Below are 144,179 nucleotides of genomic sequence, written 5' to 3' on the forward strand. Positions count from 1 at the left end.
TAGTAGGTGATACTGATTTGGATTAATGCATAAATGGAATTGAATTTAGAATTGTTAGGGAGATTAATAATGTTAATGATTTTTAATTGATTGAAAATAGAGAATATTTAGAATTTTTCCTTTTTTTATTTTCTCAAATTGACTGAAATTTAAGATTAATAATTAAGTAAGAAATTTAGATAAGTATTAATTGGCTAAATTTATTTATTTATTATTTATTTATTATTTAGATTTGTATGCCGCCCCTCTCCGAAGACTCGTTAGATGGGTTGAAATAATTTTTAAATTTGGGATTAGGTAAATGTGCTATTTAGAGGGGGGGGGAAGAAGTCTGAAATTTGTATATGTTTGTTTTGTTTTTAATTTTCTTTTGTTAACATCTGATTGGCTATACAAGGTCTTATTGGTTTATAGAAAAATTATAAAGAAGGAAGCACTTTGGCATAATGGTTAATAAGTTAGAAATATAATTGGTTTTGTACTTTTTGAAGGAACATTAAGGAGGGAACTTAATGTAACTGGATGACAAAATTAGAAAAAAACCCTCTTTTGATTATTGATATTAGTTACTAACAAAATACCGCATTTTATTCATGGAAAATTAGATGACACACTGTATTGTTTGAAAGTATGTTGAGATAAAAATTAAAAAAAATCCCCCCCCAAAGTCGTTCCTTCCTTCTTCTGTCCCTCCATTCATTTCATTCTTCCTACTTCCTTCCTTGTTCCCTCCATTTCTCCTTCTTTACTTCCTTTCCCTCAGTCCTTCCTCCCCACTGCTTTCCGTCACTCTCTTTCCCTTTTCTTTCTTTCTCTTTTCCCTCTCTCGTTCTTTCCCTCCAGGTCTCTCTCGTTTCTGTGTATTTCTCCTTCCCCCCTTCTCTCTCATTTGTTTCTCCTCCCCTTTTGCTCTCATTTCTCTCACCTTAATTTTGGGTGGGGAGTGCGGCTGCGGTGACAGGCAAAGAGCCATTTTCTTGCCTCGGGGCGGGGGAGGTTGAGTGCGAGCTTTAAAAAGAAAGGCTGAGGGAGGCCGAGGCAAGAGCTTCAGTTTGGACAGCACCATCACTGGGCAACGGGAGTGAACGCCCCTTTCCCCCACAGAATACATACACCTACACACACACACACACACACACACTCCTGTGGCGCTGCCCAAACTGGAACTCTTGCCTCGCCCTCCCTCCGCTTTTCTCTTTAAAGCTCACAGCAGAGTGCTTAGCTTCCTCTCCCCCCACATGGTGGGATGCAGAAGTTCACCCTGAGGCAGATCAGCTGTTGGGCAGGAGAAACTGTGCCGGCTCTGCTGCGTGGGGGTGGAAAACCTCGCGCTTTGCCTATGCGGCCACAGATAGCGGGTGGGCCAGTCACAGACAGCAGGTAGGCCAGATGCGGCCCATGGGCCGCCCCTTGCCCAGGTCTGATTTAAGTCCATAGTTAATCTGTCCATTTCTGAGTATTCATATATTTTTTTATTTCCTTATTGTCGGGTATCTGTGGGTTCTTCCATTTTTGCGTGTAAGCAATTCTTGCAGCTATTACAATGTGTAGTATGAGATGCTGTGCATTTTTATCATATGATCCTCTAATAATGCCTAATAAAAAGAATTCTGGTGTAGATTCAATTGCTATACCTGTTATTTCTTGTAACCATTTTCTCAATTTCCTCCAATACTTTTTTGCTTCGGGATATAAGCACCATAGATGGAAGAAGGTGTCCTGGTCTTCTTTACACTTCCAACATGCCAGATTACAATTTTGATATATTTTAGCCAATCTGCTAAATGCCACCAATGTATCATTTTATATTGGTTCTCTTTATAAGTTGTTGATTTAGTTAATTTGATATTTCTTGTCCAAATTTGCTCCCCCTTCACTAAATCGGGCATGGGTGTGGCCAGTGTATGATGCATCCAGCCCGCAGGGTGGGAGTATGACAGCCCTGACCTGGACAGAATACCTGCCATTTTCGTGGCCCAAGTTGAAGAACACGTTAAAAATGTTTCAGCTTAATTTCAAGCCAGTTTATGTACAGAAATCAAGTTGCTTAAGGCTGCAGTGGTGTCAGCCCACTAAGTATTGACAGAAACGTTTTTTTGAGCTATTGACCAGTAAAAATACAATAAATAAAAAGAACAAGAAAAAGTATCCCTACCAGGCTTGATTCCCATAGCATACCATAAAAGTTTTAATTCCTTCTTTTTGGTTGATTATCAAAGGTTTACATCTTTATATAAAATATTCAGGTATACTATTTCAACCATGTAGCACATTTTTTAAATTTTAATTTGTTTTTTAATTTTAAAAATACTTTATTTGAACAGTTAAAATACAAACAATTAAAATACAAAACATCAATAAACATACTTATAATCACACATGAGTATAGATTAAATAGTAGCAAGAAAAAAATAGAAAAAAGAAAAGGAAGATATGTAGCATATTTTAGATGTTGTTAAGAGTTTGAATCAATTTGGGATGTAAAATAAAATAATAAGTATTTTTTCTTTTTAAAATGTTTTAAAGAAAATATTTCATTGCCTTTTAAAAGCTTATAAAGTTCTACATTGAGAGCAGTCCACCTGTATGACAATTAATATGTTTTCTTTTTGATTAAACTATTATTTTCATAGGAATGTCCCCTTTTCACTTCTTAATAATCATTTCAGGAAGTTTCCTTTTATTATTACAGGAAGAGATAAAAATATTTTCATGAACTGGCTTATGTGGCAGCTTCCCAGGAAGCGAGACTGTCTCTCATTTCCTTTGAAAGTAATTCTCAACCTACTGAATTTTCTAATGTTCATTTGCTTTCATTATGCATTTTTTTTTACTGATGCTTGATCTACCTCTTGTTTGCTTTTATTTCATTCTTTAATATACATTTTTAATGAAAAAATGTAAACACATAAAAATTAACAATTTACACAAAGTAAAAAGATAAGAAAAAGAAGGATAAAGAAAGAATCAAAAATGCAAAAAAAAAAGGGAAAAAATATATTAGTGCCTTCTCTCTCATGGTGATTCAATGTGGCTTATAGGAAAGACAAACACAGCATAAAAGAAATAAAAATAACATCAATAATAATAAAATAATAAAATACTAACCCCTCACTTCCCCACCTGGCTACAACACACTCATACCAGCCCACCAGATTGGGCTCCAATCTGCTCTGGTTTCCCCAGGCCCAATGGCAGAACCATGTCTTCAAGGCCTTCTGAAAGAGTGTCACAGGCTCTTCTGCTGGGTCCTGCCAAATATATTTTTCATTTCTATATTGTAACCAATTTTAGCATGTTTTATTAAACATTTTTCACTTGTTTTATATTTCAATAAAATGTCTAATTTTAGCAATTATATATCTGTCATTTGTACATGTTTCAAATCCAGTCTTGCAGTATTTAAAAACAGTCTTTTATCTACTTTAAATATTTTTAATAATTGCTAATCTTTCTGCTTGCATTTTGTATTTTTACTAACATCTCATCTTCTGTTTAACCCTAAAACTTGCTAACACACCAAATTCTTTTAAATTTATCCATTGTTTCACTTCCTGTGAATTTTAAAGGATTTTCCAAAACTAACATCATGTCATCCAAAAAACGCTTATAAATCGTTTAAAAAAAATATTTTACTCTCTTTACAATCCTCTCTTCCCCTTGTATATCTCCATTCAATATTCAAGAACCAAAATTAGCAGGAGTTGGGGTCAATCTTGTCCTACTCCTTTTTGTCTGGTTAGCTTTCCATTCACAATTATATGTGCTCATAACTCATAATTGACTTTACCCATTTTATAAAATTTCTCCAAAATTCTTAATTTTCAAAATTTCGTTATGTAATAACTGCAGTGAGATTTTTGTTTGCACAAATATGGAAAGATTCCACAATGGAGGAATGACAGAATTTGCTGATGGCTAAATTAAGTTCCTTGATCAGAACAAAAAAAAAGACCATATCCATGTTTACTGGTGACAAGAAACACTTGAAGACTTTTGTGTGAAACAGAAGAAAAAAACATAATATAGGATTTTAATTAGACAGAATAGTAACATTTATAATTGCACTTATAATTGCTGTAAAGATTTGAAACTTCTATGTTTTTTCTTTCTTTTGTATATATTTTTACTTCCTTACCCCTTTCTTGTACTTTTAGCTTTCTCTTTGACTTCTTCTTTTTCTTTTCCCCACTTTATATTAGTCTTCTTTTCCTTTTAAAAAACAGTATTTAGTAAAATAGGCATGAGAGAAGAGAGAAATAAAATTTGGCCCATGTTCTGTTTAGACATCTTGATAGGATTCCATTTTTTTCTGCTGATGAGTTAAGATATCTCAAATAAAGAATGATGAGTTAAGATATCTCAAATAAAGAATAAAAAGGGAATAGATTATAGTTGATAGACTGGACTTTTTGTTCAAGAACCCAAGGTGGTTTTGTTGAAGAGTTTTTTCCAGGTTGGCTATTTTATTTACGTAGTGATTATATTCTGCCTTCTCTTCTTTTTGTTTTTTAGCTGTATATGATATAGTAACTCCCCTAGTATATGCTTTCAGTGTGTCCCATAGTATTTGAGTTGAGGTGGGTTGTTTCTTATTTTCCTCTAGAAATAATTTTCTTTGTTTAGCATTTCTGTATATTTTTCATCTCGAAGTAGGTTTGTATTTAATGACCATCTTCTAAATTCTTTCTTTTCCCCCTGCCAAGTGATTGTTATTGGGTTATGGTCAGCCCACGTATTTGGTTCTATGTCAACAGATTTTATTTTTTTGTGCATATTCTTACTTAGCCATACCATATCTATCCTAGAGAAAGAGTTGTGTGGGGCAGAGTAGAATGTAAATTGTTTTTCATTTGGATGTATCAATCTCCACATATCTACCAGATCTAGTTCATCCGTCATTTTCTCAAATGTGGTTGGTAGTGTGGCTCTTTTTATTTTACTCTTGGTTTCTATTTTGTAGTCCAGTTTTTGGTTCACTATTCCGTTATAGTCTCCTATTATACATATATTTGTTTGGTTAAATTGTAATAATATTTCATGTATTTTTTTATAAAATTGTTTCAATTCATGATTTGGTGCATATATATTTACTAATAATATTTTCTCTCCTTTGATTTCTACTTCTACTATAATATATCTTCCTTTTGGGTCAGTTTTTATCTCTCTTGGGTTTAATTCTTTTTTCACATATGTGGCTACCCCTCTTTTCTTTTCTTTTTCATCTAGAGAAGTGTATAGCTCTCCCAATTTGGTGTATTCTAAATATTTTTTGTGTGCAAGTTTGATATGTACTTCTTGTAGACATTGAATCTGGAGTTCCCAATATTCATGTTAATGAGTGCATCACACTTGCTTAATGACTTGCACAAATACACTTGTTTGTCTATGTGACAAATATTGGGTAATGGTTTGCTTGACATTAGTTGATTGCAAAAACAAAACTGCTCAGGTTTTACAACATGCATTGTACATGGATTAAGATTAAACAACAGTAATGAGACAAAGTTCTAGTCCACTTCCAACTATGGAAGTTTGCATGGGACAGTTGAAGAAGTCATTCTCTCTCAGCCAACCTATATCATATGATGGTTGTATTTTGGGGAAAACAAATAGGACAGAGAGCTGTATATGCTGTCTTCTGTGTCCTCTCCTCAATGAAGAGTGGGTTACCAATCTAATAAACAAACAAACAAACAAACAAACAAATAAACATTATGGCATTGAGAATTGTTCTCTGGATTCAATCTTTTGGAATCGGATGTTTACTGAATATCCTGGCAGGGTAGAAGGGTGGAGTAAACAATAGGTCTACCTATGCCGCAAAAGATGAAAACTCTTTTTATATGCACAGAATCAGGCAAGAAGCTTGCAATCTATGGAGCTCTAAAAATGAGTTTTTCAAAGGCTGAATGTTCCACAGATGCTGATATAATTCATTCTGCGTCCTTATCACTTGTCCTTCTATCCGCTTGCTAGCCATGTCAAGCCACATCCTGTTTTTCCTAGCAGTACTAAAGAGAAAGAGAGAGGGGAGAGAGAGGGAAGGAGGAGGAGGGAGGGGGAGAGAGAGAGAGAGGGAGAGAGAAGGGGGACATCTGCCTTGTTCAAACTATCTATAGTTATTCTTCCTTCAATGGTTTAGCAGGACACGGTAACAGCTAAAGTTCTAACAAAAATGAAAGTTAACTGAGAATTTTAAACATGAAGAGTTAACTTTTCATGTTTTAGCAAATGAGATATAAATCTGATCTTTGAAATTCTAGTCTAGGGTTACTAGTTATCATTCCTATATTTTGAGGTCTATCTTGGATAGGAGATGTGTCTGATGGCTTGCTAGTAAAGGACTAATTTGGGGACAGTATTTTGCCAATCCAACTATTTCATAAACTAGGTAATAATTTAATAATAATTTATTAGATTTATATGCCGCCCCTCTTGCGGACAGGTGACATAATTTTCTTATAAAGATTTCATTTATTGTATTTACTTAATTCAATGTAGTCTCCAACTGTCTCAGGGCAATATATTATCACAATATATTATCATAAAGTAATCCAATCCAATTCAAAGAAGGTGGGATTCAGTGTCACTATACAGAGATAAAACAATAAAAAGCATACTCAGGAAAGGAATCCAACCATCTCAACAAGTATTCAAGGCTTTATGCCATTGCCAAGGGGTGGGTGGGGAATAGGGACACATGGATTTCCAGGTGATCTCATCCCAAAGGGCTGTTTATTGGCTGTTTATTGAACCAAAGAGACCCAGAATGTGCCAATTCTGCTGGCATGCACCAGCCAGGCAGAAACCATGGGAAATAGGCAGTTCCTCAAATAACTGTAGCTGCTGCCAATTCCAGCTGCAGAAATGTTTATAATTACAGTAGTACCTCTATATACGAGCTGCTCTATATACGAGCATTTCGAGATACGAGCTAGGAGGGGAGAGATATTTCTGTTCTACTTACGAGCCCAAATTCGGGATACGAGCGCTCACTGCCTGTCCCTGTCAGCGGCCCAGCCACCTTCACCCGCCCGGACAACCGCCAGAGGGGCTCCTCTGGAGGGGCGCACGGGGAAGGGCTTGAGCCGCCGCCTTCTCCTTTCCCCGTGGGAGCGCCGCTCCTCTTGTCTGCCCGGCCTGAGAGGCACGAAACCGGTGCTCATGCCGGGCGGCCCGCCTGGAACGCCAGCAATGCCGCCGGGCCGATTGCAGAGCGGGGGCGGAAGGAGGTGGAGGCGCCGCCGCACCGGCCCCCTCAGGCCGCTCCGTCCGGGATGGGGCTCCTCCGGAGGGACGCACGGGGGCTCCAGAGGAGCCCCATCCCGGGCGGAGCAGCCTGAGGGGGCCGGAGCGGCGGCACCTCCGCCTCCTTCCGCCCCCGCTCGGCAATCGGCCCGGCGGCATTGCTGGCGTTCCAGGCGGGCCGCCCGGCATGAGCACCGGTTTCGTGCCTCTCAGGGCGGGCAGACAAGAGGTGCGGCGCTCCCACGGGGAAAGGAGAAGGCGGCGGCTCAAGCCCTTCCCCGTGCGCCCCTCCGGAGGAGCCCCTCTGGCGGTTGTCCGGGCGGGTGAAGGTGGCTGGGCCGCTGACAGGGACAGGCGGTGAGCGCTCGGAGGGGGCCCAGCCCGGAGCGAGACTTGGCCTCCGCTGCGGCTGCTGCCCGTCTGCTTCTCTCTCCTTCCTTCCCCGTGGTGCTTGGCGAACGGAGAGGCGGTCGCCTCGCCTGCCGCCCCGCTCTGCTTCCCTCCCTCCCTCCCTCTGCAGCCTTTGTGTTTTTGGCTGGGGGGGGGAGCAGGATGACCTTCCTGACTGCATGGCATCCTGCATGCAGGATGACATGCATGGCAAAGGGGCGGGGAGGATCGGGAGGCTCAAGCCTCCTTCGGTGGTGGCGGCCGGTTTCTGATTTTTGGGCTTGCACGCATTAATCGCTTTCCCATTGATTCCTATGGGAAACAATGTTTCATCATACGAGCTTTTCGACTTACGAGCCTCCTTCCCGCACCAATTAAATTCGTAAGTCGAGGTACTACTGTACATAATTCAATGTAGCAATTGAATTTCTAGCAATTTCCTCCTATTGGTGTGTGTGTGTTGGGGGGGAAGTGTGGGAGAAATGAATTCAGCAGTAGCCATTGGGAGTCATGCTCCTGACCAGGAGCAGACTACAGAAAGAATACTCATTAAATAACATTTCCCAAGACAATGGCCACAATATATATTCTCTTCAGTGCAGGGAGTTATCCCAGATGTCAATGAAATATGATAAGAGGTGTTCAAAAAACTACATTAAAAAAATGCACAGAAATATGAACATCTCACTTCCATTTTAAACTAGATATCAGAAGATAGAATGGATAACTTTGCTCTTAAAAGGAGAGCACATTAAATAACATTAATATGATAAACCCCAGGTCAGTGCCTTTCTTTTCACTCTCCCCATTTGCCCATGCGCAGTGAAGGTCTACCAAACTTTTTACTACCACACTGTGGCCATGGCTTATTCAGGGTGCCCTGCATTTTCTTTCAACATCATTCAGTGCAAATTGGGTGCTCTGGGGTGGAGCTCCATTTTTGCTACCTCACTGCACCCCCCTCCGGGAAGTGGCCCACCCCAGCCCTTGAGGCAAAAAAACAAAAGACCCCCTAAACTAAATCAAACCAAACCAAAAATACTGTAGGAATTATTTGAATTTTTAAAATGTCTATTCTTTAATGTATAGCTTTATTTTCTGGTCCCAAAACCCATTTCCCACTATATTTAGTTGAATCTTGCCTACTATAGAGGTTTTGGTTTCCCTTAGTCCTTTTCCTCCAATAGGCGTATACCAGAGAAGGACCTTGGACCTTCAACCAGCGTGGAAAAGATACAAGATGCTGAAAAATGTAATCCAAGATCTGGCCCACCTGGTGTTACCTATGACCCTATGCACAGCCTCAGCTGTCGGTTTCGCGACGCGGAAGCGAAACATGAGTAAGTAAGTAAATGAGATCAACCACTGACTGGGGCGTTTTTCCCAGGACTTTTTCCCGCCTGAAATCCCACTCCATGTTTTTATTGCACCAACAGGTTGTACCTTCAAATGCTCACCTAGAAGCTAATCCCACTGACTACAGAGGAGGGGAAATAGAAACTTCAGAGCGAAGATACGTGCGGCCGGGTTTTCCCCTTGCAACTGTCTCCACAGATCGCTATCCCGATTCCCGCCCCTCTCCACGTGCGCTTCGCCCACCGCCGGCCGTCACTCCACGCGTGAGTGACGTTAGCAAAGCGAAGTTCAACTTTGAGCACCTCCTTAAACCCCTGGACCATCTGACTCCACAACTCCGCCCACTCGGCTCCGGTTGCGAATGAAAAGTCAGGCCAGCCGAGCCGAAAAAGAGGAACGTGTGAGTGGGCGGAGGACAATCCACAGGAGAATCCGATCTAGTTGGACCGTGGGATGCGCCATCCTCGAGGCACCTAACGCGCACCGACCGCATTTGTAAGCCATATGCTCAGCATGCTTCATTATAAGCGAGAATGATTGAGAGGAAAGAATGGAATACGAACGAGTTACCGTCTTAGCTACTGGGATAGATAAACCGTTTGCTTCTTGCTTAGCAAGGAAAAAGCGCTTCTTTTTTTTTTGCCCCGGCTTAAAAAAACCCAGACTGTGCCGTCTTGTTAACTTGCTGCAAGTTCGTAAAAGCGAACGGGCGATGTTACATTGCAAGGGAAAGGGAAAGAGCGCATTTTGCACCAGGAGTTGCGACACGTTCGTGTATTTGCGTAGCATATTTTGACCGGGTGGGGAAAAAAAAAAGTTGCCTGAGGGTGGTGACATTGTGAGTTTTACGGAACCGAGAGCAATCCTCTGCGCTTGGATGTTTCCCGCGTGTTTGACGATCTGAGGGATACGGATTTCTGTTTCTAAGAAATGCGTGCCTGGCAAAGCTGTTCTTCCATCTATCGAGCGGGCTTTTAATAAAAATAGTCTTGGGAGACCGATGGTTGTGGCGGGGCTTCCCTGAGTAGAAACCGACAATTTGGCAGTGTCGAGGTCGGGAGACGCGGAACCAACGGAAGCATTGGGATGTTATTAGACGAGATAGTAAATATGTTCAAATGCAAACGGAGGGGTTAAAATCTTTAAGAGATTCGCATACCTGGGAATAAACTCAGATGGCTGTATTAATAAGATTACGCATGGGACTGATGTATTTTTGAGTAAGTAGGTTAGTTGATATTTGCCCCTGCTTATTCAAGGATCAACATGATTAGTGGAGGACTTATTTCTTTTCCCCAGTTTATCTGTTACCCTGATACACTTTTTTTTGGTTGTCTTTTCTAATTTTTGATAAAACTGCTCCTAATATGTTATTATACAAAAGTAGTGTGTGAAATGCGCGAGTTAAATTTTAGTCAAATGCATTCAAGTCTTGCACTGTCTTTGTCAATTCTGTCAAACATCAGGTAGGTTGTAGTATGCTTAATACTACAAGAAGGAAGGGTTTGAAATTGGGTAAGGAAGTCTTGGGTGTTCTAACATAATAATAATAATAATAATAATAATAATAATAATAATAATAATAATAATTTTTAATTAAATTTATATGCCGCCCCTCTCTGAAGACTCGGGGCAGCTTACAACATATAAAAACAGTATACATCGAGATATGATTAATTAAAATTGAGAATTACATTTAAAAAAACAAAAAACCTATTAGCATATACACATGTCCATTCAAACAAGCCAACATTATGGACATAACCAGACACACACAAAAAAAATCAAAAGGTTAATTCTCTACTGTATTTTCCTTTCCCCAGGTTGTTGTTATTGTTGAAATGTATGATTAGACTTATTTTTATGCCTTTAAGTCAGTTTTGACATCAGATGGCTGCCTAGACAAGCTTTGTAGTTCTTTGGGAAAGATTTTTCAGAAGTGATTTGCCTCTGCACCCTTCCTAGGGCTGAGCGGAAGTGATTGGCCCAAAGTCATCTAAATGGCTTCATGCCAAAGGCATGAACTCTCACCTTTGACATGACCTTCTGGTTTGTAACCTGCTGCCCTAACCACTAGCCCAGACTGCTCGTTAGATTTATATCTCACTTTAATTTGTATTTTTTAAGGCAACATGCTGTAATCATAATACTGTTTCCTATTTTCATTACAACAGCAAACCTGTGAAGTGGTTGGGCTGAAAAACAACAACAAACAAACCATTCCCCTAAAGCAGTGTTTCTCAATTATTTTCTGTTACGCCCTCCCCAGGAAGAAGTAAACATTTTGCGCCCCCCCCCCCAACTCTCCACTGACCCAATTGCAATATTCGGCACATTATCGCCAACATTTTTAGACACAGTAAACATACCGGTCTTTCCTTGTCTCCCATCATAGTCACAGTGAAGCCAAGCGCTACGTACACTTCGTTATATTTCCTCATCTTAGCTTTTGGGAGACTTACGTTTATCTCTGTTTCTTTCCTCCTTTCTTTTCATCCCTGTTAAATATTTTTCCATGGTGTCTCTTAAGGGTTTGTTATCTGCACTTCATATCTTCTGCTCTTTGCTGTATGCTATGGTTTGTGCAACCCCCCCCCCCTACTCCTGCAGCAAAAAGAACACATTCCCCAGGGCCATACACCTCTGGCATCGCTCTGTGCCCCCCTGGGGGGGCCCACCCCACTATTTGAGAAATACTGCCCTAAAGTTCCCTAGCCAGCTTTCAGCTCTGAAATTGGGCTAGATACAGGGGTCCTCAAACTTGGCAACTAATTTTCCAACCAGTTATGCTGGCTGGAGAATTCTGGAAGTTGAAGTCCACAAGTCTTAAAATTGCCAAGTTTGAGAACCATTGGGCTAGAACTCACATTCTCCCAGTTTCTACTGCAATATCTGAACCATTCCATCAAGCCAGCTTCTTACTTTTACTTTTCTACTAGGTTGTTGTGCAGACTTCTAGGTGAGGCTTCATTCTTTTCTAATAATGGCTACAGCTGCTGGTTCTGCTTCCCACTTACCTATTTTGTAGTTATACAAAACAACCTAGGAGAAAACCACAGGGCATAGCAAGCAGAAAGTGTGCATCATACGCCTTTGAAATTGCCTCCAGTGGAAAAGTTTCTGGGAAAACTCTGTGACTCTTAAAAACTTCCCAGCTGATAGTCCTACATTGGCTGTGTTTAGCACGAAGATGAGAAGACTGTAGTCATGAATAATAACTGTCTTAAAATGGCTGAAAGAGGCCATCATGCAGAAGATGGGGCAAAATTGGTTTGGGTTTTCCAGAAGATAGATCACTAGGTTAAGATGAGCAAGACAGTAAATGGTGATAGAACATCATTAAAAAATGGTAATTGTTTTTCAACAATGGACAGACTGCCTCAGGTGATGAGGGGGAATCTTTCACAGAAGATGTTCAAACACTGGATGGATGGACAAGGAATTGATCTAGATGATTTTCAATATTCCTTCCAATCTTTACATTCTGTTTCACAGACATCAAAGAAGATATTTATGGATTACCACATTGCTTGCCCTGGTTTAAAAGGTCAGAGTTGAAATGTGTGCGCATACTGTCTATTTTTTTCTCTCTTGGTTAATGTGCAGTATTCCCTAAGGTAAGGGTGTCAAACTCACTGCCTGCGGGCCGGATGGGTCATGTATTGGCCACGCCCATGCCCATGTCCAGTTTAGTGAAGGGGGGGAAAGTCACAAAATCCCATGTGACACCACCATGACATCACAAGTTTGATACCCCTGCTCTAAGCTTTTATTGCAGGATCCAGACTTTTTATTTTGAAGGAAGAACAGTTTGTGAGTGCAGAGGAGAAATCAAACTTGAGCAGTCTCCCAAACAAGAAAGATACTTCCTTCTTCTCTCAATACTCAATACATCAAAAACATCATCAAAAAAGCACAACAAAGAATGTTCTTCCCGCGCCAGCTCAGGAAGCTCAAACTGCCCAAGGAGCTGCTGATACAGACATAGGAATCATTGAGTCTGTCATCTGCACCTCAACAGGACCGTCACAGACTTCAGAGGATAATCAGAACTGCAGAAAAAAACAATCGCTGCCAACCTGCCTTCCATTGAGGACCTGTATACTGCATGAGTCAAAAAGAGGGCGGGGAAAATATTTAGTGATCCCTTGCATCCTGGACACAAACTGTTTTAACTCCTACCCTCAAAACGTCGCTACAGAGAACTGCACACCAAGACAACTAGACACAAGAACAGTTTTTTCCAGAATGCCATCACTCTACTAAACAAATAATTCCCTCAACACTGTCAGACTTTTTAGTAAATCTGCACTTTTATTTCTACTAGTTTTTCTCATTATTCCTATCATTCTTTCCTCCCACTTCCTGTATGACTGTAACTTGTTGCTTGTATCCTAAGATTTTTTATTAATATTGATTGTTTCTTCATTGCTTATTTGACCCCTATGACAATCATTAAGTATTGTACTCCATGATTCTTGACAAATGTATCTTTTTCTTTTATGTACGCTGAGAGCAAATGCACCAAGACAAATTCCTTGTGTGTCCAATCACACTTGGCCAATAAAATTCTATTCTATTCTATTCATTTTCTGAATTTTACTGCTTAAAACTCATGGTATACTGGGGAAAGCAATATCTAGTATGCAAGGATAAGAAAATAGATGTTATTTAAAACTTTTTTGTGCTTTTCAAATTTTCTGACCATTGTGGATTTAGGACTTCCAAGGTTATTATGTGTGTGATTGGGTGATACATCACTCAATAACACATAACAAAGAGATTGTAAGTTCTAATCCTGTTTTGGCTATGAAAGCCAGCTGAGTGACCTTGGTCACACAACTTACCTTTTTGTGGGGAAGATAGGAGGAGAAAGGTCTTCGGAGAGGGGCGGCATACAAATCTAATAAATTATTATTATTATTATTATTATTATTATTATTTTGACATTTGGAATCGTTTATAAAAATAATAAAGGTGGGCTATAGATAAATTTCTCTGAAGTATAGCCTTCATATAGTCTAATTGGAAAGGGTCAGAAGCAGGCTATTGTTTTCTTTTACCATGCCATCCTCTTGTGCTGCAGTATCAAAGAGAAAGAAGGAGGAAGTTGCAAACTGTGAAGGCAATTATCTTTTATTTATCCTGCCTCTCTGGATGAAGCAGATAAAGATTTGAATTCAACAGGCAAACTTCCCAGCTTTGGATTACCGGGAGATGGAATTCAGAAGAGGAGGAACAAAGTAGCTCCTCTTCACTTGACCACTCTAGTTGCTGCTCAAGTCCTCAACTCTCCTTAATTCCTTTGCCCTAGCAGTTCAGCCTATCAGGTGAGAATCCAGATGTTGAAGAAAAGAGAACTTTCCTCTATTTGCATGAACTTTTCTCTATTTGCATGCTTTATTGCTCCAAGAAGCAAGCAGAACCTATAGGTTGAGGCAGAGGAAGTAGTGATGGCTTTAGGCAGAAAACTGCTGTCCTCAAAACTATTCAGTAAAGAGATTGGATAGTTTTTAGTAATTCATCCTCTTGGTTGCTCAATCTGCGTCCCTTTTAAACTCCATCCGTTTGGGAAAATGTACTGCAAGGAACTAGTTTTAATTCAAAGGGAATGAATGAAATAGAGCTGCTTCTCAGTCATTTTCTCACTAAATGTTCTGGATGGTTGAGCTAGTTAGGCTCAATTTGACAACATCCAAAAGAAATTTACAGATAAGCCAGAAGGAAGTAACTGCCCCTTGTTTGACTAATAATCTATTCTGCACTATCCCAGCTGTCTTAAGTTTTCACCAGTGTGTAACCATGGTCCCACCTGCAGGTAGAGAGAATGATCAAGAAAGGTAGAAGCCACCACTATATTGTTTTCTGTTTTAGAATTTAATGGAAGTTGGGAAGGTCTCTTTGCTTTGTTTTTTTTCCCCTCAGCAGGTATTGCAAAGCCGGGGCAATGATCAGTTTGCATGAGTATTGCATACAATATGTCTCTCAACAAAGCTTGGCAGTTGGAATAGACACAGCTTTTTTGGCACCAATTTGGAAGCAGCTTGCTAATGCTTCCTCTGAGATTTTCTTTAATTTACAATACAAGTGATGTTTTATGATGTTTTGCTCAAAAATAGCTTGTCTAGACAACAAATGATATATAATCACTCACTCAAGCAGTGATTGTGAGTAGTATTTATCCCACAGCCATAGAACTGCATTCATGTTGTCCATGCAGTAAAAAATATAATGTGGGTACGGATATAGTACAGTGATACCTCGTCTTACGAACGCCTCGTCATACAAACTTTTTGAGATACGAACCCGGGGTTTAAAATTTTTTTGCCTCTTCTTTCAAACTATTTTCACCGCATGAACCTGCCGCCGCCACTGGGATGCCCAGCCTCTGGACTTCCGTTGCCAGCCAAAGCGCCCGTTTTCATGCTGGTGGGATTTCCCTGAGGCTCCCCTCCCTGGGAAACCCCACCTCCGGATTTTGCGATGCTGCAGGGGAAGCCCAGCAGGGGAAGCCCACCAGCGGGAAAATGGGCACTTCGGCTGGCAATGCTGCGATTTTGCTGAGGCTTCCCTCACTGGGAAACCCCACCTTTGGACTTCCGTTGCCAGCGAAGCACCCGTTTTCACGCTGGTGGGCTTCCCCTGCTGGGCTTCCCCTGAAGCATCGCAAAAACGTGGAAGTCTGGAGGTGGGGTTTTCCAAGGAGGGGAGCCTCAGGGGAATCCCACCAGTGCAAAAATGGGCGCTTCGGCTGGCAAAAGGGGTGAATTTTGGGCTTGCACGCATTAATCGCTTTTCTATTGATTCCTATGGGAAACATTGTTTCATCTTATGAACGTTTCACCTTACAAACCTCCTCCTGGAACCAATTATGTTCCTAAGACAAGGTATCACTGTACTAGAAAACAAAATTTAGTGTATAAAGTTAGGAAGAATGTAACTTTCTTCCTGTCTATTGATTCTTCCTTTCAAATAGTCCTTCCTTGACTGGCTTAAACCAGAAGTGATTTTTTTTTTTTAGTGGCTGACAGTTGCTCTTAGAAATAATATTTGTGGTTGTGAGTTTAAGCTTAATATAAGAAGGGTTGAGGTCACACCCTACAGATACTTACAGCTACCTGATCTCTCTCTACTGCTAGTTCAGATTTAGGTAACTAATTTCTTGAGAAAATGTTCATTCATCTTATGTGATTTATTGTCCAAGAGACAGGATGATTATCTTGCTTAGAGGAGACTGTTCTTTTATACAATGGCAAGTAGAACAATAGTTGTTTTAAAGAATGGCAAGTATAGCTATGTTCCTTATCAAAGAAGGGCTGGTATGTTGTAGTAGATTCATACAATAATATATAAATTCTTCTTGCCTTAACAAAAATTTCCTGTAGTGAGCATTGGGATAGAGGGAGAAAATATACATAGAAGGATAAGCCTGTTTATATCTTGGGAATGATGGAATCAAAGAACTGTTAATGCTCCTGTAGTTACGAGAGAGATTTAAAGATGAATCTGTAATTCTCAATGGAACTGCATAGAGGATTATGCAGTGGCATAGGCTTAGTACTCTTCAATATTTTCATCAATGATTTAGGTCAAATTTTCAGATGATGCCAAGCTGACAAGAATAAATTTATACTTGAACACTGGGCCCTATCTAAAAAAAGGAAATTCAATGTAGAGAAAAGCAAGGATCTACCTTTAGACAAGAAAAAACAAATGCACAGGTATAGTATAGGTGATTCCTGGCTCAATAGTGGTAACTGTAAGAGGGATCTTGCAGTCCTAGTAGACAATCATTTAAATATGAGCCAGCAGTGTGAGGCAGCTATCAAAAAAGCCAACTCAGTCCTAGGTTGCATTAACAAATGAATAGAATCAAGGTCACATGAAGTGTTAGTATAACTTTGTAATGCCTTGGTAAGATCACAATTGAAATATTGCATCCAGTTTTGGTCACCACAATATAAAAAAGATGTTGAGACTCTAGAAAGAGTACAGAGAACAGCGTTAAAAATGATTAGGGGACTGGAGAATAAAGCATGTTGCAGGAATTGGGTGTGTTTAGTTTAAAAAAAAGAAGGAATAGAGGTGACATAAAAGCAGCGCCCCAAATTTAAGGGGCTGCCAAAAAGAAGAGAGGGTCAACCTATTTTCCCTAGCACCTGAGAGTAGAACAAGAAGCAATGGATGGAAACTAATCAAGGAGAGAAGCAGTCTAGAACAAAGGATAAGTTTCCTAACAGAACAATTAACCTATGAAAGCAGAACAATTAACCTATGTTAATGGAAGTTTTTTTAAAATTAGAATTTTTAAGGATTGTTTTTTATATATATTAATTGGATTGCTTACTACTGTCTCTTTTATATGCTGTCAGCTGTCCCGAGTCCTGGGAGAGGGGTGTCATACAAATCCAATTAAACTTGAAACTTGAAACTAAGGTCTTGCTATCAGAAGTTATGGGTGTTCCAACACTAGAGTTTTTAAAGAAGAGATTAGACAACCATTTACCTGAAATGGTATAGGATTTCCTATCTGAGCAGAGGATTGGAGTAGAAGACCTTCAAGGTCCCTTTCAATTCTGTTATTCTGTTTTTTGAATATACACTATTAAGTAAATTTGATAAAGTGCAAGTTACCTCTTAAAAGTTTATTTCAACCCACTCTTACCTTTAACTGTTTGGTTATGCTCAATTTATATGGATTACTAATCTATTGCTCTGGATTCACCAGAGCATGAAGTCTGGGTAGGTTAGTACCCAGAAGTCTTGGGAACTGCACTTCCACTTCGAAATTCTTTTTATATCAAATTGTATGACCCAATACTTGAGTGCTACCTTGAAATAGTGAAAGATAAAGCGAAGTATTAAGCAAGAATCTTTCAAAATTTCCTTGTGTAAACATTTTTCCTGGAAAAAAAGTAAGGTAGAGTATTCGCTCCTCTCAACATTGTTAATACTTTTTAAAAACAAAAAACAAAGAACTCTTGATATTAGAATAGATTTTTCCAGATTCTCAACTTTTATCAAATTATTTTTCCTTTTAAGCCTCAAAGTAAATATACTCAAATAGGGCTGTGTAATAGATAATGGTAACACCCTGGCCACAACTAAATTGGTTCAAAGCTGATTCTAATTGATTTGCGGTGGCAGAGATTAAAGGAACAAGCTCTCCCACCGGTTTATAAATTCCCTAGGAGGTACCACCCAGTAATTAGAGAATCTATTCTAGGACTTCAGCCATAAATCTGAACAATGGCAAGTGCAGTGGAAATCGGGAAATTCAAGTAGTTCAAATGAATATAAAGATTTATTGCAAGCTTAAGTTCTTTACAAGAATTGGATCATTTAATGGTCAAGAAAAATGAACATGAGATAAGAGAGGCATTGAAGGTGGGCTGGACAGATCTCGTGTGGGAATAAACAGTTAAATGTTATTGTTAAATGGCTAGTTTATCTTTGATTTAATAAACAAGTGTAATTATAACAAAATACAGCTGCAAACAAATTATATTCGTATTTCAAATTGCATACAGATACATTTAAAAAGCCTAATCTGAAAATTTACAATACAATAATGTACACACAACATTAGATCTATATTAAAAGGGTTACTTTTTGTAAACCTCAATGGTAATTTACTGTAGCTGAATAACAGATGTTGTTATAATGAATAAGTTATTGTGCCATAGGCCAAGCTCATCATTACAAGCAGTTTGGTTCTTGTAATAAAGCTATTAACTAGGAGAAAATCCCGTTATGTTGTAACGGGAAAATCCCATTATGTTGTAATTTCACTCCAATGTCTAAATATATATTTCATCATTAGAAGCTCTGCATTGAAAGTGTGAGACTTTATTATTTGAACAATATGATATATATTTATGTATATAATATACAGTATATTATCTATGTCTGTCTATCTACCTATCTACCTATGTACCTATCATCTATCTAATAAAGTCTAGCCCTTTCAATGCAGTGCACCTAATGATGATATACATCTAATGAGGATATACAGTGTTCCCTCGATTTTCGCGGGGGATGCGTTCCGAGACTGCCCGCGAAAGTCGAATTTCCGCGAAGTAGAGATGCGGAAGTAAATACACTATTTTTGGCTATGAACAGTGTCACAAGCCTTCCCTTAACACTTTAAACCCCTAAATTACAATTTCCCATTCTCTTAGCAACCATTTAGATTATTACTCACCATGTTTATTTATTAAAGTTTATTTTTTTAAAAAATTATTAAAGGTGGATGAAAGTTTGGCGATGACATATGACGTCATTGGGCAGGAAAATCCGTAGTATAGGGGGGAAAAACCACAAAGTATTTTTTAATTAATATTTTTGAAAAACCGTGGTATAGGCTTTTTGCGAAGTTCGAACCCGCGAAAATCGAGGGAACACTGTATATAGACATACAGGTAATCCTCAACCGTTCTAAGTAGGGGTGAAATGCTCCCGGTTTGCTTGTGCCTATTGGTCATCGGAGAGCTAGTCACGAAGGGAGCATGAGGCACCACCCACCCACCTGGACGTCACCATTTGGGTTCTTTTACCCTCTGTGCATGCACAAAGCACAGAAGGTAAAAGAACCCAAATGACGGTATCCAAGTGGATGGGCGGAGCCTGCACTCCCTTCACAACTGGCTGTCCGACGACCGATAAGCACCAGCAAACCTGGAGCATTTCACCCCTGGTTCTAAGCTACAATGATACTAAAAAAAGTATAGGCTTTCAAAGTGACTCCTCACACTTAAAACTGTTGCAGCATCCCCATGTGATGAAAATTGGGGTGCTTGGCAACCAATTCACATCTATAATGGTGGTAGCATCCCAGAGTCATGTGATCACCATTTGCAATGCTCAATGAGAGAATGACTGCCTGATTCTCTTAACAACTGTAGCTACTCATTTAACAGTGGCAAAAAAGGATGTGAACTCACTTAACAACTACCTTGTAAGCAGTAGAAGTTCTTGCTTAAGTATAGTATTTGGGTCTCAACTGAGGTCGTAAGTCAAGGACTACCTATATAGTATTCTAGGTGAAATATCCTTCTCTAATTTTTGATTTAATTTTGTTACTACAGGACACATTTTAAAAAGACTTCAATTGGGAGTTTGGGAAACTACAACTATTATCATATTTACAGAAAAATATAGTTCCCAGAATAGCGCTTGTTTGTTTGATATTTAAGCCGCCCAACTCCTTCTGGACTCTGGGCAGCGTACAATTAAGAACAATTAAAAACCAGTTAAAAACCCTGAAAATAAAATTGCTCATTTCTTCTTAGTCAGAGCTTGATGTTATTGCTCAATGGCCCCAGGCCTGCTGGCAAAGCCAGCTTTTTATGGCTTTCCGGAAGGCTACGAGGGTTGGGGCAGTGCAGCTCTCCGGGGGATTATAATTTAATAAATTATAATCATTATCATGCTCTTGAAGAAGATAACATTGGGAAAAGACATTTGTTAACTTGGAGACTTCCCAAATTTCCCCAAAGTTTATTTAATGGTCCATGTGTTGAGAAAGTTTGTCAAGGGCATATGCATAAAATGGAATTTAAGTGTCTTCAAATAGACTACCTGGTGAGTGTTGATATATCAAACTTAACTCTACAAGTTAGACAAAAACGAGTCCTTTCCCCCAATCAGTATAAGTAACAATGTTTTGTTTTTCATTTGAAAAAACATGATTTTAATTTCCTAATTAGTTGTGTCCAGAAATTCTTTTTATGTTAGATTTAAATTGTATGCTAACGGCACATAACAAAATTAATAAATAAATAGCAGCTGGTAGGCTGGGAAAGAAATCAATGTTAATAAAAGTGCTATCAGTTAAGTTTAAGTATGACATGCAAGCATTGTTACTGATGTAAGGATCCTTTGAACTCTACGGTTTTGATAAGGCTTTTGTTCTCCAGTAATAAATATTTACATTATATGCAAAAGAAACTCCAAAATGCTACCCAGACTTGGCTGTAAATATATTCCTGCTTATCTTAGGAAGAATAACAATTATTTTTGTTGGAGTGTTGCCATAACAATAGCACAATTCTTAGAATAAGATAATGTTCCAGAAGTGGAATTGTTCATCTGGCAGTTTCCCTGGTCAAAAGTCCAAATATGAATTCTATCTTGGAATATTCTATAAAAAGTTCTGCCCATCTCAAAGAGATGCAAAACTTGTATTGAGGGATAAAAGTTTGAAGTCTTTTTGGAATTCCATCCTGCTTTCTAGCCAGGAAACCAGTCTCCTTTCTAGGTCTGGTGGAGTTGGCCCTGTTCTTGCACTATTTGCTCCTTACAGTAGAACAGCAGTCCTCAACCTTTTGGGCACAGGGAGCAGTTCTATGGAGAGACATTTTTCCATGGACTGGAGGGGACATAGTTTCGTGTGCTGCCTGCATTCTGCGGATGGGTATTCACTTGTTTAGGTGGACATGCCACCGCCCACAGACTGGGAGTTAGGAACCTCTGCAGTAGAAGAAGCTGGTATCGATCGCTCTGTTTATTGGTCAACGCCTTGATAAGACATTTGGTTGATAAACTTCAAATTAAGTTTTCTTGCATTTTAGCAAGAGTAATGATTTATTGTAATTAATGGTCAAGCTTGGAACTAGTTAAGCAGACCTATGAATATCCAGGAAATGTTGATAAGTAGTTTAATTCAACTACTACCCTCAAAACGTCGCTACAGATCACTGCACAGCCCCAATGCCCCAATAGCCCCAATAATTCACCCAATGCTGTCAAACTGTTTACTAAGTCTGCACTATTACTACTAGTTTTTTCTCATCATTCCTATCACCCATTTCCTCCCACTTATGACTGTAACGTGTTGCTTGTATCCTTAAGATTTTTATTAATATTGATTGCTTCCTCATTGCTTATTTGACTCTATGAAAACCATTGTGTTGCACCTCATGATTCTTGACAAATGTATCTTTTCTTTTATGTACACTGAGAGCATATGCACCAAAGACAAATTCCTTGTGTGTCCAATCACACTTGGCCAATAAAGAATTTTATTCTATTATTCTTGGCCAATAAAGAATTTTATTCTATTACTCCCTATTCTATTCTAATTGTGGGAAAGCTATTATGAAAGGATTGCAATTTATAGCCAAATCAGTGTCCCTCCCTCTTGGGAGGGACAGGACACTTCATGTTTCTTGGCTTGGCAAAGGATAGCTTTGATATTTTTACTACATTCCTCTGACAGTTTGAGAATTAACTGTCACACAAGGAATGCTTATGACCAATGAACACACATGGTTTTAATAGTTTGTGAGAATTCTTACAAATGGTTGTTGTTACCAGCACCACAAACCTTAAATTACTCATTTCCTAGAATCATAAACTAAGAGTTGAAAGTGACCTTCATCGCCATCTTGTCCATTGTAAGAAATTATTGTATGGTTTTCATTACCCAATCCTCTGATATTGCATTGCCTCCAGTTTCAAACCCAATAGTAAATAGTCACAAATTATCATTTTTCAGTATTACCGTATTTTTGGGTGTATAAAATGCACCTTTTAACCTCAAAAAGATGCGTCAAAAAACGGGTGTGTCTTATACATTTAAGGGCATTTTCAGCTTCTGGAGGGCCTCCGGGGGGATGGGGAGGGCATTTTTGCCCTTCCCAGGCTCCAGGGAAGCCTCTGGAACCTGGGGAGGGTGAAAAATGGGCGCACCAGGCCCACCAGAAATTGAGAAACGGGCTGTTTCTGGCCTCCAGAGGGCCTGCAGGGGGGCAGGAGGCAATTTTCACCCTCCCCAGGCATTCATAATGGGTGTGGGCACTCACACAGGCACAATAGAGTGTGCACAGGTTTTTTTGGCACCCGAGGGAAAAAAGGTTCGCCATCACTGGACTTGATGGATGCTATACCATTCTTGACAAATTGTGTCCAATCTTTTCTTAAAAACTTCGAGTAATGGGACACTTAAAACCTTTGGAGACAAGCCATTAATTGTTCTAACTGTTAGGAAAGTTCTCCTTAGTTCTGGATTGCTTCTCTCTTTGATAAGCTTCCATCTTTTACTTTTTGTCCAACCCTCATGTGCTTTGGAGAATAGTTGACCCCTGTTCTCTGTGACAGCCCCTCAAATATTGGAAGACTGCTTTCATGTTACCCCTAGTCTTCTTTGTTAGACTGGGCATGCTCAGTCTAGCTTGTGTTCAGCAGGAATGAACAGCCACCATGTCATCTGTAAATGGTTTAATGTAGGGTTTGGCAATTGTTTCTGATGCCAGATATTTTCTCCAAAAATAAAAATAAATAAAGTTTAATTAAAATGTAAAGCAATCAAATTTCATTGGTCATGCTATTTTGATCACTTTATAAAATATGCATTTACGTATCAAGATTCCCATAAAGGATCTCAATTGGTGTTGCATTGATGTATTTTGGTTAAAGACTATTTGAAAAGTGCTGTTCAGTGTCCTATCACTGTAGTGATTTAATTCAATAAAGAAGAATGAGTTGCTGGCTTGAATGAGATGTTCAGTGGAGGAAAGGAATCCTGCACAGTTCTGTTAACTTTCCAATCCGTTGGAAAAGAGACTGTGGCTGAGTTAAGAGAGGATTCAGCCTAGAAATGCTACATCCACAAATGTTCCAAATCCAACACCACCCCTTGAATTTTGTTGACTTATATCTGGAGCCAATTTAGTGCTTCCCATTACTGTAGTTCAGTGGTCCCCAACCTTTTTTCCACCAGGGACCAGTTTCAGCAAGACAATTTTTCTATGGCCCGGTGGGGGCGGAAAGGGGTGTGGTTTTGGGCGGGATTAAGCATGAGGGTATAGCTTATCATTCCATTGTCTCTCTTCCCTCCCCCCTTTTTAATTTTGCGGGGGAACCGAGGTGACAGAGGGAGGAAGTGTAGGAAGGGGCGGTTTCCTGTCTCTTTCCCATCGCGTTCACTCGGGACCGCCGTTTGCCTTTCAGCAGATTCAGAGGACACCCCCCCGCCACCGCCCGCTCCGGCTGGGATTCCAGCAAGGAATCCCAGAGGAGGGGGAGGTGCCTCCATGGACACAGTCACCTTCCTTTGTGATCGCTGCCTGCTTGGAGTGCCCACCACCAGATCCGGTAATTTTCTTGCAGCAAGGAATCCTTCCAAAATTACCGGAGCTGGTGGTGGGGGTTTCATGGTCACACGCACACCACTGGCTTCGCTCCCACCCAGGACCCAGGGAATAGGGTGGGGGAGCCTAGCAAAAAAAGAGCTGCACAATGCCAAAGCCTTTCCGTTTGAGCTGCAGGCAGAGCAAGGGCTTTGCGAGGGCTTCGCAAGGAGGAAATAGACCACTTTCGACAAGAGAAGAAAGACAGGAAAGGAAGAAAGTAAGCAAGCAAGTAAAGGTTTTCTCAGCCCGAGGGAAACGGCAGTCCTGAGTGAACGCGAGGGGAAAGAGACAGGAAACAGCTTGGCACTCGCCGGCTCCACAGCAGCTGCTGACTCCGCGGACCGGTGCAACATGCCTTGCGGCCCGGTACTGGTCCACGGACCGGCGGTTGGGGACCCCTGCTGTAGTTGACTAGATTCTTGTGCATAGGCATGAGCAATACAATTCTGTGTATATTTATTCATAAACATTGAGAGTCCCTTTTGCAGAGTTACTAAAAATTCAGCCTTCCACAACTTGGATAACCATGTGGTAGTAATTAACTGTGGACTGTCCTCATGGAAATCAAGAGATTATTCTATCTAACCTTCCTGTCAGTGTGATAGTAGGGAAATTGAGCCCATGAATTCTGATTAATCCTAACTATTACCTCCAGTGATCACTTTCTTCTATAGAGTACAATTTCCTTGCTAATTACTAGATAGCTTATGATGCAAGTTTCCTTATTGGGATATTGCAGTTGCATAACTAATTTGCTGGAAGTGTGTTTATATTTTAATATATGTACTTCTTGAAAGGTGCCATAACATATTAAAAATGTTGCAAACAGATGTTAAAGATACTAGTTGCTAAACATAGTATGTTTATTATGTAGTAATAAAGCCGGGCCTAAAATTCACCATTTTGGCCTGTAGTTGCCCAATTCTTGGTCCTGAAGTCATTTTATTTAGCATGTCCCTTATTTAGAATTTTTGGGATAATTCATATCTGTTGGGTGATCCAACATTGATCACTGTATTATTTAATGGATTACTGTATTTTTCAGAATATAAAATGGATTGGAATATAAAACGCACCTTAGTTATGCAGGTGAAAACGGGGTGAAAAAATCTACCTACCAGGTATTCATCTGGCTAGCGTCCTTAGTCTGGTGAGCTTCAGCACATCATTTTATCCCCTAGTTAAGAGCTGGGGAAAAAATACTTTCTCTTTGCTGGCTTATTTTGTTGCATGCGGGGAAGATTGTTAGCAATCTTGTTGGGGCTGGAAAAAAGAGCTTCGAAAAAGCTACATTCGGAGTATAAGACGCACCACCTTTTCAGCCTCTTTTAGGCGGGGGGGAGTTGTGTATCTTATACAGTACTCCAAAATACTGTACATTAAGATTACATGCCAACGGTTTCTCCCCTAAAAAGTATAAGAATATTTCAACTTGGAGGTTGAAATTCAGAATCTGTGGAAAGGGTGGGAACCCTTCACTTCCCAAATTTAGAATTGCTATACAGCTTTGTTGCTGTATTTCATTGCAAAAAGACTAATGACTTAAGCCGTTCTAAATAATCCGTACATTGAGTGTTCCAATTTCCTTTCTTGTTTCGGAGTTTGGGAATAGGTTTTCATAAAAGATTTGATTCTGATTTGTCAGAATAAGGTGGGACCAAACAGCTGTTAAGTAGTATTCTAGGGCATGGCTTTTTTTCAGTACCCTGTTTCCCTGAAAATAAGAATCATGTCTTACATTTTTTTGAACCCTGAAATAAGCACTTGGCCTTATTGCAATGCACTCAAAAGTGCATAGGCTTATTATCAGGGGATGTCTTATTTTGGGAGAAATCAGGGTAGCAATTTCCAGTGTCAGGAGCTGTTGAATGATTATAGGGAGCCAAATAGTGTATCATCTTTTTCACTTTTGCCAGTTCAGTAGTCCTTTTTTTTTTTTAGTATAATGTCTTCTAATGGTTTATATACGAAAATTAATATTTTCCAAACTACCCTTAAAGTCAATTTGAATTAGTATTTGTTGTCTAACTGATGCCCTTTGCCTAACATCTATGCTATTTGTAGATGTGGCTATACAGTGATACCTCTACTTAAGAACGCCTCTATTTAAGAACTTTTCTAGAAAAGAACCAGATGTTCAAGATTTTTTTGCTTCTTCTTAAGAATCATTTTCTACTTAAGAACCCGAAAAATTTCCCAAGAAATTTGAGAGTAGCGTGAAGACCTTGCCAGTTTCCTGCCATTCCCCCTTTAATCCCGGCCATCTTGGGCTTTTCTGGGCTGCCAGAGGAGCCTTTCAGTGCCGCTTAAGGAGGCTTAGGCAGTCTAGAGCGAATGAAGCATTTTTCTTTCTCTGGGTGCTTGGAGAGGGAATAAACCTGCCAGCACCCAAAGAAAAGAAACGCTCCCTTTGCTCTGGGTAGCTGAGGAATCATCACAGTGAAGAAAAGGCGCCAACTAGCAAGCGAGAGGAGAGAGGAGCCCTTCAGCATGGGAATGAAGAGGCAGCAGGTAGCAGCAGTAGCAGCTGGTGTATGGGAGGCAGTGTATTGGAGGCGCGTACTCCTCCTTGCTGCCTCAGAGTCCCTCTTTTTTTTAAGCCTTAAAGTTTTTTATTTTTTTGATTCCCCTCACCTCATCTTCTTTCTTCAGCAGCGACTCTCCTTCTCCTCCTCTTCTTCCTCCTCCTCCCACCCAAATTCTGAGCTTTTATTTCTTTCCTAATGGGTTTGCACTCATTATTTGCTTTTACATTGATTCCTATGGGAAAAAATTACTTCTATTTAAGAACGTTTCTACTTAAGAACCTGGTCATGGAACAAATTAAGTTCTTAAGTAGAAACTACAGCTGGTACAGAATGCAACAGCTTAGTTACCAGCTTGTTTTAAAATCCAATTCAGGGTGTTGGTTATTAGCTTTAAAGCCCATTACCAGATGAATTCAAGGTATCTCCCCAATATGATCAATTCACTCGACCAGACGCCTGATGGACCCAGGGGGCTTTCAGAGGGCGCTTGGGGTTATTCCAGATGCACTCGTCCACAGTTCAGCAGACTCTCTTGCTGAGGCCTGGAATAAGGCTGCAGCGGAGGCTCTTGACCGGATTGCGCCATTGCGACCTCTCCGCGGCACTAGACCCCGTAGACCTCCATGGTTCAACGAGGAGCTCCAGGAGTTGAAATGCCAGAAGAGACGTCTAGAGAAGCGATGGAGGAAGAGTAAGTCCGATCGAACACTTGTAAGAGCTCATATTAAGACTTAAAAAGTGGCACTCAAGGCGGCAAGATGCGTGTATCATGCTGCCTTGATTGCATCAGCGGAATCCCACCCGGCCGCTCTGTTTAGGGTGACCCGCTTCCTTCTTAACCACAGGGGAGTTGGGGAGCCCTTACAGAGTAGTGCCGAGGATTTTAACACGTTTTTCACTGATAAAATAGCTCGGATCCGGGCGGACTTCAACTCTGATTGGATAACAGAGTCGACTGACAATGAGTCAGTCGATGTGACTGGGGCCTGTACTTGTCCACCTCTCTGGGAAGAGTTTGATCAGGTGACACCTGATAAAGTGGACAAGGCCATTGGAGCTGTGAGTTCTGCCACCTGTTTACTGGATCCATGTCCCTCCTGGCTGGTCTCGGCCAGCAGGGAGGTGACACAGAGCTGAGTCCAGGAGATTGTAAATGCTTCTCTGAGGGGGGGGGTCCTTTCCGGATCCCTATAAGGAGGCACTTGTGTGACCCCGCCTCAAGAAGCTTTCCCTGGACCCAGTCATTCTTAACAACTATAGGCCAGTCTCCAATCTTCCCTTTATGGGGAAGGTTGTTGAGAAGGTGGTCGCGCTCCAGCGGTCCTTGGAAGAAGCCGATTATCTAGGCCCTCAACATTCAGGATTCAGGCCCGGTTACAGCACAGGAACTGCTTTGGTCGCGTTGATGGATGATCTCTGGTGGGCCCGGGACAGGGGTTTATCCCCTGTCCTGATGCTTCTCGACCTCTCAGCAGCTTTCGATACCATCGACCATGGTATCCTTCTGTGCCGGCTGGAGGGGTTGGGAGTAGAAGGCACTGTTCTTCAGTGGTTCTCCTCCTACCTCTCCGGTCGGTTGCAGTCGGTGTTAGTGGGGGGTCAGAGGTCGACCTCTAGGCTTCTCCCTTGTGGGGTGCCTCAGGGGTCGGTCCTCTCCCCTCTGCTATTTAACATCTACATGAAACCGCTGGGAGAGATCATCCAAGGGCATGGGGTGAGGTATCATCAGTATGCGGATGATACCCAGTTGTACATCTCCACCCCATGTCCAGTCAATGAAGCAGTGGATGTGATGTGCCGGTGCCTGGAGGCTGTTAGGGTCTGGATGGGTGTCAGCAGACTCAAACTCAACCCTGATAAGACGGAGTGGCTGTGGGCTTTGCCTCCCAAGGACAATTCCATCTGTCCGTCCATCACCCTGGGGGGGGGACCATTGACCCCCTCAGAGAGGGTCCTCCTCGATCCACAGCTCACATTAGAGAAACATCTTTCAGCTGTGGCGAGGGGGGCATTTGCCCAGGTTCGCCTGGTGCACCAGTTGCGGCCATATTTGGACCGGGAGTCACTGCTCACAGTCACTCATGCCCTTATCACCTCGAGGCTCGACCACTGTAACGCTCTCTACATGGGGCTACCTTTGAAAAGTGTTCGGAAACTTCAGATCGTGCAAAATGCAGCTGCGAGAGCAATCATGGGCTTCCCATGTTACACCACACTCCGCAGTCTGCATTGGTTTCCGATCAGTTTCCGGTCACTATTCAAAGTGTTGGTTATGACCTATAAAGCCCTTCATGGCATCGGACCAGAATATCTCCGGGACCGCCTTCTGCCGCACGAATCCCAGGGACCGGTTAGGTCCCACAGAGTCGGCCTGCTCTGGGTCCCGTCAACTAAACAATGTCGTATGGCAGGACCCAGGGGAAGATCCTTCTCTGTGGCAGCCCTGACCCTCTGGAGCCAGCTCCCCCCAGAGATCAGGACTGCCCGCACCCTCCTTGCCTTTCGTAAGCTCCTTAAAACCCACCTCTGTCGTCAGGCAGGGGGGAATTGAGATATCCCTTTCCCCCTAGGCCTATACAATTTATGCATGGTATGTTTGTGTGTATGTATGTTTGGTTTTAATAAGGGTTTTTTAATTATTAAACATTAGATTTGTTATATGCTGTTTTACTATTGTTGTTAGCCGCCCCGAATCTGCGGAGAGGGGCGGCATTCAAATAAAATCAATCTCTCAAGGAGAAGAGCCTTTTTTCACTGTGGTCCCTTGCCCTGTTGAGATCTGTCTCCAAAACCTGGTTTTGCCATCTGGTTTGGTACCCTGATGGGGGTGCCCTTCACTGGAATTGATTGATGGGTTAAGAAAGAAGAGCTCACTCCCATGCCATCCATCCCCTTCGTTTTAGTTTTTATTTCAGTTTTTAAATTTTAACTGTTTTTATATTTATCTTCGTACCATTTTGTAACCATCCTGAATTATTTTATGGGTGAGAGGGATGGCATATAAATTTAAAAAATAAATAAAAATAAAATATTGTATTCTACCTGATTTGTAATTACCAGATGGGAAACTGAGGGTCAAATGCAAATGGAGGCATTGCACATTCAATCCAAAAAAGAAGTACATTTAGCCTAAAAGACCTATAATTTCAGTACATAAAACTATAAAAATCCATGTATTCTTCAATTCTTCAAATGGATCTTACATCTTTTCAACTTGCTGCATTATTTATGTCTGAAAGGAGGGAAGGTATAACTTAATAAATAGAGGTATCTATTGAAATATCTAATCAGATCATATATTTCAACATATCATTTTTCGGGGAAGTGCATTTACCTATTTGCTGCAGGACTTTAATTGTGTAATGCCCTGTCTAATGTGATATGAGAAACCTTGAATTATTTTTGACATTGTTAAATGGTTATCACTTCAAATTGGCATTCATGTCTTGCACGACCAGTTTGACTGCATAGCTCTCATTCTTTAAAAAAATGTAGTCGGGTAACTTTAACTGAGGGTTTGTTTGTTTTTTTGTCAAAGCTAAAAGTAGGCCTAGAAATTTTATTACTGATCCAACAATTTCAATGCAACAAGTATACAAGTTATCTTTCAGGTGTATGGAACTTCACTTGCCTATTTTTGGAAATAATTTTTAAGGCAGACAACAAAAATGAGATCTTTATTAAATATATGTTGACTTCTGCTGAGCTTGGTAAGATTGCAGCTATGTGATCAAAGTCCCTTCAAAGGAGCATAAAACATTCTTTAATTTATTTTATTTATTTATTTATTTATTTATTTTGTCCAATGCACAATACATATTGAAGAGGATAGACATGAGTTATTATATATAAAGAAAGGATATAAAAGTCCAATACACAATGAGGGTTTTAGTGGGTATATATCAATATACACATAGTAAAATACATGATGAAGGTTATAGAGGAGATACTCATAGTAAAATATATCTAAGAAATAATAGAAAAGAAGATATAGGAATAGAATATATCAATGAAGGAATAGAAGAAGAGATATAGGAATAGAGGAAAGGTATATAGGAGATATAGGAGAGCAATAGGACAGGGGACGGAAGGCACTCTAGTGCACTTGTACTCGCCCCTTACTGACCTCTTAGGAATCTGGATAGGTCAACCGTAGATAATCTAAGGGTAAAGTGTTGGGGGTTTGGGGATGACACTATGGAGTCCGGTAATGAGTTCCACGCTTCGACAACTCGGTTACTGAAGTCATATTTTTTACTGTCAAGTTTGGAGCGGTTAATATTAAGTTTAAATCTATTGTGTGCTCTTGTGTTGTTGTGGTTGAAGCTGAAGTAGTCACCGACAGGCAGGACGTTGCAGCATATGATCTTGTGGGCAATACTTAGATCTTGTTTAAGGCGTCTTAGTTCTAAACTTTCTAGGCCCAGGATTGAAAGTCTAGTCTCATAGGGTATTCTATTTCGAGTGGAGGAGTGAAGGGCTCTTCTGGTGAAGTATCTTTGGACATTTTCAAGGGTGTTAATGTCTGAGATGCGATATGGGTTCCAAACAGATGAGCTGTATTCGAGGATGGGTCTGGCAAAAGTTTTGTAAGCTCCGGTAAGTAGTGTGAGATTGCCAGAGCAGAAGCTACGTAGGATTAGGTTTACAACTCTTGAAGCCTTCTTGGCTATAATGTTGCAGTGGGCTTTGGCACTTAAATCTTTTGTTATTAGTATACCAAGGTCTTTAACCGAGTGGGGATTATCTGTGATAATTTGATTATTCAGTTCGTATTTGGAGTTCAGGTTCTTCTTCCCAATGTGTAGGACAGAGCATTTGCTAGTTGAGATTTGGAGTTGCCATGTGTTAGACCACTCAGAAACAGCGTCAAGGTCTTTTTGGAGAGTAGTTGTGTTATCGGTGGTGTTGAAGAGTTTTACATCATCGGCAAAGAGGACACAGTTGCTTGTGATGTAATCGCAAAGGTCATTGATGTAGAGAATGAAGAGCGTTGGTCCCAGTACACTACCTTGGGGAACACCGCTTTTAACTGGGACGGGGGTGGATATGGTGCTTCCTATTTTGACCACTTGTTGTCTGTTTGATAGGAATGCTGTAATCCAGCTGTGGAGGGATCCTGAGATGCCATAGGATTTGAGTTTTAGGAGTAGTTTGTCATGGACCACTGAATCAAAGGCTTTGCAGAAGTCAATATAAATTGCATCTGTAGATTTCCCTTGATCTAGATGAGTTGTCCATATATTTTTGCAGTGGAGGAGCTGCAGGTTGCAGGATAGTTTTTTTCTGAAACCAAATTGTTTATTAGAGAGCAAATTATTAGTTTCTAAATGGAGAGTAATTGATTTGTTTATAATTGATTCCATGACTTTGCATGGGACGCAGCATAGTGAAATTGGTCTGTAGTTATCTACAAGAGAGGGGTCTCCTTTTTTGAAGATGGGGATGACCATTGCTTTCGACCATAGCTTAGGAAGTGTGCTGGTTCTGAAGGATTTTTCAAAAATTATGCTTAGTGGTTCAGCTATGGCAGAAGAGAGCTTTTTTAGAAAGTATGCACATAGACCATCTGGTCCAACTGATAGAGAAGGTTTAAGGTCACGTAATGCTTTTTCAACTTGGTCTTCAGTGAAGTCTACTTGGGTTAAATCATTGAGGGAGTTTGAGGTGCGATTGATGAAATTGGGGGATGAGCCATTGCTGTTAACAAAGACAGAGCCAAAGAAAGAGTTGAAGAGGTTGGCTTTGGATGAATCATCATGGTATTCTTTGTTGTTGGGTCCTTTGAGAGGTGGGATTGGTCTAGAGTCTTTGAGTTTATTGTTGACAAAGTTGTAGAAAGCTCTATTAGATTTGGTGCGTAGGAGGTTTTCCTCTTGTTTGCTGTAGTAGTTAAGGCATTCTGCTTTTATTTGATTGCAAATGCTTTTATATCGGCTTTTGAAGTTGGAAACTTGTCCTTTTTTGTTTTTCCTCCAGAGAGATTTTTTTCTTGTTTGTAATTTTCTTATTGAGATGGGGAGGTTATTTTTTTTGTTTATGGTACATGTTAGAGGTACATGAAGTCTGATGATAATTTTCATTTCGAGTAGGAATGTGTTGTAGAGGTCATCAGTAGTGTAGCATTCAGAGAATAGAGTTTTCCAGTTTAATGTTGAGAGGTGGGCTTCAATGAGTTCGTAGTTCGCTTTTTTGAAATTGAATTTTGGTGTTGTATTATTTTGGTGGTTCATAGTGTGGCTTAAGTTGAGACTGAAGTTTATCATGCTGTGGTCGCTGTTGGAAAATGGTTCTGTTATTTGTAAGCCATATATTGTACTTTTGCTGTTACAGAAGATGAGATCCAGACAGTTATCAAGTCTGGTATTTTTAGTTACTAGTTGGTCATGTCCCAGTTGGGTGACGGTATTATATATAGTAGAATGGATGGGTTCCGTGCAGCATTCATTTAAGGACCAGTTGATGTGTGGTAGGTTGAGGTCTCCGAGGAAGATAATGGGGTATGGGCAGTTGGTTGCCCACGTTAGTAATGTGGATAATTTGTTAGCATGTTCGATGTCATAGTCCGGGGCTCTGTAGCAGAGTAAGAAGCGAATTGTGGTATTTAGGGATAAATCACAGACAATAATTTCAGGTACCAATAAATCCTGTGCAACTTTAAGGATTTTTAGGTTCAGCGATTTTTTGTAAAATATAGCTACTCCGCCTCCTCTGCGGGATTCACGGTCTGATCGGAAAACATGGTAGTTTTTTGATGTGATAATGGAGTCTGGGTAGGAAGCATTTAGCCATGTTTCGCATATAAAAATTATATCAAAATTGGAGGTGTCAAGTAGAAGGAGGAATTCAGATATCTTGTTGACTAAACTTCTAGCATTTAATAGTTTACATTTGAGATTGGTCTTGTGTTGAGAATTGGTTTTGGGGTGGTTAGAGGAAGTAAGGGACACGCTTTCCTATTCTTGGTTTGAGGTGGTAGGGTTGTCCATTTGTTGTTGTGGAATGGTGGTCTTGCTGGTGTCAGTTTGATGTTGTGAGATGGTAGGTTGAAAGTTAGACCGGAAGAAAGTGACAGCACCTCTCCAGACATATATTCCTGAGTTCCATCTTGAATGAATTAAACCCCATTTTACCCTTTCTCCAATTATAACTTTTATCTTTCATACAACCCCATAGCTCTTAGAGTTCCTCACTTATTTGCACCCCGTAAATAGATGATCTGTGGAAATTTGCAGCCCATTACATAATTAACGTATAATCTGCAGTAGGTTTATCTGTATTGAATGGCACTGCATATTTGGCATTGACATTCTGATTGCTTGGTAGACATTTAAAGCCTTCTTACAAATCAAATCAAATCAAACCTTTATTGTCAATGAACAGCATGTGTACATGTGTACAATGAGATTGAATGGGCCTCCCTTGGTGCATCTCCACCTAAAAACACAGAATACATCTAAATAACTCAGTAAATAAATGAAAGAAAGCTCTAATCCAAATATGTAATAACAAGCACTCATTCCCATATACCAGGGGTGGGTTCCTCCCATTTTGGACCAGGTCGCCTGAACTGTTAGTGACCCACAGATGACGTGAATATGGTGTCATGGATCTCCTCTCTGCTGTGGGATTCCTCAGGGATCGGTTCTCTCCCCCCCCCCTACTATTTAAATCTACATCCCTGGTTCCCAACGTGTGGTGCACGCCCCATAGGGGGGCAATTTGATTTTTAATGGGGGCAAATGGAATCTTGTTTAAATCAAATTAATGGCCTTTTAGGATTCCTGCATGTGAGTAGTATTTTTGAATAGTAAGAACTATATGCCACAGGGATGGAGGGGGCATCAGGATTTGAGAGAACATCTGCCAGCGCCCAGAGAAAGGAAAACGTTCTGTTCACTCTGGGCTGCCCAGAGCGAAGGGAGTGTTTATTTTCTCTGGCCGCTGGCAGAGGTTTATTCCCTCTCCAAGCGTCCAGAGAAAGGAAAATGCTTTGTTCGCTGTGGACTGCCCAAGGCTCCTTAAGCGCCACTGAAAGGCTCCTCTGGCAGCCCAGAAAAGCCTGAGATGGTCGGGATTAAAGGGGGAATGGCAGGAAACTGGCCGGGCCTTCGTGCCGCTCTCAAATTTCCTGGGAAATTTTTCCAGGCTCGGGTTCTTAAGTAGAAAATGGTTCTCAAGAAGAGGCAAAAAAAATATTGAACACCAGGTTCTTATCTAGAAAAGTTCTTAAGTAGAGGTGGTCTTAGGTAGAGGCACCACTGCATTCCTGAACTAGCATGATTGGTTCAACAATTCTGGGAGTTGAAGTCCACAAGTCATAGAAGAACCAACTTTGCCTACCTTTGGCTACAATATAATGCAATAATGGCTACAATAATGTAAACTATTCTGAATTAGTTGTGGCAAATTCTAGATTAGCAGTCCCTAATCTTTTCAGCTTTGTGAATTGGTAGCAGTGGTGGCGGCGGTGGTGGTGGTGGGGAGAGGATGGTACCAGTTCCCAAAGGTCTGCAGCCCAGTACTGGGGATTGAGGACCTCTATTTTAGATCTAATTTACCTCATAGATGTACTTTCATGACTTCAATTTATTAACCAAGATTTAATAATTTTTTTTTCCATAAATGGGATATTTTCTCAATATCTTTTGATTTTCTCAATTTTCTTTTGATAGTTGCTTATTTCTTAATACTATCTAGAGACTTAATACTATCTAGAGGAAACAACATGGACTTTCTATTTATTATACTACAAACTGACTGTACAATATATCATGTACAAATAGTAAATTGTACCTCTAAATAATGTCAGTGCTGAATTGTGACCCTCACACACTTAATTGACTTGTTTTTAAACATACAGTATTTGCTAATTTTTCTAGTGACAAATGCCATCCGTAAAACATCTTATATATATTTTCTTTAAATGCTGTTGACATTGTCATGTTATAATTTCTTTCCCATAGTTGCTGCCACTTGTTTATTTCTAATGTATGTCCTACATTCTTCATCCATTTTATTGTTGTATCTTTAAGTTGTTCAAATTCTAATTCAATAGAGAACAAATAATTATAAAATTTCTGTTTGTTATTTTCTTGAGATTGATTTGTTAGATTTAAGAGCCGCATAACTCCCAATGACTGTCTAAATTTATACTTAAAGTAAGAAAGCAATTTTAAAAATAGTAGAAAGAACATCCAGACAGAGATTTTTAAAGATTTTAAGTTGGAACATTCTCAGAATTGGAGCTAAGCACATCGCTGAGGGATATCATTCATAACTGCCCATGTGTCATGAAGGAATTTATAAGTAATAATAAGCAACTTAAATAGTACACAGAAGCTCACTGGTAACTAATGAAGCTGTAGGAGCTGTAGCGACATATGGACATACTAACATTGCCTGTGCTATTGCATTCTAGATCAGTTGCATCTTCTGAGTAGTCATCAAGGCCAACCCCATGTACAATGCAACACAGGAGTCTAAGCAAGAGATGGCTAGGGCATATCTGAGAACCAGGAATGCATGTAACTGACAGACCAAATGAAGCTTTGTAAAACTCTTGACTTTAGCTTCCATGTGATTTCTAATCCCCAGATTGGAAAGCTCCCCCCAAAATCCCCCAGACCCACAAAGCCTCTAGATACTGAGATAGGAATTGACAATAGCACTTAGCTGGTATAGCATTGAGAAGTATAACTAGGTATCACCTAGGTATCATTCCCTCAAACAGGCTGATTCCACTGCTTGGGCACAAATATAAGTCACCTTCCAGTCCGTTATGCTATTGAAACTCTACTGATTGAAATTTTTAGAGAGAAGTATAGCTTGAGAATATATAATCAGTAGAATTCTACTTTAGAGTTTGAACTAAGTGTATTCATAAATCAATCTACTTTGGAATTCTTTCTCTATAATTTATGCAAATAGAGTAAGGCTGCATACAGATGATTAAATATAGTTTAACAGGTCTATAAGGTAAACTATTTTGAAAAATTGTCGAAAGGTTTATGGATTTATTTTACTTTAGATGTTCTTGCTGTAGTAAGATTTTTGCTTACAGGTTTTGGTTTCCCTGGCTTATTTCTTCTCTGCCATTACAGTGTTCCCTCGATTTTCACGGGTTCGAACTTTGCGAAAAGCCTATACCACGGTTTTTCAAACATATTAATTAAAAAATACTTTGCAGTTTTTTCCCCTATACCACGGTTTTTCCTGCCCGATGACGTCATATGTCTTCGCCGAACTTTCGTCCGCCTTTAATAAATATTTTTTTTAATAAACTTTAATAAATAAACATGGTGAGTAATAATCTAAATGGCTGCTAAGGGAATGAGAAATTGTAATTTAGGGTTTTAAAGTGTTAAGGGAAGGCTTGTGACACTGTTCATAGCCAAAAATAGTGTATTTACCTCCGCATCTCTTTTTCGCGGAAATTTGACTTTCGCGGGCGGTCTCAGAACGCATCCCCCACAAAAATCGAGGGAACACTGTATTTACCTTCCCTTAGCCACAATAGGATCGTTGTCAGGTTCAACAATTATTTGACTTGTGAGATTAAGAGATTGTAATATTTCACCTAGAAATGTGTTACACAATAGGATAAATATTTTTATGTTGCTTTTCAGCCATTTGTAGAAAGTGGAAATTCATATTGGAGGCTGTCTTGGGAACAACCTTTGCATCTACAAGAGATAGCATAATTCTTATCCTATCACAGACTCAGCCACTGTTTCTACAATGTCTGGTATAGATCCATATCAGCAGATTATGGTAAGTGGATAATTGTTTTATTTTGATTACCCAAGATAATTATTTTAATTATGGTAACAATATCAGGACCTGAATGTTTTGAAATATACAGATAGGAATAACTTTAAATAAAGAAACAAAATGGAAAGGCACTGAATTAAAATAAATATTTCAAATTGATTGCTAGAAATTCTATAAAAAGAAACCGTCCTAACTGCACTATGGAATTGATTTCAAATACCTGTAGGAAATTAAAATTAAAATATTTAGATATTTGAACTGACAATATCTAAGCATTCCAGCGTCCTGGAAAAAGTTCTTTCCATTTACCCTGAAGAGATGCTTCAACTCCTAACAATATACAGTATATATTTCCTCCGTACTGGTCTTCTGGAAAGCAGTTAAGATCTGGCTTTTCCGGCAGTCCTGGAATTAGATTGACTACAAACATGTATGGTTTTTTGTTTTATTCTTATTGTTTGATATTATTGTTTTTACTGCGTTGTTGATTTTATTGTTGTATTTTTATTGCTTTTTGTATTGCTGTTGTATTTATGACTGTGGTTAGCCACTCTGAGTCCGTTTTGGAGTGAGCGGCATATAAATATAACAAATAAATAAACAATACATATATACATACATACATACATATGCGAAAATCACTCACACCGCGATAATGAAATCTCCAGAACCACAAAGCCTACAAACTTGAAATTTGGCAAGTACAGTGGTACCTCGTGATCCAAACCCCTCGCCATATGAACAATCTTAGATATGAACCCGAGGTTCGGAAATTTTTTGCCTCTTCTTCTGAACTTTTTCTGTCTTACGAATCCGCCGCCCGAACGCCGAACCTGGAAGTTCAACAAAAGTTCGGGTTCGGGTGGCCGCCGAGAAGCCCTGCCGCCCGTCTGTTGCTTTTTGAAACAGCCGGGGGGGGGGGGGGGGGGGCTTCTCGGCGTCCTCCCAAACCCGAACGCCAAACCCGAACTTTTGCCGAACTTCCGGGTTCGGCGTTCAGAAGGCCGCCGAAAAGCCCCGCCACCTGGCTGTCGCCTTTTGAAACAGCCGGGGGGCTTCTTGGTGTTCTCCTGAACGCCGAACCTGGAAGTTCGGCAAAAGTTCCGGGTCGGCGTTCGGGTTCAGGAGGACGCTGAGAAGCCCTGCCGCCCGGCTGTTAGCTTTTCAAAAGAGCCGTGGAGCTGTTGGGCCGGTCGGGAGGCTTGAAAGGAGGTGGGAAATCCCAATAGGGAATTCCATGGGCGGAGCTTTGACATCATGAAGACATCCTTCCTGGAGTCTCTTTTGAAAAGCTAACAGCCAGGAGGCGGGGCTTCTCAGCGTCCTCCTGAACCCGAATGCCGACCCCGAACTTTTGCCGAACTTCCTTGTGGCGGGACTTTTCGGCGGCCTTCCGAACGCCGAACCCGGAAGTTCGGCAAAAGTTTGGGTTTGGCTTTGGGTTCGGGAGGATGCCGAAAAGCCCCCTGGCTGTTTCAAAAAGCGACAGCCAGGCGGCGGGGCTTCTCGGTGGCCACCCGAACCCGAACTTTTGCCAAACTTCCGAGTTCGGCATTGGGAGAACGTTGAGAAGCGCCCGGCTGTTTGAAAAGGTGACAGCCAGGCGGCAGCTGTTTTTTGCGGGTTTTTTCCTTGCACGCATTAATTCATTTTACATTGTTTCCTATGGGAAACAATGTTTCGTCTTACGAACTTTTCGCCTTACGAACCTCCTCCGGGAACCAATTAAGTTCGTAAGACGAGGTATTACTGTATGTTCCTCTTGGCTTCTAGGTGCTTGCTAACAAAGAATTTTTCAAAATGACCACTAGATCATTAGTATATCTTATATTATTTTTAATACTCTCTGATGCTAATTAGTTAGACGTTCTACTCCCCATTCCAACCTGAAAATAACTCTTGAGAGAAGGGGATAGAATAGGAGAGGTTTCTGTGGGGCAAGCCTGAGGGAGAGAAGGGGCTAGAAAGTCTGAGGGAGAAAAAGGGAAAGGATAGGGGAAGATTCTGTGGGGCAAGGCTGAAGGAGAGAAGGGGATAGGATAGGGGAGGCTTCTGTGGGGCAAGATTTTCAAATTGTAAGTGTTGATTTATGAAAGCATGATCACATAGTTTTGTAGCAAAATTAGCAGCTATTTTGAAAGCTAGCAAATTATTGTATTCATTTCAGAAGGAACTAAAGTAGATTAAGTTATCGGGGTTCATTTGAAATGAGTAACTGTGACCTGGTTCAGATATCACATTTTCTGAGTCTGAAAGCTGTGCTTAGGAGACTATACCGTCTCCGGGTTAATGTTATCCAGAGCTTCTTTTGCCTAGTTCACTCAACTTTAGTAAAATAAAGAAAATTCTTCTAATTAGTGAATTAAATCCTCAAGATTCATAATTGTATATCTTTAAATATGCATATGTAGGACCATGTTGTAGAAGAAAATCATTTTTTGCATTGCAGTTGTGAACCCATTCCAAAATTTTAGAATATTTAGAATATTTAGCAGACCAGCAATGTAACAAAACCTGTAAATTCAATGTGAGGTGTCCACCAACTCATTTCTTGCTGTGTGTATGCCTGGAGCTATCCATGCAGTAATAGAGAATGTGTCAGTTCCCATTATATAAGAAAGAAGTTTAAAAACATGCTCACAGAGACATAGACACAGTCATACACACCGTAGATAGTCCACCAGTATTTTTCAGAGTATAAGACACACCCTTTTCCTCCCTAAAAGAGGCTGAAAATTCAGGTGCATCTTATACTCTGAGTGCAGCTTTTTTTTGAAGCTTCCCCCCTCAGCCCTAACTAGGTGCTAATGATCTTCCCAGCTCTTATCTTATTCTTTCATTGTTGCTGGCTGTGAAGAATGTTTTCCAAGCTCTAAGTCTTTGCAGAGTTTTTTTCATTACTCTAACTTGCTCCAAATAGGTTTTTTTCCAGCCCTAACTAGGTACTAACAGTTCCCAACTCTTACCGCTTGCAAGCTCATTATTACTCTCTGCTAAGAATATTTTCCAAGCCGTGTCTTTGCAGTTATTTTCACTGCTCTAACTTACTCCGAATGTTTCTTTCCAGCCCTAACCAGGCATTAATGTTCTCAGCTCTTACCCGCTTGCAAACTCTTTTGTTGTTATTCTTTGTGAATAATTTTTCCAAAACCCTGTCTTTGTAGGCTTTTTTATTGTTCTACTTGCTCTAAATGTTTCTTTCCAGCCCTAACCAGGTGCTAACAATGTTCCAAGTTCTTAGCAGTTTGCAAGATCTTTCATTGTTACTCTCTGCTAAGAATATTTCTCAAGCCCTAAGTCTTTGTAGGTTTTTTTTCATTGCTCTAACTTGCTCCAAATGTTTCTTTCCAGCCCTAACCAGGTACTAACAATGTTTCCAGCTCTTACTGGCTTGCAAGCTCTTTCATTGTTACTCTCTCCAAATAAGGTTTTTTTAAAGCCCTAACCAGGGGATAAAATAATGTGCTGAAAATGACCACACTAAGGATGCTAGCCAGATTTCCCCCTGGTAAGCAGATCCCCCCCCCTATTTTCCTTCCCCAAAACTAAGGTGCGTCTTATACAGTGATCTCTCGGTTAGCGCGGGGGTTACGTTCCAAGACCTCCCGCGCTAACCGATTTCCGCGTTATACTGGATGCGGAAGTAAAACCACCATCTGCGCATGTGCGCCATTTTTTTCATGGCCGCACATGCGCAGATGGTGGAGTTTGCATGTGGGCGGCGGGGAAGACCAAGGGAAGATTCCTTCAGCCGCCCAACAGCTGATCTGCTCCGCAGCGCGGAAGCAGCGAGGAGCCGAAGATGGGGTAAAGGCAAAGGGGAAACCCCATCTTCGGCTCCTCGCTGCTGCCGCGCTGCGGAGCGGATCAGGTGTTGGGCGGCTGAAGGAACCTTCCCTTGGTCTTCCCGCCAGATCACTTGCCGCTTGCCGCTTGCCAGTCCACGCCCCCCTGGATGAGCGGCCCCGCATGGCCCCAGCGCCGGACTCCGAACGCCGAAACCGGAAGGGGCGAGGTGGGGGAGAACGGGAGGCTCAGCATTCCGTCAGTCGCAGCGCTGGCTGTCAACTTTTCTTTTTAGCACTGGGGAGGCAAGTCAGCTCCTGCCCAGTTTTAAAAAGAAAAGTTGACAGCCAGCGCTGCGGCTGACGGAATGCTGAGTCTCCCGTTCTCCCCCACCTCGCCCCTTCCGGTTTCGGCGGTTTCGCAGCGCTGGCTGTCAACTTTTCTTTTTAGCACTGGGGAGGCAAGTCAGCTCCTGCCCAGTTTTTTTAAAAAAAGTTGACAGCCAGCGATTGTTCCGCTGCCGCCAGCATGGCCTGGCTGGCAGCGGAAGATGTAACGGAGCCCACGGGGGATTCGCCTTCCTCCCACCCGCAGCCGAGACTGATCGTGGGCTCCTTCGCAACCTCGGAGAGCTTCCAGGGCATGAAAGCTCACGAAAACCAGGAAGCTCTCCGAGGTTGCGAAGGAGCCCAGGATCACTCGGCTGCGGGTGGCAGGAAAGCGAATGTCACGGGGCTGGGCTCGGCTCCATCCTCGGCTCCCCTCCTACCAGCCCCGCCGCGGAACGCTCCATTCTGTTCCCTGCCGGCCCGATTGAGCGGCCGGCGGTCTCCATTCAGGGAACAGAATGGAGCCTTCCGCGGCGGGGCTGGTAGGAGGGGAGCCGAGGATGGAACCGAGCCCAGCCCCGTGGCATTCGCCTTCCTCCCGCCTGCAGCCGAGTGATCGTGGGCTCCTTCGCAACCTCAGAGAGCTTCCTGGGTTTCGTGAGCTTTCATGCCCAGGAAGCTCTCCGAGGTTGCGAAGGAGCCCAGGATCACTCGGCTGCGGGTGGCAGGAAAGCGAATGTCACGGGGCTGGGCTCGGCTCCCCCAGCCCCGCCGCGGAAGGCTCCATTCTGTTCCCTGAATGGAGACCGCCGGCCGCTCAATCGGGCCGGCAGGGAACAGAATGGAGCGTTCCGCGGCGGGGCTGGGGGAGCCGAGCCCAGCCCCGTGACATTCGCTTTCCTGCCACCCGCAGCCGAGTGATCCTGGGCTCCTTCGCAACCTCGGAGAGCTTCCTGGGCATGAAAGCTCACGAAAACCAGGAAGCTCTCTGAGGTTGCGAAGGAGCCCACGATCACTCGGCTGCAGGCGGGAGGAAGGCGAATGCCACGGGGCTGGGCTCGGTTCCATCCTCGGCTCCCCTCCTACCAGCCCCGCCGCGGAAGGCTCCATTCTGTTCCCTGCCGGCCCGATTGAGCGGCCGGCGGTCTCCATTCAGGGAACAGACGTCCACCCCCTCCTCGGAGTCCCTGGCACCCAGCGTCCCCATGCCGCCTCCACCTCCCGGTAATGCGCCCGACCTCTGCCTCTCTCTTTCTCTCTCATATACCACGCCGGCAACAGGGAGAGAAAGAGAGAGAGAACTAGCGTGGACTTATTTTTTATTTTTTAATATTTTATTTTTTTAATTAATATTTTTTGAAAAACCGCGTTGCAGCGTTTCGCGCTAATCGAGAACGCGCAAATCGAGGGATCACTGTACTCCGAAAAATATGGTAACTGTCTTGCATCTTCATGCTATTGGTTTGGGCTCAAAGAGACAGAGAAGTATTGATTAAAATAATCATGATGTACAATATGTCCTAACAGTGGTTTTATTCTTAACTTGAAAGAAAGACTTCAGATTTTTCTCATTATATCTGTAGATTAGCACCTCCCATTGAGGTTACAGATGCAAACTAAAATTTTAAGTGATTATCCTGTTGCATTTTTTCCCTGATATTATAATTCCTGCTAAATAACTCTTTATTACTTTAAAGTTGCTGAAATACAACAAAAGGCATTGTAGTTCTTATAAAATGAGGAACACCAAAGCATTAAGCATATGAAAACGTCAATATATATCTACAAGAAATGCCATTGTGTACGTGCAAGAAAGAAGTAATTGGGAAAATCCCTTCCAGAATTAGATTTTGGTTTCTATACTGGGTTCCCTTTCTTGCTGGACAATGTTAATATTTCATTCTGGTCAATTTTGTCTTGCTTCTTTATCCATTTATGTTTTGCTCAGTGTTTTCACAATTATTTGTCTCTCTTGAAAGTTAATACTCTACTTGTTCCTTCTTGTTTCATTTTATTTATTTTATTTCTTAATATATAATTTCATTTGGGGTGTAATTTAGAATACATATAGATCTTGCTTAGTGACCACAATAGTTGCTAATTGGAAAATCATGTAACCATGACTGACTTATGACCAGTTTACTTCCAGTCTGTTTGTTAGGTGAATCATTGTGGTTGATAACATGCAATTTTACTTCTGAGTTCCTCCTTAACTCTGCTTGTTGGAAGCTGGTTGTCAAGCCCAGAAATAGTGACTATAGGACAGTGGGATATTTTGACAGTTTATTGTTTATTATTTATTTATTAATTGGATTTCTGGGCCACCCTTCTCTGTAGATTCAGGGTGGCTTACAAAGCATGGATAAATACAATAGAAACATGTAAGAAATCCAGCAGTAAAAACTAATCTAAAATCTAATGTAGTATAAAACCCCAACATATTTAAAACAATCACCTACATACATTCAATTACAACCATACACATGGCTGAAGCAGAATGTCAATACTCCAAAGCCTGCTGGCAGAGGTGGGTCTTCAAAACCTTGCGAAAGGCCAGGAAGATGGGGGGCAGTACAAATCTCTGGGAAGATTTAATTCTAAAGGGCCGGAGCTGCAACAGAGAAGCTCTACCCCTAGGTCCCTCCAGATGGTCCCACCAACAGTGTGGGACCTCACTGGTTCCTGGGATTTATGAATCAGGAGATGGTCGTGTAAGTAACCTTATCCTAAGCCATGTAGGGCTTTATAGGTCAGAACCAACACTTTAAATTGCATTCGGAGACCAATTGGTAGCCAATGCAGCTCGTGGAGTGGTGTTGAGATCTAGGTATACTTTGAAAGGCTCATAACAGTTCACGCAGCTGCATTTTATACTAACTGTAATCTCCAAACGTTCTTTAAAGGTAGCCCCATGTAGATGGCATTGCAGTAATCGAATCTTAAGGTAATGAGGGCGTGCATGATTGTGAGAAGAGACTCCCTGTACAAATAGGGCCGCAACTGGTGCACCAGGGGAACCTGTGCAAACACCGGGTGTTGGAGTTGGGGGTGGAGAGTGACGAAAGTGCATAGGCCAGCGAAGGTTATTTTGATTATCGGCCGCCTCCAGTCCCCTCGTGCCCCTGGCTTCTCGCCGCTGCCCCCACCCGCTCTATCCGCCCCCTCCGGCTTTCTTGGGGTACGGCTCCTCCCACAGCGGTGGCTGCAGCAGCCCTGGCGTCTGTGGCTTCTCATCCTCCTCATCTGGCCGCTAGCTGCTCTGAGTGCTTTGGGAACGCCCGTCCCGCCCCTCTCGTATTCCCTTCACCAAGAGCGCTTTCAGTGAGGGGGCTGTCAGCGAGGGGGCTGGAGGAGAGGCGAGGCAGGCATTCTTCTCACAGCGGAGGCCGGCGAAGGTTATTTGCAATGTCGGGTGCACTTGCGCGCACGCTTCCCATCCCCCTGTCAGCCCACCCAGAACATTCAAAATAAGAAAAACCTTAGCCAGACTCCACAGAGAAGAAAAGAGAGAAAGAGAGAACAAGAGAGAGAGAGAGAGCAACAGACAGAGCGAGATAGAGAGAAAGTGAGAAAGAGAGAGAGAAAAAAAGGGGAGAGAGATAGAGATAGTGAGAGAGAACAAGAGGGAGAAATCGTGAGAGAGAAAGCAAGAGAGAGAGAAAGAAAACAAGAGAGAGAAAGACAAAACAAGAGAGAGAGAAAGAAAGAGAGCAACAGACAGCGAGATAAAAAGGAGAGAGGGATAAAGTGAGAAAAAGAGAGAGACAGCAAGAGGGGGGAGAGAAAAAGAGAAGAGAGGAAGGAAGAGAGAGAGAGTGGAAGGAAGAAAGAGAGAGAGAGAGGAAGGAAGAAAAAGAGAGAGAGGAGAGAGGAAGGAAGAGAGTGAGAGAGAGAAAAAGCAAGAGAGGGAGAGAAGATTGGAAGGAAGAGAGAGAGAGAAATGATAGAAAAAAGGGGAGAAAAAAGAAATGAGAAAATGATTGAGGCAGAGAATGACAGGAAAGAGAGAGAAACAGAGAGAGAAGTGACTCTTGATTTAAAGCATATGGTAGAAAGCACTTAAATAATAACAGAGGGGGAAAACCCCCCAGCCCTCACCTGTTTTTGGAAATGGTTCAAGAGTTCACACACACACAGGCAGGGGGGAGATTTATTTATTTATTTATTTATTTATTTATTTATACATACATACATACATACATACATACATACATACATACATACATACTTCTATGCCGCTCAGTCCCACACTGAAAAAAAATTAGAGGGAACATTGCTTCCAACCCCTCCACTTGGCGCAGAAGGATACCATGGTCGATGGTATTGAAAGCTGCTGAGAGATCAAGAAGCACCAGGATAGATGAATAACCCCTATCCTGGGCTTGCCAGAGGTCATCCATCAGTTTGACTAAAGCAGTTTCAGTGCTGTAACCGGGCCTGAAACTGGACTGTTGAGGGCCCAGATAATCAACTTCATCCAAGGACCATTGGAGCTGGAGCACCACCACTTTCTCAATAATCTTCTCTAAAAAGGGAAGGTTGGAGAGAGGACGATGGTTGTTTAGAATAGCCGGATCCAGTGATGGCTTCTTGAAGAGGGGACGCACCATTGCCTCTTTTTAATGGAGACATTAAAGTATTGATGACCCCCTGGATCCAGCCTTGTGTCATCTCCCTACTGGATGAAACCAGCCAAGAGGGACATGGGTCTATTAAGCCGGTGGAGGAACTCACAACACCAATGGCCTTGTCCACTTCATCAGTTATAAATACCAGTTGCAAACCACCGAAGTGGGAATTATGTGACTATGGAATATTGTAACAATTGTAAATGCAAGGATTTTTTAATAGATACTGTTGTAACCTTGAATGTCATTAAACAAAGCAGTTGGTCAGTGAGGACTAGTAAACACAGAACACAGATCAGATAGAAATACATGCACTAAAAACCAATGGTCTTGTTTGCTGTCCTTTGATAATATTATAATATAATATTATAATATTATGCTCATAATATTATTTAGGAGGAATTATTTTTACCAAATCAAAGTGATTAGGAGTTGTAAATTAGGAGTTAATCACCATAGGTTATCTTGTATTGGTAGTTTTATTATCATCAGTTCATATCAGTGGGGCTTTCTGATTAATCTCTGAAAAACCAAGGTTTTTTTTGTTTAAAAAGTACATATTTAATAATTTCACCTTGAAGTCATTAGTTTCTTTAGTACTTCTCCGTACTGAAGGAGTGGGTCCAGCAGTCACATGGGTTGCTCCTGTCCAATCCGTTGGAACTGAGCCTAGTATTAAAAAAGACTGCTGGATCCGCCCCTTCCCCAGAATTCGCTCAGTTCGCATCCTCGGATGTGTGTGAATGCTCGTTCCTCTCGATAAAACACCTTCCCTTCGATCTCCCTTCAATAGCAAGTAAGATTTTTCCATTACTCAGCTTGCCGGCAGTTTTTTTCTCAGCCCTACTGGGCTTTGAGTTGGGGGAGAAGTTAACGGCTCAGCCATTCGCGGTTTTTCCCTCCGTGCTGTAGCCGCGGCCGGTTTGTTAATTCCGGCCTTGGAGGTCCTGCCGAGAGCAAGCTTTATTCTTTCAACTAATTAAGGGCTATTTACCTCCCGCGGTGTGGGACTTGATTTGTCTCCCGGGCTTAGTCGCTCCTATTGCAAATAACGGAGCAGTTATTTTGGCGCCAAGGCTCTGACGCCCAGTAAGTTGCACTTTCGGTTCTGCCCTAAGGGGTCGGCCATTAGTGCCTACAGCCCGCCGCCTGACCCTGGAGTCGTCGCTTTGAGTTCCCTCGGGCCTATTCTCCACGGAAGTGGCCTCCAACCAGTGTGCCTTGGTTTTTCTTAAAGTTAAGTTAGTGAGGCCTGCCACGCTGCACTTAAGGACAAGAACTCTTGGTATCGCCCAGGATTGCCTCTTAAGGCGCAGCAGCTCCTGAGCCTAGGAGCAGGGTCACCTATCCTCTTGGGAATTCCACAAAATAATTCTTCTCCCCCCTAATTTTTGGCTCAAGCTTTGTCTTCTGTAATTGCTCAGACTATGGCTTCCCTTCCCAAGAGAGGCACTACCAAAGGTTCCAAAGAGGTTAGGCCTACTGGTAATCCTTCTGAGCTTCCCCAGGCCTCTTCCTCCTCTTCCTCAGGCTCTCAGTCTTTAGCCAAGCCCACTAGGGCTGAGAAGAGAAGGGACCTAGCCCTACAAAAAATACATGATAAATCAGCCAAACGTTTTAAGGTGCAGGCCCAAGTGCATATCAACCCTACCCCCCCGGAGGCCTCTAACCTGCCTCCCTCTGGGGTACCTGTGCTATCCCTGGATGAGCCAAACCTAAATCCACCCCAACCTAACCTATGGGGTTTAGGTCCAGAGGAGCCAGATATTACCGAGGATTTCCCCCAGCCAGAACCTGTTCAGGGCCTCAGGGATCCTCAGGCTTTTCCGGCTGATATTTCTTCCTTGCCACCGGAGTTTCAGTCTATCTTGACTATTCTGACTAACACTATTGATGCTAGACTCTCATCTTTAAATGTACCTCCTCTGTCTCATCCTCCCCCTCGCTCCTCCCGTCCCGTGAGTTCTTCTCCTTCCTACAGAGCCCCAGTCATGGAGGTCTCTGACTCCTCTCAGGAAGAGGATGAGGACGTGGATGCAGAAGAGGATGATGACCCCTTTCAGCGTCTGTCGGAGGATGAGGAATCTCAGATTAAGATTCCAGCCCCAGCTGCTATTTTCCCTTCGCAGCTTTTCAAATCTCTCCTGCTAAAAGCTAGAGTATCTACGGGGCTAGCCGGGCAAGAGAAGCAAGCTACTCCTTCCACAGAACCCCCAGAGGAAAATCTTCCTTACTTCATGGAGGAACAGGAAGACAATGAGGTAATTCCTATGCCCAAGTTGTTTAAGGATGCCTTGCTTAAACAGTGGGACCACCCAACCATAGGCTTCACTCCCACTCCCAAGGACAAGAAGCTCTACAAGCTCTCCCCCTCCTATGAGGAACTCCTAACATGTCCCAGGCCAGATGAACCAGTGAAGACGCTCCACTCAACGGCTGCCATGCCGGGCGAGGCAGAGGAGGTCCTCCGGCCAGAGGACAAACGACTTGAACAATGCTCAAAAGAAGTCTCCTTGCAGACTCATGGGCCATTAAGAGTGCTGCAGCGGCATCCTTCTTTTCCAGAGCTATGCTCTTATGGCTTCGTCAGCTCCAACTACACCTGCCTCCAGATGACTTACGGGGCCAACAGGATTTCAACAAAATCTTCGCAGCTGCCCAATATATAGCAGATGCTACTCTCCAATCTTCCAGATTTGCAGCCAGGTCAGTAGCAGCCTCCACAACGGCCAGAAGGCTTCTATGGCTCCGCCCTTGGCAGGCGGGGGTAAGACAGAAATGGCAGTTAGCTATGGGTCCACTGAAACGTAACCTCCTCTTCGGAGATCTTCTGGACCCTCTCCTTACGGAAAACGCAGACAAGAAAAAGGTCTTGGGACCTACCACCAAGAAGGCCCCGAAACCGCAGTCCTTTCGGCGCACCGGGCGTCAGCAGGATCAAAGCTTCGCATTTCACAAGAGCCCAGGTCAGTATTCCCCTCGCTTTCGATCCCAAGCTAGAACCACCAGGGGCAGAGGGTCCCGCTATCAGAGAGGATCCTCTACTACCAGAACTTCCAAAAGAACCAGATGGTAAGTTTTCTCACCTGCCTATAGGCGGTCGCCTAGCCTGGTTCTCTTCCGCCTGGCACCGCTCTTGTAAGGACCCCTGGGTCATTGACACAGTGGAAAGGGGCCTAAGGTTAGAGTTTATTTCTTCTCCCCCTAACCGTTTTATTTCTTGTCCCTCTCCCAGTTCCTCTCCATCTCGTATTCGAATGGAGGAGGCTATTTCTCATTTGTTGACTATTAGAGCTATTCAACCGGTCCCCTCTCTCCAGAGAGGTTTAGGCTTCTATTCCATCCTTTTCATGGTCCCTAAGACTTCTGGAGGTTGGAGAGCCATCTTGGACCTAAAGAAATTAAACCGCTTCATTAAATATAGAAAATTCAAAATGCACTCCCTATCTTCCATTTTATCAGGTCTTCATCGAGGAGACTTTATGGTGTCTCTAGATCTCACTGAGGCCTACCTCCATATCCCCATTGCCAAGGTCCATAGGAGATTTCTGCGCTTTGCCTTTCAAGGCAGGCATTTTCAGTATAGGGCTATGCCTTTTGGGCTCTCCTCAGCTCCCAGGGTTTTCACTAAACTCTTGGGATCCTTGGCGGCTCATATCCGGGCCTCTCCCATTCATATTTTATGTTATTTAGATGACATTTTAATTCATGGTAATTCCAGAGCTGGTGTAGCTGCAGACCTCTCCTCTACCATGTCGGTTCTACAGAACCATGGTTTTTCCATAAACCTTAACAAGAGTCATCTTGATTCATCCACTTCCATCCTGCATCTGGGGACTATCATTAATTCCGAAATATCCCAGGTTTTTCTCTCCAATGAGAGAAAACGCAGCATTTTGGATCTCATTGCTCGCATCCTGCCCCAGCAATCGGCCTCCATTGTCACCCTATCCTCCCTTTTGGGTAAGATGGTGTCATGTATTGGTATTGTTCCCTGGGCCCGCCTTCACGCCAGGGAACTTCAATGGCTACTATTACCATTTCAGAGATCAGGCCACAGCAACTCGAATCGACGCATCACCATCCCACCGTCGGTTCACAGATCCCTCAAGTGGTGGACTTCTCCAGCCCTAGACAAGGGATCCCCCTTCCGGTGTCCCGACCAGTTTGTAGTCACCACAGATGCCAGCCTCTCGGGCTGGGGAGCCCACGCCCAAGGTCTTTTAGCTCAGGGCACATGGTCACCGGAGGAGGCTTCCAAGCCCATCAATTGGCTAGAATTAAGAGCCGTGTCTCTAGCTCTAAAGCAATTCCAACCTCACATATCCAACCAACATGTGCTGATTCTCACCGACAATATAGCCACCAAAAGCCATATTTGCAGACAGGGAGGCACAAGATCCAAGGCCCTCATGAGGGAGGCCCTGAAGTTGGGTCTTTGGGCAGAGAAAAATCTCCAATCGCTTCTAGCCGATCACATCTCGGGGAGCCTCAACGTCCAAGCGGACTGGCTCTCACGAGCCACCATAGATCCAGGCGAGTGGAATCTCCATCAGTCACTGTTCCACCAAATCTGCCTCAGGTTCGGCCATCCAGTGTTGGATCTATTCGCGACCAGAGACAATACCCAGCTTCCCCGCTTCATCTCCAGGTTCCCGTCTCCGGGAGCGGAGGCAGTCAATGCCCTCAGGAGTCCTTGGCCTCCAGGCCTACTGTATGCCTTCCCTCCAATTCCAATTCTGCCAGACGTGATCAACAAAATCCTCCTGGAGAAAGCACGTGTAATCCTGATTGCCCCTCACTGGCCTCGCAGGCCCTGGTTCGCGGACCTTCAACAACTGTCCGTCCAGGACCCCTGGCGACTCCCCGCTTCGGAGGATATGTTGCGGCAGGGGGCCTCCTTCCATCCGGATCCAGAGTGGTTCCACCTCACCGCCTGGCTGTTATCCGGAGGGACTTAGACCTGCGAGGGTATGACCCAGACACAGTGGAAATCATTCTGAAATCCAGAAGGGGGTCTACCAATCGGATCTACGACCATACTTGGTCCAAATTTCATCAGTGGTGCTCGCAGGAGGGCTTATCCCCCCTGTGTCTTCCCATACACAGGATAATCGCCTTCCTTATGAAAGGTTTCCACCAAGGTCTCTCTACCAGCACCATCCGCCGCCATCTGGCCGCTATCTCTTCCGTCTTGGCGGGGCCTCGCAGGCAGCCCCTACGCTCCCTTCCAGAAATCCAAGAATTTCTAAGAGGAGTGGCCAATCTCAGGCCTTCTAAAATCCACAGATATCCAACCTGGGACTTGCCACGGGTTCTCCACTCTCTTACTCAAGCACCTTACGAACCCCTGAACTCTGCGTCCCTCAGGTACCTATCCTTCAAGGTAGCATTCCTGGTGGCGATTACTTCCGCCCGACGCATATCTGAGTTGGCAGCCCTTTCTATCAGACAGGACCTCTGTCAGTTTCACCAGGATAAGGTGGTTCTGCGGCTGGACCCCACCTTTCTACCCAAGGTCAGTTCCATGTTCCACAGATCTCAGGATATCGTTTTACCTTCTTTCTGCCTCCAACGAGAGCATCCCCTGGCGATTAGATGGCACACTCTAGATCTCACTAGAGCGCTAAGGATTTATATCCAACGCACAAGATCCATCCGGAGATCTGAAGCACTCTTCATAGCCTACCATCCCAGATCCTTGGCATCCAGAGTGTCTTCCACAGTAATAGGTCGTTGGATCAGAGGGGCCATCTCAAAGGCCTACGAGACAGCTTCCCTCTCCATTCCAAGGAATATTACAGCGCATTCCACCAGAAGTGCTGCCACATCTGCCGCTTGGGCGACTCAGGCTCCGTTGGAAGAAGTCTGCAAAGCAGCCACTTGGGCCTCGCCAAATTCCTTTATAAAACACTACAAGATTGATTCGTACGCATCAGCAGACGCTGCCTTCGGAAGAAGAGTACTCCAATCCGTTATCTCTCACGATAGCAATGTACTCCCACCCTAGGGACCTATCTCTTGGGTATGTCCCATGTGACTGCTGGACCCACTCCTTCAGTACGGAGAATAGGCGTTGATTGCTTACCTGAACGCCTCTTCTCGTACGGTGAGTGGGTACAGCAGTCACTTCCCTCCCTTTGTGTGGTCTTCTTTACCTTCTATTCTAATTTCTTATAACACACGAGAGTTGAACATTAAAGAGCTTCACTACTGAGCCTAGTCTACGGATTCGCGAATTCTGGGGAAGGGGCGGATCCAGCAGTCTTTTTTAATACTAGGCTCAGTTCCAACGGATTGGACAGGAGCAACCCATGTGACTGCTGTACCCACTCACCGTACGAGAAGAGGCGTTCAGGTAAGCAATCAACGCCTATTTAATTTATGGCAGCAAGTGAAACACCTACTAGGTAAACTGGATGAATCATTTTGAATGTGATACTATTTGTTTTCAGTATCTAGGAATTAGCAAAGTGTTTTGGCTGCTTGACTTCATACATTAGGGAAACAACTCAACAGTTACTGTAAAAATCATGTTCTCAAATGCACACATTTTCTGCATAAAGTTCCTGTAATTGTAGTCAATAAAACATGCTCACCAAACAAGAAGGCCACCAAATCCTTTATCATAACATTCTTCTAAAAATATCCTTCACTTTCTCGGAATTTTTTTTTAGTTTGTAATTTGGGTTTGACTCTTATGGCAGTCATATCCCCTGAGACAATAATTCTCAAAAAGCAATGTTGATGCAATAAGGTTTTTCCTCTTTTTCCCCCTTTTTATTTGAGGTTTGAATTAGTGGGGGGAAAGGAATGGTAGTGGAATACTGCAAGTTGTGATGAATAAAGTAATAGTCATATTGTTTAAGAATGCTTTGAAATAAGCTTTGACTGCCATCTCCTGGAGAAAAGGGTTCATGTTGGAAATATAACAACATGGGTTTTCCTTGCTTTTATGTAAATTTGCTATTATATAATTGGTCAATTTCATTCAAGAATTAGCTTTATGTAAAAATAATTGACATTCTATGATTTGTTTTAAAATCACGATAGGACTTTTCCCCACCAAATCTGTTTGAACATTTCGTGCCAAAAACTTTTTTAAAATTTATTTATTTTATTTATTAGATTTGTATGCCGCCCCTCTCCGAAGACTCGGGGCGGCTCACAACAATAATAAAAACAATATTCTAGCGCAAACAAATCTAATATTTAAAAAAGCACATAAAAAACCCTATCATATTTAAAAAGCAAACAACACATACATATCCAAACATAAATATAAAAAAGCCTGGCGGAAAGGTGTCTCAACTCCCCCATGCCTGGTGGTGTAGATGGGTCTTGAGTAATTTACGAAAGACAAGGAGGGTGTCTTCATACAAGCTGTGAGCTGGTTATACCTCCCTCCCTCCCTCCCTATTTATCAAATATCTTAACCACCTATCTCCTTCATAGAGGTGGTATATGGAAAAAAAAGGGCTTTTTTTCTTAAAAAATAAAACCAGAAGCAACTGGACATAATTTGGAACAGGTTATAATTCTCCAACAAGGGCCAAATATTTTTCTTTCTTCTGCATATTAATATTATGTCTCATTATTCAAATATATAAAGCTCATTGGTATCCATCATTCATTAATAGGTGGAATCAGGCTGCTGAGCAGATAACTGCAATATAGTTTGGAAGATAGTTGCTTTCCCCCCCCCCTGAGCAATCCAATAATATTTGCCTTTGCATTTCTCTGAGTCTACCAGCAATCCTTTAAGCGATTGCATTGTTAGGATCTGCTCTGATTGTTATCATCAACCCAGATAGCAAGATCGTACTTGATTTTCTTCTATTGCTTGGATTTGATGCTGTCACTCAACAAAATCCTACAACCAACAGAGAGATAATTTCTGTTTCTTTGCTCCTGTCCATGTTAATCTTGCCCATGGCTGTTCTCAGGAAGAAAATTGCCAAATTCTGTTTGATTCCATCAATAATATTCTGGTCTGCGGAGGGCAGAAGGATCAGGGTTGTTATATATCCCAGCCCGTTATATATTTCATCCCTAGTCATTCAGCCTTACTAGCTGTTGCAACAGTTGACATTTTTGCATGAAAGTCTATCAGTTTGTTTCCAACCACAGTTCAAAATGCTGGTGCAAGCCTCTTATCTCTACAGAATCGAAGTAGCAAAATGAATGTGGTTTTTCATAGCAATGCAAGTCAGAAACATTTATCCCCTCACCACCAGACAAAGATTGTAAAGGTGCAGCTAGTAGTGATTGTAAAGAAATAAATCTTTCTGACCTCATCCAAGGAATGTTTTTTCCAGAATAGGATGCTTGATAATCTTTTCAGTATCATAAAAAATATAAAAGGCTTCTATAATGATTGAATTACAAATTTTCAAATAATAATAATAATAATAATAATAATAATAATAATAATAATAATAATTTATTAGACTTGTATGCCGCCCCTCTCTGAAAACTCGGAGCGGCTCACAACAAATATTTTAGATTTTTGTGTTTATTTTTTGTGGACGTAAAAACTATTTTGAATATATCAAAGCAATAATAGCAGCATTAATATGACTATGTAATGCAACTTTAATAAATAGCAAACTATTATTGAAATTAGTTCATTTAATAGGTTGCCTATCAAGTCATTTTTCAGTTTGCAAACATTGACAGATTTCTGTCTGTCTCTTGAAGCAGAATACGCTTCCTATATTTTGGTTTCCCTAGATAGAGTGTGCTTGTCATGAAGGCAATAATAGGAGTTATGCTTTGATTCATATGGGGGATATAAGATGGAGAAGTTGCTTTCTCCTTCAGTTGCTTCCTTGCTTTGCATGGAAATGACAAGTTTCATTTTGGATTCACACAAGATAAAGGCAAAAGCAAGGTTTTTCTTTGCATCGTCTCTGAAAGCCAACTTCTTAATATAAACATTGCTTGCAAAGACTTTTGAAATTTAGCAGAGAGTAAACGGTGAATATATTAGAATATGTCCAAGCTTGGACTGATTGATGGATAAAGGGGTTTTTTTGGCATAGGACACATTATTGAAAAAGTTACCCAAACCTGCAAAATTAAAAAATCACTGCTATAAATCCATATAGTCCTGAATACAGATTTTTTTTTGTATATTTGTGAGTTGTATTCTATGATATTTAGGCATCATAAAAATGTATTTAATCAAATCAAAAATTTTATTTTTCTCATGGGAGGAATGTACCTGCAAATGTACCTAAAAGATTGCAAATATTCTTGTAGAATCAATGTCTACTTCTATACAATGCTCTTCCTGACTGATGACATATTTGAACAGTACCTGTGCTTGAAGGGGAGGAGAGTTCATATGATGAAACTCAAACTCAAATACAAAGAGGAAGGAAACAACCACAAATGAATAGGAGTGGTGGCAGTCAGCTCTGCTCAATGTATCCTATTGATCTGAATTTTCAGTAAAGCTGAGGAGAAAATAACTTTATAATACACAATGTTGTGTGTTCCGGTGTGTACTTAATTTTCTTTGGGGAGGAAAGGGGAACTATAAATTAGCTGAAAATTCACTTAAAGAGCTTTCTATTGGGTATACAGTAATTATTTTATTTCCTAATCAATTGTTGTTTGGCATTTAGGTGGAACATCAGTATTCACACAAATTTACTGTGACCGTTAAGCAAGCTAAAAACGTCACCAAGGGAGCTTTTGGAGATATGTGTAAGTATCACTTTAGTGTTATTTATATTATATTGTTTTCTTTTCAGTTCTTACTACTTGAGTTTAGAGAGGTATGTTCTTCAGGTATTACAGGTATTACTGATTTTCAAAATGTTTGCTGCTTCAGAGATTTGCAATGTAACATGCATGTGTTATGTTAAATAAATAAATCCAATGCAGATCTGATACCAAATTGAGTCATTTTAAATCTTTATTGATAGAGATTCTTAGCACTACAAACTTACAATGCCTTTGCAGAACTGATAACATTTTTTTTCTTGCAGGCTTTCCAGATAAGGAAAAGTCTAGGTAGAGGTTGAAGGAAATATGGAGAGGGTAATTTTGTCACTGGCAACTCTGACCTTTAATGACCCTGGAATGTTTTATCTAGAATCTCCCCTGTGGGTTTTCAGAGGAGATTATTCTACAATTTAGAACTTTTTAAAAAAAACTGGTTTTGTCTCTTAGAAACTGGTATATTCAAGTGTGCATGAATCATAAAATACAGTGATATGATTCTGATTATAACTTTTTTGAAGCAGAGGGAGAGCAAAGTCACTTTTGGTGGATGACTCTATTTTTCCTTTGTAAAAAAAGAGCTGGTAAATGCTGTACAAAGATTATCATCATCACCACCATCTTTCCTTTTAAAATGGTCATGTGACCATGCAATGTGTTGCATGTTCAATTGATTATTAAGGAGACAGATGGTGCTAGAAGCCCACTCCTGACTGCAGGTAAATTCTTTTCATATAGTTTCAATGGAAAAAAAGGATGGGTCCTATTTGGTTCATAACCAACGAGTTCTATTTACTTGTACCTGAACAACTATAGATGGTCTTCTTAGTGTGATCATCTGACCACACATTATTGTGCTGTGACACAATCATTTAAAAATATAGTAAAATATCAGCGATACTATCTTGTTTTCCCCAAAATAAGACATCCCCTGATAATTGTTCTGCTCAGCCTACTCAGATTGGAACAAAAGGAGAATCCAAACGCTGATATTTCAAATCAAACACGTTTATAAGTAAAGCAGGATTTATACAAGCAAATTCAGATGTTTCAGTCCATCTTGGCAGCTTTCTTGGTTAAAATTGGCTAAGAGAGAAAGGTCCGGGCTGTAGCTGAGAATCAAAGCTAATTAATGTTCTTCAGTGAGACAATGTTTCTTCGGTCACACATGCACACTCACAGTTCTCCAGGTTTTCCTCACACAGCTACGTCTCTGCTCAATGAGGTTAGAAGAATAAGAGCAGATTGCCAGCGAAACATTTCTGGAACCCCGAATCTTGGACTTCCATCATTTACAAACGTTGGAACTCCATGCCCCTTTACCCCAAAAAACTCCCTTACATCCTGTCTGGGTATAGTCAACTGTTTCCTAGAGATATAACTGTCTAGACTTTCTTTCATAGACTCACCTTCTGAATCTTTTCCTATAAAGATATTCCTGTCTGCTTCGTGACCTTCTTACCCGGGCATCTAATAGAGATTCCTGATCTCCCATGTCTCCCTCCTCCTCTGATTCAGACATTACCATCATTGGGGTTTCTACAGTCTCTGGAGGTTCTTCAGGTTTCTCAGGTTCCAATTCTTCCTCACTCTTTGACTCAGTTGTCAAGAACATTGGCCTAGGATACCAAGACAGACCCGGTTCATCCTCCCCAGAATCTGACCTGGTCGTGGACCACTCACAACAATAATAAGCCCAATCAGACTTTTGAGTACATGGCAATAAGGCCAAGTGCTTATTTCAGATTTCAAAAAATATAAGTATTGTGGTTGGCTCTGGGCCAGCTCCTGCAATGGGGGATTTGGTCTAGGGGAATCCTCAGGTTCACAGAGACTTGTATTATTGCCAACAGCTTCTGATAGTGAAGATTCATTGCCAAGGTCAGATGGTGGAGAATCAGAATCAGATGGAGAGATGGGTACAGCCAGCCCATTAGTTAATGACCCCATTAGTGAGAGGTCAGACTCGGAGGAGGATCGGTGGATAGATGCCCGCATGCGCAGGCTCATGGCTAGAAGGGACCAACTGTGCAGGTATCGTCAGAGATAAGGGAGAACACCTGTTGCTGAGACAATTAGGTTAATGGGTTTGAGGATAAATTACAGGCTTTAGGGAGTGCACATGTGGGCGTTTATTCATTTGGAGAAGGATCATTGCCAAGGTTTGAACTATTCCAGGACTTCTGTTGACTATTTGGACAATTCACAGTTAACTCTTGTGGACTCAAAGAAGGGGGAGCTGTGCGGAATCACAGCTGCCTTAATTGCTCTCTTTTGTTCCTGCTTTTGACCTCATTCCAGGATTGTTATCTGGGTGAGAGAAATTTGACTCTGCTTAAACGTGTGTGCTTTTAACACTGTTTCGGGTAAACTACTTTTATTTCTCCTGAGCCAGCATGTGTGTGTTTGACTTTGCATTCCTCTCTCACTGGGGGCTGTTAACGAGAAGCCCAGCATAACAATAAGACAAGGTCTTATTTTCAGAGAAACACGGTACATTTTTTATTCATGAATAGCTGGACCAAAATTCAGAATTTCCCAATTTGCTATGTGTCAAACTAGATTCCAAAGAATTCATGATATGAATGAATGTTTCCGTTACCAGTTTTTTTAAAATAAATAAATAAAAATAAAAATGTTTAGAACAAACTGTGCACTAATTTGTATGAAATTTACAGTAAACCTCCCATTAAGAAAGGATTAGCTTCTTCTATTTGTTTCCAATTCTATTACATTACGAAAAATTTTTAGCCATTTCTTTATGTCAGATTACAGTCAGTGAGAGATTTGGAATTCTAAGCTGAAAATCTCATACTGGACCTGGTTACATCCAGTTTGTGACAGGCGGCAATAAAAATCATTTCCAGTAAACCCCCAATTACAAGAATATAAATAAATTTGCAAAAATGCTACCAAAATCCCTAAAAAATATTTATAAATGCCAGTGTCAAATAATGCAACCTCAGAAGGACAAAATCAAAACACAACTCACCAAATAAGAATCATAACAGAGAAAGTTAGAATATAAGAACTGTCTTCATATAACTGAAGATGGAAAAAATCCAAATGCCATTGAAGATGATCTGAGTTCCACATTCAGCATCTAGAAGTCACACCACATGTCCTTTATTGTTGCCAATGAAACTACAACATCTTCATGTAAGCACAGGCATTCAAGTACCACATGAGGGAGTTCATATTGCTTTTCAGTGTTTCTCATATCTCTGGCTTCCTTTTGAGGAGCTGCATTAAAATAAGAAATAATATAATAGCAGTGCAATCTGTGTTGCAATTGTTTATAGGAAAATATTCAGTTGAATCATAGTTAAAAACATTTCCCTGTGAACATTGATAAAATCTTGGACTGATCCTGCTTTATCATTTGATTTACATTTCTGATTTTAGAACAAGTTATCTAAACAGCTGCTTTTCCTTTTCCTTTTCCTTCAGTTTTATATAATGGTTAAGATCCTAGCATAGAAACCAGAAGATTGTGAATTGTAGCCCTGCCTTAGGCATGAAATCTAGTTGCGTAAATTTGGGTCACTTTCTCTCAGCTCTGCCCAACTCATAGGGTTGTTGTTGTGGGTAAAATAGGTAACTCACCACCTTTAGTTACCTAGTAAGTAAGTTAAAAATCTAATAAATGAAAAATAATTTCCTCTGTTTTTTTTTTCCTTCTAAATTTTGTCTGCAAAAAAATGCATTTAACTAACGCACATCTCATCAACTGGAATTTTTCCTCTTATTACCTCACTTTCATTAAGCCCATAGTAGAGTACTTCTATAATTTGTTAATAACAGAACTAGCCTTTCCTCAGTTCTTTTATTAACAAATTGCCTCCATTGCAGCTAGTAATTAAATTAGAAGATTGTTTAGAAGCTTAATTAGAAGATTTTATTAATCCTTTTTTATTTTCAAAAATACACGTTTAGTTCTGACCTAACAATTTGAATGTTAGAAAAAGTGTTGTTTATAATGAGTCTGGAAACTAGATTCTGAAATAGTCTGTTAAAACATGTATTTTCCAGTCAACAAGCCATCAATCTTCATACCGCTTGCTGAAGCTGATTACATCACATTTTCTTAAGGGCTAAGGTTGCAACATTAACTAGAGATTAGAATTTGATTGCAGTTATTGCTTTACCTCTGTTTTGTTGCAGTCTTCTACTCCAGTATAATTTTTTATCATAGCCCCTTTTCATTTTTATGTGTATAATAAAATTTTAAAAATTATCTGATTTAAAAGAAGAATGGCTTTATGATAGTGTAACTCAAACAGCCAAATAAAGATAAGATCCAATTTTACTATGTGTTCATCTTAAAAAACATGAATATGCTCCACTGTTCAAGCTTTGAGCAAAAAGGCTTTGGCATTCATAAGGAGGTATCCTCACATAGAAAAACAAAACACCCCAGAATGTCTGCTTTATAAAACCAGCACAATAAAACAATTTAAAATGTTCTCTGCATTATCCTCACCTGCTGCTACTTCAAAGTCCATACAGCACAATCTTTTCCTAGTTAAGCATTACCTGTGCTATATACTCAGGAAATCTATCAACACTCGTGGGAAAAAATAATTGGAGTCCTTTACACTGCAGTTGCTCCCACTTTCTTCTTCCTGCAAGCAGAGCTGATAGCAAAATATGAATGTTCTTTGAGATATAGTGACTCTTACTCAGCGGTGAAATGTACTTAACTTCCCTACCATTCGGAAGCATGTATTTTTTCACCCTCTGTGCACGCGCAGAAGGCTTTGCACATGCGCAGAGAGAGAGAGAAAAAAGGGCAATGTGCAGGTGGATGGAGCCTTGCACTGCCGCCACTACTAGTTCTCTGAATCATCAGTGGCTGCCACAACCAGTATGCCCAAACCAGGCTGAACCGATAGCATTTCACTACTCTTATTCCATAGTTTTCATGGAGTGAATCTTTTGATCAAGATAATAATAATAATAATAATAATAATAATAATAATAATAATAATAATAATAATAATTTATTAGACTTGTATGCCGCCCCTCTCCGAGGACTCGGAGCGGCTCACAACAAATAATACAAATACAAATCTAATATTAAAAACAGTTATATAAAAAACCCCATTATAAAAAGCAGTCATACAATCCAGACAAACCATACATAAAATAAAACAGCTAGGGGTACATCAGTTTCCCCAAGCCTGGCGACATAGGTGGGTTTTCAAGAGCTTGTGAAAGGCAAGGAGGGTGGGGGCAGTCCTAATCTCCAGGGGGAGTTGATTCCAGAGGGCTGGGGCCGCCACAGAGAAGGCTCTTCCCCTGGGTCCCACCAGACAACATTAACACTGACTGTAATCGACTGGAGGGGTAGGAGGAGAACCACTGAAGAACAGTGCCTCCCACTCCCAACCCCTCCAGCTGGCGCAGAAGGATACCATGGTCGATGGTATCGAAAGCCGCTGAGAGGTCATGAAGCACCAGGACAGAGGACAAGTCCCGGGCCCGGGCCTGCCAGAGATCAGATGTAGAACTTGGATATTGTAGGACTTGGAATGAAAATATTCTACTGTTGATATACAATTTTCTGTACCTGGTATTTATTTATTTATTTATTCATTCATTCATTCATTCATTCATTCATTCATTCATTTATTTGATGCCATTCATATCTTGTGGGTAGTATAAAGGCTTAACTATAAAACAAGCAAGTTTGTTATTCAGACATAAGATGAATTTATCCATACACCGGCTAACATTAATGAGGCTATCAGAGTGGCTTCATATACAGTCCTGTATTGGAGTTTCCCACCTGATTATCTCCTCAGAGTTCTCATTTGAGAGCAGATGCATATATTTGCCTGCAGAAGGATTAAGTCATTGTTTCAGGATGTCAGATAAATACTTCAATTAGCATAAGACTATAATTAGCACGCTTGCTCTTGGGCATTAATTTAGTCAAACTTTGACTGCTAATATATGCATGAATGTCTATACTAATGTGGGAGCACAGCAGTTAAGAAAATGGCTGGAAAGCTGACAGCTCGGGTTCAAGACCCAAGTGCCACAGGACGGGATGAGCTCCTAGCCTCACTCCAGCTCCTACTAATCTAGCAGTTCAGAAGCATGCAAATGTGAATACATATATCGGTACCACTTTGGTAGGAAGGTGACAGTGCTCCGTGATGTCATGCTGACCACATGACCATGGAACTGTCTTCAGTGCTGGCTCAATGCCCTTGAAATGGAAGTCATCCCCTATTAGTAGAGTGAAATGCACAGGTACTCATTTACTTTTTCTTGGTATATAATATTATGCTAAATATGGGGGATGGGTTTTTGGACCTGTCTATTGATTCTCTTACTCATTTTAGTGTGTTGTTTTCTCCTTACTAAATATTTATTTTTATTTTTTTTATTTATTTATTTGTCAAACAAGTATACAGTAGTATTATAGTACATATTAACATAACATAACATAACATAAGTAGAACATAGTAATAGAAATGATAATAAGACAGTAGGACGGAGACATTAGGCACATAAGTGCACTTATTCACACCCCTTACAGACCTCTTAGAAAAGGGGAGAGGTCAATTGTAGATAATGTAAGGTTGAAGATTTTGGGTTTGGGGGAAGCAATAAAAGAGTCAGGTAATGAGTTCCAGGCGGTGACCACTCTATTGCTGAAATCGTATTTTCTGCAGTCAAGTTTGGAGCGATTTACATTCAGTTTGTATCTATTATGTGCTCCTGTGTTGTTGTTAAAGGTGAAGTAGTCACTGACAGGGAGTACATTATGATGTATGATTTTATGAACAACAGTTAAATCAGTTCGGAGATGATGTAGTTGTAAATTTTCTAGTTTTAGTATTTGAAGTCTGGAGGAGTAGGGTAATATGTTACGTGAGGAGGAGTGAAGGACTCTTCTTGTGAAGTATTTCTGGACTCCTTCGATTGTATTAATACCTGATATGCAGTGTGGATTCCACACAGGTGAGCTATATTCTAGAATAGGTCTGATGAATGTTTTGTATGCTCTGGTTAATAAATCAGTGTTTCTAGAGAAGAATCTACGTAAGATTAGGTTTACAATTCTTAATGCTTTTTTGGCAATGCTGTTACAGTGGGCTCTAGTCAGGGACTCTGTAACATAGGAGGAAGCGGAGTATGGTGACTGAGATTAGTTCACATATGATAGTTTCTGGAAGGTAAAGATCTTGTTTAACTTGGATTTCCTTTAGGTTGAGTGATTATTTATAGAAGATTGCAACTCCACCTCCTCTTCGGGTTTTGCGGTCAGATTGGAAAACGTGATAGTCATTAATTGTAATAATGGAGTTGGGGAGAGATAGGTTTAACCATGTTTCACATATAAATATGATGTCGTATTTGGCGGGTTTTAGTAAGGTAAGGAGCTTGGGTATTTTGTTATCAATGCTTCTTGAGTTTACGCTTAATGTTAGAAGTGGTTGATGATGAGGAAGTAAGGGGTGTGCATCCCTAGTCTTGGTTGATTGGGAGTTGGTCTTGGTCGGAGGTGTGTAGGTAGTTAGGATGGATTTGAGCTATAGTTGCTTGAGGCTTGAGGTTTATGGTGGATTGTGCTTGGTTGATGGAGAGATGTATGCTAGGATGGTTTGGGATGATGGAGTTTAGAGGGTTGGATGGTGGGATGTGGGTCTTGGTCCTAATGCAACCTACATCGGTAGTCGATGCATAGGTTGGTTTGTCCTTGATCTTGATGCTTTTTAAGTTCAGCACGAAGTTCACAGGATTGTATTCGTTGTAATATGGATAGATCTGGTCTTTCACGAAGTTTTTTGGGGTTAGAGTCATTTCGGTTGATGGAGTTTATAGTGTTGATGAATTTACGTTTGCTAATTTCATTTTTGCAAACAACTCTGCAAAATTGAGGTAATGCTGAACTCGGGACCGTCTCTGGACACTGCAATGATATCGTCCGCAGGTAATATTGGTGCAATGATGTTCCAAATTTTATTGATATCAGGTTCATTAGTGGTTTCTAGTCCAAATAGGATGGCATTATTACCTTTGTGTTCTCTTTCAAGGGTGTCTTAGATTAGTAGAGATATGTTATTTGGGTGGTTGGTGTGTTGATGAGGAGGTGGTTTATGTGGTTGATCATGTGGTGGTGGTGGATGATGGGTTGAAGGCTTTTTGGTATATTGAAGTATGATTTAAGTCTGTTGAATTTTTTTTTGCCTGTGTTGTGATTTTATTGTCCAAGGATGTGAAGCATGCTTGTATTCTTGCTTCAATTCAGGCTTCCATAGATTCAATGTAATCTTTTTGTGCAGATAAGGTTGATTCAAGAGTGAGAAATTAATTGGATATGGTGATCAGTTCGTTAAGTTTGGGTAGACATGTAGGGCAAAAATGAAGGAAGGTGGAAGCTTTTTGAAGGAAATTGGTTATGCTTTTGTTTATTTCCAGGCAGGTGTTATGGGCGTAGTTTAGGCATATCTGGCATTTGTTGTATTCTTCTATATCATTGATGGATTTACTGCATTTGTAACAAATGTTATCTTTGTTAGGGGTATCATCCATTTGAGGGTGTTTGTATGTGAAGGTTTTTGATTTTTTGTTTGGCATGGTTAATTATAGGTATTGTTGTGTTAGGGTGTTAGGAAGATTTAGCTTTTTTTTACAGTTGACTTAGTGTGTCCAGAAGCTTTAACTACATTTCACAATTTATTTCTGTTTCTTGGGATTGTTCATGCACAAGCAGGGTCAGTGGTCTATTGTTACCCTAGGGAGCCACGTGGACTGTTTCTTTAAATGTTGGCTGACCTCCGATGTAAGAGGGAGTTGCAGGAAAATCAGGATCAGCAGGAATTTGGAAATCTGGAATGAGTCCTGGCTTGATGGGCTTTCTTTATTTATTATTATGTTTATTTGTATTTGTATACTTTCTTTGATCAGTTGGGGAGCGGGTGTTTTCCAGAGTTTTATGCAACCGGCTTTGGGATGGCTCTGCTGAGAATCTCTGGTGCTAAAAGCTTCTGAATATCTCAGCTGGGGAATGGCGCTTTTGGAGTCCTTCCACCAACGGCTGGACTGCTGTCGCTGCTGCAGCTGAGTATTTAGACTGTGGAATCAGGTGATTTTGAATCGGGCGCTTTCAGAGTCCTTCAGCCACTGGCTGGGCTCCTACGCTATTGCTGAATCTTAAGGTCAGCTCGGCTGGGAATGAGTCCTTCCATTACTGGCTGGGCTCCTTTCGCTATTGCCTGGAGCTAGAAACCCTTTCACCACCGGCTGAACTCCTTTCGTTGTTGCTAGAAGCTGGAAGCTTTGAATGGTTTAGCTGGGAGTCAGTTAGAAGCTTTGGGATGTCTCAGCTGGGAGTCGGGCGATTTGAAAGTTACTAGAGGCTTCGGGATGGCTGGGGATCGGGCAATGCAGTTTAAAAAGACTTTTTTCACTTTTACTAAAAGTTAGAAGCTTAGGACGGCTTATCTATAAATCAGGCGAATTAAAAGTTATAAGAGGCTATGCCACCGCTTTGGATAGATCAGCTATGGATCGGATAGGCTGGACTGGATCAGGCTGATGGTGCATAGGCAGATTGCTGGGGTTGATTTGCTGGGGCTGGTGGTCCTGGGGTGCGCTGGTGTTGATTGGGGTTCTGTGGAGTTCTAAGGGCAGTAGGGATCAATCACTTACGGTCAGTTGAACCTCCGGAGTCTTATTGCTTTCAGCTTTCACGCAGGATCTTTATATATGGGATATAGTTTTGAATACATATCATATAACAATTTTACATAGTACTTTTTTCACAGTACTTTTATAGTATCTCTTTAGAAATCAGTTCTCAAACAACATGTAAAAATAAGTTTAGGGAATATGACATTATGGCTGGCCTACAGGTTTTTAAAGAAACTACTGCTGATATCTTCATGTTCTTATTTTATTACAGTAGACACTCCTGACCCCTACGTGGAGCTCTTTATTCCCACAGCACCAGACAGCAGGAAGAGAACACAAAATATCGACAACAATGTGAATCCTGAGTGGAATGAAACTTTTGAGATAATTTTGGATCCCAACCAGGAAAATATTCTGGAGGTACCAGTACAAATATCTGTAGGGAAAAGGACTCATGCGGTGTGGATGCTACATTAAAAATATTAAATGCAATGTCAAAAGAGACAAACTAATTCAGCAACTGTATGTGTTAAATACCCTTGCTTACAGAAGTTGTTTGCTTTATTGCTTTCTATTATAAATGAAAGTTTACTCAATGAAACAATCTAAGGGCCGATATTTGCTTTTTTACATGGCATGAATATGTATTTAGTCACATTAGTCTCTTCTTCGTCTGTCTGTCTTTCATCTATCTATCTCTGCATCATCCGTTTATCTGTCTGTCTGTCTATATCTATCTATCCATATGTCTGTCTGTCTGTCTATTTGTCTGTTTCTATCTATCTATCTATCTATCTATCTATCTATCTATCTATCTATCTATCTATCTATCTATCTGTTTTCGTAGATTTTCACGGGTACAGGTATGACTGTCTTGGCATATTTGGGTTTTTTCCCATGTAGGATTCAGAGATTTCTGGCGAAGTTTCGATGAGGTCCCACTTGTCATCTTCAGGCTGGTGCATCCTTGTTCTAGGGTGAACACAACGACCCCAGGTGTTACCCCACTGACTCACCAAGAAGTTTCAACACAGCATGCAGCTGCTGAGCCATCAAATCAAACCCACCCACCAGTATTTATAGAGGGAAGGCAGCTCAGGTCTCGCTGTGTTCTAGGACAAGGACAGAAGCACCAGCCTGAAGATGACGAGTGGGACCTCGGCGAAACATTGCCAAAAATCTCTGAATCCTACACGGGAAGAAACCCGAATATGCCAAGACCGTCATATATATACAGTGGTACCTCAAGATATGAACCCCTTGTCTTATGAACAACTCGAGATACGAACCCGGGGTTCAGAAAAAATTTGCCTCTTCTTACGAACTTTTTTCGTGTTACAAACGCCAAACCCGAACTTCCGGGTTCGGCGTTCGGGAGGCTGCTGGGAAGCCCCCTGGCTGTTTTAAAAGGTGACACCCGGGCGGCGGGGCTTCCCAGCAGCCTCCGAACGCCGAACCCGAAAGTTCGGGTTTGGCGTTCGGCTTCGGGAGGCTGCTGGGAAGCCGCCCGGCTGTTTTAAAAGGTCACAGCCGGGCTGGGGGGCTTCCCAGCAGCCTCCCGAACCCCGAACTTTTGCCGAACTTCCGGGTTCGGGGTTTGGGAGGTTGCTGGGAAGCCCCCCAGCCCGGCTGTCACCTTTTAAAACAGCCGTGCGGCTTCCCAGCAGCCGCCGAACGCGGAAGTTCGGGTTTGGCGTTCGGCTTCGGGAAGCTGCTGGGAAGCCGCCCGGCTGTTTTAAAAGGTCACAGCTGGGCTGGGAAGCCGCCCGGCTGTTTTAAAAGGTCACAGCTGGGCTGGGGGGCTTCCCAGCAACCTCCCGAACCCTGAACCTTTGCCGAACTTCCGGGTTCGGGGTTTGGGAGGTTTCTGGGAAGCTCCCCAGCTCGGCTGTCACCTTTTAAAACAGCCGCGCGGCTTCCCAGCAGCCTCCGAACGTCGAATGCGGAAGTTCGGGTTTGGCGTTCGGCTTTGGGAAGCTGCTGGGAAGCCGCCCGGCTGTTTTAAAAGGTCACAGCCAGGCTGGGGGGCTTCCCAGCAGCCTCCCGAACCCCGAACTTTTGCCGAACTTCCGGGTTCAGGGTTCGGAAGGTTGCTGTCACCTTTTAAAACAGCCCCGTGGCTTCCCAGCAGCCTCCGAACGCCGAACGTGGAAGTTCGAGTTTGGCGTTTGGCTTCGGGAGACGGACGCCAAACTCGAACGTCCACGTTCGGAGGCTGCTGGGAAGCCGTGCGGCTGTTTTAAAAGGTGACAGCCGGGCTGGGGGGCTTCCCAGCAACCTCCCGAACCCCGAACCCGGAGGTTCAGCAAAAGTTTGGGGTTCGGGAGGTTGCTGGGAAGCCCCCCAGCCCGGCTGTGACCTTTTAAAACAGCCGGGCGGCTTCCCAGCAGCTTCTCGAAGCCGAATGCCAAACCCGAACTTCCGTGTTCGGCGTTCGGAGGCTCCTGGAAAGCCGCGCGGCTGTGTTAAAAGGTGATAGCCGGGCTTGGGGGCTTCCCAGCAACCTCCTGAACCCGGAAGTTCGGCAAAAGTTCGGGGTTCGGGAGGTTGCTTGAAAGCCCCCCAGCCCGGCTTTGACCTTTTAAAACAGCTGGGCGGCTTCCCAGCAGCCTCCCGAAGCCGAACGCCAAACCCGAACTTCCGCGTTCAGCGTTCGGAGGCTGCTAGGAAGCCCCGCCGCCCGGCTGCCACCTTTTAAAACAGCCTGAGGGCTTCTCGACGGCCTCCCGAACGCCAAACCCGGAAGTTCGGGTTTGGCGTTCGGCGTTCGGGAGGTCGCTGAGAAGCCCCCAGGCTGTTTTAAAAGGTGACAGCCGGGCGGCAGCGGTTTTTTTGCGGGGGTTTTTTTTGGTTGCACGGATTAATTGACTTTACATTGTTTCCTATGGGAAACAATGTTTCGTCTTACGAACCTTTCGTCTTACGAACCTCCCCCTGGAACCAATTAGGTTCGTAAGACGAGGTATGACTGTATATGTATGTATGTATGTATGTATGTATGTATGTGTATATCTATATGTGTATATATGTATGCATGTATGTGTATATAAATATAAATACAGATAATATATAAAAATATATACTGAATATAATATACCGTAATATAGACCAGAATGAGAAAGTTCCAATATGAATTTCTTATTTCAAAAATACGTGCTTTATTGCAGCTGGTCTACAGCTTCTGAATGTCACTAGGTTGAAATGAGCTTTATAATTTTACTTATTTCTCCCTTTCTAAGTAAATGAGCCCCTTTGGGAAAAGGTAAAGGGAAGGATAGCAAGGAACAGAATATTCAAAAGAGAAGCAAAATCTTGGCGTCATCACAAATAATTTTGCCTCAGAATATGACATTTTGTTTGCATTCTGAACAGAACAATCAGTTGTTATCTCCTGCCTTTAGCATATAAAATAAGAAGTTTGTATTTTTACCAAATATTACAGAATTATATGAACATCAGGAATAAATATAAGTTTGACCAACCTAATTTATGACTAATAGATATACAACTATGTCCATTCATCCTGAAGAACTACTTGCTGTCCTAACATAATTTTAGTACTAATGATTTTTAAAAATACTCTTTTTTCCCAAAACTATCCCTCAGCATAATTGTTTTGTCATGTCTGGTAAATGTTTACAGACCTTCCAATTAAAAAAAGTAAAAATATTTAACCAATATTTCTTTGTTGACTTGATGTGAAATAAGTTGCTAACAAATGTGTTTTTAGATCTTTAATCATCCAATGTATGTTGAAAATTAACTTAAAATTTTGTTTACTAAGCATGTTTGCTTTTTTAAAAAACATTTGTTTATATTATGAGAAGGTTCAGTTTAAGTGTATCTTTTTTTTCAGATTACTCTTGTGGATGCAAATTATGTGATGGATGAGACTATTGGTACAGCAACGTTTCCTATTTCCTCTTTGAAAATTGGGGAGAAGAAGCAAGTTCCATTCATCATTAATAAAGTAAGTTCCAAAATCAACACATCAGTTTTTGTTGTTGGTCTCAAAATGGTCACTTTCCAAGGTTATGAGTCGAAGATCTAAAATCTAGAATCCGGTCATTATACACAAATTATGTTCTTTAGTTATCTTAACCATTTCTGGTATTGAAAATGATGCGATAGTTGAAATTACAAAGATTACAAAATAATGACTGGGATATTGAGCATATGAGTCAAACCACATTTATTATTTTATTCTTTGAAGCTTTTCTAAGGATGATAATCTTAATATTTTTTAATATGAGATTTACCTGGCTGAAGCCATTGCTGTTGGCAATGTCTTAAAATGAAATTTATTTTGTAGTCCAATTTGCACAGATGCATGCACACACATATATTGATAGCTGCAATTGTGAAGAGCCATCCATGAGAAGCCATAAGCCATGTTTGCTATCCCAGATTTTTTAGTCCTTCATTTGTAGTGTCAACACCTGAACCATGTTTGTATATTGATTGAACAGCATCTAGGTTTTTTGTCCCATAACTGGATTGCTGAATCTGGTATTTGTTCAATTTTGGATAAAAGCCATAATTTGAAAAATGTTTTTGATTTGAAAAGATACCTGTCAATTTTTTCTATTCTATGATTTTGATGTTTTGCATGAGGCTAAATTTTAATTACTTTTTTTATATGGATGGAATGTGTTATTTTCAGGTTTTTTCTCTCAGTTCCTATCAGTAATGCATTTCAAAATCATTTCCCATATAAAATTGCTCTGATGCAATATGGTAGTATTATTTATTATCTGTACTCTATATGACAGCATTGCATTGGTTATAAGATGTTAAATGCTGAGAAACTGAAGTATAATTCCATTACATTTTTTTACTAAGTCATATATTATTCCTTCTCTTAGGAACATCTATTAATTTTTTCCCATGTCTTCCAGAGAATATAAGATGTAACCCTTCCCTCCTGTCCCCTCTCCTTAACATAAAATTCTTTAGCAGTTTGTGTTTTTGTCATCCAAGTGGTGGGTGAATATGAGATAATACTCAACTGTGTTGATAATGTATTGAGACCAAGGAAATATATTTATATGTTTATTCTTAAAAATTGTTCATACCACTTCTTGATTTAAGTAAAATAAAAGTATGAAATATAAATAACTATGTTTTTTGAAAAAAAAATGTAGTGGCTTAAAAAAGGCTTTTAAAGCCTGGAAAAATAATCTGCCCTAATATAAACTGGTAGATAACAACAACAAAGACAACAGAGTTGGAAGGGAGCTTGAAGGTCTTGTAGTCCAACCCCCTGATCGTGTGTGTGTGTAGATTGTTCTGAGTTCGGGTTTTGCCCTGTGTAATATTTTGCATGTCTATGCGACGTTTCGGTGAAATCACATTCACCATCATCAGGCTGAAGTTCCAAGCTTCGTGCTGTTGTAAAATGGAATGTTTGCAACTGTCATTTCTTCCTAGTATATAGTGTGGGGGTGGAGATTTGGTTTGAATGTAGCAAATAGATTGGGTGATTATGTTTTAGTGATCTGATTGGTTGGTGTAATCATAATTATTAGAAGGATTGACATGGTGATTTTTATGAAGTGTTTTTTTTGTTTAAGGCTGGTTTCCAAATTTCAAAATTCCAAAATCATAATTATTAGAAGGATTGACATGGTGATTTTTATGAAGTGTTTTTTTTGTTTAAGGCTGGTTTCCAAATTTCTGGTAGGCGGGACGTGTCATAATCAGCCAATTTATTTGCTACATTCAAACCAAATCTCCACCCCCACACTATATACTAGGAAGAAATGACAGTTGCAAACATTCCATTTTACAACAGCACGAAGCTTGGAACTTCAGCCTGTTGATGGTGAATGTGATTTCACCGAAACGTCGCATAGACATGCAAAATATTACACAGGGCAAAACCCGAACTCAGAACAATCTACATACATATACCCGTGAAAATTTACGAAAACAAATATATATATATATATATATATATATATATATATATATATATATATATATATATGTCACATGTTTAAGCTGAATTTGAAAATTAAGGGAGACTAGGATAGATCTATTTCGGCCTTATTTTGGCCTCATCAGCTAGCCATACCCACTGGGACTTGAACCTGCAACCTTTGCCTTGTAAGGCAGAGAATTATCCTCTAGGCTACAGTATCCAATCCCTTCAGCTCTGTACCAGGGAAGGGTTACATTTTGTGTCGAATCACCCTGGTATATTGAAGGAACATCACAGCTCCTTTTTTGCCTCTCGGTCCAACCCAGGGCCATTTCCAAGGCAGTTAATTTTATTGATAGCCGACAATTCTATCTGTATGTGTCACATGTTTAAGCTGAATTTGAAAATTAAGGGAGACTAGGATAGATCTATTTCGGCCTTATTTTGGCCTCATCAGCTAGCCATACCCACTGGGACTTGAACCTGCAACCTTTGCCTTGTAAGGCAGAGAATTATCCTCTAGGCTACAGTATCCAATCCCTTCAGCTCTGTACCAGGGAAGGGTTACATTTTGTGTCGAATCACCCTGGTATATTGAAGGAACATCACAGCTCCTTTTTTGCCTCTCGGTCCAACCCAGGGCCATTTCCAAGGCAGTTAATTTTATTGATAGCCGACAATTCTATCTGTATGTGTCACATGTTTAAGCTGAATTTGAAAATTAAGGGAGACTAGGATATATATATATACACACACACACACACACACACACACACACACACACACACACACATATATATATATATATATATATATATATATATATATATATATATATATATTAGCACCGGCGGACTTACCAGCCGGTGCCTTTTGCAGGCGGGTCGGGACGGCACGGACACATGGCAGCCGCCATTTTGGATCTTGGCTGAAGTCTCGCGAGATTGCGAGACTTCGGCCGAGAATCAGGCCAGGGTGGCCTGATTGCTGACGTGTCCGGGCGGGGCTTGCCAGCCCTATAAAAGGGCGTGCAGGCCCGGGTTCGGCCTGTTCGCCCGGAACACGTCAGAAGAGCAGACACCCGCCCGTCCTCCCTATTTTTGCAGTGTGCTATTATGGGTCGCCCTAGGGGGCCGAATGGGAATTTTTTGCGGCTTGGCCTTTTAGCCGGGCCGTTTTTTCGCCCATTCCACACTGGGGAACGGGATAAGCGGTTAGGGGGTGCTTGCACCTTTTAGTCTAATTGGCTTACCTTTGGTCATTTGGGTAGGCAGGTTAGGGGCGGAAAACTGGGTGGTGGTTTAGCAACTGCGTGTTCTCCGTTGGGCATCTTTGGGGATGATTGACAGGTTCTCTCCAAGCTTGTGGTGGAAACGACCTGAGCAGTTGGAGGGAACCTGTCTTTGGGTCCCGCACCTTTAAGTCCCCCGTTAGGGGTTAGCCGGCGGGACCCCCCTCATGCAAGTGCATGGCAGGGTCTCAGGTGAGGGAGGGGTCCCTCACCTGGACTAGCATGGAGCTACGCCCATATGTTGCCCAGGAAGTTTATGTGACGCCATTTTCCGCCCCGGAAGCAATTGTTTGACCCTGCAGGTCCATTGTTTGGGTCATAGTTAGATATGTTAATTTATGAATAAATTATGCTAATTTATTTTAATAAAAATGACCCAGTTTAAATCCAGCTCTTGTGTCCGTGTCATTACTCCGTCTCTTCTGCATATATATGTATGTATGTATGTATGTATATATATATATATGGTATATTCGGGTTTCTTCCCGTGTAGGAAGAAATCCTACACGGGAAGAAAACCGAATATACCAAGACCGTCATACCTGTACCTGTGAAAATCTACGAAAACACACACACACACACACACAGATATATATATATATTTGTAGATTGTTCTGAGTTCGGGTTTTGCCCCGTGTAATATTTTGAGTGTCTATGCGACATTTCGGTGAAATCACATTCACCATCATCAGGCTGAAGTTATAAGCTTCGTGCTGCTGTAACTATATATATATACACACACACACACACACACACACACACACACATACACATAGTAAAATACATGATGAAGGTTATAGAGGAGATAGTCATAGTAAAATATATCTGAAAGAATAGAAAAGAAGATATAGTAATAGAACATATCAATGAAAGAATAGAAGAAGAGATATAGGGATAGAAGAAAGGAATAGGAGATATAGGAGAGCAATAGGACAGGGGATGGAAGGCACTCTAGTGCACTTGTACTCGCCCCTTAATGACCTCTTAGGAATCTGGATAGGTCAACCTTAGATAATCTAAGCGTAAAGTGTTGGGGGATTGGGGATGACACTATGGAGTCCGGTAATGAGTTCCACGCTTTGACAACTCGGTTACTGAAGTCATATTTTTTACAGTCAAGTTTGAAGCGGTTAATATTAAGTTTAAATCTGTTGTGTTCTCTGAGCTAGGGCATTGCCATAGCTCAGATTCAACATACATGTGTGTGCCGGCCACCTGATTTTTAGCTCACACATAAACTCTGGAAGGGTGTTTTTGGCTTCCAGAGAACCTCCAGGAGAATGGGGGAGGGCAATTTTACCCTCCCCTGTCTCCAGGAAATCCTTTTGAGCCTGAGGAGGCTGAAACACAAGCCTACTGGGCCCACCAGAAATTGGGAAACAGGCCATTTCTGGCCTCCAGAGGGCCTTTGGGAGGTGGAGGAAGCTATTTTCATCTTTCCCAAGCATTGAATTATGGTGTGGGCACTCAACGTCTGCGTGATAGTACGCACACACACTCTTTCGGCACCCAAGGATAAAAAGGTTCACCATCACTGCCCTATACTATGATTAATGTTAGGTGAGACTCCTTCATTTAGAAGAAAATAGATCACAAATTTCTTGACAAAAATTGTGATACTACTATAACATTGCTTGTTTAGGTTACAGAAGTCATATTGGAGGTATCTCTTGAAGTTTGGTAAGTAATCTTGGTGTTTGTTTGTTTGTTTATTACATTTCTATGCCGCCCTATTCCTCAGATTCAGAGTGTATTTGCATAAATGGTAGCACTGAGATAAGTCTTCTTTTTTTGTGCAATTATGATGTATAAACTGTATCATAAAGATCTATTGCACTACAATGACATAAGATTGAGAATCCATTGAGATAGCCGATGGATACACTGCAGTATTGTCTTATTGATCTCAAAGTAGGATATTGCTGTGGTTTAGTTCTATGTATATTTATTTAGCAGTACTACATTTTGCCTTATCTGAAGTTATGTTCTGAATTCCGCTGGCATGATTTATGCTATCTTGGTATTATAATTTGGCCCGAAACCTCATTGTACTGAAGCCAGACAATTCAGTTCCTTCTGAGCCTTTTGGAGCTGCAAGCATTACCATCATATTTTAAAATGCAGCACTTTAAATATTATTAAATAATTGTTTAAGTGGCCCATGCTTAAGAGGGACTTTATTCGCATAGAACTTAAACAGATTAATTGTTCCTTAAGTGGGAGTTTTAGGACTAAACACGTGTTTTGCTAAGCAGCTCTTCAAGAGACCTCCGTTTCAGCATGGCTCTGTGTGATGAAGAGAAGAACTTTCGACAGCAGCGGAAAACTAGAGTAATGCATCAGCTGAACAAGTTATTGGGAGCTGATTTGACCTCCATTCGTGATGTAAGTCTGGAGGGCTTATATCCAGCAGTCCTTAGTTAGTTTGACCCCAGAATAATCCAAAGCTACATTGCATTAGATTTTTTTTTTACTTTAATGTCAAGTCTTATTTCATCCTTTCAATTCTCTGTAAATTTTTGTTTCCATGTACTTTCATCAGCAATCCACTTGGTTTCTCCAACCTGGACTTCTTGTTAAAGTTCTCTTATCATTTTGTTTCAGTTGAAAACTTTGGCTCTTAATCTTAAGAAGAACACTTTAAACTTTCTTATCAAATGCTTTGCCTAATACCATGCATGATTGCTAACACTTTGTTTGCTTTCCTAACTAGCTAATTCTAGTTCTAAATAATTAGGTTAGAGTTATTCTAGTAATAACTAATTGTACGTGTGGTTTTTAAAAAAACAACAACTCTAATCTCTAATAATTTTATTCGGTTTGTTTGAGTTGAAATTATGAAAACTTATTGCAACATTTGTCTGATCTGTGAGAGATATAATCTTGATATGTGGGAAAATGGAACTTGGAATAGACAGGGAGATATACACAATGTTCTTATTTTCCAAAACATTTCTCGTTAATTATAATGTCCAGATATGAACTTTTGTGGTGTTAAATGATCCAGAAATGGTTTTGGTCAGCACAGAAATCAAATTAGCCAAGCAAATCGTTACCAATGCTTTCTCTATATTGAATATCTTAAAGTAAAATTAAAGATTATTTCAAAATTTTCATGCATAAGGCAGAGAGAGACAGTAACTATAAATGGCATTGCTAACACACAGGTCAGTGTTTCAATTTTTAAAATGGTGGGATAGTAAAGTTGTTTATAGATTAGAATTGTCTACCCTATTGCTTTTTTCCTACAAAATCCTAAAAACCGATCTATCTGAAGATTATTAAATACAGACCAGCTCTTGACAGATGTGTGTTCAAACCCTGGATGAAGAGAGATACAAACCGTAGGTTGTGTTTAGGGGTGAACAAATGATTTTTGGGGGGATGGCTGGATTTTTTGTTACATTATGTATTTTATATAATGTTACCATGACTAACAACAACATAGTTGGAAGGTACCTTGGAGGTCTTCTAGTCTAACCTCCTGCTTAGGCAGGAAACCCCACACTACTTCATTTTCTTAAAAACTTCCAATTTGGAGCATTCACAACTTCTGGAGGCAAGCTGTTTCACTGATTAATTGTTCTAACTTTCAGGAAATTTCTCCTTAGTTATTGGTTGCTTCTCTCCTTGTTTAATTTCTACCCATTGTTTCTTGTTCTACCCTCGGGTGCTTTGGAGAATAGCCCAACTCCCTCTTCTTTGTGGCAACCCCTGAGACATTGGAACACTGCTATCATGTCTCCCTTAGTCCTTCTTTTCATTAAACTAGACATACCTAGTTCTTCATATGTTTTAGCCTCCAGTCCCCTAAACATCTTTGTTGCTTTTCTCTGCATTCTTTCTAGAGTCTCAACATCCTTGATACATCATAGCGACCAAAACTGAATGCAGTATTCCAAATGTGGCCTTACCAAGGTGTTGTAAAGTGGTATAATGTGGTATATCTAATAATATAATGTCTTACTCATTTTGGGTGATAAATACATTAGAAAGCATCCCTTATGTTTTCCCAGGTGCCAGTAATAGCAATCTTGGGTTCTGGAGGTGGATTTCGGGCGACTGTGGGACTTTCTGGAGTAATGAAAGCATTGTATGAATCTGGAATTTTAGACTGTGCAATGTATATTGCTGGCTTATCTGGATCCACATGGCAAGTTTGATTTTTGATTTAAAAAATCTTTCTTTATTTTAATACACAATACTTGTGTATTTTTTATCCCTTGATTCTATAACTAAATTGCCAAAATCTTTTTAAGAAGTTAAATCAGCTTTTAACTAATAGTTGACTTCTATTTCTAATTCTTTGGTTTGGTGATTTAAAAATCTTTCTGAGTTAATAAAAGCTTGCAACTTAAGTTTTTTAAAGTTTTGATTACACTTTTTGAGGAAATTTAATCCTATAAAAACAAATTTGCCTTAAACTTATCTTTACAGTGTATGATTCACTAATCAGCTATAATTGTCTTCAACCAGTCTTCGGTATAGCTCAAGGGAGCCTTAAATGTGTTGAAATTAAAATATCATTTAATAACAAGAAAGCAGTTATGTTGTTTATTATTACTGCATCCTTAAAATAATAGATTTGATTGATTTCTAAAACTAGTAGTTCTTAGAGCGTACAATAAAAGCAAATTCACAGTCCCTTGAAGATAGCGTGTGCATCTCCATTTTTTCCAACTGGGACTGTGTACTGGACTGTCCATGTAGCAGCCTACTACCGGGGCCGCCTCATTTTGAACCAATTAAACCTTCTAGATACTTTTCAAGGCAGCTTCATGTAAAACACATTGCAATAGTCAAGATAGAAGGTGATTTAGGTGATTTGCATAATCCACAGGCCCTCATTGCCAAGACTGCCACCTGCTCTTTAAGCAGGAGTTGTGAATCCTGGAGAACATCCCCTCTTTCATTCGTCACCATTATTGGCTGAACATCTCCTGAGCACCTTTGGTCCATTTTTATGTGCACTAAAAATATTACTTTGGTCTGTTCATAGGTACATGTCAACTCTGTATTCTCATCCAGATTTCCCGGTAAAAGGGCCAAAGGAGATAAATGTTGAATTAAGGAACAGTATTAGTAAAACCCCACTGAAATTACTTACACCCCAGAAAGTGAAGCGATACATTGAAGCGCTATGGAAAAAGAAGAGGTCTGGGCAGCCTGTGACATTTACAGATATCTTCGGGATGTTGATTGGAGAAACACTCGTCCAAAATGTAAGCATTGGTCAAAAGATTTAGGGAAGCTGTTTAAATCTTGCATAGTATTTGTATAAATACGACTTGATGCATTAGAACTGCTGGCTTTGTAGTAGAAACTACAGACAAGGATGAGAAAATTCCACTAATCATAATTAAACCAATTGTTTGAATTCTAATTATAATTACAACATAATAATATAATTGAGCTCTGCCATTTGGTTACCCAGAAAGCTGCAGTAGCTGCCCAATGCTTCTATTACCACTTTATCATAAATATTCAAATGTCAAAACTTTTTAAAAACATAATAGGAGAATTTAAATTAGGTCTATAAAAGTCAACTTTAGCTAGTATCGTCTCTTGTTAGTTTATCATATAAAATTAAATAATGCCCATTTACATCAGTAATATAACCTGTTGTACATCAGGTGAAAATAACATTAGCAAAAACACTTAAACTTATATACTGCTTCACAATGCTTTACAACAGTCTTTAAACGGATTACAGTGTCAGCATATTGCCCCCAACAATGTGGATCCTCATTTTACCCATCTTGGAAGGATGGAAGGCTGAATCAACTCAGAGCCATTGAGAATATCCTTTGAGTTTCCTAATATATGAATACTATATTCACTGTTTTAAAATTTATCGATAACTGACACACACAGTAAGCTGCTCAGAGTCTGAAAGAGTAGGAGTGCTTTATAAGCCTAATAGACCCAGACATCACCAAATCCTGATTTTTAACCAGACTGATAAGTAGTAAGAAGGCTTTCTTAGTCTTTATTACAAGATTATTAATGTATTATTTCCATGGAGATAATTCTGTTACATTTTTGGTGTATGTTCAGCTGGTTTATGTCCATAATGAAGTAATCTGAAGTAACTTCTTTGTATTTTTTACAAAGTAAAATTCTGAGGGAGATAGGTGTTTAAAAATATGAAATATAAATAAATAAATATATCAGCTTCAGTTCAAATATTAAACTATGTAATTCTGTCCCCTTTTTGCAGAGAATGGATATCACTTTATCTGATATGAGATATAAAATCAACAAAGCACAGTCAGCTTTGCCACTTTTTACCTGTCTTCATGTTAAACCTGATGTGTCAGAACTGATGTTTGCAGGTCAGTGTTCTTATTATCAGGGTTCAATCAGCCTATATTCATTTAAGACCATCCTATTCAAGAATGGTTCTGGGTGACTTATAAAAGAAACAATAATGGAAACAAGGGGGAAAATGAATTTCCAGACAAGACAAATTACCCCCAAAAAAACACTCATAAGGAGCTGAACAATCACTCTACTTCAGAGCTTGGGAGAAGAATCTCAGTTTTAAGGACTTCTGGAAACCCATTTTTTGAGAGGCACGTGTATCTTTAAAAATATGTTATTCTAGAATAGGGGTCTCCAACCTTGTTAACTTTAAGACTTGTGGACTTCAACTCCCAGAATTCCTCAGCCAGGAATTCTGGGAGTTGAAGTTTACAAGTCTTAAAATTGACAATGTGGAGATCTCTCTTCTAGAGGGCAGACATGTATGCTGAGTCCCATTAGATGGTACTGTTTAATATGGTAGGTAACATGCCAACTATGTAGATCTTACCTGATGAGCAGACACCATGGAAGATGGTTCTCGGAAAACATGGCCGTATTTAGAGGTAATAACTACCATCTTGAATTGCTTCTGGAAACTCACTGGCTCTCAGTGCAACTTGTGCATGAATGGATGTCACGCAGGCTTATGCCAATCGTTTCCTGTTCTACTGCATTTTGGATTACTTGTAGTTTCAAGATGATCTTCAAGATCACATAGGGCACATTGCATGATATGATGAGGATATGAATAACTAAATGAAGGGCCTCTTAATGCAGGAATGGACACAATTGACATAAAGGATGGAATGGTGGAAAGTGGTGGAATCACTGGCTAAACTAGAAAAGGGGCAGTAAAAACATGTCCCAGCCATGGGAGGAAGTAACAAGGCCAGACAATGGAAGTCTTTATCTGCTGGTTCCCAAGATAATACAATTTCTGGCAAGATTCTTGTAAACAGATGATCAACAGTAAAGAAACTACTTCAAATCTCAGCCAATAAATGCTCTATCTTACACATTGGCAAAAAGAATCAGAACACAAAAACTTGGAGGACACAATCTTGTAGACGACCCTCACTCTGTTAAGGACCTTGGAGTACTCATATCTAATGATCTAAGTGCCAGAGCCCATTGTAACAGCACTGAGAAAAAGGCACTAAGAGTTGTTCTAATCTTGCATAGCCTCTTTTCTACAATATTAAACCGCTAACCAGAGCGTACTAAACATTTGTCAGACCAATCCTTGAATACAGCTCACCCTTCTGGAACCTGCGCTGCATATTGGACATTAATATAATTGAGAGAGTCCAGAAATATTTCACAAGAGGGGTTCTCCACTTTTCTGTATCACAACAGAATCCCTTATTCCACCAGACTTGAAATTTTGGGCTTAGAAAATGTAGACCTACGTCGCCTTTGATCTGATCTAAATGTAGTTCATAAATCATCTACCACAATGTCCTACCTGTCAATTAATACTCCAGCTTCAACCGCAACAACAAACACAAACACAAAATAGATTCAAACTCAGTGTAAACTGCTTGAAACTCGACTGCAGAAAATATGACTAGCAACAGGGTGATCAATGCATGGAATGCACTACCTGACTCTGTTTTTTCCCCAAACCACAAAAACTTTAACCTTAGACTGTCCACAGACGACTTCACCCCATTCCTAAGAGGTCTGTAAGGGGCATGCATAAGCATACCATCATGCCTACAGTCCCTGTCCTACTTTCCTATTGTCAAAATTTATATATATCTACTTTGCTTTGATTTATGTTTATACATACCTATTATCTTGTACACATTTTGACAAATAAACAAATAAATAAAATAAATAAAATTGTAATGTTAAACTAGTAAAAGAGATAGATAATAGCCCTCCACCCAAAAACAATCAAGTTTATATACTATCAAAACTCTCGTGTCTGTTTAACATTTTTTAACCTTCTGTTGTGCAAAATGCTGCAGCATAGGGCAAATTTGGTCAACAGAGGTAGTTCAAACAAGCTAATGCTGGGACTCATTACTCTCCCATGGAATGAAATTTGTGAAAGGTGTGACTGTTTCAAAGAGAAATGGATGAAGGAACTGGAAGGAAAGAACAAGGAAGAAGAAAGGATGGAGGAAGAGAGAGGGGGAAAGGAAGGAAGAGGATAAACTGAAATTGAAGAAACATCTCAGAAAAAGGCCATGACAAACCACTTTCAGTTAACACTTTACTCTATCTTTCCATTGTTGAATTTATCAAAACAGTATTTGTATCTGAAGTGACAGTTATAACAAATGATTTTGTTTGATCTTTTGCTGTGATTCTTTTGTTAAAAGAAGATCTTTATTGAGTCAAACTATTGCCCTAAATAAATAAATCATGTGGCATATTCATATGATCACACAAGATGAGCTCAACCTGAGTGAAATTTGGCTATGTTAGTTCATACATGTATATTGTGAGTCCTTCGGGATTAGGCAGCATAAAAGTTGAATAAATGAAATAAAATAAAATAAAAGTGAGAAAAGTGTGAGGAAATCAGAACTCTGAACCAATGGGAAACTTTTATTTGTAAGCACTGCCTTTGTAGTAGGTTAAGTCACTCCTAATTTCTCTCTGTTCTAACCATTGTTTATTGCTGCTTTCAGATTGGGTGGAATTCAGTCCCTATGAGATTGGAATGGCTAAATATGGGACTTTCATGACTCCCAATCTGTTTGGCAGCAAGTTTTTTATGGGCACGGTAGTGAAAACATACAAAGAGAACCCTCTGCATTTCTTAATGGGTAAGTAGTAGAATAAATATCAGAAAGTAAATAATGCCAAGCATCAGGGGGTAGGTTCCTACTGGTTCGGACCAGTTCACCTGAACCAGTAGTGACCCGCTGGTGATGTCACTGACTGGTTTGGTCGGTGCTGCCATCTCTCTCTCTTTTTTAAAAATTATTTTACTTCTGAACATGCACAGAAGCCAAGTTTCGAGCACTGCATGCGGTCAAAATCTTTTTTTTTGGCTTTTAAAAAAAATCAGATTTTTTTGGCACTGCACATGCTCACGTGATATGGGAGGAAGTGAACTAGCAGTAAGGTAAGTTAGAACATACCCCTGCCAAGCATTAGTCTTTTTTAAAAAAATAGTAGCATTACTCTCTGAAAATCTAAGGACAAAATGATAGAAATTTTCTAGCAAATATAGAATAATGACAATAATACACACCTTTAATCTATTTTGTATGGTGGCTCCTTATACAGTAGAGTCTCGATTACCCATCCTTCAGTCATCTGACATTCCGGATCATCTGACGTCACGGCTGCTTGAGGGCGTGGCTGTAGGCATTTCTGCGCCCCCAGACACGCCCCCAAACATGGCAGCCGCAACAGGGAAGCATTCCCCAAGGATTGACTTCTCTCTGCAAAGCCTCAATAGGGGGGATGGAGATGGAGATGGCGGGGAGGAGGGAGAGCCATTTCTCGCTTCTCTTCCATACACAACTCCCCTGCCGGCATTGGCTGCCCAGCCAGGAGGAATGCGCTACCTAACCCTCCCAATGCCCATTTCCCACCCACCTTTCCACCCCTTCCTGCCCTGCCTCTTCTCCGGGCCTATCTGCCCAATGCCCAGCGCCATCTTCTAGGCAGGAAAGTGATGCTGAGAGGAGGTGGGGCAGGGGAGGTGCAGGCTGCTACGGTGCCCGGCTGGGCGGGCGAGCAATCTGGGAGGAGTGAAGCGGAGGGCGGTAGGGGCCCCGCCGGCAGGAAATGTTTGCACCGGCAGCGGCTTGGGGCAAGCAGAGGAGAGAAGGAAAGAGCGCGAAGGAAAAACCTGTTGGCTTTTAGTACTGTAGTTTGCAGGAGCTGGGGTGGGGGAGGCATAGGCTACTGGGGTGCCCTGGCGGGCGGGCGAGCTGGGAGGAGCGAAGCGGAGGGCAGCAGGGGCCCCACCGGCAGGAAATGTTCATGCTGGCAGTGGCGGTGGCTTGGGACAAGCAAAGGAGGGAAGGAAAGAGTGTGCGAGTTTAGAGAGTGGCTTTATACCCTCTTTATCCCAGGACCTCTGGAGATCAATTTATTTTTCTCCTGCCTTGATTTTTAGTCAGGTCAAGATCACATACAATAGAGTCTGGATTATCCGACATTTTCAGCTATCCGACTATCAGCCCACCTGTTTATGTTGGATAATCGAGACTGCATATTATAAAGAATTGTATATAATTCTTTTAACAGACTCTGCTAGACAGTTTCAGCTGGACAAGCCAGGTTTTCCATCACATTATTGAAAGTGCATAAAGGTTTTTTTTAAAAAGAACCAAGCTAAGTTTCTAGCTGCTTTTTTTTTTTAACCTGTGTGGCATTATATAATTTTAGAAGATTCAAACACGTCAGACAAAATAGACAACAATAATTGTCTATATTACTCCTGGGACTGTTTGGTATAGGCAAAAAATAATAATATCTGGTTGACTCTTTTCTTCCTGTAGTAGAACTCAAAGTACCATTACTATATCAGATCTAGAAAATGTATATATCTCTGCTACCAACTAGTATTATAGATATTTACAGTCCAAATATAGTAATTTAACACACAGTTAAAGTATGTATGAATCACATTTGACTTTTCTAGTCCTAGTCCTAGTTTGCATTCTTCTTGATTCTATTCCTTAGATAAATCCCTTTTAACGTACTGTAATAATTTTTTAAATTTTATAAATGTTATAAGTTAGTTTGTATTTTAAAGTGTGACTTTGAAAATTAAAAGGATAAAATATCAGTCATTTATATACATAAAATATTTTGCTTGCTTTCAGGTATATGGGGAAGTGCATTTGCTATACTGATCAACAGAGTGCTTGGGGTTTCCAACAGCCATAATAAAGGACCCACAATGGAAGAAGAGCTAGGTATTGTAATAAAAGTTGGAGTATACAACTTTCTATGTTGATATTTCTGTATAAAAATAATTAAACAAATGTAAAATTGGCATGCTGAAAAGCGAAGTCCCAGCCTCCAAGTTCATCTATTTCCCAGGTCAACTTTTATTTCCAAGGGAAGCAATTAACCTACAGTGTAAATGCTTTTGTTGGAAATTTCTTACTTGCCAATTTAAAAAAGATAAAAGGAAGTAGAAATGGTACAGAAAACCTGTAGTGCTTTGACCTGCAGGGATGGAACCTAGAAGTGATAGAGATGATTATCTGTTAAAGAAAGTACTTTGCAACTGTCCATGTGTCATACGAGAGCCAGATTGTGAATGTTAAGTTCTTCTCAAGAGGTTTTGCAGCTAAGTAGAATGAATGTTCACCATACTTGGCTCCCCAAATCAACAGAGACTGTGAAAACTTCACACTGGACTTCAAGAATCTTGCAGTGCGTGCCTCTCTATTCTTCCTCTATACTCTGGGTTCTTGGTTCCCAAATGAGATGCAAAAGTTTCCACAGTCTGTGTTGATTTAGGGAGCCGTGTTATCTGCTGGTGTTGGTCCACTGTGCTTCATTAAATCCAGGGTCAACACAGTTACCTACCAGGAGATTTTGGAGCACTTCATGCTTCCTTCTGCAGACAAGCTTTATTAGGATGCTAACTTCATTTTCCATCAGGACTTGGCACCTGCCCACACTGCCAAAAGCACCAAAACCTGGTTCAATGACCATGGGATTACTGTGCTTGATTGGCCAGCAAACTCGCCTGACCTGAACCCCATAGAGAATCCAGGGAGCATTTCCAAGAGAAAGATGAGAGACATGGAACCGGACAATGCAGAAGAGCTGAAGGCTGCTATTGAAGCATTGATTGATTGATTGATTTTGTCCAATACACAATGAGGGTTTTAGTGGAGAGATAGAGAGAGAGAGAGAGAGAGAGAGAGAGAGAGAGAGATACATATATATATATATATATATATATATATATATATATATATATATATATATATATATATATATATAGACACACACACACACACACACACACAGTAAAATACATGATGAAAGTTATAGAGGAGATACTCATAGTAAAATATATCTAAGAAAGAATAGAAAAGAAGATATAGTAATAGAACATATCAATGAAAGAATAGAAGAAGAGATATAGGAATAGAAGAAAGGTATAGGAAATATAGGAGAGCAATAGTACAGGGGACGGCAGGTACTCTAGTGCACTTGTACTCGCCCCTGGTCTTCAATAACACATCAGCAATGGCACAGGCTGATAGCTTCATGCCATGCTGCATTGAGGCAGTAATTGCTGCAAAAGGGGCCTAAACCAAGTACTGAGTACATATGCATGCTTATACTTTTCAGAGATCCAATATTGTTCTATGTACAATCCTTGTTTCATTGAATGCATATAATATTCTAATTTTCTGAGATGGTGGATTTGGAGTTCTCATGAGCTGCACCCCATAATCATCATAATTATGACAAATTATGACTTGAACTGTCTTGCTTGCATGTAATCAGTTTCTCTCATATATTACGTTTCACCTTTTAAGTTGCATTACTAAAATAAATGAAATTTTGCACGGTATTCTAATTTTTAAAGTTTCACCTGTATGCAATTATCAGTGTAGAAAGGGTTGGGATCCCTGGGCTAATTTTAATAATAGTTTAGACAAATTAATGGACTTTAGTAACTATGGCTGTTATAGCTATGAGCAGTTAGGATGCGATGTTTCTTCCACTAGTATAGGATATCATTATGTCCTGTGTGGGAGCTTGTTTGAAGCATCTGCATGGCATGATTCAAAGTGTTGGTTATAACCTATAAAGCCCTATATGGCATCGGACCAGAATATCTCTGAGACCGCCTCCTGCCGCACGAATGCCAGCGGCCGATTAGGTCCCACAGAGTGGGCCTTCTCCGGGTCCCGTCGACCAAACAATGTCGGCTGGTGGGACCCAGGGGAAGAGCCTTCTCTGTGGCGGCCCCGGCCCTCTAGAATCAACTCCCTCCAGAGATTTGAATAGCCCCCACCCTCCTCGCCTTCCGTAAAATGCTCTAAGACCCACTTTTGTTGCCAGGCGTGGGGATAATTACCATCTTTCCCCTTTTTATTATATTTTTGGCCTTACTACATGATAGATTAGGTTGAATGTGTGTGACTGCATAGCTAGCGGTTTTATTATGTTATTAATGTCTTTTAAATGGATCTAATTTTTTATTGTTAGATTTGTAATGTATTGTATTATTGCTATGCTGTGAGCCGCCCCGAGTCTTCGGAGAGGGGCGGCATACAAATCTAATAAACTATAACTAACTAACTATGATATGACTTTGTATGAAAATTGACATAGAATTTTAAATGGAAGAATTGTTACAATGGACAAGAGCAACACATTACAGGTCAATACAACTTTTTAAAAGCAACACTGAATCTATTTTGAGAAAATGTAGAATACTATAAAAGGTTTTATTTCATTCCAAATAGACAACAGAGAATGCGAGGTGAGCTGTCTCTGAAAATGTCTTCATTGTAATAGTCACCCATGTCACTCCTTTATTTACTCATGGTTGACAGTCCTTAGTTTAGTCTGTGATCCCTTACAGAAATCATTTCCTCCTACTCCCAGGCAGTTTTCAGGCTTTTGAAATACTGTGGCTGAAAAAAAAATATCTATGTACATTTTTGGCTAATTTACAGTTTCGCATATCCTACAGGAAATTTCAATTCTTCCTAAAAGGTTAGGTAATAAAATTTGGGAGCATCTAAACTAAATTGCTAGTTGGTAGCAGCTGCTTTCCTATGCTCTAAAATTGGTGAATTTGTACTTCATTCAAAAGGACCATTTGAATTATGCATTACATGTCTGTAATATAAAGTCTTCAGATTGTGTCCCCCTGAACACAAGAACAAGGGGACACAATCTGAAGTTAGTTGGGGGAAAGATCAAAAGCAACATGAGAAAATATTATTTTACTGAAATAGTAGTAGATCCTTGGAACAAACTTCCAGCAGACGAGGTTGGTAAATCCACAGTAACTGAATTTAAACATGCCTGGGATAAACATATATCCACCCTAAGATAAAATACAAAAAATAGTATAAGGGCAGACTAGATGGATCATGAAGTCTTTTTCTGCCGTCAGTCTTCTATGTTTCTATGTCTTTCAAAGGCATTGAGACTTACTCCCAATTGGATTAAATTAAATACTTAAATGAAATACTATATTATTTTCATTTTATGCATATACACAGTATACCCATACAACAAATTTACATAACGCCTAAAGACCAGGCCCAACACACATATCAATCCCCAAAACATGCCCCACCTGCTACAAATTCCCCACCCTGAACCACCCAAACATCCACACAACAGACCACGTAATACTGTCCAAAAGCTCACTGATGGTGATCCTTTAGTTCATTGTTAAGTGCAATTATAGCTCTGGGATAACAACTATTCAGAAAATGTGTGGTCCGAGTTTTAATTGTCCTGTATCTTCTGCCAGAAGGCAACAGTCCAAAAACATTGTAAGCAGGATGAGAAGAGTCTCTGAGAATGTTATGCAACTTCCTAGAAGAGCAAGATGCGAAGATATTGTCCAGGACTGGTAGCTGGAGCCCAATGATATTCTGGATAGTTTTAATTATTCTCCGTAGAGCTTTTTTGTCAGCTACAGAGCTGCTCCATACCATGCAAGAATGCTATATGTCAGGACACTCTCAATGATGTTGCGATAGTAGGACAGCAGTAGAAGCTGAGATAGATTTATCTTCCTGAGCATTCTTAGGAAATACAGTCTCTTCTGTGCCTTCTTCACAAGCATGTTAACATTCATAGCCCATGAAAGGTCCGAGATATAAAAATCCAAAAATTTTAAACTACTAACTCTCTCTACTTCCTCGCCATTTATGTGCAATGGTAAATGTACATCTCTCTTCCTACTGAAGTCAATTATCAGTTCATTAATTTTTTTGGTGTTAAATGTAAGATCATTTTCTTTGCACCACAATATCGGCCCTTGTACAGTACTTTTTTTTCTATAAGCGGACTCATTGTTCTTATTAATGAGCCCCACCACTGTCATATCATCCGCAACATTGTTCTGAAATCTAAAAACATGTTTAATCCTATTGATTTCATTGACTTCGATGTGGTTAATTTTTGCATTACAGGTAGTTCTCGACTTAGAGCAGTTCATTTAGTGACCATTCAAATTTACAGCGGCAATGAGAAATGGACTTATGATAATTTTTCACAATTACGGCCTTTGCAACATCCCCATGATCATATGATCAAATTTCAGTTGCTTGGCAACTGGTTCATACTTATGCCTGATGCTGTGTCCCAAGGTCATGTGATCACCTTTTGCGACCTTCTGGCAAAGAAAAGTTAATGGGGAAATCAGATTCACCTAACAACCTGATTACTAATTTATCAGCTGCAAGGATTCACTTCACAATGGAGGCAGGAAAAGATGTAACCATTTAACCAATGTTTCAATGACAACGAGTCAGTCGAAGTGACTGGGGCACGTACTTGTCCACCTGTCTGGGAAGAGTTTGATCTGGTGACACCTGATGAAGTGGACAAGGCCATTGGAGCTGTGAGTTCCGCCACCTGTTCACTGGATCCGTGTCCCTCCTGGTTGGTTTCGGCCAGCAGGGAGGTGACACGGAGCTGGGCCCAGGAGATTACCAATGCTTCCTTGGGGAGGGGAGTTTTTCAATCACTCTATAAAGAAGCACTCGTGCGCCCCCTCCTCAAGAAGCCTCCCCTGGACCCAGCCGTGCTTAATAACTATCGTCCAGTCTCCAACCTTCCCTTTATGGGGAAGGTTGTTGAGAAGGTGGTGGCGCTCCAACTCCAGCGGTCCTTGGAAGAAGCAGATTATCTAGGTCCCCAGCAGTCGGGTTTCAGGCCCGGTTACAGCACGGAAACCGCTTTGGTCGCGTTGATGGATGATCTCTGGCGGGCCCGGGACAGGGGTTTATCCTCTGTCCTGGTACTCCTTGACCTCTCAGCGGCTTTCGATACCATCGACCATGGTATCCTTCTGCACCGGCTGGAGGGGTTGGGGGTGGGAGGCACTGTTCTCCAGTGGTTCTCCTACCTCTCTGGCCGGTCGCAGTCAGTGTTAGTGGGGGGTCAGAGGTCGACTCCTAGGTCTCTCCCTTGTGGGGTGCCTCAGGGGTCGGTCCTCTCCCCCCTGCTATTTAACATCTACATGAAACCGCTGGGCGAGATCATCCAAGGACATGGGGTGAGGTATCATCAATATGCCAATGATACCCAGCTTTATATCTCCACCCCATGCCCAGTCAACGAAGTGGTGGAAGTGATGTGCCGGTGCCTGGAGGCTGTTGGGGCCTGGATGGGTGTCAACAGACTCAAGCTCAACCCGGATAAGACGGAGTGGCTGTGAGTTTTGCCTCCCAAGGACAATCCCATCTGTCCGTCCATTACCCTGGGGGGGAATTATTGACCCCTCAGAGAGGGTCCGCAACTTGGGCGTCCTCCTCGATCCACAGCTCACATTAGAAACCAGTTGCGGCCCTATCTGGACCGAGACTCATTGCTCACAGTCACTCATGCCCTCATCACCTCGAGGTTCGACTACTGTAATGCTCTCTACATGGGGCTACCTTTGAAAAGTGTTCGGAAACTTCAGATCGTGCAGAATGCAGCTGCGAGAGCAGTCATGGGCTTACCTAGGTATGCCCATGTTTCACCATCACTCCGCAGTCTGCATTGGCTGCCGATCAGTTTCCGGTCACAATTCAAAGTGTTGGTTATGACCTTTAAAGCCCTTCATGGCATTGGACCAGAATATCTCCGAGACCGCCTCCTGCCGCACGAATCCCAGCGGCCGATTAGGTCCCACAGAGTGGGCCTTCTCCGGGTCCCGTCAACTAAACAATGTCGGTTGGCGGGCCCCAGGGGAAGTGCCTTCTCTATGGCGGCACCGACCCTCTGGAACCAACTCCCCCCGGAGATTAGAACTGCCCCTACTCTTCCTGCCTTCCGTAAACTCCTTAAAACCCACCTTTGCCGTCAGGCATGGGGGAACTGAAACATCTCCCCCTGGGCATGTTTAATTTATACATGGTATGCTTGTGTGTGTGTCTGTTAGCATATGGGTTTTTTTAAATCTTTAAATATTTTAAATTTGTCAGATTATTTATGATTTGTTCCATGTGTTGTGAGCCGCCCCGAGTCTTCGGAGAGGGGCGGCATACAAATCCAAGTAATAATAAAAAATAAAGTAATAAATAAGTTTCATTTAACAACAGAAATGTTGTGCTCAATTGTGGTTGTAAGTCGAGGTCTACCAGATCTTTTTCTTTGCTTCCTTTTAAAATTATTTAGGGATAAGTGAGGTGCGTTGATTATGATGTACTCATTCTCTCATGACTCTTTGAATGCCTGATAGTTTGTCCTTACAGTATTGCAATGTTTCAGAAATCCTTAAATCAGAGTCAGCCTTTGTGCAGAGTTTTAAAAAAAAGGGTGCATTGGTCACAGGATAATCCTGATACTGATCTACACACATATGCACTCAGATGGCCATTGCGTGAGAGCATGACTCTTGCAAAAAACACTCTCTCAATTATACTTTTAAGGAAGTACTTGCTTTCCAAATTGCAAACCGCTCCCAACTGAACATTTATTTGAGAAATAATAATAATAATAAAAACTCCAGAAGAGTAAGATGATCTACTTCTTTTACAAGAAACTTCGGAGAATATTATCAGGTTTTTTTATAAGAAGAATAAGATATCCTGCCCACATTGTTTCCCTATATACAAATATACTTTGGAAATCCATTTTTGCAGGAAGGGGAATATTGGAGTTATCTAGTAATCAGAGCCACTCATACTGAGATGTTTTTGAAGTATTTGAAATGTTTTTGATACGGTTCCACATAAAGAGCTGATCAATAAGTTAGTGAAGATTGGACTTAATCCCTGGATAGTTAAGTGGATTTGCAGTTGGCTGAAGAGTAAATATCAGAGGGTTGTTGTTAATGGCAAGTATTCTGAGCAGAGCCTGGTTACAAGCAGTGTGCCAGAAGAGTCTGTTCTGGGTCCTGTTCTTTTTAATATCTTTGTGAGTGACATAGGGGAAGGTTTGGTAGGGAAGGTTTGCCTATTTGCCAATGACTCTAAAGTGTGCAATAGGGTTGATATTCCTGGAAGCGTTTGTAATGTGGCAAATGATTTAGGTTTACTAAATAAGTGGTCAAAACAATGGAAACTGCAGTTTAATGTTTCCAAATGTAAGATAATGCACTTGGGGAAAAGGAATCCTCAATCTGAGTATTTTATTGGCAGTTCTGTGCTAGCAAAACTTCAGAAGAGAAGGATTTAGGGGTAGTGATTTCTGACAGTCTCAAAATGGGTGAACAGTGCAGTCAGGCGGTAGGGAAAGCAAGTAGAATGCTTGGCTGCATAGCTAGAGGTATAACAAGCAGGAAGAGGGAGATTGTGATCCCACTGTATAGAATGCTGGTGAGACCACATTTGAAATACTGTGTTCAGTTCTGGAGACCTCATCTACAAAAAGATATTGATAAAATTGAAAAGGGTCCAAAGACGGGCTACAAAAATGGTGGAAGGTCTTAAGCATAAAACTTATCAGAAAAGACTTAATGAACTCAATCTGTATAGTCTGCAAGACAGAAAGGAGAGGTGGGGGGGGGCATGATCGAAACATTTAAATATGTTAAAAGGTTAAATAAGGTTCAGGAGAGATGTGTTTTTAATAGGAAAGTGAACACAAGAACAAGGAGGCACAATCTGAGGTTAGTTGGGGGAAAGATTAGAAGTAACATGAAAAAATATTATTTTACTGAAAGAGTAGTAGATGTTTGGAACAAATGTGGTTGGTAAATCCACAGTAACTGAATTTAAACATGCCTGGGATAAACATATGTCCATTCTAAGATAAAATACAGGAAATAGTATAAGGGCAGACTAGATGGACCATGAGGTTTTTTCTACCATCAATCTTCTATGTTTCTATGTTTTTAATATGCCAGACTGTTGGATTCCATTATATTTATTCCCCTACACCTCTGCTCTTCCACCCCAATTCTTCTCTTATTCCTTGCACCTTTATATTTATCCCTTCTATTCCACTCTTCCACCCCCTCCCCTTCCTTCTCCTAACAGGTACAGCCCCTGCCCCAAAGCAACACCTTGCCCAAAGCCCTCAAGGACCTGCACCGCTGGCTAGGTGTGAACTGTCCCGGGTGGCCAAATGCCCGACGCAAACTGTACTTCCACAAATGGGCCACAGTGAAGGGATTGGGATAGAGGGCAAAAGCAGCACCTTGCCCAAAGCCCCTGCGCCCACCTCACCAATTGGCTGGTTACAAGCTATCCTGGATGGCCAAATGCCTGACCAATAGATTGCGGTGATGGGACTGGAATCGAGGGGCCGTGACCCATGTTCCAGGGCTAACAGATGGGGGAGGGCCAGCCGAGGTGAAAAGCTTTTGGATAATAACGCAGAGGCAAAACCCTGGAGGAAAAACAGGCATGGCCAAAAGGTCCTAGATCCTGATTAAAGAAGTGGCTCCTAATAGAATTCCAGGAGGTTGATTTGAGGGTCTCATAAAGCAGGAATTCCAAGAAACTAGATTGGTGATCCTTTGTCCTTGTCAGCTTTAAGTGTTGAGAATATCCTTTTTCCAGCTGGCCTGTATCTAAGTCAGTGTTTGTCAACCTTGGGCGTTTGAAGATGTGTTGACTTCAACTCCTAGAATTCCCCAGCCAGCGTTGCTGGCTGGGGAATTCTGGGAATTAAAGTCCACACATCTTCAAACACCCAAGGTTGACAAACACTGATCTAAGTATATAAATAGAACCTAGCCACTCTGGAGATCAAATTACTTATTGCATTGAACATATAGAAGCTACCTCTTCATTTATTCTTTTATTGCAACTGATATATCCAACTTCAATTGCATATCTGTATAGAGAGGGAAGTTTTACAATCTTTTTTCCTTCCACCCTAGAGTAATTTTCCAAAGGAAATAGCTATGAGAAAGACTTACATTATCGTCCCTGTGTAACCTTGTCCTGATCTCGGTCTTAATTTTATAGGCTTTACTTTTAAGTAACCTACAAAGTACTTTTTTAAATCTAATAAAAATAAATAAAAAATAAAATAAAATAAAAATACATTAATTGCTATTATTTTAGTGATAGTAAGTGAAGTAAGGGAAATTGTAAGCTACTGAATCTCACTTGTACCTGAGAAGTTTGACTGTTAATTTGTTTTGCACACTACATTGGGTCTTGCTTTTGACTCTGTTAAGACTAGTGTGCCTCATCATTGACTTAAGTAAAACAAAAACAGTATCAGGGTCCCCCCCCCCCCAAAAATGTTTCCTTTTAGTAATACTGAAATAATAATAATAAATAGTTAAATCAGATAGCAAACAGCAAAAGGAAGTTAGTGTCATAGAACAAGAAACTAACATTGTAAATTAGGATGGCATGAACTGCAGCTTTCTTTGTAAGAAAAAAAATGCAATGCCTCCAATTTTTACTTAGCCACCTTTTGATATTTATGGAGATGGAAAATCTTTTGCATAAAAAAACTGCAAAATTCGAGTTAACTTTTTAAAAAGAAGAAAACGTCACATGTTTTCTTTAAAGTGCCTCTGGAGGGAAGTTAGCCTAGATGAAAACCTTTAAGTTAATACAGAAAACTTCCTTTGCCTTATATTGCTGCCATGCTTCAGTCTCTATGTCAGGAATCTGGAATGATGGCACTTTTATGACTTGTGGACTTCACCTCCCAGAATTTGGAATTTGGAATCATTGTTCCCCACCTCTGTTCTATGTGATGGTCCACAGAAGACACACATTTTCTTTGTGTTTATGGAATGGAAAGCAACTGCAGTGAAGAAATACTCTGATTGATCGCCTTCCCCTCCCCAGTACTAATATATTTTCTGATTTTTTTGATTTCTCTATTTTCATTCAATATTTAAAGTATCAAACTATTTCTTTGTTTTCGCAGAAAATATCAGGTTGCGACAGATTGTAAGCAATGATTCAGATAGTGATGATGAATCACAGGGGCCCAAAGGTAAGAAACGTTACCAATCATGACACTGCCTACAAAATATTTTATGGACAATGCCTTACCAAAGAAAGATATAACTAAAAGAGCCAAACAAGACTATGTGTTAATTGGACAGAGGTTCTTTCTTTCTATTAATCATTTCTGGATGCTTCATACAAGTGTTTGCTTTTTTTTTTTTTCCTTTTCCTTTTTAAAAAATAAAGATAGATATTTAAATGTCCAGGTTATGTCCCAAATTTTAAAAAAGCATGTTAAAAATGCCAGCATGAGCTTATGATTTATATTTTACGTTAAGATATTGAAAGTGTTTTGCATATGTTGTCATCTTGTAATACTTAAAACAATCTTCAATATAGGTCAGAATCATGGTATAGGCAGCAAACAAGCAAACTAAGTAATAAATATTATTATTGCCACATTTCAGACCAGTGATTGCAGTGATGCAATTTAACTTCTCTGAGCACAGGCAGTATATTCATGTAGGAACAGTGAGGTGCTGCTTAATGCTTAAGTACTGTTTTCATTGTTACCTGCTTGCTGGAGAATAGTTTATTTATTAATTAATTTGACTTTGAATCTCAGCGGCCGATAAGGTCCCACAGAGTTGGCCTTCTCCGGGTACCGTTGACCAAACAATGCCGTTTGGCGGGCCCCAGGGGAAGAGCCTTCTCTGTGGCGGCCCCGACCCTCTGGAATCAACTCCCCCGAGAGATTAGAACGGCCCCCACCCTCCTTGTCTTTCGCAAATTACTCAAGACCCACCTTTGTCGCCAGGCATGGGGGAGTTAGGATATTCCTTCCCCATGGCCATTAACAAGTTATGTATGGTATGTTTGTGTGTATGTTTGGTTTTTATAACAAGGATTTTTAGTTGTTTTATTACCGGTAAATTGGATTGTTACATGTTGTTTTTTATCATTGTTGTTAGCCGCCCCGAGTCTGCGGAGAGGGGCGACATATAAATCCAATAAATAAATAAATAATAAGTGTGCTAGGTTTCATACTGATGTCTTTTTTTAAAACTTTTTCAGGCTCAGAAAACCCCCAGGCTGAAAAATATCACGAAGAGAGCAGTCAGGAAAGCTGGGTCCAGAGGATGTTTATGGCACTCGTAGGCGACAGCGCTCTTTTCAACACCCGAGAGGGCCGGGCGGGCAAAGTCCACAATTTCATGTTGGGTTTGAATCTCAATTCTTGCTATCCATTATCCCCTTTCGCTGGTATTAATACTCAGGAATCGGTGGAGGATGATGAAGTAGATACTGCTGTAACAGGTGAAAATCCATATATTTCTTCATTCTGTTTCTCTGATTAGTGAGACAGAAGGAAATGTAAAACAAATATTTATTATTTTATATTATATTATATTATATTTTATTTTATTTTTTTATTTTTTTATTTTATTTATTTTTTTATTTATTTATTAGATTTGTATGCCGCCCCTCTCCACAGACTCGGGGCGGCTCACAACAATAATAAAACAGTACAGTGTTCCCTCGATTTTCGCGGGGGATGCGTTCCGAGACCACCCGCGAAAGTCGAATTTCCGCGAAGTAGAGATGCGGAAGTAAATACACTATTTTTTGCCTATGAACAGTATCACAAGTCTTCCCTTAACACTTTAAACCCCTAAACTGCAGTTTCTCATTCCCTTAGCACCCATTTAGATTATTACCATGTTTATTTATTAAAGTTTATTAAAAAAATATAGTTATTAAAGGCGGACGAAAGTTTGGTGATGACGTATGACACCATCGGGCGGGAAAAACCGTGGTATAGGGGGGAAAACCGCAAACTATTTTTTAATTAATATTTTTGAAAAACCGTGGTATAGCCGTTTCGTGAAGTTTGAACCCGCGAAAATCGAGGGACCACTGTATACAATAAACATATCTAATATTTTAAAAGTATCTAAAAACCCATTAATTTAAAAACCATTCAACGCAAGCATACCATACATAAAACTATATAAGCCTGTGGAAAATGTCTCCATTCTCCCATGCCTGACGGCAGAGGTGACTTTTAAGAAGTTTGCGAAAGGCAAGGGAGAAATGTCAGGTTTCCAAGCAACATACCCCTAGTAAACAAAACTCTGAGGCAGGCAACTTCCTCACAGAATAGGTTTATTGGATATGTCATATTGGCAGAGGCTGGTGCCAATTCTTGCAGTTTTCACCTAATTAAAAGTAAAGTTTTTTCACTTTCTCAAAACAATCAGTCACATGATCCAATCAGGATGCTGTCCAGTTGCTAGGTGATTGTAGTCCCTTCCTTCCGAGCACCTGCAGGAATGTTCTTGGTTCCCAAGAAGTATTTTGTTTTCGCTACAACACCCCAACTATCTCTATCCCCCCCTCCCTATCCCTCTTCTCCAGTGTTTCAGTACTGAAGTCTCAAAAGTGCCTCAGTCAGGCCAACTTCAAGGTTGACAGCATTCTTAACTGAACTGCAGAGACTCCCTTAACAAAGCCCTACATGGCATTGGGCCAGAATACATCCGGAACCACCTTCTACCGCACGAATCCCAGCAGCCGATAAGGTCCCACAGAGTTGGCCTTCTCCAGGTCCCATCGACCGAACAATGTCTTTTGGCGGGCCCCGGGGGAAAAGCCTTCTCTGTGGCGGCCCCGGCCCTCTGGAATCAACTCCCCCCAGAAATTAGAACGGCCCCCACCCTCCTTGTCTTTCACAAATTATTCAAGACCCACCTTTGTCGCCAGGCATGGGGGAGTTAGGATATTCCTTCCCCTAGGCCATTACCAGTTATGTATGGTATGTAAGGGTTTTTAGTTGTTTTATTAAATTGGATTGTTACATGTTGTTTTTTTATCATTGTTAGCCGCCCCGAGTCTGTGGAGAGAGGTGGCATACAAATCCAATTAAAAATAATAATAATAATAATAATAATAATAATAATAATAATAACCAGAGCAGAAACATCGTAAATCAGACATAATTCACTTAACAACTGCTTTGCTTTAACAACATATATTCTGATCCCAATTGTGGTTGTAAGTCAAGGAATATTTTTATACCTAAAACGGGGTGTCAAACTCAAGGCCCGTGGGCTGGGTCTGACCTGTGGGGTGCTTACAACTGGCCCGCGTGGCCACCCTGGAAACAGCAAAGGACTGGTCTGCGGTGCTTCTGCCAGCAAAAATGGAGTTCCAGAGGGCTGCAGGCAGCCCTCCAGAGTTCTATTTTTGATGACAGAGAGTTGCAAGAGGCTATCACAGCCAAAAACAGAGCTTGGGAACCTGTTTTTACTGGCAGAGCACTTGGGCCACCACAGTCACCCCCAATATGAGTGACGTCAAGCTGGCCATGCTCACCTAACCATGCCCACCCCATCCTCCTGAGGTCAAACACAACCCTGATGCAATCCTCAATGAAATCGAGTTTGACAGCCCTGACCTAAAGAGGTGTGCAAACTTTGGGTTTACGTAACCAATTTCAGTCACTCCATCGCATCCTCCTTACCATTGAATTTTTCAAAACACTTCTTAGGCACACTAGTTGGAACAGTGCAGATACTTGGCACATAACTGGATAATACATTTTAGCATATAGTGGAATGAAGCCACTTTAAGCAATTGTCTTCCTTTTGTCAATAGGATAGTGCAGACTCCTTTTATGTCTGCTGCAGATTAAATACAGTACTTCTATTCCCTGCCTTTATCAGCACTTGAGAGACATCTGGCTTTAGTCATGGGGGTAGTTCATAGTTAAAATAATCAGCATTCTCATTCTGGCTTGCTGTGGTAATACGATTTTCACACTTCTTGTTCTTGTCTTACAAGGGCTTGGTTTTCAGAAACAGCCCATCAATCTGATGTCAGGAGTTGGATTCAAATAGTAAGCTGGAGACAGGATTACTTTGGCTGACTCCCAACCTTGAAAGTTCTGATTAGGGAAAATCAGGGAGTAGAGAAGAACTATTCTCATGAGAGATAAGGCTATCCTTCTAATTAATGACATTATATCTAAATCAAACCAAACAAGAACAGCAGTTTACACTCTGGAAATTTATGCTCATTCATATGTTTTAATCACTTCTATATGATTACCAAATGTATTCCATATTTTAATATAATTTCCAAAGGAGCTTTTAATTAAAAAATAGTAGATATGTTAAATGCATGATGGGAGAAATCACAAGAATGGGACAGGGTTTACAGGTGCAGCTACATTTATCTTAGATCCATGCCTTTCCTAGTTGTGAAGGCCCCAGAGAGGCAACATGTGGTATACTGTCTGTAGTGATGTGGACTTCTCCATGAGGGAATATTTCCATCAGCTCTGAAAGCGTGTCCCTTTCTTAAAAAGCCATGTTTGGATCCAGCCAAACTGGATGATTTTAGTTCATTCATTTCATTGAGAAGGTGGTTTTCTTCCACTTACCAGAATGGAATACAGGATCATTCAAGAATAATTGTAATCTTAGACTCAGTTCATGCAAGATTGAGATATTTGTTCTCAATGACAGCAAATGCCCTTCCAAAACCTTTTGCCAGGTATATTATAAATCATATAGGACTGGAAGTCTGCTATTCCAGCTCCCTACCCGAGGCAGGATGTGATGACCTGGGACATGGCACAAAAGTAATACAGCCAGTGAACTGGTATGAGAGCTTGGCTTGGAGAAAGGAATCTTTGGTTGTGTCTAGTAACTTTCCCCTCTGACTACTCACTACCCCTCCCATCACCCCTTGTGTTGTGTCAGGCCGAACTCTCTAACTCCACATGAAGGTTTCGGCCTGATATTACCACTGTATATGCCTCCTCATAACAAAAGGGTTCAATGGTTCAGCAGTTAAAGACATTGAGCATGTCAGCTGGAAAGCTGACAGCCCTGCTTCAAGACCTGACATCCCCACAACCTATCATGCTTACCTAGCCGTTTGAAAGCATGCAAATGTGAATAGATAAATAGGTACCACTTGGGTGGGAAGGTAACAATGTTTCCTATGCCTTGGCATGTAGTTATGCTGGCCACATGACCACAGAAAATGTCTTTGGACAATGCTGTCTCTCTTGGTTGAGAAACGGAGATGAACATCACCCTTTAGAGTCAGATACAACTGGACAGGAAAAAACTTTATCTTTACTATTTACTCCTCATAACTTTTTAAATCCACCATGTTGTTTCTCACAATAGTCTATCAAGGGCTACTTACAAGCAGGGAGTGAAATTTCTCTCTTCTGTGCTTGTATTTCTAAAGCTCCTTTTTAAAAAAATTAAAAGAGAATGGGTGTATCTGGATGCAGAGGATTTTCTTCTTGTTCTTTTTATTTGATGTAAGCTGCTGGGAGTCAGCCTCTAAATCTCAGCAATAAATAAATTAACTTCCCCAAGCTGCAAGTAAGCTTGAATCTTTAAGGCTCATAGTTCTTGCAATAATTCTCTTCCAATAAGTTATCCTTTTAAATCCACCCACATTGGTGGCTGTCACCACTTCTTGTGTAAGTAAGTAAGTAAGTAAGTAAGAGAGTGAGTGAGTGAGTGAGTGAGTGAGTGAGTGAGTGAGTGAGTGAATGAATGAATGAATGCACAGTCTGTGAAGAAGTTACTCCTTAGTTCTACTCTAAATCTCCTGAGATCATTGGATGATCTAATTATTTGTAAGAAGGAAGAAAAAATGTCTAATTTCTGCATGCCACACATACATCTCAGTATTCAGGACTTTATTCCTTTCCACCTCCCATTAAGAAAGCTGTTCATTCATCACTGAGCCACAGTTCAGTACTGCAGGCAACTTCTGCTAATCACCAGCTGCCAGCAATTTGGCAGATTGAATCTCACCAGGCTCAAGGTTGACTCAGCCTTCCATCCTTCCAAAGTGGGTAAAATGAGGACCCAGATTGTTGGGGGCAATATATGCTGACTCTGTAAACTGTTTAGAGAGGGCTGGAAAGCAGTGTGAAGTGGTATATAAGTTTAAATGCTATTGCTACAATGCTATCTTTGTTCTTTGTTTTCCATTATAACCATTTTGCAATCTCCCAAAAGATGGGGCTTCATTTTCCCATGTCTGTTTATTTTAGTCAGGAATTTTTGATGAGAAACTTATTCAGAGATTTATTTTAAAAAGGCCAATTATTCAATATCAACAGGGTCATTCCAGCCACGTGGCTCTATTGATAGCCTCAAAAAATTCTCAACAATTGATACAACAAGCAATAAGTTTGTAGAATCCCTTCAGATTTTTTTCAACAAGTTTTATTATAATTCTCTTACATTACTATCCGATTATTTTTTTCTTTCCTGCATTAAGAATGCATTAAGAATGCATTTATAATGTATTTATATCATTTCATGATGTATTTCTATCATTTTACCTGGTTAAGCTGGCCAGTTTGTAATTTGCAAGATTTTCCCTGGTTTGTTCGTTTTCTTAATTGGTGTTATACTAGTTATCTCCTAGTTTTCAGAACTGAAGTTGATTTGAATAGCAGCTACATAGGAGAAGCAAAGAGTTGACAATTTCACATTTGAAATGTTTAAAGAACTCTTTAAGTGGATGCCATCAACTCCCCATGATTTATAAGTGATTAGGCGCTCAAAAAAGGAAGTCTAGAATATCTTTTGTTATTTATCTCTGTTTTCTTATCTTATAATTTTAAAAGTGATGTATGCATGTTGACATATGTTAGATTAGATGAGAGAGGGCAATGTGATGGCTCAGCAATCTGGAAAGCCGAGAGCCCAGGTTTAAGACCTGGGTGTTGCATAAATGTTCTTGCCCCAACTTCTACCAACGTAGCAGCTTGAAATCCTGTAAATGCAAATACAGTGTTCCCTCGATTTTCGTGGGTTTGAACTTCGCGAAAAGTCTATACAAAGGTTTTTCAAAAATATTAATTAAAAAATACTTCGCGGTTTCCCCCCCTCTACCACGTTTTTTCCTGCCCGATGACATCATATGTCATCGCCAAACATTCGTCCGCCTTTAATAAATATTTTTTTAATAAACTTTAATAAATAAAAATGGTGAGTAATAATCTAAATGGTTGCTAAGGGAATGGGAAATTGCAATTTAGGGGTTTAAAGTGTTAAGGGAAGACTTGTGATACTGTTCATAGTCAAAAATAGTGTATTTACTTCCGCATCTCTACTTCGCGGAAATTCGACTTTCGCGGGCGGTCTCAGAATGCATCCCCCGCGAAAAGTGAGGGAATACTGTATATAAAATAGGCACTACTTCAAGGGGAAGGTAACAAGGAATTATTTTGCTGCTCTTTCATGCACATGATGGCATCATACGCATGTGCAGAAGTGTCCCAGACTGGTGGGTGGAGCCTCCTGTCACCTCTATATTGATTCATATAACCGGGGCGAACCGAGTGCAACCCACTGCTGGTAACGACACTCCATACCACTATGTTGGCCATATGACCACGTAAACGTAAATAAGCACCACCTGATGTAATCAGCAATCTGAAGGGACTCCCTTAACTGAGAATGGCTATTTTTTAATATCTTTATAAGTTGGTATATACATAGTTTTGAAGAAAGGGGGACTGACTTTATTTTTAGACGGTTTTACATTTAAAGTCTAGTTTTCACCTAGGAACTCAAGGTGTTGCCTAAAGCAGCAACCTTCTCTTCATTTTGTCCTCCCTGGGTTGACAGAAGTCACTGAAATAGATGTTTTTCCAAATTCCCTTTTCAATTGAAAATGAATAGAAGGTTTTGTATCCTGTATAAGTTCTCATTCAAGCACAGACTCAAAGTAAAACAAAAGTTCATTCTCCACTTTCTTGCTTTTCTTAAAAGCACTTCTGGAGAGGAAATATCTCTGTTTTTCACATATTCTTGGTTTAGTTCATTGTTGGAAGAGAAAAATGTATTATTTCAGATGAACTGCTTGTACGTATGCAAGCTGAAACTGGAAATAACAAATGGAACAAAGTTGGAATAATCTGAACAAAATGTCTGGTTTTCCATGCCAAATTTGTATTTGTAAAAGAATATCCAGACGTGCTTTTATTTAACTTTGTTCTGCATGATGTATCAGAGCAATACAAAAGTAATTGAAACAATAGAGTGGAAAGATGAGGTTATGTCTGCCTCATCTTGGGGGGGGGAAACCTCTAGCTTACCACTTCCCAGTGCTTTACAGAGAGTCAGCATATTTCCCCCAACAATCTGGGTCCTCATCTTACTGACCTTGGAAGGATGGAAGACTGAGTCAACCTTGAGCTTACTGAGATTCGATCTGCCAAACTGCTGGCAGCCGGTGATCAGCAGAAGTAGCTTGTAGTACTACACTCTAACCACTGTACTCTAAACTTCATTTAATACAGATGTCCTCTGACCCCCCCCTCCATTTAGAGCACATTGGTTGCAATTGTATGTATTTTTTAAACTATTTTCATAAGGCCTCAACTATCTTCTTTAAATAGATTCTAAAACTTATTCACAAAATTTGAAATGTCCGACAAAAATCTTTGGCATCGAAGCCAAAAAAACCCCAAAAAACCCCCACCCCAAAACCCTCAGTGTCTATCGTGTCCCTTCCTCCTTTTCTTGATACCTTATGATTCATTTTTGGTCTTATATCAAAATTAGAATTCCTCATGGCTTTTAAACTAGAAAAATTTAGGCTTATCATCAGTTAACAAGTCAGGATAGTCACAAGAAAGAAAACTGGTTTATCCATACCATTAATAACATTTCAAAGTGAAACAATATGGAAGGACTAGGGATTAGTGTTTGATTTCTGGGTTTTGTTCAATTTACTAAACCCTACCTGAGGGCTGAACAAGCCAATCCATTAAGGTTTTATTTTGCTAATATTAAGGATGTGAACTATCCCGAATAAACATTGGTTAATTCCATTGTATTATTTTGCCATGCCTTGTAGCAGTGATGCAGTGACCTTTTTGTCCTCAGGTGCCGAAATAGTGTGCATGCATGCTGTTGCATTTGTGTGAGTACCCACACCCATAATTCAATGCCTGGGCCGGGAGAAAACAGCTTCCCTTGCCCCCGGAAGCCCCCTGGAGGCCGGAAATGGCTTGTTTCCAAACTTGTAGTGGCCCAGTAGGCTCGTGTTTCACCCTCCCCAGGTTCCAAAGGCTTCCCTGGAGCTGTGAGAGGGCAAAAATGCCATCCCCCCCCAGAGGCTTTCTGGAAGCCAAAAATGCCCTCCGAGAGCCTCTGTGCGAGAAAAAAAATCAGCTGGTTCACACACACATGCATGTTGGAGCTGAGCTAGAACAACTGCTCGCGTGCCAGCTGATATGGCTCCGCATGCCACCTGTGGCACCCGTGCCATAGGTTCGCCATCACTGCCTTATAGCATTCAGTGCTTTAAATGGGCAAAACTTTTTTGGGGGGGTGAATGGCTTTCCTTTTTTAATAATAATGATAGCATTAAAATGTTTGCTTTGTGCAGCTACATTGTTTTTCACGCATATTTTCCTGCTCATGCTAATCTAAGTCCCATCATTTAGATATGTCACTTTTGAAGAGAATGTATAACTGAATGGAATTGTCTCTTCTCAGTTGCTGCAGGCACAAATCCTGCAATCCACTGCATTGATACCTTATCAATCTTTGCCCAGGACCTCAAAAAAGATGCACAGTTTTCTTTCTTTTCCTTCCCTTCCACTCTTCAAAGAATCACTATTAGGGAGTTTAGTCTGAAAGATATTGACTGGCTCCAAAGTACACAATGGATGTGGGTTTACTTTCAACAGTCTAACCACTAATCACACTGTAGAGATGAATAGTGAGCCTAACACACTAAAGGATAATACCACTCAACTATTACATGGGCTTTGTGTGAATCAATGCTCCACCCCTCCTCTCCCCATCATCACTTGGACTTATTATTGGATTTATCACTGTCAATACCTTGAAACTGGTTACAGTGCTTTCTTAACAGTATAAATAATAGTTTGCTTTTATTTGAACCAGATATGCGAGGCTTCCGAATATTTTCTTTCCCACAAAATGTTACTGAATTTTTAAAAATATAAAGTACAAAAAAGAAAGTTGCAAAGAGAAAAGGGGGAAGCGGAGAAAAAACAACAGTGGGGGAAGGATGTAGATAAGAAGGGGAAAATCCTATAAATAAGAATATGTTCTGAATTTCTTTGGTCCAAGCATGAAATACGATGACGCTTTGAATATAAAAAACCATAGTACGGGGGTTCTGTGGTTATAAACAGTGCTAGTCATCAGATCCCAAAGTTAAAGTTTAATTTCTTTCAGCTTTGAGGAAAAAAACCAAAAGTGGTTTCCAAGAAGAAAGAAAGCTAGATAAAAGTATTTTCTTTCAACCAAACAGTCAGTTCCATCATCTTCATCAACTCTATTAACTTCATCTATTCTTCCATTGTTCCTTTCATTGTTGTACATAAAGAAGACTTGCTGCTGTTTATCATGTGTAAGAAAAGAATCTTATGTTTTTTGTTTTGATCATTTTATGTGTCCATCAAATGTAGAACAAAGCTCTCTGGTATTTGTGCATTCAATTTTGGAATTCTCTAAATTTACACACAGAAAGAGGGAGAGAGAGAGATACAGATATAGATACAGTATTCCTTAGCTTTCTTACACGTAACAAAAATTTTCAAGTGTTTTTGAATTTGACACATGAGAATTTGTTTTGGAAAATGGCACAAATCCTTCATATCATCACGTTTCTTTTCCTAGATCCCAATGAATTTGACAGGATATTGGAACCTCTGGATGTAAAGAGTAAAAAAATTCATGTTGTGGACAGTGGACTTACTTTTAATTTGCCATATCCACTTATCTTAAGACCTCAGCGAGGAGTTGATCTTATTATCTCATTTGATTTTTCTGCTCGACCCAGTGATTCTAGTCCTCCTTTTAAGGTGAGTAACCTAGAGCAATTATGGACCTGAATTTACAACATACATCACTCTAGATTTTAAGTTTGTAAGTCTTCCAACAAGTTCTGTGTAATGGCTTGAAGGTTGGACCAGATTCAAGAAAGATCAATATTAGAGCTCCCATTGAGCTATATAAACCTGAAGTAGTCAGCCTTGTTCATCTCAATCCTACCTCACAGAAAAGAGGGAATAAAAGAAGAGGTAGGTCAGTTATAAATAGAATGAACATAAATTTTATTATATATTTATGATGTAGATACTACATTTAATAAAAATAATGGCAAATACTGCAGAGGAGATGATATCCTCTGATTGGGCATTTTCTAATCAACCAAAAATCATTGTCAACAGACTCTTCTAGTTCAGTATAAATTGGAAACTAGATCTGTTCTAAGGACTAGATACAATTCTACCCTTGGCCAAAGAGGGTTGATAATATTTGGAGGGTTACTTTTTGTGTGTGCAAGAAATTGTTTATTTTAGCCATTTGAGAGTAGCTAACCTCCACTAGCACAAGTCTTTTATTGTCCTTTGGAATGATAGCAAGGATAGATAATGATTTGTTTAGCTAAGTCACCCTCCATGGAATAAGTCCAAAAGAGTGAAACACAAAACAGATTTCTCTGCCTCATCTGTCCTACATATTTATTCCCATCTGATAAAAGTGTGGGTGGATTGAAACTCAACATCTTTGAATCTGCTCCAACTAGAATTATCTTAAACAATAGTTGTGCCTAAACCTGGCCATTCCATGAGTTTTTCTCATTTGAGGGGTTCTTTCTAAGGGTGGGGGGGGGGTTTGGGGGGGGGGGTGTCTAGTTTTTGCTGGGCAAAAAAAGTTACCAATGTTACCCTCTGGGTCCTTTTAGACCCGGAGTATAAAAGAGTTGGTTCTAGCTACTGGAATGATATTTTTGAATACTTTTTTCACTATTAATTTGAACATTTCTGAACACAATGATATAAAAATTGAAATGAAAAAATTAATGCTTATATGTTTATTTTGCTCAGAAAAGGGCCTCCCCCCACAGCTGTGCACTTTTTTTCAATTTATAGATAGAATAGCCTGCCAAATCAGAATTTTTTGACCATCTTTGGCATTGGCATACTAATTTGAACATTTCTGAACATAATGAAATGGGGAAAAAAGTTTATAACACTTGTAGTCCTCCGGGTCATATAGACCCAGAGTAAAAAAAAGGTTGGTTCTACCTACTGGAATGGTTTTTTTGAATACCTTTTTTTGATAGTATACTAATTTGAACATTTCTGAACACAATGAAATGAAAATTGAAATGAAAAAATTAATGTTTATTTGTTTATTTTGCTAAGAAAAGCCTGCCCCCCGGCTGTGTGCAATTATTTCAATTTATAGATAGATTAGCCTGCAAAATCCATTTTTTTTTCCATTTCATTTTTCATTTGTTTGTGATCAGGAATATTCAAATTAGTGTACTAGTGAAAAAAGTATTAAAAAAAACCATTCCAGTAGCTAGAACCAACCTTTTTATACTTCGGGTCTAGAAGGACCCGGAGGAGCACGAGTGTATTATCTTTGCGAACATCATTTTTTCTCATTTCAATTTTAATTTCATTATGTTCAGAATGTTCAAATTAGTATGCCAATGCCAAAGATGGTCAAAAGGTTCTGACTTTGCACTCTAATTTAGATAAAAATGAACAAAATTTCACAAAAGGGGGGGGGTAGCTTTTATGACCAAAATAAACAAATAAGCATTAATTTTTTCACTTCAATTTTCATTTCATTATGTTCAGAAATGTTCAAATTAGTATGCCAATGCCAAAGATGGTCAAAAAATCCTGATTTGGCAGGCTGTTCATTTCACAAAAACGGTGGGAGGCGGGGTTTGATGAGCAAAATAAACAAATAAGCATTTTTCGCTTCAAAAGGACCCGGAGGGTAACAAGTGTATTGTAAATGGGAGGAGAATACCAGGATTAATTATTTGTACTTTGAAAAAACAGTGATGGAGAAACAACCTTGCAATACAGTGTAAGATGGTTCTGCCTCAGAACACTACAATCTCATCTCATACTTTCTATTAGTAGAAAATGTTTTATGTTAAATGTTTTATTTGTTAATAAAATATAATCAATGAATCTTCCTCATATTAGTAAAAACAAAAACTCCAGTATCTGTTCATCAGCTGAATCTCTTAATACACTTTGGGGAAACTAAATAATATAACCGATTCTAAATAATGGTCATTTGATGCAATATTGGATGGTCCTTCAACATCTGTTTCTGAATAGCTGTTAGATAATATAAATGTTAGACTTTATTGCTTTTCAAGGTCCTAATAAATGGGCAGAATTAAGGTGGTATTCTTCAAACTGCAAGAATAATAGAGAATCCTATTTCTTTTTCCCTCTGTTCAGAAAATGTGATGTCCATAAAGTTAGCAGGAGGTATAAAAGCATAGTCAAGGCTTTCAAATGGCAAAGTTTGGGAATTTATTATACAAAATCTCACATTCCAGTTTATCAGTAGTATTGTTAAATCATCAGTAGCTTTTTGTGATAAACACTAGCCCATGAGTTTGGTATAGTTGCAATTATAAATGTAATATTTAATTGACTATAAAAGGGTGGATCTCTATAAAACAAGAGGGTCATAACATTCCCTAGGTCATAAAGGCAGTGGTAATGCTACAAATTATACTGACACTTATGGCTCAATTTCTATTTTTTTCCATATTTCCCAAAAGCCATTGCATTATTCTCAAGTGTCTATTGTATGATCAATGTGTCAAATATTTCCCAAAATGTATAATGTTGTATCTTTCTGATATTTCTCCTGGCAGTATTACAGTCATATTTACAGCACAATAAATGAAATGGAAATTGCTTCTTTCAGTGTGTCAAATAAGCCATAAACATAGTTGTATACTTAACAAAATCTATCAATGGTACATTTCCGAAAAGGGTATGACGTGAAATTTCAAGTTCCAGATATGCAGGGAAATTTTTTTACAGGGTCTCAAACTTCATTTCGAGTCCTTTTAGACCCGAGGGGAATACCAGGGTTAAATGAGGGCCAAAAGAATAAACAAGATTACATTTTACAGCATTTTCCCTATTTAATGTTTTCTTAACTGAAGTAAAGAAATAAGTGATATCATTATGGCAGGAATTAGGATATTTCCTTCACCAGAGGAAAGGTATATTGAAATCAAGAGAAAGCTACAATTTTTATGGTATTTTACACTCAGCTTGCCAATTCAGAACAAAAGATTGGTGCAATATACTGTACATGTTTAATCAGTTTTGAACAGAAATGGCTATATTTGATTTGAACATACTGTGTTTTCCCGGAAAATAAGACCCTGCTTTATATTTTTTTGAACCCTGAAATAAGCACTTTGCCTTATTGCCCTGTACTCAGTTGTGCAATTGGGCTTATTATCAGGGGATCTATTATTTTGGGAAAAACAGGGTAGAAGTATCACAAAGAGCTATATTTTTGATAATTTTCCTATGAAAGGGGATGAATCACTAGAAGCTCAAAAAAGTAATAGAAATAAAAACAATGACTGTCTCTTCATTATCTTTTTTTAAAAAAATTAAGCACTTGTCTTTACAATTATATTCAGATTACAGTTCTTTAATTTTGACTTTTCCATCTTTCCTTTGACATGATAACTGAAGGAAATTAAGTTATTGCCAAGCTGAAAGAGTTAATGTTATTTTGATTTCCTGCTTTTCTACAGAGAAATTATATGATCCTAAAAACAGAAAATCTACAAATAGAATATAAAAAATGTTGTTAACAAAATGTTTTTCATGCTGTTTGTTCTGTTTCTCTAAAACATGTTTCAATTAGAACTTTACAATGCAATAAAGATATAAAAATGGAACAGTAGAATAAGAAAAAGAAAAATTATATACAAAATGAAAAAATAAAACTGAAAAAAGAAAGGAAATATAATTTTTTTCTGTTTAGCAATTGCTCAACAATTGCCATTTTACTCTTTCTCCTTTCTCTTAACCCTTTCTAATCTCCACCTCCATAAATTAGTTTTTTCTTAGTTCATATAAAAAGTATATAAAAACTTAGTCGAGTCTTACATCATTTCTTTGCCTGACCAACTTGATCAGATTTGCCATTTCTGTGAACTCCATCTATCCATTCCTCGATTGTGGTATTCATGCTATCTGCTCTTTGTGGTTTTGTAGATATGGGAATATGTTTCGTAATCTGCAATGGCATATTCAGGGTAACTTTGTTTTTAAATAAGAAAGGGTGCAATATGTGATTTCCAGTTTCCAAAAACAGAACTAAAGCAATTGTTTGTCCTCTGGGTAGAATAATGTGGCTGTAGTGTGTGTTCTTGTACATCTTGCCCAGCTGAGAAATCCATGTGCTGGAAAGGAGTAAACATTATTGCTTAGTGCAATGTGAAATCCAAACCATTATTTTGCAATTAGGTTTTTACTTAGTACTGTCATTTTATTGGTGAGGAATATTTACTTTTTATGATCTTAATATTTTTATGTTGTAAGCCACCCAGAGTCACTTTAAAACCATATGGGTGGCAAATACATTCAATTAATTGTTTAAATATGCATCCTTCCATCTTCTAGCACTCAGTCAGAACAATAGAAGACTATTGTCTTTTCTCTCAATTATGCATGATCGTGTGTTCCTTTATATGATGTCTGTGTCTTGAAAAAATGTGACTTTCTTTCCAGGAAATTTTACTTGCTGAAAAATGGGCCAAAATGAACAAACTTCCTTTCCCGAAAATAGATCCAAATGTGTTTGATCGTGAAGGGTTAAAAGAGTGTTATGTCTTTAAGCCCAAAAATCCTGCATCTGAAGTAGATTGTCCAACGATTATTCATTTTGTTTTGGCCAATATCAACTTCAGAGATTACAAAGCACCAGGTCAGTGCCAGAAAAGCATCATTACCACAAAAAACAAATTTGACAATCAGTTCCTTGTAAGATAAACCTTGCTCTGTACAAATATATGCTTTTTTATTTTATTTTTTAACACTGAATTTACTCTCTTTTTCTGTCTTTCATTTTGGACACTACAGGCGAAGGGAGGTAGGAATGGACACAATGGACAATGAATTTCAAATATAAGAAATTATTCCTTAGCTTATCAGTTAATTTAGATCAGATGGCTGATTTTTGGTCTTAGGGAAGGCCGTTTCACCCTCCGGAGACTTCAAGGAAGTTTCCTGAAGCCCCGGAGTGCGAAAAACAGCACAATAGGCAAACCGGAAGTCCGGGTTTTTTTCAACTTCCTGTTTGGCCATTTTTTCACCATCCCAGGCTTGAGTGCACATGTGCAGGGACAGGCAGAGAATTGTGCGCACGTGCAGGGCAGCGCGGGGGTATGTGCACATGCAGAAGGAGGGAATGGGTGTGGCCATATGTGTGCATGCTAGCATACACGCATACTCTTTTGACACACGAACCAAAAAAGGTTCGCTATCACTGTATGCCAACTTTGTCAAGCTTTGTACACCAGAAGGTAAATAGAAGGCAACTGATTCTGGATTAACATATCATTATCTTTACTTTTTAAAATTATTTTAAATTTTAAAATAATTTAAAAATATTCAGTTGTTATTTCATTTAATCTCTTTATGATGTTTGGAGAAAACGTGTACAGCATCTTATAAGATTTTGAAACCAATAAGCCTAAGTTCCCTTTGAGAATTTTGAGTACAGCAAAGGTTCAGTAAGATTTATTAATGTTTCACTGACTTTGTTGAAATCATTGCTTATTCTTGGTACCACTCCCAGGCTGCCTAGGAATTTAAAGAAAGGAGGAAGATCTTACAAGGGAAATTTACAGTTATTAAATATTCAGTTGCATGCAATCTATACCCACCTTCTGAATTATTTGGTTTTAAAATACCTCTTACTTTGCTGCTCAATTTTAGGTGTTCCAAGAGAAACTCAAGAAGAGAAAGACTTTGCTGACTTTGATATTTTTGATGATCCTGACTCACCGTTCTCTACTTTCAACTTCCAGTATTCAAATGAGGCTTTCAACAGGTTGCATGATCTGATGGAGTTTAATACCCTTAACAACTTAGATGTATGTATAATATACAAGAGAATTTTTAGAAGCTCTGTTGAATTCAATGATCCGTATATCTACCATTTAAGGATTCTTTCTTTAATCTTGATAATTATTATTAATTTCTAGATAATTCCCTTTCACTTTTAAAACCAGAAAGAAAATGGGCCCAGATAACATAAAATAAAAATGTATGTATTAAATAACACAGCCAATGCACTTGCAGTGCTCTTTCTACTATAGCTTACTTGTATATAATGTGGCCAGTTCTGAATATCAGAAAATAACACTCACTTTCCATATTATTATTGGGAGAGCAAGGGATGGAAAAAGAAAATTATTAAACATGGACAGATGACAATACAATAAATGGTCAATGAAGCTGTTGGATAATGCCAGCACAATGGGTTTATTGGGCAAAAGTAACAATTGTGGGAGATAGGGAAGAGAATGTTAATATTGTCCTTACTTTCTGCTTTGTGTTCTGCCAACAAAGCTTGGGGAAAACCCAAGATTGCTGCTTTGAACTACTTTCTGCTTTAGAGTTCTATTGATTCTTGTCCAGAGAGTTACACCCACTATTTCTTCAGCAGTTTGGAAAAGTAGAGTAGACAGAAATGATTTGTACTTTTAAATTCAGTAATCCAGGTTAGGGTTTAAGAAACAATTATTTAAACAAGAAAATCCTTCTATGTTCCTTGCAAATCTATAAAGTGTAAATAAATGAGGCACTGATTTGTTTTGTTCTTTACAGAAAGGGGTCCAACAACTTATGTTTAAAGGGGAATGATCTTAATTCTTAGCTTTCTTTCTTCTAAAAAGCAGTAGGCAAAAACTTTGAATTGGCTTTTTATTGGTTCCTTCTTAATATGACTATCACCCCAAACTGAATGATCCTATTTCAGAATGATGCAGACATATTCTTAGGGCCAATATTACCATGGCATTAAGGAAACATATACTTGTCATCTCAACCTGCTTTGTTCTAAATGTGTTGGACCTTAATTCCAGTAAACTCCAACCAGTTTACACATGATCTGTGGGGACTGGTACTGGATTTCTCTTGAGGCTGAAAGCCTTTTCCCTAAGCATTCCTATGGGAGGAGTATATGGAGATTCTCAGTCATACAGGTCATAGTTGTCCCAAAGGTGTTTTTTCAAAAGGCAATTGGACTTCCTTGTTTTTCTTTGAAGACGTTTTGTTTCTCATCCAAGAAACTTCTTCAGCTCTGACTGGATGGTGGGGAAGGATGAGAGTTGTTGAGGCCACCTGGAGGTTTATCTGTGTTTTCACGGTGACTAGTGCAAATGGGTGTGGAGCTTCCTTGGAACTGCTGAAAGGACAGTGTTGTAGACTGGAGATGGATGATGTATCTTATTCTTGGATGAAAAGCAAAATGTCCTTAAGGAAAAACAAGAAAATCCAGTTGCCTAAGGGAGGAGGAGTTGGCAACAATGTTCAAATGCAGTGCCTATGTTCCACTCAGTTTCTCCCATATGGTAATGCAATTCATGGTGGAGTTGCTGTTAAGGACTGGAAAAAAATCATGCTCAATGTACTTCTCCTTTCTTATATGCTCTAGAAGCTACAGTCAAGCATGTATCAAAGTATTTTTAGATTGCATTCTAAAATTGTTCACTATTCCAAATGCAGTGAAGCCTCCTTTTACTAGAATTTATGCAATAGACCCCCCCAGGCAGCACATCAACTTTCTGCTATTTGCTTAATGATGCCATCATGCAAATAAGCAATTTTCATAATTTATATAATTTGATATGACTTCATTGTATTTTGTTTACATAGCCAAACATAAATATTCAAATTATGCAAATCTCATAGGTTCTTTCCCTAACTTAATCCATTCAGATGAGGTTTCAATTCTAGATTTCTAAAATCCCTTTGTTTTTCCTTGCTCTAACTCTAAAACCTTACTTTCTCAATATTGCTTTAATTTCATAAATTTGTAGAATTAAGGTATTAATCAAACTCTTAGAACCAATTAGATACTTTCATACTTTGGTCAATTTTGGTGATGAATTTATCTGTTATGATTTATTGACAAATAGAGTTTCTAATTAATGCATATTGGGCAATATTGAATGGTAAGCTCCTTCTACAGAATGCAGACATAATTCTATTTATGGAAAAGCTGAAAATTTGCTAATGTTTCATTGAAGAGAAAAAAGGAAGGCAGATGACTTCCATTTGCATAGACAAATGATATTTTTGTTACATTTAACATTTTGTAACCCATCCTCCATTCCCCATAGAAATTCTACATATGGACATGTTGATGCATGTTCAATGCAATGGAAATTTATTTGTTAATTAAATTTATATGCTGCCCATCTCTTGGTTTCAGGCAACTCTGAGTGATAAAAGTTGATTCAAAGTTCTCTTTCACAAAACAGGAAAGATTAGATGGAGAAGCTGGGAAACTTAGTTTAGGGTTGTGCTACCCTACCGGTAACATTACTTTTCCTGTAAAAGTCTGAACTATTGGGTATAGTATGATTAAAAGGTGCCATCTAGTGGTTAAATTTCATTCTCCATTTAAAAAAACCCCATTGCATACAAGTTAAAAGCAAAAAGCACAAATTATAAAATCATACATCAGAATTATCCATTATAATATTTTCATCAAAGTCTTTGCTATTGCCTACATTCGCCTTTCATATAATATCCTTAGTAATTCTAATTCTAACTGAAAATGGACTCCTAGAAGTTGTTGTTATTATTATTATTATTATTATTATTATTATTATCATTATCATTAATTAGATTTGTATGCCACCCTTCTCCAAAAACTCAGGGTGGCACATAATGTTATGCACATAATGTTTGAAAGAAGAGAAACATGCCTCCGAAGGATATAAAAGTTCAATGCACATATTATCTTGTCCATACCTTAGGCAAATAAAATCCATCCCTCACCTGCATTAAAGATAAGTGAAGGAATTTTTGCTGGTGCTGCTGCATTTATGCATTTATTAAATTGTGCTATTAACTTTGGATCATGGCTAGAATCTTTTTGCTGGTGCTGCTGCATTTATGCATTTATTAAATTGTGCTATTAGCTTTGGATCATGATGTAGTTTATTTATTAGATTTGTATGCCGCCCCTCTCCGCAGACTCGGGGCGGCTCACAACAATAATAAAAACAATGTATCACAATCTAACATTAAAAAGTCTCTAAAAACCCCTTATTTAAAAAGCAAGACACACACATAAACATACCATGCATAAATTATATAGGCCAGGGGGAGATGTCTCAATTCCCCCATGCCTGACAGCAGAGGTGGGTTTTAAGAAGTTTACGAAAGGCAAGGAGGGTGGGGGCAATCCTAATCTCTGGGGAGAGCTGGTTCCAGAAGGTCACGGACACCACAGAGAAGGCTCTTCCCCGCCAGACGACATTGTTTAGTCGATGGGACTCGGAGAAGGCCAACTCTGTGGGACCTAACTGGTCGCCCTTCTCTTTTTTATTTCAGAAAGTAGAAGATTGCAGAAATTTATACATGCATACATACATGCATACCATGCATACATACATACAATACATACATACCATACATGCATACATACATGAACCAGTAGCAACATCATGATGATATCATGGATGTAGTTTGCCCAGTGCCGGTCCCTGGGGCCACCATCTTAAAAAATATATATTATTTTCTTCTGCATATGTGCAGAAGCCAAGTTTCCAGCACTGCACATACATTGCCATCTTGTTTTTGGCTTTTTTCCCCCCCCGCGCATCCCAAAGGAAGCAAACCAAGAGCGAAGGAAGGTAGAACCCACCCCTGACATACATATATACATACATTGATAGGTAGGTAGGTAGGTAGGTAGGCAGGCAGACTTGGGATGTGTGCACAAACTCTTTGGGACTCTAGTGTTTCATATTCAAAGACTCAAAAAGGGACTGGATTATTTGTATGCTATAATACATGTATGGGAAATGTATGTTTCCTGGATTGTGGGGGGCAATATGCTGTCTCTGTTTAAAAAGTGCTATTGCTAACATGTTGTAAGCCGCCCTGAGTCTAAGGAGAAGGGCGGCATTAAAAAAATTGAATAAATAACTAAAATAAATAAAATGTGTTTTTGCATATGTATATGTGTATAAACAAATATTCACAAACTGGATCATTATATTTCTATCAAACTATTTCTCTAATGTAATTGATCTTCTGTTCATTTAGTGTAAAAAATATACAGTGCAAATCTGATAGATACCATGTTTCATCGAAAATAAGCCCTAGCATTATTTTTCAGGATGCTCGTAATATAAGCAATTGAAATTAAAAATTAAGTAAATAAATGAATATAAGCCTTACCCCAAGAATAAATCACAGTTAAGATAATCAGCCAGCCAGAGACATTTAGTAGCGTATTTCCAAAAAATAAAATGTAATTGGAAATTAAGCCCTAATGCATCTTTTGGAGCAAAAAAATTATATAAGACCGGATCTTATTTTCAGGGAAACACGGCACCTCTTTAGAGGAAGGTTCCATTGGGATTAATGGAACATTTTCCTCTGTAAGCAGGGAGAGCATATATGACAGCAAATTTATATACTTTTTAAAGATTTTATCTTGTGAAAAAAATGAAATTATGAAAGAGAACAACATTATATCCTTTGTTTGAGACTGATGCTTGTATAAATAGACAACAGAAAATGGTGGCTATTTTACACTAGTAGAGTTTTGACGATATTTTTGCTTTTCGCAGGTAATCAAAGATGTGATAACAGACAGTATTGACTATAGAAGGCAGAATCCATCACGCTGTTCTGTATCACTCAGCAATGTTGAAGCAAGAAGATACTTCAACAAAACTAAAAGCAATAACCATACATAAGGATCAATATGAGCTTTGCTGCTTAAAGCCAAGGATTGTTGCATTGATCAAATAGACTATATGCAGAAAATAATCTTCTGGGAATGAATTGTTACAAAACAAAGGAATAGAACTGCATACGTGCATGATGACGACGACGATGATGATAGCAGGTTTATTTACAGCTAGAAACCAAATAACAGGAAGAGTATAAATTCCAAAATAAGACATAAAGGAAAAAGGAGAAAAAAGGACAAAGTAAAATACTTCATACATTAAAATTCACAAACATCATAGTAGATAATAATATTAAAATAAAGTAAAAATTAAAAAAAATGGTTCAACTGTTTTTTTCTTCAGATCATATAAATCTTCTGACCCAAGTTATTCTTGTACATTTCTCTTCATTCCTTTAAAACACTTCTCCCCAGCAAGGTTCCCCCCAAATATATTGATTTATTTAACATGTTGGAAGTTGTACAGTAATCTTAGGGTAGTTAAAGGCTGGGTTGAGGAATCATTATTTTAAGAACACAGTACTCTCATTTTCGATGTGAATAATCTCTGGTTGTATGAGTGCTGTATTTTAAGTAAATTGTTCCATGAAAGTATATTCTTCCCAGGCAATTATGTAAAAATGTTTGTATCACTGTGAAATGAGTGTTAAAAATCTAAACCCACCTCCACCATCCATTCAGTTAACAATATCAAAAACATAGGAGGTGGACAATAACATTCCTTAGTTTTTTGTTTTTATTTTGTTGAACTTTTATATAATTGAACATATTACATACTTGATTTAATTTAACTTAATTTAGACTAAAAAAATGTTTACAGTGATGACCTTAAATTTTTTAGAAAGGGCTTCTCTGCTTGGTTGCTGGGTGATTATCACCATGGTGGACATAGAAACATAGTCTGACGGCAGAAAAATACCTCATGGTCCATCTAGTCTGCCCTTATACTATTTTCTGTATTTTATCTTAGGATGGATATATGTTTATCCCAGGCATATTTAAATTCAGTTACTGTGGATTTATCTACCACGTCTGCTGGAAGTTTGTTCCAAGGATCTATTACTCTTTCAGTAAAATAATATTTTCTCATGTTGCTTTTGATCTTTCCCACAACTAACTTCAGATTGTGTCCCTTTGTTCTTGTGTTCACTTTCCTATTAAAAACACTTCCCTCCTGGACCTTATTTAACCCTTTAACATATTTAAATGTTTCGATCATGCCCCCCCTTTTCCTTCTGTCCTCCAGACTATACAGATTGAGTTCATTAAGTCTTTCCTGATAAGTTTTATGCTTAAGACCTTCCACCATTCTTGTAGCCCGTCTTTGGACCCGTTCAATTTTGTTAATATCTTTTTGTAGGTGAGGTCTCCAGAACTGAACACAGTATTCCAAACGTCGTCTCACCAGCACTCTATATAGCGGGATCATAATCTCCCTCTTCCTGCTTGTTATACCTCTAGCTATTCAGCCAAGCATCCTACTTGCTTTCCCTACCGCCTGACTGCAATGTTCACCCATTTTGAGACTGTCAGATATCACTACCCTTAAATCCTCTTCTGACGTTTTTGCTAACACAGAACTGCCAATACAATACTCAGATTGAGGATTCCTTTTCCCCAAGTGCATTATTTTACATTTGGAAACATTAAACTGCAGTTTCCATTGTTTTGACCATTTATCTAGTAAAGCTAAATCATTTACCATATTACAGACGCCTCCAGGAATATCAACCCTATTGCACACTTTAGAGTCATCGGCAAAAAGGCAAACCTTCCCTACCAAACCTTCCCCATGGTCTAGTCTTTCTCCTGCAACATGATGGTGGGGTGTTTTTGCCCTCCCTGGCTCTGGATGCTTTCCTCAAGCCTCTGGGAGAATGAAAACAGCCTCTCTAGGCTCTGGGAGCCCTCTGGAAAAGTTTGGGAAGGAATGAGCTTGTTTCTAGCCTTCCAGAACATCTCGTAGGCCATTTTTCACCCTCCCCAAGCCTCCGCATGCACCCTGCACTTAACCTCCACCCAAAATGGGCCACCTGGGGACAGTGTTCCCTCTAATTTTTTTTCGGGGTGGGCGGAAAAATATAGTGTCTGAGCAGCAGTCTCTTTGGGACTGGGCGGCATAAAAAGTATAAATAAATAAATAAATAAATAAATAAATAAATAAATAAATAAAGTAAGTGTGGGCGTGCGCTATCACACATGAGCGAGTTCTTGCAGCCATAATTCTATATTTTTAATAGTTTATTTTCAAATACACAGTAATCATTCAACACTCCAAACTAAGATTAGCCTCTCATAACAGCCATTGCAAATTATAAATCTTTCCCTCTAGAAATACCAAGATGTATTTGAGAACTTTAGGTTTAGTCTGTCAGTCTCAGATTAAAAACATTATCAATATCCAATATATTCATAAATGTATTTAATAAGTCAAAAAAGTCTGGCTCGCATTACAATTTCTCACATCTGTCTCTCACATTGATGATGACCATTCCATCTTTGTCTTTGTCCATTCTCAAATACATCTTGGTATTTCTAGAGGGAAAGATTTATAATTTGCAATAGCTGTTGTAAGAGGCTAATCTTAGGTAGTTTGCAGTGCTTAAGTGGGTGCTAGAACAAATCAAATATAATAAATTAACCATACCTATTGGTACATCCAGACTTTCTATCTTTCTTTCCCTGCCTTTCTCCCTATTTCTCTCCCTTCCTTTTCCCTCTCTCTATCCTATTTCCCCCCTCTCCCTCCTGTCTATCTCATCCTCCCTCTTTCCTTTCTCCCTTTCTCTCCCTCTTTCCTTTCTATCTTTCTGTCCCTTCCTTTCTCCCTCTTTCCCTTCATCTCTCCCTCTCTCTTTATCTCAATTCCCCTTTTCTCTCTGTGCTGCTGTGCCTGCCCTGCAGCCCCACCACGGACGGACTGCCTTAGCATCGGCGCCCCCACCCCATACACACACACACATACCCCACACACACTGCGTTTCTCCCTGCGTTTCTCCCTCTTTCCCTTCATCTCTCCACGCACACGCTGCAGCTCCCAGACCATCGGCAGCACACACACACACACTGCATTTCTCCCCGCCTTTCTCCCTTTCCCTTCATCTCTCCAAGCACACGCTGCAGCTCCCGGACCATCGGCGGCACACACACACGCGCACACACTCCACACACGTTATGTTTCTCCCTCTTTCCTTCTTTCTTTCTTGCTCTCTCACTCTCTCTTCCTTCCTATCTTCTCTCTCCCTTCCTTACTTTTCTTCGCTCTTCCTTCCACTTTTTTTCTCTTTGTCTCTCTCTTTTCCTTCCTTCCCCTCTTCCCCTCCCTCTCTTTCTCCCTCTCTCCCTTTATATTTATCTCCCCCTTCCTTCCTCTCTTCCTCCCTTTCTCTCTCCCTCTCGTTCACTTTTCTCTCCCTTCCTTCCCTCCCTCCCTCCTTCTGTCCTCTCCTCTTTCCCTCCCTCTCTTTCCTTTCTCTTCACGTCTCCGGCTTTGCTGACCGTCACCAGGCTCAAGCCAACTGCCCGGGAAAGCCAGGAAGGCTTTCCTGCCGACACAGGGCTTTCCTGCCGCTCTCCCCCAAAAACAACGGAGGATGACAAGCAGGACGAAGCGGGGTGGAGCAACGCGAGCCTCAAGTAGGCAGCTTCCGCGCATTTCTTTCGGCGGAAGAGGAGGAGAGGGAGCGGATTGGGCGGGTGGGGGCAGCGCCTTCTACTGCCGGCGCCTCCCCGCCCCCACCCCCCCACGGGCTGGCAGGTGGATGGGGACTGCGCGCCCATGGAAAAGGTTGCGCGGGATGTATTTTGGGGTGCGCGCGTGCTCATGCGCGCAGCCTACAGGGAACGGTGCCTGGGGACTCCTGGGAATGGCAGGGTGGGGTAGGCAGAGCCAGCCAGGAGTGAAATTTGGGGTTCTCCGAAATGTACAAAATCTTAGCTAGAGGTTCCCCCGAACCCCTGCGAACCCCCAGCAGCCCACCCTTGGTTATTTCTTTTTAAGTAAAGACATACTTTCTATAAAGTATACATTCTTTAAACTGTTAAAACAAAGAGTGGCTTCCTTTCCCAGTTAGGAACATATTCAGAATTATTTATATTGCCAATTGAGTCCTAAAAATATAGGAAACCATTCTGCATAAAAGTTTTTTTGCAAACCACTTGTTATTTTAAAGCATTGTAGATTCCTCTCCCTTTCCATCACACTCCTGCCCCATGCAGCCATCTGTCATCGTTGCAATCTGTGCATAATTCTAAATCATATTTGGATTTTTTTTTTTTTTGCATAACCTGGACCCTGAATTTATGCCATATGATAAATGAATATGTGAGGCTGTTATGGCTTGCTAAATACTCCCAATTTGGTATTGTATATGAGCCACAGTATGAAATCGTCATTCTATATTTAATGTATGGAACATGTGAGATATTGTAGAGCCAAAATATAGCCAGTCCTTCCCAGGTCATGTTGCCATCACTTCTCTGGTGCCCTTAGTGTGTATATACAGTAGTTATTTCCCCATCCAAGTAACAAGCTGGAATATACAGATGTGCCCTCTGGTAGAAAAGCGTTGTTCATGAATAGACCATCACCTATTTTAGTTATGGAGTTGCCTTCTCAAACAAAACAGAAAATTATTGTTGTTGTTGTTGTTATTATTATTATTATTATTTATTAGATTTGTATGCCGCCTCTTTCCGGAGACTCAGAGCGGTTCACAACAACAACACAGTACAAATCCAATGATTAAAAAACAGTTTAAAACCCTTAATATAAAAACAGTCATACATCCCAGACAAACCATGCATAAAACAGAACGGCCCAGGCGAATCAATTTCCCCATGCCTAATGGCAGAGGTGGGTTTTAAGGAGTTTGCGAAAGACAAGGAGGGTGGGGGCAGTCCTGATCTCTGGGGGGAGTTGATTCCAGAGGATGAGGGCCCCCACAGAGAAGGCTCTTCACCTGGGTCCCGCCAGACGACATTGTTTCGTCGACGGGACCCAGAGAAGGCCAACTCTGGGACCTAATCGGTCACTGGGATTCGTGCGGCAGAAGGCGGTCCCAGAGATATTCTGGTCCGATGCCATGAAGGGCTTTATAGGTCATAACCAACACTTTGAATTGTGACCGGAAACTGATCGGCAACCAATGCAGACTGTGGAGTGTTGGTGTGACATGGGCATATCTGGGAAAGGCAATGATTGCTCTTGCAGCTGCATTCTGCACAATCTGAAGTTTCCAAACACTCTTCAAAGGTAGCCCCATGTAGAGAGCATTACAGTAGTTGAACCTCGAGGTGATGAGGGCATGAGTGACTGAGCAGTGACTCCCGGTTCAGGTAAGGCCGCAACTGGTGCACCAGGCGAACGTGGGCAAACGCCCCCTTCGCCACAGCTGAAAGATGATTCTCTAAAATCCCTTTATGTTTCCCTTGCTGGTTTGTGCTTATGATGTAAATCTTGACAAGATGGGCTGTGCTACTGCTTGATATGTGAAGAATTAAATCTGGATGAGCAATTCAGTCCAGCACTCAGAGAAAAAAAGTAGACAGAGCGATGTTGAGTTGAGCGAGTATAAAAATTGAATACCTAAGTAAAACACTTATTTCTTTGGGTTTGTACCTTCAAATTAACTTTTTGTACCTTCAAATTAACTTTTTGTACCTTCAAATCAACTTTTGATTCCTGATGATTGCCTGGATAACCCCCTGCAGTTTTCTTGGAAAGGTTTTTCAGGAAGTGGCTGGTCATTGCTGCCTTCTTAGGGCTGAGTGTGACGGGTATAACGTCACTCAAATGTTGACTTCATGTTGAAGATGGGATTAAAATGGATGACATTCCAATTTCTAGACTGGCCTCTTAAGCGTCTCATATAGTTTAGAGACCAAACTATATCCACTGACGTGGAAAGTTAATCCAATATCACATATCCAAATTTTATTACAATCATATACCTGAAATCAAAACAAATAAAAACATTTAATAAACAAAATTAAAAATTCTAGAATAAAATAATAAAAAACAGATAAGTCCAATACATAATTAATCATTTTGCATGTACTCCCTGCTGAGAACTAAAAATCTGTCAATTTGTACCTATTTCTATCTATTTCTCTTTGCTCCAGCATCAAAGAGCACCAATTGATTGCCCACAAGAGCCTTTACTTCCCTTCTGAGTCCCACCTACTTTTAGAATTTTAAACCCTTACAATGGCCAAACATTACACTGAAGTATAGTACATGTGTACCTGCACTGACATTTTTGCTGTCTAGCATATATTACGGTATTTAAGTCCTGGGAACAAGAGAAGTTACAGTAACTGCATTGCGTTTGACTGGAATGTTGGGAAGTGATCTCATATTTGGGCAATCGACATTCTAAAAGTAACATGATTCTCTTTGCAGTTAAAGCAGTTTGCAATGGCAGCTATTGCAAATATGTACGATCAAACCTTTCCTGCTTCTGTGCTCTTTCATAACTAATGATCCTTGGCTGTTAAAATGCTTTGTTTCAAAGCTTGTGTTGATCTCAGAACAAAAATATGAACGCCCCTGAAGACTGGAACAAAAGATCAACTGAAGGGTCATGGTTTAGAATTTTGTTTTCAAGATAAATTGAACAAGATATTATATTCACTAAAGGATATAATCCAGTTACTTCCATGGTTGATCATGATTTCCCTTCATCAGAGAGTTTATGATGACCCATTTACAGCCAATTTGATTTTTAACTGATGCCCCCTTCCCAAAAAGTCTTTGATTCTAAGAAAGTTTTCAGGATGTTTTTGCTAGAAATATTCTAGAATTATTCTTTGTTTTGCAAACATAAACATTTAAATAATAGCATCTCATTTTCCAAAACCCCCACACTTTTTGTTTTTGCCATTTGTTCATTTAGTTGTTACTGAATGTTACACATAAATACATACATAAATACACACACACACACACACACACATAAACACATACATACACACATACATGCATTCATACATACATGCATACATGCACACAGACATACACATAACAATCCCTCCCCTAAAACTTATATTGTTCAGAGTACAGTAACTCTTGTCTATATTATTTTAATAATCACATTCAGGGATTTTTAATACATGATCTGAATTCAGTCATAGCTTTTAACATGTGTATTTCTTTACTGCCAGCTGATTAATATTTCAGCCAATGACATTATCCAGGCAATGATCTGAGAATAAAATAATAATGAATGTAAGTAAATATGCAAAAATAATCATTGATGTGGTTTTTTTAAAAAAATAACTGATAACACTCATTCTTCACTGAGAGCAAATTAAAATAATGTCAGATGTGCAAATGAATTCTAATTCCATTCTTTTAATGTTTTTATGCAAGGGTATTCAGGAATACTAATCTTTCATTAGTTCATTGTATTCTACTTTAAATGTTCTTATTTGGCTTATATAAATAACAGAAATAAGGATTTGTTTACAAGCTGCAAATAATTTTACAACTGTTTTGCTCTCTGTAATGGAGAATTTATAAGATATACATCTTAATTTCCAGTAAGTCCTTGCTAAAAGAAGATTTAAATGTTTTAAAGTGACATCCCAAGCAGAACTGTGGGTGCCATTAGTAACTTCCAAAGTCTCGATGGCTAGAATGGGGGGGATATGGTTAACTTCATTTTTTATGACTTCCTGAGTGGAATCATTAAGCGAACATGGCAATCAATAAATGAATGCCGAGGTTAAGCAAATCCATCTATTCCTATGGATATTGTGTACAGAAACTGGCTGCAAACACTGTTAGTAGTCATTTGATTATGGAATACTGCACTACTGTAAAGGCAAGCCAGTTAACAAGCATCCAGAATCCAGTCATGTGACCATGGGATTGTGTGCAATCACCTCTAGAACTGGGTCAAAAATAATTTGGGGGTGTGTGTCTGTCATAATTTTGATGGTTGTTAAGCAAGGACTACTTATAGTCAGTGATGGGATTCAAATAATTTAACAACTGGTTCTCTGCCCTAATGGACACTTGGGTGGGCGTGGCCATGGTGGCCATGGCCAGGGTGTGTGACAGGCAGCACATGACCTGCACCCCCCTGGGAGCAAGGACAGGCTGTGGTGGGGGGGCACTCCCCCCCCCGCTCAGTTTTGGGCCTAGTAGACTTCCCTGAAGCCTGGCAGCAAAAAGACCGCGAGGGGGTGCACACAAAATGGCCACCAGTGCCCCATTTTGGGCCTAATATGCCTGTCTGAATTTACCTGGGAACCAAAATGGGGCGTATGGAGACTCCTGGAAGGGGAGGGTCCAGCCAGCAATTTAACTATTGGTTTGTCCAAACCGGCTGAATCCCACCACTGATTATAGTACTTCCTCTATAACTTCCTGCAATTTTAACTATAACTTACATCTACTTTAAACATTGCTTTCTATTCTGTTGACAAAGTTCATTTCCTTTGGTAGAGATGTACTTTCGTTTCATCATTGTTCTAGTTACTAAGATGGAGTGATTTTTGTTTGTTTTTGCTAATTTGTATTATTTTTCTTTGTGAGACAAGCCATTTTATTTAAATTTAGTCTGCATATGATTTAAATCTCTTAATATACAGCTATGTCTTAATTGTAAATTGCAGATAAAGGAATGCTCTAAGCCTGTTCTTTGCAGGAATAAAGCTCATACTTTATAAATAGAAAGATTTAGTACCAGTAATCTGATTTTTATATTATATTCTCCATAATATATTTTAAAAAGTTACAATACCATACAATTTTTAAAGACTGCCTTTCAATAGTTGCTGGATTTTTAAAATAATTGTTTCATTATTTCATTTTCTTTATAAATAAAATAAGCTACTGTACTTACTTCATTAAATAACTGTTCTATCATCTATTGTATTATTAAGACTTTACCAAAAGATCTGTCATAGTGTTTAATCTATTTTATGATAATGTGAATTAGATGTTTAATACCATGACAGCATTTTATGTTTTTTTAAACCTGTGTTTAAATCAAAGATGTGATATAATCTTATTTTTAAGGCATGTATTTTAAGTAAAATCAGCAACATATGAAATCACTCGTTTTTCTTTTGTTTAGAATGTTTAGTTGGTTCACAAGACTAATAATGAATTGACCCTTAGCTATATAGTATATTAAAACATTTCATATCCCGTTCTTAATAATACTTAGAATATAATTTGTTTTGTCCCATAACATTATTACTTAATGTTTTAAATAACATTAAGGTTATTAAGGTTATTGTATAGACCCCTGGTTCCCAACATGGGGCCTACACCCCATGGGGGGGGGGGATTTGATTTTTAATAGGGGCAATTGGAACCTTGTTTAAACCAAATTCATGGCCTTTTAGGCTTCCTCCATATGAGTAGGAGTTCACTTTTTGAATAGTAAGAATTATATGTCACCAGGAGGGGGATGGGATCAGGATTTTAGAAAGTTGGGAACCACCTTAGTATAGACTATCAAATTTACTGTCTTGCATTTCCATCATTTATTGTACAGTATAGGAAACATAATGTTGGTTCACTGGAAGCTATAGTTTAGAAATATGTTTGTTCAGAGAACTACTTTTATAGGTTTTATAGAGCATGACTGCAGTTACTACTGGTAGTGTGGACCAGAAAGGCCAGAATTCCCAGCTAGATCGACTATGGTAAATTTTAAAAAATGGACTGAACTGGCTCTTATTTAACCAGTATGATTCTGTTTTTACATATGTGGCCAAATTTTCCCACACTGTTTGTAAAACCAGGCACCCTTGGATTGCATCAATGATCTTGCCGTAAACTATCTTATTTCATTTGTTTTTATCTGCTGCTAACTTGTTGACTTTTTTTTATTTTGCAGGAAAGGTTAATATAATACAGCACATCCTGATTAGTAATAGTCTATTGTAAATATTTTTTTTTTAATGGGGGAATCCTTGGAAGGAGTTTTGTTTTTAAAAAAACAACAACCATATTTCCTCATCCCACTTTGTAACAGCATACAACGTAATCATCTTTTATATAAATGTCAGATGCTACCATAGTCGTTGGCTATTTTCAATTCATTCCGGAAAAAGGGACTATGGAACTGCTGACCCGGGTTACATAAACATGTTTCTCATCTTTGCTTACGCAACACAGTAACAAGTAGACATTCCCTAAAGCTTTTGGAATTTGCCCCTTGTATCTATTCTTTTGAACTACATCAGAACTTAGTTGTTCTGGCAGAGAGAAGTCACGCCTTTCTCATGCTAAGATGATATATACACGCATGCAACCTTCAGAATTGGGTGTATGACTACATTTGTTATGCTGGGGAAAAAAGAGAATTATATTCTTGAACGTTGTGGGTCTCCTATCAGCTGGAACTAATGACAAAGTCCCTGCTTTTGTGTGTCCTTGAAAGGCCTTGATTTCCTTAACAGTATTGGTAGCTCACCATGATCTTAAAGAACAAAAGGAAGCAGGACAAACTGCTAGGAGCAAATGTAGAAGGAGATCATTGGCGCACCCCTTGAAGACTGGTCCAGAATGTGGCAGCATGCAGTTCTGAGTGACCCACAGTTTGCCCATATTGCATTGCTAGTGGGTGAGCTGAACTTCCTTCCAGTTTCTTAATAGGCACATATCTTTTAAACCCTAAATGACATGAGATCAGATCATTTGCAGAAGTACCTGTCCTTGAAGGTATCTATCAATCTTACCAGTCAGATAGGATGGACATGTACCAGGTCCCTTCCCTAAATCTAACAGGTCTTAAATTCTTATAAGTTGTATGGCATTTAGCTGATTTTCTGTTTGCTCCTCTGGAAAAATATTTTCTAAAGTTCCTACTTGTTTCCAATATAGTAGATTCCCATAAAACATAACAATACCATCAACTGATGTTCTATGGCTCATACTTGAGGGTACTTTATTTTTGGGCTTTATATGTACTATGAATCAAGCCATTCTGGTTTATAAATCTTGGCTTATAGCTCAGTGTTATCTGTGAATTAGCATGAACTCTGTTCATGGGTGAAAATCAGTTGGGGCTTACTGCTTATTTGATCACGGACTTTGAGGAGAATGAACCGGGTCTATCTTGGTATCATACGCCATTGTCTTTACCAGAGGAATCAGAAAGTGAGAGTGAGGGAGAGTTAGGGCCTAGGGAACCTCCAGAGACTGCAGAACCCCCAACTGTGGTAATGTTTGAGTCAGATGATAATATTGTGGACCCAATATTAGATGCTAGGTTAAGAATGAGAGAGACGAATATCTTCAGCAACATAGACCTAGGCATTGAATACTTCTATACACAGCTTGTCATCACTGAGTATTATGGGAAACCTCGGTTCAGAAGTTCAACATTCCTATATATAAAGAAAGAACTAGTAGCCGAAGAGTCTCTCTTAAATCCTTCTGCAACCCTGAAATCCTGGTTTTTGAAGGCATTTGTGAAACCTGTCAACGCTGAAAACTAATGACTTGAATTTATTACCTTATGTTGGAGGCTCGTTATTAACTGTGCCGATAACGGTGGACTTTTGGCAGTAGGACTAACATTCCTATGATTTCATTGCTGTTTCCAGCAGGTTTCTTTGTAAATAGACAAATATACATAGTGACTTTGCTTTCAAGTCTTCATTGAGCATTGATTACTGATAATTAACCATGCCAGACAGAATAAGTGCAATGTACAAATTTGACTCTAATGAGTTATCAAATCTTAGTTTCCCCATTCCTTATCCAAATTCTCTTTGTAGGAAGGATTTTTACATTTTCCAGTTAAAGAAATCAAGAGATGACCAAGTGTCATTTTAATCTGGATTTCACTGAAGTGGCAAATCCTGAGTTGGTGAATACTATATCATACTGCTAGTATACACCCAGTTAGGTCTAGTGGTTAAGGCATCAAGCTAGGAAATAGGAGATCAAGTTCCCCCTTAGGGTGATCTTTCTCAGCCTAACTCATGGCTCAGTTCACCTCACATGGTCATTGTGGAGAAAGGAGGAGGAGGAATGTTTGTTGGATATCTTGAATTATTAGTACTGTAAAATAATAAACAAACAAACAAGCTATAATGGAATCCATCTCCACAGTTCCCCTCATTAAAAGATGATATTATACAGCATCTTTAACATATTTTTTTCATGTTCTTTTCTTTGTGATAGGAGGATTTTTCATATAATCAGTCTGAGATGATCTATTCTCGATAAAACTTTGTCACCCCAGGAGGAAGGAAAATTGCAATGCAGATCGTATGTGGAAGAAATACAGTAGTCCCTCGCTATATCGCGCTTCACCCACCACGGCTTCACTTCATCGTGGGTTTTGAAGTCAGCGTTGGCACAGATACGGCGCTTAGAAGTTTGGAAGGGCAGGACAAGCCAACCAGCCCGCGGCCGGGGCGAATGATGAGCTGGGCGGGGACTGAGCTCTGGCGGAGGCCCATCCCCTCGTTCAACCCGCCTCGCCAGTGCCGAGAAGGCAGTCTTTGGAGGCGCGCTTAGTGGTTGGCGGCAGTGGCAGTGTGCTTGGGGTTGTAGAAAGAGCTCCTGGTAGCGCGCGAACGAGTGAGCGCGAGCAAAGAAAGGAATGCGACGTGGCGGGGATTTCCAGACTGGGCTCGAGGGCGGGAGAGGAAGTGCTGGGCGGGTGGAGGGGGGAAAAAAGAAAAGAGAGAGAGAAAAGAAAAGAACCAGCCGGGGCAGCTCACCAGGGACTTTCCAACCGGGGCAAGGCAAAAAAGACAACATTTGGCCGAACTGCTGCAAAGAATAGCAGTGGGTCGGGAATGCTCGGGGGCGGCGATTCTTTTGCTCCCCTCCCCTTCTTTTCCTCAGGCGCAGAGTAAGTAGTAGTGGGGGGGAAGGTTAGCTGGCCGTTGCTCGCCTCCAGGCATCCGGAGCTGGTGGGAAGGAGGAGAAATTCCCCATCGCGGATTTCACCTATCGCGTCCGGGTCTGGAACGTAACACCAGCGATAGGTGAGGGACTACTGTATTGACTTCTTGGTTGTTCTGAAAGATGTCTATGATTTTGTTCCCTTTCAGTGGATTAATGAGAAGTTATTTTTGTGTCATTCATATTTTTGGAACTGCTGACAGTAGATTTTTCTCAAAAGGCACATTGAAACTTTATAGAAACAATTTTGCTAAGACAATGGCAAAGAGAGGATAAGTGATTTTCATCCTTGCATCCACCATTCCAAATATTTAAGATGCTGTGGTAGATGCTGCATCTTATGAATTTATCGAACAATGGGATCTAATCATTTTTGCTTCATACACTGAGTTGCTGGACTCTTAAATCTTGGCAGCCAGCAGGCCAGGGTAACATTTTCAGGAGTATACAGTGGTATCTCTACTTAAGAACACCTCTACTTAACACTTTTCTTGATAAGAACCGGGTGTTCAAGATTTTTTTGCCTCTTCTTAAGAACCATTTTCTACTTAAGAACTCGAGCCTGGAAAAATTTCCCAGGAAATTTGACAGTGGCACGAAGGCCCAGCCAGTTTCCTGCCATTCCCCCTTTAATCCTGGCCATCTCTGGCTTTTCTGGGCTACTAGAGGAGCCTTTTGATGGCGCTTAAGGAGGCTTCGGCAGTCCAGAGTGAACAAAGCATTTTCCTTTCTCTGGGCACTTGGAGAGGGAATAAACCTCTGCCAGCAGCCAGAGAAAAGAAATGCTCCCTTCTCTCTGGGCAGCCCAGAGCGAACGGAGCATTTTCCTTTCTCTGGGCGCTTGGAGAGGGAATAAACCACTTTGCTGTGGTTACTCCCTCGCAATGCCTCCCACACACCCAGCGCGAGGTTGCCTCCCAGAGCATCTGAGCGCAGAAAGGCAAAAGGTGGCGCTTTGCCCCAGCTGGATCAATTCGGCTTCAGCCAAATCAAGGAGTCATCACAGTGAAGGAAAAGCGCCGGTTACAAAGTGAGCGAGTGAAAGGAGAGGGGAGCCCTTCAGCATGGGAAAGAAGAGGAAGCAGGTAGCAGCAGCAGCAGCAGCCACCTTTCACTCAAAGGAGCGGGAGGTTCCACACTCTCGCCCACCTGGGTTTCTCTCTCTGGTGCAGTGTATGAGAGGCAGCCTCATGCTGGGTGTATGGAAGACGCGTGCTCCTTGCTGACTCAGAGTCCCTCTTTTTTTTTTAAGCCTTAAAGTTTTGGATTTTTTTTATTCCCCTCACTTCACATTCTTCCTCCACCAGTGACTGTTCTCCTCCTCTTCTTCCTCCTCTTCCTCCCACCCAAATTCTGAGTTTTTATTTCTTTCCTAATGGGTTTGATTCGTATGGGAAAAATTGCTTCTACTTACAAACTTTTCTACTTAAGAACCTGGTCATGGAACAAATTAAGTTCTTAAGTAGAGGTACCACTGTACAGCACATAGATTACAAACATTTACAGTTTTAAACTATGCCTAATATAATTCAAAAGGAAATTTGCACATGCAACAAACACATAGATAAGAAACTTAATGAGACTTCCATGTTTTAAATGAATATATATTGTAACAGTTTATCTATTTTGTTGTTTTCATTATCTTCTTAAGAAGTATTGCAGTAAGAATGTGCTATTGAAAAGAATATTGTATCTATTTTCCTAGTCCTGTATAGGATTCATAAGTAAACAGTACCCTTAACAAGATTCCAAGATAGGATGAAATAAGATAATCTTTACATGTTATAGTCTTATTGTTGCTCAGTGAAAAAACCATAGTTGTCAGGTTCACACATAGTGCTAGGACAAAAAAAACCCCCTCGTATTCACATGTCATAGAATCAGGCTGTGCTCCCATGACACAAGAAATTACAATGCTTGTTTAATTAACACATATAAAAATAATTTTCTTGCCTCATATACTTTGCTTCATTTGAATTACAAATGGCCACCAAGCATCCAGAGTCTGCATTTTTATTTAGCATGTAGTCCAAACATAACCATAATGTAATTACATCTGATTTAATAGAATATGTGGATCCTTTACACAATGTGTGGAACTAGCTTCAGAAAAACACTCAGCTATGTTGGCAAACATAAAACTAATTTAGGGCATGTTCTGTCGGGCTCTCTAGTACACTCCTCCCAAAAATTCACAGACACACAGACGTTTGAAAATTCAAAACAATGTTCTTTATAATGAAAATGCACTTAACCTAAGCCCTCCTTTGGTATAGCAAAGAGCACTGGTCTCCAGACAAACTGGTAATTTGTACAAGTCCCTTATCAGTTCTGTGATACTTAGCTTGCAGCTGTGAGGCAATTCACAGTCCTTCTTCTTTCACAAAGTGAAACACACTTTGCTCTGGTTTAGTTTCAAAGTGGGGAAAAATCAGCACACAAAAGGTCAAAGTCAGTAAAGCAGTCATGAAACACAACAATCAGATAATCCTCCACAATGGCCAAACCCATAGGCTGCTATTTATAGCAGCCTCACTAATTACCACAGCCCCACCCAACCACAGGTGGCCTCATTTTCTTTGATAATAATCTCTCAGTTGTTGTTGCCTATGTATTGCTCTCTGCATGCGTGGCTGTATCATTAACTCTTGTTCCGAATCCAAGGAGGAGATAGATAATTGATCTCCTTCTGAGCTGTCTGCCACACTCTCCTCCTCCCTGTCACTCATGTCTTCTTGGTCAGAGGAGCCATCATCATCAGATTCAACCGGGGGCAAAACAGGCCTGCAGCATGTGGATGTCTCCCCCACATCCACAGTCCTTGGGGCAGGAGCTGGGCCAGAGTTAACCACAACAAGGCATACTATCTAGAACTGGATAAAAATAAGATAGGACACAAAGATTCACTAGTGGCAATCTGAATGAGGGCGGTTTGCAATTGAAACAAAATCGATCAAAAACTGTAGTTTGGGTGCTTCAATTAATGATTACATTTTTTTCACATATTGCCACCCACACAGCTTTTTTCCAAAGAAGTCTTTCTGAATGTTTCAGCTTGCCCATAGAAAGCAGTTAGATATGACCATGGGAACCAAAGGCTGACCATGCTTTTTTTAAAGTCAAAGAAAACAAGAATTCCATCTGTATTTGAAATAAACTAATAAACTGATGAACTGGATTTGAGTTTTGACTCAAAAATAAAAGTCCTGTTGGAACTGATCATAGCCTATTTCACAAAAACCAATCTGATGTATCTAAGAAGCTTACAGAGAAGGTTAAAGCAGCTAACTTTGAACCACAGATCTCCCAGTTCATATACTTAGACACTATATCACGACAAAGAAGCTTTCTCTCTCCAGAACTTTGAAATGTTAAAATATCTTTGATCCACAGAAGAGAAGCACATTGTCTCACCTATTTTAAGAAGGCATGGGAATAGAACAACAATAACTGAGTTTGGAAATAGTAATGATGGACTGGAAATCGAAATCAAAACAGATTCAACCCATTTGGGCACTAGAATTGGGAAGATTATACATATTGCACATATTTTTATATAATTTTCATTTCTGGCACAAATTCATAGCAACATAGAGAACTGGAAGTACCAGAATAAAAGATAGTACAGTGATACCTCATCTTACAAACACCTTGTCATACAAACTTTTTGAGATACAAACCCGGGGTTTAAGATTTTTTTGCCTCTTCTTACAAACTATTTTCACCTTACAAACCCACCGCAGCCACTGTGATGCCCCACCTCCGGACTTCCGTTGCCAGCGAAGAACCTGTTTTTGCACTGCTGAGATTCCCCTGAGGCTCCCCTCCATGGGAAAACCCACCTCCAGACTTCCGTGTTTTTGTGATGCTGCAGGAGAATCCCAGCAGCACAAAAACAGGCGCTTTGCCTGCAACGGAAGTCCGGAGGTGGAGTTTCCCAGCGCTCGTTTTTGCAATGCTGGGATTCCCCTGCAGCATCGCAAAAACACAGAAGTCCAAAGGTGGGATTTCCCATGGAGGGGAGCCTCAGGGGAATCCCAGCAGTGCAAAAACGGGCGCTTTGGCTGGCAAAAGGGGTGAATTTTGGGCTTGCACGCATTAATCACTTTTCCATTGATTCCTATGGGAAACATTGTTTCGTCTTACAAACTTTTCACCCTAAAAACCTCGTCCTGGAACCAATTAAGTTTGTAAGACAAGGTATCACTGTAGTTGGTAATGATAGGCCAACCCTACGGAGAGGGGCGGTATACAAATCCAATAAATAAATAAATAAATAAACCTGTGTTCATGGAGAGCCTCTACTGAGTATTATAGACAATACAGAACAATCTCTTCAGAAAAATCCTTTCCATACCTTTTTCATAAATAATTTTGAATATTCTTAAAATTCTAGCATGCACGTTCTACTAAATTTAGATTGGGAAGAGTAGTATGTTTGAAAGAGGAATGTAATATGTTTGAAAGAGTGTTGTTTGAAAGGGGAATGATGGACCTTTAATGTTACGCGAGTTTAAGATTAATTGGATTCAGGATATTTGTATTGTTTTTCTTTTATATGTTGTAAGCCGCTCTGAGTCCCTGGAGATATAAATCCAATGAATAAAATAAAGAAATAAATAATAAAATGTGCAGAGGGGGTAAACAGGAAGGGATCAAACTGCGAAAAGCAATGGTGAGCAATTGTGACCACACCCTATTGTTCTGACCCAGCTCCTAACATGACAAACCCTCTGTATTTAAATCAATGATTCCTTTATTAGAAGCACCAGCACTGCTGACAAAAAAATTTCTCTCAATATAGATTAACAAGTCTGTCTGGCAGGGAGATGAATAGTTGTCTATCACATCTATTCATCTCTGTCCCCTGCCTTTTATCCCCAGAGCTGGGGTAGGGTTTCGCTAGCAGTGGTGGCTCTTCTGTCCCAAGGATCGGCCCACAGATTTCCACTGCTCTCCTCTCTTCTGCCTTTTGCACATCTGCACTATCAGGCACTGGGCCCAACTGTTCATCCACTTCCTCATCAGCCATCTCCATACCTGAGGGCTGCTGACTCTCCATCTGAGGTTCTGCCTCTGTCACTCTGCCTAAGCTCTGCCTCTATCTCTCTCTGACAACTCCATTCCCTTTTTCCCCTTGGAGCTCTTAGGTTGCCTTGATACTGACCCTGACTCCTACACCTCCTCCTCATCCGATTTGGCTGCTGGAGGGGCTGGACCAGCCACAACACTTATCCCTTTTACAGACATGCTCAAAAAGGATTTTAGCTTGCAGAACAATGGCACACCCTTGTTTGGATCCCTTTTATTTCTTTGAAAAAGTGTTTAGATTTTCTACAGCTGTAGAGGATTTTCAGTGCTTTTCTAACTTAATCCCAATGTTTTGTTTTCATGTTTTAAATTCCAGGTTTAGTTGTTTTATTTTACCACTTATGGTTGCTTAGCAAAAAAAAAAATTGGTGCAGAGAGGCCCAAAGCCTGATTCAATTTCCCTTGGCCCAAAACTAATGCAATGTTTAGTAGCTGAATAGCCATGGGTAGAATGATTTGTATCCTTATAATAAAATGTTAAATATTTTCAGACAAAATCAAAGTCCTAAGGAAATGTTGGTCCAGACATTTGACATCACTGAAAATCAGATTGTAAATATCTGACTAATTTTATTAAATTACGTGGGTGATATATTTGACAGATCTTTAAACAATGCATAGAATTTATGTAAGAAATCACAGGGTGGCATCATAGAGTAAAGCAGTAGGAATGTTAACATTTAAGCTGCATGGTGACAAAAATTGCTTAATATCTGCTTAGATATTAAGCAGTCTTTCTGGGCTCAAAATGGAATCTGATTAAGATATTCCACTGTTACATTGTTTCTATTGTTTTGCCATAAAGTTCATCTCTTAATCTGCATCCTTCATCTTGGTACATGACTTTTACAAGAGCCAATGTTTTTGATTAAGAAAATGGAAAATAGTTAGGATCCATCATCATTTCCTAAGATGAAGTGGCTGCCTTCCTCAACAGATTAGAAGCCCTATGAAATGGCAGTAAAATTATTTATCTTATTTATTATTGTATTTTTATGCCAAGTCGAAGGAGCAGTGCCTTATCAGATTGTCTAAATTATGAGCCAAAAGAAAGTAGTTTGATTCTGAATTCTAGGCCCCTTGAATGAGTATATGTGTATATGTGCAGGAGAGAAAAATATGGAATAGGTGTATTGCCTAGTAACAGCTCTAAATCTTGAAAATAGATGCCATGAAAAGAAAGGATTACTGCTGATCCTAAGAAAAATAAATCAATAAGCTTCCAATAAGTTTCATTTTCACAGTAAACTCTGCAATTCTAAACCTGCTATAAATGCATAACTTGATCCATTTTTATTTCCTTAATAATCTATTGAATAAGATGCCAAAATTTGTCCTCCAATTTCCTGAATGTGATCTTTGTGAGTGAAGCTTATTTTAAATTTCATTCTCAAAATGCTTTTGGCATTCCTGATGGGGTGCTTCTAACAGTGGCAATTCAGCCAGGTAAATGAAATAAAATTCAAAGTGAAGGTCAGAATTATTGATGGAAATGTCAATCATCCAAAGTAGAGGTTTCCCCCTGTTTGGTCATGAACTGATATTACATTATTTTTGAATGGTACATTATGTACTATTTAAGAAACATCAGATTTTTCAATTACCAGCAAATGTTCACCCTCTAGTTGATAGAAACTACAGCAGGTATATGCACAATTTATGTCAGTCTTACTAACAGCAGTTAAGTTAAATATTGCACAACATTTGAAGCTGTAAAAGTGCCTAAATACAGAGATGGGTAGAAAAATAGGGGGGTAAACACTGCTTGTAAAATTGACTTATTTTCTTAAAGGTTAACCAAATTCAGATAAGGGCACGTTTATAGAAACAAATCATACAACTTTTAAAATGTTTTGTTTGAAAATAGGAAATGGCATGTGGTGGGATATTGTTTGTGTTAAAACTTCATATTTTCCTTATCTTTTATTTCTATATCCACCAATTATATTTTTTAAAGTAAAGGAAAACGAAACTATTATGAGTGAAGGCAAAATTCAAATAAATTTTTAGGTAACCATGTTGAGCAATGACTAAGAGAGCAAGTTATATTTTATTTATTTTCCCGTATTATACTTTTTTCTATCAGTCTTCAATCTTATAACTTCTTCACTTGAGATGTTGTTGGAATATGAAAATCTACAAATCCTTGTAGATTTTGCTCATGTACAATTTCCCCCTTCTAATTTAGGAAAATCCATATGATCATCTCACCAACCTGTTCCTGGAGATGCAGAATCAAAATACATTATTTTCCATCACATTGATCAAAAATGATTGACATAAACTTTGGCTTAGCATTTTAGTTTAGACAGAATAGCCAGATAGTTTAAACAATGTCAGAGTGTGCACAGTGTGACTATTATTTTGAGACAACCCAGGAGAAATACGTATAGTACATATATATATATAGCAGCCTTGTATAAAAACCACTGTTTGTAAGGGTTTTTTTTAAAAGATGGCAGCGCCCATAGACCAGCACCGACTGATCCAGTCTGGTGACATCATTGTGATGTCACCAGCAGGATGTTACCATTCAGGCAAACTGGTCCAAAATGGGAGGAGCCCACCGCTGAGTACTGTATAAACCAGAACATACTTGACTTATTTTGAGGATTAGGAGATTCTGTGAACCCAGCCATTGTGGTTCATAAAAATGTCCTTAAATTTACTCATTGTTTTCAAAATGTACATAATATTCTCATTGGCTTACAACTCTCTCCCAAGCTACAATTTAAATAAACAGGTGGTGTCAAAAGACAATAAATAAAGCAGTGATTTAAAAAGATTTTGTATAAACAGCACATACATACAATAGTCAAAAAATAGTTTTGTAGTCACATATGAAATTGAAATAGTAATCTTTTGAAAAACCAGAGATTAAAAAAAAGGTCATGCTGGAAATATAATAAAATAAAGACCAAGCAAGTCTAAGAGCAAAGAACATTGAAGAACTGGGGAGTGATAACCAAAAAGATCTGCTCATCAGATATCATTAATGAAACCCGATGAGAAGAGCAACCTAGAACCGCTCTTGGGAGAAAGCTTTTATCAAGCAGGCAAAAACATACGGAAAAAGATGTTCCTTCAAACTTGTCGTTCCAAGCCATTTGGAACTACAGGATTTGCAGATTAATCTTTAATTTATAGATTAATCTTGAATGCCTAACACCATGATTTATGGCATAGTGCATTTGTGAACCAGTTAATTGAAATTTAATAAATCGTGCTTAAACCACTTATGTTGTAGTATTCAGACTCTTAAGGAAATCACAAAAAGGCATCTAAGGGTTGTTCAGTGGGAGAATGAAGAAAGAAAAATGGTGTTCCTCTTGGGATCTGTTACCTGTAAATAAATCAATATGCTTGTTCTGAAGGACTTTCTGCCAGCTCAAAAATCTCTGTGCCACAGTAATTGAGGAAAAGGGCACGCTTGCGGCCGCTGTCGGCGTCTTTCATGCTGGCCGCTTCCAAAAATATTTCAAACTTCGCCATGTAGGCTGTCCAGGTCATTCTTTCTGGGTCAAAGAATTCAGGTGGCTGGACTACCGATGGAGTAGCCATGATAGCACACGGAGGGTCGATTTCCTCGTCACCAATGTAATAACTCTCAAAGCAAGGTTGAATCAAACAAGGTTTATTTCGCTAACAGGACAAGGAAGTCAATTCAGTGAAGAAGCAATGGAGTATTGAGAGCTCTATACAATGACACTTCTCCTATTTATACAATCTAGGCCAGCAACAGGGCAGTTTTACAAAGATACATTTTAAGCACCAAAAGAAGGCAACCAATCAACATGCAATAAACAAATCTGAACTTTTGACTTTTACCCTGTCTGGGTAGGTCACCCAGGCAAATATCTAACAAAATACATTGTAAGTGTGGCTCTTTATGACTTTGAGGCTCAAGCTTTTGGGTACTAATGATTTGATTTCTAAAGCAAAATCAGATTGAAGAATAAAAATTGTAGATACACCTGTTTTCTTCACATATAACTGAGTGGGCATCAATTTAATTACTGTCACTTCTCCAGATGTTCATGGAAATTAATTTTTTAGAGTTTCCTAATGTCTCGCAGGGCCTTACTTCTCTGCAAGGAACATTACTTTTTCTATCTACATGATTTTTCTTATGCAGGAAAATTGTGTTTGCTATCATGATTGAATAATGCAGCTGTTCTGTTTGGGAAAAAAATGTTGCCAGTTCTAATTTCCTACCATGTGCGTAAAGTGCAGAAATGGATTTGTATATGTTTGATGTATAATACAATGCAGATGTTTTTCATGCCTATTCACAATTGCATTGGTCTCTGGGATCGAAAGAAAAGTCAGGAGTGAAAGAGTCCTGATAAGATAAATTGCAATGAAACCAAAAGCTATTTTAAACATCACGGTGGTTTTTTTTAAAAGGACTAGAGAAATACATTTTAAATGTACCACTAGGTTTCTTTTAAACTGAATCATCCTATTGTGCTTGATTAAATTTGGTTACAAAATAGATCTCTCTAAATTTAAAACTTCTAGGATGCTACAATTATTCCATTGATTTATACTTAATTCATAGAACAAAACAGAACAGAACAAAGCTGGATAGGACCTTGTAGATCTTCTAGACCAGCCCTCTGCTCAAGCAGGAGAATGTGTACAATCTGAGACAAGTGATTGTCCAGTCTCTTCTTAAAATCTTCTAGTGATGGAGCACCACGATTTCTGAAGTCAAGTTGCCCCATCGGTTAATTGTCCATACTGTTAGAAAGTTTCTCCCTTAATTCCAGGTTATTTCTCCCTTTGATCAGTTTCCAAAATTATTTCTCATCCTACCCTCTGGTGCTTTGGAAAATAATTTGACCGCCTCTTCTTTGTGGCAGACCCTCAAACAAATATTTTTATTGAACTATTTGTTTCAAATCAAATGCTACTTCTATTTTAACTAAAGCTGTGATACAGTAGTGTAAATCTTAGAAGGACTAAGTTGGAGGGAGCAAACAAATGTGAATTGGGGGAGAATGGATTTATCTGTACCTTAAATACTAAGACAGAATAATTAATGTTGATAATTTATCTTATTAATCTGTTACCACTAGAGGAAACATTCTGGTGACAGCCTTCTTTGGCTCACTTCCTCTTTCAAACTTAGTGTCCCCTAGCTCAGTGATTTTCAACCTTTTTTGAGCTGCGGCACATTTTTTACATATACAAAATAATGGGGCACCTTGAGCGGGGGGGAGAGTGGGGGGGGGGCTAAAAAAAGTTTGGACAAAAAAAATTCTCTCTCTCTCTCTTCCTCCATTTCGCTCTATTTCTCTCCCTCTTTCTCTCTTCCTTCCTTCCTTCCTCTCTCTCTCCATCCCTCTCTCTCTTCCTTCCTTCCTCTTTTTTGCTCTTTCTATCTCTCCCTCCTTCCCTGCCTCTCTTTCTCTCTTGCTTTATTTCTCTCTCTCTCTTGCTTGCTTTCTCTTTCTTTTTCTCTCTCTCTTGCTTGCTTTCTCTTTCTTTTTTTCTCTCTCTTGCTTTCTTTCTCTCTCTTTCTCTCTCTTGCTGAGCTTCGCGGCACACCAGCCATGTCTCGCGGCACACTGGTTGAAAAACACTGCCCTAGCTCAGGCTTTAAAGGATTAGCCTGATTCTCGTTTCCTGATTGTACTATCCAAATATTTCTCTAAAAAAATTTCTGTCATTCAATTCTTTTAACTGAACTACTTTAATCAAAATATAATTGTAATGCATAAGGAAGGCATCCTGCCAGAAACCTTGAACTAGTAGGCCAGGACTAGATTTCCAGATTCAACTACAATAAACAGTGGAGTGTTGGGGGGGAGGGTAATTTTTATCATATTTTTAAGTTTTAATACACCCTTACTCTGGTGGAAAAGAAACTGTTCTTGATTTTTACTTCATTTATTTATCTTTGAGGAAAAAAAACATTCAGGGGACATTCCCATCAAATAGAAATGTCACAATTGGCTAGAGGAATTGTCAGGCAAAGCATAGATGCTTCATTTTAGGCTTCTGGGGAAGGTATGGCAAATTGAAGATGATTCTCTGAAAGTGAGCTGGTGACCATGGCAAAGACCAAGGAATGGGTCAGCAGATTGATTTTTTGGAGCCTCCCTAGATAAGGAAATGATAGGAAATCTCCCATGTGTGCTCCAGAAGGCTGCTTCTAATAAGGAGACTGCAGGACAGTAGATTTCCATGGAAGATGACAGGGCTACCGATCTTACTTGCAACAGTGGCAGACAATTTGAAGAGTTTGCATCCTATCATGAGGATATAGATAGGGACACATACAAACACATGCCCTATAGAAGATAAAACACCAAACCTATTTGTCTGCAAAAGCTGAATGTGAGAGATTGGCAAACCTCAGGATAAACCTTGTGCTCTCCAGAATCTCAGATTGCACTGTGGAATGTTGGCAACAAAGTGGCTAGTTTTCGTGGCATAATTTTCTAGGTTTTCTGAAAAAGTCGAAAAGAGTGATTAAGCTTTCTGAAGACTTGACTCACCTATATTGTACATAAATGTTGCCTAGTCAAGGAGTGTAGAAAGTTCCTAAGTGTTTATATCACATCGGTGGTCATGCTGTCCAGAGCCACTGGATACTATAATAAGTCATAAAATCTATCCCCCAACCCCCGCAAAATGTCACCCATCCCAATACTGTATATCATGGATTGAAAGACTTCTTGTTCTTCCTTACAATGAGGCTAAAGAACAAGAAGTCTAAATCTGTCAATATTTATAAGTGCTGATGATTTTTAAATGTTAGAAAATCCATATTTATATCCATCACAAACATACTTCTTTTAGGGATTCGTGTATCTGCTCTCAGCAACAATAATGGGTTGCCATTGGTGTTCCTTCCTTCCTTCCTTCCTTCCTTCTTTCCTTCCTTTCTTCCTTCCTTCCTTCCTGTTATTGACCCATTTTTGTTACTTTAAGTGTCTTGGTCATATAGCCTTGCTAAGTTCAAACACATTTGTTTAGTTTATTCCCAGTTAGCTCTAGGTAAGCAAGTATATTATATCAAAATGACAGTTAGCTTGTTCTCCTGAGGTTCAATTTCTAGTGTAGTTTATTTTTATTTGTGAAAACTCTTTCTGGTTCGTCCCCCAAGGTTAAACATATCATTACTGAAAAGGAAGGTTAATAGAGAGTTTTTCTTTCTTTCTTTCTTTTAAAAGAAGGATGTTCATATTGGTCCAGATTTTCAAAGACAAGTATAAAAAAATAGTGAAATTGGAGGGAAAGTATTAATAAATATATTTTTCCCTACCTTGGAGTTTATATGACATAAATGAAGAAAAATAAATGTTAAAGACTTTGGAGCAATAGCAAAAACTATGCAAAATATTGGAAATATTTTTGTTTTCATTTAAATCTGTGTGTCAGATGAAAAAGTGAAATAAACTTTAAAACAAGGGGAACTTCCAATTCTAAAAAGTTGAGCAATAGTTTTCAAGCAATAAATATATTTCAGGATTTACTGGGAAATCTTTGCCAAAAAAGTAGACTCAAAACTGTAGCTCCTGAAAAGTGTTATTGATGGGAGATTGGTCCCATAATATGCAATCGTGCACATGGAACTAACTATGTAAATTTTATTCAAACCAACAGAAATGGAAAAGGTATTAGAGAAGTTTAGGCAGAAGTGCTACAGGAGGACATTAAAACCAAGTACTTCATCTAAGTCAACATGGAATAAACAGGAAGATGAGGAAGATAAATGGTGATTCACCATGTCAGGAGGACATTATAAAAAATTAGATCAAATAGACATATAAACGCATACAGCGGCATTAAATGTAACTCATAAAATAAAATAGAGGCACTACTTTACTGGTGTCAGTGAGACCTTTACATCCATAGCCATACACACCGAAGAGTTAGATTTGTTCCCATAAACTGGATTTTTTCCCCTTTAAAGCAGTGTTGTCTTAGGATCTCAGATCCTTTCAGAGATTTGTGAAAGCAAAATTATTTTGCCAGCCTACCTTAGAAATAATTATTAAAATCCCATTGTAGAGTCATATGAAGCAATAGTGGAGCAAAAAAATATCAATTTAAAATTTTAATAAAGGCTTAGCAATAAACTGAACTGATACAAACAAAAGCTGTTTTGGGGTCCTTCACATGTTTTAAAAGAGGACTAGGTGGCTCAGCAGGTCTGCAGTTCGGCAGTTTGAGTCCCTAGTATAGGTCTCCTGCATGAGCAGGGGGTTAGACTAGATGACCTCCAAGATCCCTTCCAACTCTGCTACTGTTAATAATTTTGAGAAAAACATTTTAAGAATTAAAATGAAATGCAAGATGAAATTTCCATTGGGGCCACTAGATGTCCGTATAACCCTGCAGGAATTTCAATCTGCAAAGGTTTTTTTTCCCCTCTTACAACTTTTCTCCATTTCATATAGCTTCTACCCATGACAGCTTCAAAAATAATGTTTGTTTTTCTTTTATATTGTTGCTACCTTATGTAGAAAATCCACAGCTCTCTAAAGGAAACAATGGGCAAACTATAAATTCACTCTATCACCGGCAATCCTGGAGCTGTTTTCAGAGCAAGTCCAACATGAAAGCATCATTTGGAAGATACTTCATCATTTGTTCCCAGTTCCAGCTGCTGTTGTGATTGCTAACAGAATGAAAGAGAAATACTGTAATAGAAATGATGTTTATAGACGAGAAATAGACCTAAATCAGTACCTAGTAATGGATTTTGGATTTCTCCATTCTATATAAAGTTGGGCAATTATTTTGAAAATCTTCTAGTGCCTGCAAAAGGGACTTTGTTTTTCTCTTCCACAAAGGAGTAGGAGAATTTATTTTAAAAATTAAGATGCAGATTGCTAGAGACTAGAGAGGAAAGGCAATGTAAGAGCTTTCCCCTCCCCTCACAGGTGTGTATTTATGCTTCTGTGTACTCCAGAGGTGTCCAAATCTGACAATGTTAAGACTTGTGGACTTCTTCCAGAATTGGGAGTTGAAGTTCACAAGTGCTAAAGTTGTCACATTTGGGGCCCCCGGAGGTGCTTCTGCTGCTGTTTCATTCTAAGGTGAAAACTGACCATGGCATTCATATTTAATATCTGCTGTCCCAGGGCTGCAATGTGTAAGACTATTCTCTTTTCGGCCACACACAATGTGAAGTTTGCTTTTTATTTTTATTTATTTTTAATTATAAAACAAACAAAACCTCAAGACAGATCCCTAAAAATGACAGAGTTCAAGCCCAAAAATTAAAAGAGAGAGAGAGACAGAGAGAGAGAGAGAGAGAGAGAGAGAGAGAGAGAGAGAAAGAGAGACTGCTGAGTTCTGATTGGATGATCTTGATAGTTTGTTTTCTCCTACAGTTTTGGGGAGCTACTCCAAAGTATCAAAGAATACCATATTTTCCCAGATATATTTATCTAAAATATAGAAAAGGAATGTGTGTGTGACATGTTTTTGCTGAATTTGAAAATTAAGGGAGACTAGGGTAGATCTATTTCAGCCTGATCATCAGCTAGCCATACACTCACTGGGACTTGAACTTGCAACCTTTGCCTTGTAAAGCGGAGAATTAACCTATAGGCTACAGTACCCAATCCCTTCAGCTCTGCACCAGGGAATATATATATATATATGTGTGTGTGTGTGTGTGTGTGTGTGTGTGTGTGACATGTTTTTTTTTTGTGGTTTTTTTTGCTGAATTTGAAAATTAAGGGAGACTAGGATAGATCTATTTCGGCCTTATTTTGGCCTCATCAGCTAGCCATACCCACTGGGACTTGAACCTGCAACCTTTGCCTTGTAAGGCAGAGAATTATCCTCTAGGCTACAGTATCCAATCTCTTCAGCTCTGCACCAGGGAAGGGTTACATATTTTTGTGTCGAATCGAATATATATATATTACACATACACATACAAGCACACACACATACATATAAAAGATACCCCTGTGTGTAGGACATATATAGGACATCCCCACGTTTCATGTAGAATAAGTAGGCACATGACAAGCCATCTTATTATAGAGTGAGTAATACAAGACAGGAAATGATCACAGGAACAATAGAGATTACACCTACAGTGGCAATGTGATATGGGAAACAGTTACAATAGAGAGGAATGATAGAGCTGCATATAAGGTGGAGGCTCATGTGACAAAGGTGGAAGAAGGGGGTAGGCCACGCCTACTCCTCTCAGCCTCCTGTGTGTAAGATGTCCCTCCATTTTCAGTAAAAAAAAAATTTAAAAAGTTGTGTCTTATACACAGAAAAACACAGTAACATAGGTTCTTCTACCACCT

The 144,179-nt window shown here is 39.9% G+C and overlaps 1 protein-coding gene across 2 annotated transcripts; it reads left to right on the forward strand.

The window, feature by feature from the left end:
• The first annotated feature begins 9,350 nt into the window (after positions 1–9,350).
• PLA2G4A (phospholipase A2 group IVA) lies at positions 9,351–116,229 on the forward strand. Of its 2 annotated transcripts, XM_070749008.1 has the most exons (18): positions 9,351–9,492; positions 37,288–37,432; positions 55,808–55,889; positions 65,830–65,978; positions 69,415–69,528; positions 74,415–74,452; positions 75,028–75,157; positions 76,789–76,925; positions 77,772–77,994; positions 78,993–79,107; positions 81,721–81,858; positions 83,878–83,970; positions 94,049–94,117; positions 95,146–95,388; positions 104,781–104,965; positions 109,697–109,892; positions 110,906–111,063; positions 115,786–116,229. In XM_070749008.1, the coding sequence occupies exons 2-18, from the start codon at positions 37,400–37,402 to the stop codon at positions 115,912–115,914; spliced, it is 2,232 nt and encodes a 743-aa protein (XP_070605109.1). In that variant the 5' UTR covers positions 9,351–9,492; positions 37,288–37,399; the 3' UTR covers positions 115,915–116,229. The 2 variants fall into 2 exon arrangements, with proteins under 2 accessions (XP_070605109.1, XP_070605110.1); XM_070749009.1 differs by lacking the exons at positions 9,351–9,492; positions 37,288–37,432 and adding an exon at positions 55,613–55,680.
• Positions 116,230–144,179: the final 27,950 nt, after the last annotated feature.

Source organism: Erythrolamprus reginae, chromosome 3 (assembly GCF_031021105.1).
Source record: "Erythrolamprus reginae isolate rEryReg1 chromosome 3, rEryReg1.hap1, whole genome shotgun sequence".
Taxonomy (NCBI): Eukaryota; Metazoa; Chordata; class Lepidosauria; order Squamata; family Dipsadidae; genus Erythrolamprus; species Erythrolamprus reginae.

Excerpts from the sequence above, each read along its gene's own strand:
- PLA2G4A (XM_070749008.1), top strand. The coding sequence starts at position 37,400 with ATGTCTGGTATAGATCCATATCAGCAGATTATG. Across the intron at positions 69,529-74,414 it reads TTCCATTCATCATTAATAAA|GTTACAGAAGTCATATTGGA; the intron begins GTAAGTTCCAAA and ends TTGCTTGTTTAG. Across the intron at positions 79,108-81,720 it reads GTCAGAACTGATGTTTGCAG|ATTGGGTGGAATTCAGTCCC; the intron begins GTCAGTGTTCTT and ends TGCTGCTTTCAG.